General features: G+C 44.4%; 3 protein-coding genes and 1 non-coding gene across 4 annotated transcripts; 3 read left to right on the top strand and 1 right to left on the bottom strand.

Moving 5' to 3' along the window:
- The first annotated feature begins 104 nt into the window (after window positions 1–104).
- On the top strand, window positions 105–176 carry TRNAS-GGA (transfer RNA serine (anticodon GGA)). The gene has a single exon. It is a non-coding gene; the product is annotated as a tRNA-Ser (tRNA).
- A 36633-nt stretch (window positions 177–36809) lies between these two features.
- SHLD2 (shieldin complex subunit 2) lies at window positions 36810–77879 on the top strand. The gene is made up of 8 exons (XM_052639673.1): window positions 36810–37293; window positions 43298–43405; window positions 55717–55911; window positions 56241–56375; window positions 64163–64369; window positions 71761–71989; window positions 75442–75557; window positions 77638–77879. Exons 1-8 carry the CDS (start codon window positions 36810–36812, stop codon window positions 77877–77879), a joined length of 1716 nt encoding a protein of 571 aa, XP_052495633.1.
- An 11367-nt stretch (window positions 77880–89246) lies between these two features.
- LOC128048472 (synaptotagmin-15-like) lies at window positions 89247–96892 on the bottom strand. Its single transcript, XM_052640871.1, has 8 exons — window positions 96883–96892; window positions 95738–95930; window positions 95077–95219; window positions 93865–94160; window positions 92246–92416; window positions 91555–91675; window positions 90428–90607; window positions 89247–89527 (listed from the first exon to the last, which is right to left on the bottom strand). Exons 1-8 carry the CDS (start codon window positions 96887–96889, stop codon window positions 89385–89387), a joined length of 1254 nt encoding a protein of 417 aa, XP_052496831.1. The 5' UTR covers window positions 96890–96892; the 3' UTR covers window positions 89247–89384.
- Window positions 96893–113989: 17097 nt separating this feature from the next.
- On the top strand, window positions 113990–116316 carry GPRIN2 (G protein regulated inducer of neurite outgrowth 2). The gene is made up of 2 exons (XM_052641346.1): window positions 113990–114223; window positions 114949–116316. Exons 1-2 carry the CDS (start codon window positions 113990–113992, stop codon window positions 116314–116316), a joined length of 1602 nt encoding a protein of 533 aa, XP_052497306.1.
- The last annotated feature ends 27863 nt before the right edge of the window (window positions 116317–144179 follow it).

The raw sequence follows: 144179 nt of genomic DNA, 5'->3' as shown, positions 1-144179 counted from the left end.
GGGAGAGACCTAACAGATGGCCTAACTCTCGGAAGATGTGCTTTTATTTGAGGGTGAAGAATTGTGCTGGTGAGTAAGGCATAACTGCCATGCTTCACATGGCCTCCCTGGTGGCTTAGAGGTTAAAGCATCTGCCTGGAATGCAGGAGACCCGGGTTCAATCCCTGGGTTGGGAAGATCCCCTGGAGAAGGAAAATGGCAACCCACGCTAGTACTCTTGCCTGGAGAATCCCATGGGAGAAGCCTGGTAGGCTACAGTCCATGGGGTCGCAAGGCTTCATGTTTGCTGAGTGGGGAGAGATTAGCTTGCACCCAGATTAGTTTTGAGAACAAGACTGCTGGCAACCAATTTAAGTTGGTTGGGGTTTAAGGTATTTGTTTGCAGTGAAACAGTGGAACGGGTTATTAAGAAGTACAGCTATGGGAGGCGTGTGATGGTCAAAGAGGGAGAGAGTACCGAGTAGGAATGAGATCAGAGTGCAGCAGGAAAGAGGAATTAATTGAAGGGGCGTACATTTCGGATGATTGTAAGAACGTGGTGGTCTTAGCTAATCTCAAAAATTTTATTAATTTTCTGGGAAAATGCCTTGATGCTGACAGATTGAAATTCTGGGTTATGCACAAAGCTTGATGACTTCATTGTTTTCAGGTCTATTTGGCAGCGTTTAGCTGTCTGTGGCCTTTGCGCAGAATGTCATAAAGAACCCTAGCATGGGACTGTTTTCTTTTATGGCAAGGCTTAGCCTTGGGAAAGGAGGAAGGCAGGGGTGGAATTGATTGGTGTTCACTTGATTTTTTGACCTTGACAAACTGGTCTCTAAGGGGTTTGTATATAGGTAGAGATAAGCCTAAATTCAAATTGAAATGAGAAATCTTTAGGTCTTCAGACCTTTGCACAGTGGGCACCAGGTTGAGGAGTGTAAAAGTTTCTGAATCACAAAAGGAGGTCACAAATAGCAATATGTATAGTTCTTGATTTCTTTAGAGGTATGTGAATTTAGTAACATTGTAGCAATAGCTAATCCATATTTAAGTTATAAATATAACCTGAAATGCTACATATTAAATGTCTTTTTTTTTTTTTTTGGCTGCACTGTATGACTTGTGGGATCTTGATTCCCTGAGCAGGGATTGAACTCAGGCCACAGCAGTGAAAGCACCAATTCCTTAAATATCTATTTCTGGAATTTTGAAAATGTATCAATTCATAAAGTTGCAAAACCCTTAAGTGTTTTACCTCCCCAAATGCCTTAAAACCAAAGGCTATACTACATTAATCTTTGGCATATTTAAAATATGTTTTCAGACACTCTCAGGTTACAGAATACTTTGAATCATGATTCATCATGTTTCTCTAGAACTAAAAACAGTGACCGACTTTATTTTCTTGGGCTCCAAAACCACTGCAGATGGTGACTGCAGCCATGAAATTAAAAGATGCTTGCTCCTTGGAAGAAAAGCTATGACCAACCTAGAGAGCATATTAAAAAGCAGAGATGTTCCTTGATTGACAAATGTCCATCTAGTCAAAGCTATGGTTTTTCCAGTAGTCATGTATGGGTGTGAGAGTTGGACTGTAAAGAAAGCTGAGCACCGAAGAACTGATGCTTTTGAACTGTGAAGTTGGGGAAGACTCTTGAGAGTCTCTTGGACTGCAAGGAGATCCAACCAGTCAATCCTAAAGGAAATCAGTCCTGAATATTCATTGGAAGGACTGATACTGAAGCTGAAGCTCCAATACTTTGGCCACCTGATGGGAAGAACTGACTCATTGGAAAAGACCCTGATGCTGGGGAAGATTGAAGGTGGAGGAGAAGGGGACGACAGAGGATAAGATGGTAGGATGACATCAGTGACTTGATGGACATGAGTTTGAGCAAGCTCTGGGAGTTGGTGATGGACAGGGAAGCCTTGTGTGCTACATTCCATGGGGTCGCAAAGAGTCAGACACAACTGAGTGACTGAACTGAACTGAACTGAACTTGGAAGAAAAACTAAGGAATATTGAGGAGCTTCCCAGGTTGGCAAAGAATTGGACACAACTGTGCATACACACACACACGCACATAAAAGAGATATTGGTGTGTGGGATTTCACTGTACAAACCAAGAACAGCTTTGCTAGCAAGAAAACATGGTTGTTTTGTATGTGTGACCGTCTCTGCCTCTAGCAAAATAAGAAAGAACCTTTGAAAGAAATCACATTTCGCACTTTTCCCATCTTTGCCCACTAAGCCAGTTTGCTTCTCACTGTTTCTTTTGTCATTTAGTAGAACTTTTTAGCTCAAAGGCAAGTGGTGTCAAGTTAGACTTAAGCAAAATCGATATACTCAGTAAAGAAACTTGGAAAACATAGAGAAGTAGGAAGAAGGCTCACCTTATGGCTCAGATCAACCATAGTTGATGTCTGGCTGTATTTTTAGATTGAATTTTTCTCTTGAATTTTGATTCCTTAGTGTTTTGTTGGCTTTTATAAAATTATGCGTATACTTCAAAAGTAAACGAGTGACTTGCTTTTTCACATAGCATTATTCATCATCTTTAAAACAGAATTTGTAATGACTGTATAGTGCAACTAATGTGCCACTCTTTGTTTAATTCTTCCCCTAAAATTAGACTTTTGTGTGCTTGTTTATGGCTGCGCCGCACAACTTGCAGAATCTTAGTTCCCCAACCAGGGATGGAATCCACACCCTCAGCAGTGAGCATGGAGTCGTAACCACTGGACTGCCAGGGAGCTCCCTAGACATTTTCAGCATTTCTAATTTTCCACAATATTAAACAATGTTGTAATATGTGTATTTATATAAGATTTTATCTTGTATTCTCATTTATCTTCATAGTGTAGATTCTTGAGAAGTAATGTGTTCGATCAAAGGATGTAAGCATTTCTGAATATCCTGACACATACTGCTTAGAAAAAATTTTAAATGGAAGCATAGCATAATTAGCACTTCCGGTAATGACTGTTGCTGTTTAGTGGCTAAGTCATGTCTTACTCTTTTTGCTACCCCGTGGACTGTAGCCTACTAGGCTTCTCTGTCCATGGGGATTCCCAGGCAAGAATACTGGAGTCGGGTTATCATTTCCTTCTCCAGGGGATCTTCCTGACCCAGGGATTGAAACTGTGTCTCCTGCCTTGGCAGGTTGATTCTTTACCACTGAGCCACCAGGGAAGCCTGGTAATGACTAAATTTGCCAAATGGACACAATAAATACCAAATGGAAAAACACTATGATTTGAATATTGACTTCAAGTTTATACAACAGATGTGAGACTTAGATATATCTTGATAATGGAAACCATACATGTCTTTATTCAAATGGCCGTAGATTGGATGAGGACGAATAGTTTCCACACAGTATTGTAGATAATTGAATGACTACTATGATGAGACATGATCAATTGAAGCCAGTGAAGGTTATGAGAATGGAAAATAAAACGATGTTCCATTCTATACATGTACCGGTTCCAGTCACCAAACCCATATGCTACAATCTGCAAAGATATTACTGGCCTGGTGGCTTAGTGGTAAAGATTCTGCCTGCAATGCAGGAGACTTGCAGGAGATGCAGGTTTGATCACTGGGTCGGGAAGATCCCCTGGAGAAGGAAATGACAACCCACTCCATTATTCTTGCCTGGGTAATCCCATGGACAGAGGAGCCTGGCTGTTTGCAGTCCATGGGGTCACAAGTAGTCAGACACGACTGAGCATCTAAAGAACAACAACCACAAATTAAAGATACAACATAGGAACATCCAGATGGAAGCGATGAGTAGAGCAAGGTAGGGGGGCAGGAGTGTGGAGCTTCCTGGGCGATCGTCCGACACACCACCCTTCCAGCACCTCATTGTGTTCACCTGGGAAGCGTTAACCTTGCTATTTTTTTAAACAGATTTAATTTTAGTGATGGAATTCTTTATTGTTTCTCAGGGTACTTTTTGTTTGTTTTGTTTTAATTTTTTTGTTAGTTTAAAAAACATTAACCAGTCTTTTTGAAGGATGGTCTGTGAAAAGTGGGTTCTATCGTATAAGTTTGGGAAACTGCATTCTATAAATATCCCTTGACTGCTTGGCCATTTATAATGAACATCAACTTTTATCAGCTTAATAGAGACTCAGGGAAATTATTTTAGTACTAATAATTTAACCTGTATCAAGCACTTACTATTTTAAGGCTCTGTTCTAAGAACCCCAGATGTATTAATCATTCTAATCTTTTTAGCAAGTCTGTCTTATGCAGTTATTTCCTTTTTTTTTTTTTTTTTCTTTTTTAACAGATGAGAAGACTGACACGAATGGTGAAATGACATGCTCAAAATCTGATGGCTAGGCTAGGAAGTGAAGAGTTGGGATTCAAACCCAGATATTCCAGGCTCCAGGTACTATGTTGTACTTTTTGTTACCAGTGAAGTTCAGCATTTCTCAAACTTGTTTGTTGCTTTTTTTCCCTACTTGAAAGCCTATTTTAAATGGAAGGTTTTTTTTTTTTCTTTTCTTTTTTTTTTTAACTTTTTGACTGTGTCTCATGGCCTGTGGGATCCTAGTTCCCCAACTGGGGATCAAACCTGTGCCCGCTGCATTGGAAGTGTAGAGTCTTAACCACTGGACCCCCTTGAAGGTATTTGTATATTCTTTTTTGCAGTGACTGTCCTAGGAATTTTTAAAAGGTCAACATCACCCTATAGTACTTTTGAGGTACTAAAACAGTTCATAATCGAAATCATTATTCTACTCTGCTTTCTCTGTTCTGATATTATATTATCATAGTGAAATAAATTAAGAAGCTGACAGGTAGTTCCCTGGAGCATTATGATGATGGGCATCAGAGTCTGAACCTTGGCTCTGCCTATTTGTTAGCTAGGTGACCTTAGAAAAGGTACTTCATTTCTCAAAGCTTCTGTTTCTTTCTCTAAAAGGTTAATATCTTACAAAGTGGCTGTGAGAACTAAATGAAAAAATCATGTAGTACGTGACAAATAGAAGGGTCTCAGTAAGTGTTAATTACCCTTTTTTTTTTTTTAAAGTCATCTCAGTTCTTTACCATGAATGATTATGAAAATAGTTGGGAAAGAAAAATCGGTTTTAAATTTAAACTGTCTCAGTGTTTATGCTGATATCAGCTACATTTCTGATAAAGTGATGTTGTCATGATACAGGTTGTATGGGAGTTAAAACCAGTTTCCTTCCGGCTTTCCAACTGACATAATACGCAAAACCTGACTGGGCAAACATAGGCCTATTTATTAGATCACTTATTATTAATGTTAAACTAGCTTTGGTGCTGACTTCTCCGGTTCTTTTTGAAATTTCACTGTTGTCATTTAAAATCTGACAGACTTCAAAAGCTTTCTAAAATGCTTAATGGTTTAAATCATCCTTCAGAACACAGAAAGTATATTTTCCAAAGGGGTGTTCTCTATCTAGCAATATGCTTAAAATCATGCAGGGGGACGGAATTACTTATGTTTTCACATTTACTACTGGAGGATTATTCAGTTTTTATGGCAATCGACTTTATGCTTTAGGAGAAGTATTTTTAACATATGTAACCAAAGTATGCATAATCATTTAAAACAAAGCTACAAGAGAAATCTATAGGGCGTTTTCAATTTCATAGTGATTTACTGCCCGATCGAAAAGAAGGTGGGTTTGGGTTGAGCTGTGTGTGTGTTCACTTGTGTTGGCTCTTTATGATCCCATGGACTATAGCTCGCCAGGCTCCTGCCTCCATGGGATTATCCCGGCAAGAATACTGGAGTGGGTTGCCATTTCTTTCTCCAGGGGAATCTTACCGATGCAGGGATTGAACCCATGTCTCCTGAGGCTCCTGCCTTGCAGGAGGAGTCTTTACTGTTGAGGTACCTGGGAAGCCCTTGAGCTGTTTGTAGGGGATCTCTAACATTCTATTCCAAGTGCCTTGGAATAGCCCAGGTACATCGTAAACACTCAGTAAATATTTATGGACCGATTGAGTTTGATTTCTAATCCCAGCCATATACCTTGCAACTTCTGTAACCTTGGACTTTCTCGCACCTTCTAAACTTCCGTTTCCTCTTAAGTAAAAAAAAAAATAAGAAGTATCAATATTAACTTCCCAGGATTGTTGTAATAGTTAAATGTTCATGCATTAAAACAGCCAGCCCAGCACAGGGCGTTCCCTAGATACCTCAATAATGTTCTTTTCAAGCACTCTTTTTGTTTCTCATTACCTAAATGTTCAGTTGTATTCAAGGGTGTTTACACTCTTGAAAAAAATGAATGTTTATTAAACTGAAATTATATTCCTTTGTCACCCATACTTGAAATATTTCGGCAAAAAACGGTTGTATGTTTGTTAGACTTTGGTTTGAATCTTGTCTTTAGTGTTGGGACCTTAGGGAAGTTATTTAGCCTCCCTGTAAGGTATTATGAAGCTGAAATGAGCGAAATATATAACGCCTCTAGTTCATTGCCTGGTGTGCATAAGCCCCAAATAGATATTATTTCTTTAAGTTGAAACTGTCATTTAGTCTGCTAATTTGCATAATTGATTCTATTCAAGCCCCACTAAGAGCAACAGGAAGACTGCCAGTGGACACTGGGACAGTTTTCATGCAGGCAACTGAATTCGGCCTTGGGGCTTCCTTTGTGGCTCAGTGGCCAAGAGTCCATCTGCCAGTGCAGGAGAGCGGGGTTCGATCTCTGGGTCGGGAAGATCCCCTGGAGAAGGGCATGGCAACCACTCCAGTATTCCTGCCTGGGAAATCCCACGGAGCGAGGACACTGGCAGGCTGTAGTCCATGAAGTCACAAGAGTCATGCACAACTTAGCAACTAAACAAAAACAACAAATTAGGTTCAGCAGAAGCGGTATTTTCTATTGTAATTGAAGTAGAATAAATTAGTGGGGTTATTATTGCACTAGGCTTCCCTGGTGGCTCAGACTGTAAAGAATCCACCTGCAGTGCGGGAGACCTGGGTTTGATCCCTGGATTAGGAAGATCTCCTGGAGAAGGGCATGGCAAACACTCCAGTATTCTTGCCTGGAGAATCCCACGGACAGAGGAGCCTGGCGGGCTGCAGTCCAGGGGGTCACAAAGAGTTGGACATGACTGAGCGACTAAGCAACAACGTTGCACGTGGCGTGGCCGTTTTTTGATGTTGTCTTTTTTGAATGTCAGAATTTTAAAAAATGAATGTCAGAGACAGGTTCATGAGAACTCAAGGAGACCAGGTAAATTTTGCTATGTAAAGTTTTTCATCTTTTGCTGATCTTCTTTGTTAGAAATAAACATGTTCCTCCCCTTTACTAAAATTCAACATAGGATATTGGTAAGCCAAATTTAGTAAAACCTTCTGCCATTTTAAAATTCACTTGAATTGTTTAGATACAATATAAAATCGATTTCTACCGTGGCAGATTAAGCATTGCAAAGCTGGTGATAAGAATTTTATGTGAACTCCTGACAAATAGAAAAGATTATTGAGCATGGTAGAAAAAGGTTTACTTTTGAAAATGTTCCTAATATCCTTAACAATAAGGTTTTTAAAGGGATACTAAAAGATCAGTGTTTGTTTTGGGAGGTAACCCTCTCTGATAAGATGTTAACATCTGTTTTCTGTTTCATAGGGTTTCTTTCATTTATTAGAATGTAACTCACAGAACATAACAGTTTCAGTGGCTTTGAATACTTTCATTGTCATGCAGCTATCACCATGATCTGGTTCCAGAAGTTTTTCATCACCCTCAAAGGACACCCCCTTAAATTTTCTCCCTTCTCCTAGCCCCTGGCAGCCATACCTCTGCTTTTATCTCTGTGGATTTGCCTTTTCTGAGCAATTCATATAAATGAGAGTCATACAATATATTGCCTTATGTGTCTGGTTCCTCTCTCACATAGTATATTTTCAGAGTTTACTTGTAATGTGGCATATCAGTTCAGTTCAGGCACTCAGTCGTATCTGACTCTTTGCGACTCCATGGACTGCAGCACGCCAGGCTTCCCTGTCCATCACCAACTCCCGGAGCTTGTTCAAACGCATGTCCATCGAGTCAGTGATATCATCGTACCATCTTATCCTCTGTTGTCCCCTTCTCCTCCTGCCTTCACTCTTTCCCAGCATCAGTGTCTTTTCCAGTGAGTCAGTTCTTTGCATCAGGTGTCCAAAGTTTTGGAGCTTCAACATCAGTCCTTCCAATGAATATTCAGGACTGATTTCCTCTGGGATGGACTGGTTGGATCTCCTTTCAGTCCAAGGGACTCTCAAGAGTCTTCTCCAACACCAGAGTTCAAAAACATCAGTTCTTTGGTGCTCAGCTTTCTTTATAGTCCAACTCTCACATCCATACATGACTATTGGAAAAACCATAGCTTTGACTAGACAGACCTTTGCTGGCAAAGTAATGTCTCTGCTTTTTAATATGCTGTCTAGGTTGATCATAGCTTTTCTTCCGAGGAATAAGCTTCTTTTAATTTCATGGCTGCAGGCACCATGTGCAGTGATTTTAGAGCCCCCCAAAATAAAGTCTGTCACTGTTTCCATCGTTTCCCCATCTATTTGCCATGAAGTGATGGGACCAGATGCCTTGATCGTAGTTTTTTGAATGATGAGTTTTAAGCCAACTTTTTCACTCTCCTCTTTCACTTTCATCAGGAGGCTCTTTAGTTCTTCTTCACTTTCTGCCATAAGGGTGGTGTCATCTGTGTATCTGAGGTTACTGATATTTCTCCCAGCAATCTTGATTCCAGCTTGTGTTTCATCCATATCAGTACTTTGTAGCTATTCTCGGCTGAATAATTCCATTGTAAGGATATACCACATTTGGTTTATCTATTCATCAGTTGATGGATGTTTGGGTTGTTTCCACTTTTTGGCTGATAGAAATGATGGGGCTTTGAACATTTGTGTACAAGTTTTTGTGTGTACATGTTTTCAGTTCTCCTTGGTATATACCTGAGATGGAATTGCTAGGTTATATGGCTGCTCTCCTTTCCCTGTTTGGAACCAGTCTGTTGTTTCATGTCCAGTTCTAACTGTTGCTTCCTGACCTGCTTACAGACTGAGCGACTGGACTGAGCTGACTGATGGCGGCTCTGTGTTTAACGTTTTGATAAACTGCCAAACTGTTTTTTTCTGAAGCAGCTGTGTCATGTTATATAGTTTTTAATGTTATTTGAGACTCTTGGAAGAAATGAGGAAAAAGTTTATGAAAATGTTCACCTAAGAACGTTAGTACTCCTGAGGGCCATTCTGGCAAACTGGATGAAGGTCTCAGTCTGTCTCACCTGCTATACAGAATGAAAGATTAAGACGTGGACGCACATCATAGGAGCAGTGCCATCTTTTATGCTCTCTTACTCCTTCACCTGCCCACTTCTCTTAAAAGTTTGGAATATACTTGGAATTGGTATTGTTTACTTTCGCATAATGAATATGTGACTAAAAGTGACATATTACGTTTCCTGCTTTGCTTCTCTTTAGTGAGTTTCATATTGTATTACACAGTTTACTAAAGCAGAGAAACTGACATTGTTCTTTCTGCAGAAAACATTCTTAATCAAAATTCAAAATAGAAAAATAAAATTCAGAGTGGATTTGAATTCTGTTTCAACTTTCTTAGATATAAAAATATTTTTTAAAAATATCACGTAGAGACCTCAGTTATTTTGTGTTACTGTAATGGGTGGTTTAGAGACGCTTCTGTCTTCTCTGCTGAGGCTGCTGCCCCTGTCTTTTGTTCTCCCTGGTCATCATCAACTGTTCAAACAAACTTCACACTTGTTCTAACAAAGATTTATACAGCCTTCATAAATTTACATGAAATGAAATTAGTATAAAGAAATAAAGTATTTTTGTTTCATTAGGGAAATAGACTTTCAAAGCAGAAGGGACACTCAAGAGAAACAATACTTATGAAATGATTTCTGATATTAGATCAGCACACAAGTGCTTTCCAAGCCTTTCTCATTTAAGGTAACAGTCCATGTGAATTTTATATTTGAAAGAAGAAATGTGATTATCAGTCATTTCATAAAGCTTGATGTGCACCCTGGTGCTCTAGGATAAATTGATCCTTATTCCTTGCAAGGATGTATCACAGAGATTGAGTCATATTCTTTGAGTAATGAAAAATTAAGGAGTTTCTTGTTTAGGTAAACTCTAAGTTAGCTTTGCAATGTGGACATCGAATATATTGTCTACTAAATTCTATAATTTTAACTGGTAATTTTCAGTTGTTTTCCAGTTATTTTGTTTTTAATATAATTTATGTTATTTTGTTGGGTAATTTTATCTACTTCATTTCTGGAATGCCTGAGTAAAGAACTAGATAAATATTGGGTTTTAATTAGGATTTTTCTTTGAAAATTGAGCCTTTTAATAAGTTTTTTATGTATTTTTTTGGTCTGTCATATTAATTTTTCAGTTGATAACTTTCTTTACTGACTAGAAGTAGTACAGAAAATGCTTTCTACCACCCTGTAATGTAAATTTTAGATTACAAAATTTACCTCACAAAAATATAAAATAATTTACTGTGTGATTCAGCAGTTCTACTTTTGGAAATATATTCTAAGTGAAATCGCTATCTTGAAGACATATCTGCATCCCTATGTTCATTGCAGTGTTCTTTACCATAGCCAAGACATGGAAACCATGTAGGTGTTCCTTTGTTGGCTGAGTGGATAAAGGAAGCATGGTATGTGTATATACAATGGAGTATCATTCAACCACAAAAATAAGGAAATCCTGCCATTTGCAACAACAGGGATGGACCTCAAAGGTATATGCTAAGTGAAATAAACCAGACAGAGAAAGACAAATACTGTATTATATCACTTATATGTGAAATCTAAGCAAACTGAAGACACAGAAAAAGAGAACAGATTGGTGGTTGTTAGAGGCAGAGGGGAATAGGTGAAGGTGGTCAAAAGGTAGGAACTTCCAGACTTACCTGGTGATCCAGTGGTTGGGAATCCCCCTGCCAGTGCACCAGACACGGGTTTGACTCTTGGTCCAGAAAGACTCCATATGCCCTGGGGCAACTAAGCTCAGGGGCCGCACTGCTGAAGCCCGCATGCTTTAGAGCTGTGCTCTGCCGCGAGAGAAGCCTCCATCATGAGAAGCTCGCTTGCTGCAGTTAGAGAGCAGCTCTCACAAAAATAAATACATCAGTTAAAAGGTACACACTTCCAATTATAAGGTAAAGAAGTTCTGGAGATGTAATGTACAGTGTGGTGACTATAGTTAACAATACTTTATTAAATATTTAAAAATTACAAATGGAGAAATCTTAAAAGTTCTCATCACAAGAAAGAAAAGTATTTATAGCTATGCAGAGTGATGGATATTAACTAAACTTACAGTGTAGACATTTTGCAATATATACATATATCACATCTTTATCCTGTAGCCCTTGAACCAATACAATATTTTATACCAATTATGTTTCAATAAAACTGGGGAGAAATTCATCTCAGATACAACATTGATGGCTGGTATTTTTATTTAAGATACTGGTAAAGAGAAAGAAGCAGGGAATTTTGGAGCTCAAGTTTTGTATATGTATAGGGCTTCCGGTAGCTCAGCTGGCAAAGAATCCGCTTGCAATGTGGGAGACCTATGTTCGATCCCTCAGTTGGGAAGATTCGCTAGAGGAAGGCATGGCAACCCTCTCCAGTATTGCCTGGAGAATCCCCATGGACGGAGAAGGCTGGTGGGCTACAGTCCATGGTGTCACTCAGAGTCTGATATGACTGAGTGACTCAGTACCGCATATATATATATATATATATATATATTTAATATTTTAAATACTTCAGCTGGAATTCCATCACCTCCACTAGGTGTGCTTGTAGTGATGCTTCCCAAGGCCCACTTGACCTCACACTCCAGGATGTCTGACTCTAGGTGAGTGATCACACCCTCGGGGTTATCTGGGTCATTAAGACCTTTTTTGTAAAGTTCTTCTCTGTGTGTTCTTGCCACTTCTTTTTAATCTCATCTGCTTCTCTTAGGTCCTTACTGTTTCTGTCCTTTTCGTGCCCTACCTTGCATGAAATGTTCTCTTGGTATCACCAGTGTTCTTGAAGAGATCTCTGGTCTTTCACATTCTATTGTTTTCCTCTGTTTTTTTGCACTGTTCACATGAGAAGGCCTTCTTATCTCTCTTTGCAGTTCTCTGGAACTCTGCAGTCAGTTGGGTAAATCTTTCCCTTTTTCCATTCTCTCTTGTTTCTCATCTTTCCTCCGCTAATTTGTAAGGCCGCCTCAGATACCTCTTTGCCTTCTTGCATTTCTTTTTCTTTGAAATGCTTTTGGTCACTGCCTCTTGTACAGTGTCACAAACCTCTGTCCATAGTTCTTCAGGCACTCTGTCTATCAGATCTAATCCCTTGAATCTGTTTTTCACTTCCACTGTGTGATAATATAAGGGATTTGATTTAGGTCATACTTGAATGGCCTAGTGGTTTTCCCTGCTTTCTTCAATTTAAGCCTGAATTTTGCAATAAGGAGCTCATGATCTGAACCACAGTCATAGAGTTTCTTCATCTTCAGCTGCAAAGAATATGATCAGTCTGATTTCAGTACTGACCATCTGATGATGTCTATGTGTACAGTCATCTCTTGTGTTATTAGAAGAGGGTGTTTGTTATGTCTTGACAGAACTCTGTTAGCCTTTGCCCTGCTTCATTTTGTAGTTCAGGGCCAGATTGGCCTGTTACTCCAGGTATCTCTTGACTTCCTACTTTTGCATTCCAATCCCCTATGATGAAAAGGACATCTCTTTTTTTTTTTTGGTATTAGTTCTAGAAGGTCTTTGGTCTTCACAGAACTGGTCAACTTCAGCTTCTTCAGCATCAGTGGTTGGTGCACAGAATTGGATTATTGTAATTTTGAATGGTTTGCCTTGTAAACAAACTGAGATCATTCTGTCATTTTTGAGATTGCATCCAACTACTGCATTTTGAACTATGCATATGTCCAAAATGCATAGTCCAATCTTTTGTTGACTATGAGGGCTACTCCATTTCTTCTAAGGGATTCTTGCCCACATTAGTAGATACAATGGTCATTTGAATTAAACTCACCCATTCCTGTTCATTTTAGTTCACTGATTCCTAAAATGTCAATATTCACTCTTGCCATCTCCTGCTTGACCACGTCCAATTTACCTTGATTCATGGACCTAACATTCCAGCTTCCTATACAGTATTGTTCTTTCCAGCTTCGGACTTCACTTTCACCACCAGACACATCCACAGCTGAATATCATTTCCTCTTTGGCCCAGCTACTTCATTCTTTCTGGAGCTATTACTAATTGTCTTCCATTCTTCCCCAGTAGCAGACTGGACACCTTCCGATCTGCAGGACGTATCTTATGGTATCACAGCTTTTTGCCTTTTCATGCTGTCCGTGGGGTTCTCTCGGCAAGGACACTGGAGTGGCTGCCATTCCCTCCTCCAGTGGATCTTGTTTTGCCAGAACTCCTCACTGTGACCCGTCCATCCTGGGTGGCCCTGCACAGCATGGCTTATAGCTTCATTGAGTTACGCAAACCCCTTCTCCATGACAAGGCTGTGATCCTATAGAAATAGCTAAAAAATAGTACAAACAGAAATAATACAGATATTAGTGCTGTTACAGCAGTGTTTGGAGGGAAGCATTGTATTAAATTCTTATATTAGAAAAAAGGAAAGGTCTCAAATCAGTGGTCTAAACCAGATATCAGTAAACTTCAGCTTGTAGGCCAAATCTAGTCGATCACCTGTTCTTGTGTGGCTTGTGACCTAGAATGGATTTTATGTAATAAAGTGACTGAGAAAGAGTGAAAAGAGTACTGACATTTTGTGATATGTGAAAATAACAGGAAATTCACGTTTTGGGGACCATAAGGCTTTCCTGGAGCATGGCCATGCTCATTTGTTTATGTACTGTCTGCAGCTGCTTTCTTGCTGTATCCATGGTATACAGTAATTATAACAGACTATACGGCTGCAAAGCCTGAAATACTTATTTTCTGACATTTTGTAGCAAACATTTGCCAACCACGGCTATGGATGCTAAAGATTTTAAAACAGTCATATGGGTATATATTTCTCTTTTACCACTTTTATTTGACATTGAAATAATGGTCCTAGAAAGTGTAATAAGTCAAGAAAAAGATAATAATTAAGCATACACATTAGGAAAAAAGAAGTAAAACTTATTTACATGTTATGATTGTGTACATAGAAAATTGTGGAATCTGCAAAAAGCAGTTTTAATAGGTGAATTTAGCAAAATCAGTATATAAAATAATTTTAGTTCTCTGTATTAGCAGTGAATGATTTGTAAACTGAAATTAAAACTGCTGTTTCTGATAGCATTAAAAACAGACAGACAGACAGATACCTGTGGATAAATCTAAGGATGTGTCCTCAAAATCGAAAGGGAGAAACATTGCTTTTGTTGCTGTTCAGTCACTCGGTCGCGTCTGACTCTCTGTGACCCCATGGACTGCAGCACGCCAGGCTTCCCTGTCCTTCCCCATCTCCTGGAGCTTGCTCAAACTCATGTCCATTGAGTTGGTGATACCATCCAACATTGCTAATGGACATTTAAAATAAACTCGATAGTGATAGAACATATTCATGGGTTGGAAGACTCAACATTGTTAAGATGGAGTTCTCTCTATAGATTCAGTTCAGCCCTCATTAACACCCTAATAAGCTTCTTTAAAAGGCAGTTTTGGTTTATCCACTGGCTGTGCTGGGTTTTGTTCTGCCTTCGCTTTTCTCTGACTGTGGTGAGCAGCTGCTCTTCAGTTGCTGGGCACAGGCTTCTCACTGCGGTGGCTTCTCATGTTGCTGAGCGCGGGCTGTAGATCTCAAGGGCTCAGTAGTTGCGCTTCCTGGGCTTTAGAGGACAGGCTCAGTAATTGTGGCTCACAGGCTTAGTTGCTGGATTTTCTCAGCTGAGGGATCAAACCTGTATCTCTTACATTGGCAGGCAGATTCTTGACCAGGGAAGCCGAAAGACCCTAATCAGCTTTGTTTGAAGAATTAGATAAGATGATTCTACAAACTTATCAAGCTGTAAAGGACTAAGAATAACCAACATAATTTTGCAAAAACACAGTTGGAGGACTTTTGTTTCCTGATGTCAGGATTTTCCACAAAGCTACCGTAATCAGGACAGTGTTGGGTAATTCCCTGATGGTCCAGTGGTTAGGACTCCATGCTGTCACTGCCAAGGGTTACAGATTTAATCCCTGGTTGGGGAAGTAAGATCCTGCAAGCTAAGGGGTGCAGCCAAAAAAAAAGAAAGTGTAGTGTTGGCATAAAGTTGAACATATAGCTCAGTCATACATAATAGAAATCTCAGAAACAGACTCATACATTTTCCCACCAAAGTGCTAAGTCAGTCCAGTGGGGGGAGAAAAAGACAAATGTGGCTCTAACTTGATATCTATCTGGAAAACAAGGAACTACCACCTTGACTCATTCCATACAGAGAAACTATCAATAATTTGCAAAGGATCATATATCTAAAATGAAAAAGCAAAAACGATACAACTTCTGTATTATCTTGCTTCATAACAATTACCCAGTACTTCCTGGCTTAAAGCAACACATATTTATGTAGCAATTACTCTGTGTCAGGAACACAGGAGGAACTTAGCTAGGGAATTCCAGGACAGAGTCTCCTATAAGGTGGTAATCAAGATGTTAGCAAGACTGTAATCATCTGAAGACCTGACTGGGGCTTGAGAATCCCCTTCTAAGATGGATTGTTTCTCATGGTTACTGACTAGAGGCCTCAGCTCTTACTGGCTATTGGTAGGACCCAGTTCTTCACCACTTGAACATATCCATAGGGCTGCTTGAGCACCCTCATGATATGGCAAGTGACTTCCCTCAGAGTAAGTGATCAAAGAGTGAGCCCAGGGATGAAGTGGCATTGCCTTTTATGACAAACTCTTGGGAGTCACCATCACTTCCACCATGTTCTTACTCATTGCTCCAATTCACATTTAGAAAATTAAGGGTAGAAAATTAAGCCTCACCTCTTGAAGGGAAGAGTATCAAAAATTTGTGGACCTATTTTTAAAATGTCATAGCTTCTAGAAAAAAGAAAAGGAAACCATCACTATGACCTTGAAGTATTTAAATATTTATTGAATAAGATCCTAAAAGAAAAAAGATATGTTAAAAAAAAAAAAGGATAAATTGGGCGTCATCTCAATTAACACTTTAAATAATACCACTAAGAAAAAGAGTAGGTAAGCCCAGAGTATGGAAAAAATATTTCCAGCATATTTCATATTTATCCATCAAAGGACTTTTTTCTAGGGTATGTAAAGAACCACAACAACCCGTTAATAAAATGAGGAAAAGAGAAATAATCCAGTAACAAAGACTTCGCCAAAGAGGATACTAATGATCAATAGCACTTGCAGAGGTAGTCAGTGTCACTTAAAGAGGGAAATAATGCAAAGTAGATTCATAATAAGATACCATTTCATACCATCTAAAGTGGCTAACAAAAGAAAGACTGAAGAGGCTAAATATTGGGCGTGACATGACGCAACTAGAATTCATCCATTGCTGATGGGTGTGCAAAATGGAACAGCTACTTTGGAGAACCATTTGGCATTGTTTTTAACTTTTAAAATTTTTATTTACTTATTTGCTGTGATGAGTCTTAATTATAGCAGGTGGGATCTTTAGTTGTGATGTGTGAACTCTTAGTTGTGGCTTGTGGGATCTCATTCCCTGACCAGGGATGGAACCTGGGCCCTCTGCATTGGCAGCTTGGAGTCGTAGCCACTGGATCACCAGGAAAAGTCCCGCTTGGCATTTTCTACCGAAGTTAAGTGCTTGCAGGTGGTTCAGTGGTAAAGAATCTACCTGCAATGCAGGAGATGTGGGTTTGATCCCTGGGTTGGGAAGATCCCGTGGAGAAGGAAATGGCTACCCACTCCAGTATTCTTGCCTGGGAAATCCCATGGATAGAGAAGCCTGGCTGGCTACAGTCCATGGGGTCACAAAGGAGTCGGACACGCCTGAGCGACTAAACGGCAACAACTGAAGTTAAACATGTAGCCATCCTGTGCTTTGACAGTTCCACCCCTTCATATTTAATGAAGGAAAATGAAGACAGGTGTCTAGAAAATTATGAATTCAAGAATGTTCATAGCAGTCTTATTCATAAATGCTACAAATTGGAAACAACTGAAATGTCTGTTTACAAGGAAATTCATTAATAACTTGTGGTGTATTCACAGTACCCAGCACCTGATATGCCCAACAACAGAGGTGAATCTCAAAACCATTGTGTTAAGTAAAAGAAGCTAGACATAAATGAACATGTACTGTTTTGTTTATATGAAGTTCAAGAAAAAAACAAGACTCTTCTGTAGTGATAGAAATCAGAAGATAATTATAGATTGGAAAGGGAAGGAAGCTGTTTAGAGAGGGACATGAAAGAACTTCCTGAGGTTCATAGGAACGTTCTGTATTTTGTTTTGCGTGGTGGTTACATGGGTGTAGACAATTGTCAGTTGTCATCAAATGGAACTCTTAAGACTTGTGCCTGTTATTGAGTGTTTAATTATACTTCACATTTTAAAAATAGTAAACAAAAGTCTAGAGGAAGAATGTTTAAGGCTGAGGGGGTGGTGCTGAGATACGCTTTGGGGTATTTAAGGTCAAAGGAAGAAAGTGGTTCAGGTCAGGAAGATAACTCTGCCATCTGTGGTTTGTTTCATTTACTCTGTATATTTTAGCTTGCTAAGCAACGTATTTTTATCTATTTATTAAATGTTTTGGCTGAGTCACATCATGTGGGGTCTTAGTTCCCTGACAAGGGATCCAGCGTGTGCCCCCTGCAGTGGAAGCGCAGAGTACTAACCGCTGGACCACCAGGGAATTCCCAGCAACAGGCTTTTAAATTTGAATATTTAATGTCTCCCCTTCATGGACCACAGCTTTGTCATGCAAAGGAGCTTGTGGAACTTAGTGATGTTATGAGCCATGCCATGCCGGACCACTCCAGATGGACAAGTCATAGTGAAGAGTTCTGACCAAACATGGCGCACTGGAGGAGAAAGTGGCAGCCCACTCCAGTATTGTTGCCTGAAGGGCCTCATGGACAGCATGGACTAGAGAGCCTCTTGATGAGGATGAAAGAGGAGAGTGAAAAAGCTGGCTTGAAACTCAACATTCAAAAAATTCGACCATGGCATCTGATTAGGTCACTTCACAGTAAATAGATGGGGAAAAGTGGAAGCAGTGATAGATTTTATGTTCTTGGCCTCCAAAATCACTGCAGACAGTGACTGCAACCATGAAATTACAAGACGCTAGCTCCTTGGAAGGAGAGCTATGACAAACCTAGACAGCATATTACAAAGCAGAGATATTACTTTGCCCCTAAAGTTCGTATAATCAAACTGGTTTTTCCAATAGTTATGTACAGATGTGAGAGCTGATGCGTAAAGAAGGCTGAGTGCCAAAGAATTGGTGCTTTCGAATTGTGCTGGGGAAAACTCTTGAGAGTCTCTTGGACTACAAAGAGACCAAACCAGTCAATCCTAAAAGGAAATCAGCCCTGAATAGTCACTGGAAGGGGTGGTGCTGAAGCAGATGCTCCAATACTTTGGCACCTGATGTGAAGAGCTGACTCACTGGAAAAGACTCTGATGCTGGGAAGGACTGAAGGCAAAAGGAAAAGGAGGCAACAGAGGATAAGATGGTTAGATAGCATCACTGACTCATTGGACGTGAATTTGAACAAGCTCTGGGAGATAGAGGACAGAGGAGCCTGGTGTGCTGCAGTCCCTGGGGTTGCCAACAGTTGGACATGACTTAGGGACTGAACAAAAACAAAAATTTAATGTCTTGGAAACTTATCGTCCCATTGCTAGATGATTAAAGAGAGAGAGAGGGAAAGGGAGGGAGGGAGAGAGAGGGGAAGAATTTGTCAAATATGAAGGATGCGATTTACCAGGGCGGAAGAGGGGGGAGAGGTCCTCTCCAAAACCGTATATTATTCACTTCATTATCAGATTTACAGTAAACCTTCTAAGTGGAATTCTTTGATGATGAAACCCCTTTGTGTTGAAATTCTGTTCTTTCCTTACCTTTCTACCCTAAGCCAGTGCTTTGTAAGTATGTTTCATATGATTACAATCCCGAAAAAAGGCAACACCAAAGAATGTTCAAACTACCGCACAATTGCACTCATCTTACATGCTAGCAAAATAATGCTCAAATTGCTTATGGCAGAAAGTGAAGAAGAACTAAAGAACCTCTTGATGGAAGTGAAAGAGGAGAGTGAAAAAGTTGGCTTAACACTCAACATTCAAAAAATGAAGGTCATGGCATCTGGTCCCATCACTTCATGGCAAATAGATAGAGAAACATTGGAAACAGTGAGAGACTTTATTTTGGGGGGCTCCAGAATCACTGCAGATGGTGACTGCAGCCATGAAATTAAAAGACGTTTACTCCTTGGAAGAAAAGCTATGACCAACCTAGACAACATATTAAAAAGCAGACATTTCTTTGCCAAAAAAGGTCCGTCTAGCTGGTTTTTCCAGTAGTCATGTATGGATGTGAGAGTTGGACTATAAAGAAAGCTGACTGCTAAAGAATGGATACTTTTGACCTGTGGTGTTGGAGAAAACTCTTGAGAGTCCCTTGGACTGCAAGGAGATCCAACCAGTCCATCCTAAAGGAAATCAGTCCTGAATATTCATTGGAAGGACTGATGTTGAAGCTGAAACTCTAATACTTTGGCCACCTGATGCAAAGAACTGACTCACTGGAATAGACCCTGATGCTGGGAAAGATTGAAAGCAGGAGAAGAAGGGGATGACAGAGGATGAGATGGTTGGTTGGTATCACCGACTCCATGGACATGAGTTTGAACAAGCTCTGGGAGTTGGTGATGGACAGGGACGCCTGGTGTGCTGCAGTCCATGGGGTCACAAAGAGTCAGATACGACTGAGTGACTGAACTGAACTGAACTTCATCGATTACAGCCTTGTTCTGGCGAAGAAGGGGTTTGCATTACTCAATGAAGCTATGAGCCGTGCTATGTAGGGCCACCCCAGATGGATGGATCATAGTGGAGAGTTCTGACAGTGTGGTCCACTGGAGGAGGGAATGGCAAACCACTCCAGTATTCTTGCTGTGGGAACCCCATGGACAGGATGAAAAGGCAAGAAGATATGGAAATGCAAGATGAGCCACCCAGGTTGGAAGGTGTCCAGTATGGTGCTGGGGAAGAGTGGAGGGCAATTACTAATAGCTCCAGAAAGAATGAAGTGGCTGGGCCAAAGTGAAAGTGACAGTCAATTGTGGATGTGTCTGGTGGTGAAAGTAAAGTCTGATGCTGAAAAGGACAGTGTTGCATAAGAACCTGGAGTGTCAGGTCCATGAATCAAGGTGAATTGGATGAGGTCAAGTAGGAGATGGCAAGAGTGAACATTGACATCTTAGAAATTAGTGAATTGAAATGGCTGGGAATGGGCAAATTTAATTCAGGCGACCATTATATCTACTACTGTGGGCAAGAATTCCTTAGAAGAAATGGAGTAGCCCTCACAGTCAACAAAAGAGTCCAAAATACGATCTCAAAAATGACAGAATGATCTCAGTTTGTTTCCAAGGCAAACCATTCAACATCACAGTAATCCAAGACTATGCCCCAACCACTGATGTTGAAGAAGCCAAAGTTGACCAGCTCTATGAAGACCTAAAAGATCTAGAACCAACACCAAAAAAAAAAAAAAAAAAGTGTTTTTCATTATAGGTGATTGGAATGCAAAAGTAGGAAATCCAGAGATACCTGGAGTAACAGGCAAGTTTGGCATTGGAGTATGAAATGAAGCCGGGCAAAGGCTGACAGAGTTTTGTTGAGAGAACACACTGGACATAGCAAACACCCTTTTCCAACAACACAAGAGGCAACCCTATAGTTTGTCAATGCTGAAATCAGATTGATTATATTCTTTGCAGCCAAAGGTGGAGAAGCTCTATACAGTCAGCAAAAACAAGATTGGGAGCTGACTGTGGCTCAGGTCATGAGCTCCTTATTGCAAAATTCAGGCTGAAATTGAAGAAAGTAGGGAAAAACACTAGGCCATTCAGGTGTGACCTAAATCAAATCCCTTATATGATCATACGGGGAAAGTGACAAATAGATTCAAGGGACTAGATCTGATAGACAGCGTGCCTGAAGAACTATGGACAGAGGTTCGTAACATTGTACAGGAGGCAGGGACCAAACCCATCCCAAAGAAAAAGAAATGCAGGAAGGGAAAGTTGTTGTCTGAAGAGGCTTTACAAATAGCTGAGCAAAGAAGAGAAGCAAAAAGCAAGGGAGAAAAGGAAAGATATACCCAACTGACTGCAGAGTTCCAGAGAATAGCAAGGAGAGATAAGAAAGCCTTCCTCAGCAATCAATGCAAAGAAATAGAAGAAAACAATAGAATGGAAAAGTCTAGAGATCTCTTCAAGAAAATTAGAGATACCAAGGGAACATTTCATGCAAAGAGGGCACAATAAAGGACAGAAATGGTATGGACCTAACAGAAGCAGAAGATATTAAGAAGAGGTGGCAAGAATACACAGAAGAACTATACAAAAAAGATCTTCACAACCCAGATAGCTACGATGGGTGTGATCACTCTGGGATGTGATCACATCCTAAAGTGTGAAGTCAGGCGGGCCTTAGGAAGCATTGCTTGCATGCTAAATTGCTTCAGTGGTGTCCTACTCTTTGCAACCCTATGGACTGTAGACCACCAGGGTCCTCTGTACATGGGATTCTCCAAGCAAGAATACTGGAGTAGGTTGTCATGCCCTCCTCCAGGGAACCTTCCCAACCCAGGGATTGAACCCACATCTCTTATGTCTCCTGCATTGACAGACTGATTCTTTACCACTGGCACCACATGGGAAGCGCCTAGGAAGCGTTGCTACAGACAAAGCTAGTGGAGGTGATGGAGTTCCAGCTGAGCCGTTTTAAATACAGAAAGATGATGCTGTTAAAGCACTGCACTCAAGATGCCAGCAAATTTAGAAAATACAGCAGCGGCCACAGTACTGGAAAAGGTCAGTTTTCATTCCAGTCCCAAAGAAGAGCAGTGCCAGAGCATTTTTGAACTATTGGACAGTAGAGCTCATTTTGCATGCTAGTAAGATGATGCTCAAAATCCTTCAAGGTAGGCTTCAGCAGTACATGAAAGGAGAGTAATCATGTGGCACTCTGAGCTGGATGAATCACAGGCTGGAATCAAGACTGCCTGGAGAAATATCAATAGATATGCAGATGATGCCACTCTAATGGCAGAAAGTGGAAAGGAACTAAAGAGCCTCTTGATGCGGGTGAAGGAAGACAATGAAAAAGCTGGCTTAAACCTCAGCATTCAAAGCACTAAGATCATGGCTTCTGTCCCATCCCTGCATGGTAAAGAGAAAGGGGAAAAGTGGAAGCAGTGACAGATTTTATTTTCTTGGGCTCCAAAATCGCTCTGGATGGTGACTGCAGCCACGAAATGAAAAGCCACTTGCTCCTTGGAAGAAGAGCTGCTGGTGGTGGTTTAGTCGCTAAGTTGCATCTGACTCTTGAGACCCCATGGACTGTAACCCTGCCAGGCTCCTCTGTCCATGGGATTCTCCAGGCAAGAATACTGGAGTGGGTAGCCTATCCCTTCTCCAGGGGATCTTCCTGACCCAGGAATCAAACCTGGATCTCCTGCATTGCAGGCAGATTCTTTGCTGACTAAGCCACGAGGGAAGCAGAGCTATGAAAAACCTAAAGAGCGTATAAGAAAGCAGTGACATCACTTTGCTGACAAAGATCCATATAGTCAAAGCTACGGTTTTTCCAGTAGTTATGTACGGATATGAGAGTTGGACCATAAAGAAGGCTGAACACTGAAGATTTGATTCTTTTGAATTACGGTGCTGGAGAAGATACTTGAGAGTCCCTTGGACTGCAAGGAGATCAAACCAGTCAATCCTATAGGAAATCAACTCTGAGTATTCATTGGAATGACTGATGTTGGAACTCCAATACTTTGGACACCTGATGCGAAGAGCTGACTCTTTGGAAAAGACCCTCATGAAGGGAAAGATTGAAGGCAAAAGGAGAAGAGGGCAGCAAAGGATGAGATTGTTAGATAGCATCACCGAACTGAGTGGAAATGAATGTGAGCAAACTCCGGGAGATAGTGAAGGACAGGGAAGCCAGGCATGCTGCAGTCCGTGGGGTCACAGAAGTTCAGACAGGACTTAGTGACTGAACGACAACCGCAAAGAGTAAAGAGTTCAGCGTGAATGTACATCGTATGTGGGCTGCTAGTACTCAGTTATTTCTTAGCACGGTGTATTAAGATAAGTTCAATTGATTGACTGGAGTTAAAGAATAGAAGAATTATTTATTTTTTAGCACCACTGTATCACTCACTCTGGAGAACACATAGAAACTGTAACAATTGTTTCTAACTTCAAGATAAATAGTAGTAAACTGAATACTGTTTTTTAAAAAACAAATTAAACAAAATCTGTCCATATATAATCTTTGTTAGTCTCCTTGTTTTATGTATCAGTGTATTTAGGAAAAGTTTTTGTAATAATGCATAGCTTCATGACTTTAAGTGGCTATACAGTTTGCCTTCGTATGGATGTGCCATAATTTAGTTGTCAAACCTCAGTCAATGAGTGTTTTCCTCACCTTTCTAACATGTTACATGGTGCTGCTGTGAACATCCCTGTAGCTAAATCTGTTAAGAGCGTCCACGGTATTTTCCCCTTCAGGTTAAATCCCTCTAAGTGATGCTGAACAGGGCCCTGTGGGACTCCTGGGCACAGAGGTCTTTTTGTCCCCTGTTTCTTAGAGGGCTTCCCAGGTGGCACTAGTGGTAAAGAATCTGCCAGCGGGCAGGAGACCCAGGTTCTATCCCTGGGTTGAGGAGATCCCCTATAGAAGGGACTGGCAACCCACTCCAGTATTCTTGCCTGGAGAATCCCATGGACAGAGGAGCCTGGTGAACTACGAAACAGTCCATGGGATCTCAGAGTCAGACACGACTGAGTGACTAACACTTTCAGTTTTCTTATGGGCAAAATTCCACCCTCCATGACCTTCTCTCAGTTCCAAATGGCTGAACAGTTGTTAATCAAAGGAGGAACAGCAGTGAAACCACTGTGAGGCAAGATTAAAGGACCAGGCTCATCAAGATTAGGAGGCTAGGTCATCTAAGACCCTGCACAGACCGTAATCTTGTCAACAGCCCCACCCTTTTGAAACTGCAGAAGAAAGACTAGACTGTCACTACCTGACTGCATAAGCTTTCCATACTCAACAGGGAGAGGGAGCGCAGTTCCGGAGGCACGAGCCTACTGCGTTCCCCCTTTGCCTGGCAAAGTAACAAAGCCACGCTTTCCTTCTCCTCCATAACTGTCTCCATATTTCTGTTTGGCAGTGGTGCACAGAGAGCCAAGATTTTGGCAACAGAAGTATAATTACGGGGTTAAAGGGGTACAGAAGTTTAAGACTTTCAACATACATTGCCATATTCCCCTCCAGAAAAGATTTTAGCAGTATAAGTTATTTTGCTATACCCTTGTACCTTTTTCATGAATGTTTGCTTGTTTGATAGCTAGAAATGTTTTCTTATTAATTTATAATTTTTTATTTAATTTTATTAGAAGAACGAATGTTTTCTTTGTTTTTAACCATGGCTTTTTTTCTGTGATATAAACCTGGTGATCTTCTTAACCCATTTTTCTATTTCTTTGTGTGTCTGTTCTTTCATACTCCTCATATATTATGGATTTTAATCCAAATGTAGTTTAAAATTCACTATTTTTTCAGTTTGGAAATAATTAAGGAAATGCAAATGAAACACCAGTGAAGTACCTTTGTGCCCTCACTACTAATTTCCCTAGTAAAATTACTTTTTAATATGCTTACACATTTGTGGTGAGATGGAACTCGTGGCCATTGTTTGGGGCTTTATAAACTGTCCAGTTCTTTTGCACACAATGAGATAATATTAAGAACTATAACAATGTATGTCATCTATGACCCAATAATTGCATACCTGGGCAGTTATCACAAGAAAATAATTGAAAAGTAATTGAAAATAATTGAAAAATAATTAAATTTCTCAAATTATTTATTGCAGAAATGGCTGTAATAGTGATAAGTTAGGAACAAATGAATGAAGTAGAGAGTAATGGGAACTAAATTAGATTCATCATGAAAACATTAAGCTAGCATTAAAAATGATTAGGAAGTTATGGGTTGACATAAGAGAGTAGCCTTACAGGGATTAAAGCAAAATATACAGTTATATCAATTTTATGGTTACAACTGGGTAAAAATACACATTAAAAGCAAAGCCCTAAAATACAGTGGTTTGGTTTTTACATGTCACTAAGCATGTATGTATAGAGTTACCAGTGTTTAATTTAGTTTGTTGAATAAGTACTCTTGTGCCCATCTCACAGCGATAATGTAAGAAAGGGACTGATGTTATTCTCATTTGACAGATAAGGAAGCAATTATCACTGGACATATAAAGAAATGTATTTTTTGTTAGGGATGTTTTCAACTGTATACAGAAATATAAAGAATATATCATGTAGCTTCAACCATTTCTAGTTGCAGAGTATGGTTTTAGCCCAAATCTATCTTACTGTAAAAACCATGCTTTTAATTATTACAGTCCTGTGCTACCTCTTCATTTTGTCGTTTGATACTTTTGAGTAGCTTTATGATGCTTGTATTTTTGGTAAAATGGACATGGAAAGGCATGATAATGGTGAGTTTATAAGTTGATGGTAAGATGGAGAAAGCACTCCCTTTTAACTGCTTATATTTTGTAACAAGCATTTCTAGTTGTAGTGTTCTACAAAGACAAACTCACCGATACGGTTCATCCTGTTTTATAAATCTTTGACCCATTCATTAGACTCTGACCACTCTAAAGATAAAGGACTATGGTTGCATTGGTCTTTCCGACTGAAATGGCCTTCTACCGATTGAGAAATGGTGTAATTATTAACTATGGTAATGGATATGTACTTGCAGGTTTCATCTGGTATCTTAATGAGCTTTAACCCTCGGAGTCCACCCAAGCATTATCCAAGAATCATTGAAATGCATCAGCGTTCACAACTTAACTCTCCCGTCCGTGTGTATTTGCTCGGGTAGATATTTCGTTTCTCTCTACCCTCACTGCACCCCTTCCCCCTGTTCAGACTCCAACTCCTGTAAATCAGAGGAGTTAGTAGCTACAGCCTTAGCTGTAAAGACTTTTTTCTTTGAAAAAAAAAAGTACTGTTTTGCATTAACAGGACCATACTTTCTAGTCAGTTTTTTTCTTTTTTTTTTTTGTGGGGGAGGTAGGGGTCCCACACATACAGGGGTGTGTATTTAGACAAATAAGCGAAGGCATACTCAATAATTGTTATGTAGAAATAACCTGGTGTTTTATAGAGTTGCAATCTGCTTTGGACCTGTTCTGTATGAGAGGTCCTGTCTGAGCTCTCAGGACTGCTTTCTGGCACCCCTGTGTGCCTCAGTGACTTCCCCCGCCTAGAGGGCAAGGAGAGCTCTGAATCTCGGAATCTGCAGCCTCTGGGCTCATAACCTTCAGCCCTGCCAAACTTGAATCCGTGGACTGTGTAATCTAGTCTGGATTTAAGTCATTTAGTCAGATTTTCCCTTCAAGAAAGAGACTAAATAGAACATTGCTTTCTTTTTTTAAATTGAAGTATGGTTGATGTACAATCTATATGCTTCATGTGTACAACATAGCAATTCATAATTTTTGAAGGTTATATTCCATTTATAGTCACTAAAAAGTACTGGCTATATTCCCTGTGTTATATCCTTGTAGCTTATTTATTTTATTTTATACTGTTATCTTGCCCTCTGCCTTCCCACTTGCTACTGGTAACCACTAGTTTGTTCTCTATATCTGTTGAGTCTGTTTCTTTTTTGTTACGTTCATTAGTATGTTTAGTTTTTAGATTCCACATATAAGTTACGTCATATAATATTTGTCTTCTCTGACTTCACTTAGCATAATATCCTCCAGGTCCATCATGTTGTTTCAAATAGCAAACTTATTTTTAAATGGCTGAGTAGTATCCTATTGTGTGTATAATATATACCATATGTTCTTTATACATTCATGTGTTGATGGACACTAAGGTTGCTTCCATATCTTGGCTATAGTAAATAATGCTGCTTTGAGCATTGGGGTGCAGGTATCTTTTTGAATTATTTTTTTGTTTTTTAGGTATATATCCAGGAGTGGAATTGCTGGGTCATGTGGTAGTTCTCTTTTTAGGTTTCTGAGAAACCTCCATAAGAACGTTGCTTTTTTTTCAATCATCTACTGTGCTAGTATCATGATACTAGAAATATAAGTCTGATGTTTAGGGAGAATGGTTGGTTCAATATAGACGAGTAAAGCATGATTGAATATTTAATAGTAAAATGAATGCAGTTGGCTGGAATTCTGCAGTGTTGTAGGGAATGAAAAGATGAGATGGCCCAAGGAGAAAGAGAAAGAAAAATCAAAGAGGCAGAAGAATTATTTAGGAAAGAGTAGTGTTCTAAACATTAAGGAAAGACTTTCACAATTGGAGTGGCGAAGTACTGTGGATACTTAATTGACAATTTGTACTTCACTGTTGTCTTAACAGAGATAGGAAATAGAAGTCAGATTGTAGGACATTTAGGAGGACATGTTAAGTGAGGGCCTAGAAGCAGTGAGTGCCTTGTGCCCTGTAAACGTTTTGGAGATCACGTATAGCCGGTCTGTCCCGTGAATAACACAGCTGAGGGTGCTTTACTGGCCCCTATTTTGGGGTGGGGAGGAGGAATGTCTTGGGACTATATTGTACTACTTTTTTATGAATATTATTTAAATATAGTTTCAAAATTTTGTCACTAACCATAGTCCAGTGAGTCTATGAAAAATGCAGGTAATGGACAGTCCTACTTCAGTTGAATTGCCCCAGGCTTCTCCCTCTTAGGGACACCCTGCATGTATTTCTGTGATAGTTCAGTATCTCAATTTTACAGTTGTCAATTTAGTTCTCCCATTAAAATATAAGCTCCTTAAAGCTCTTTGTTATTGTTGATTTCCCAGTACTTAGCATGATGCCTGACACCTACTACTATTTATTAAGTGAATAAATGAATAGATCAATAGTTTTCTGTGTTTTTTTAAGCAGAAAAGTATTCTAATTTGATGATCTCACAGAATCAAAAAAGTAGAATGTTTCAGGAAAGAGGAATTGATAATCAATTTCAAATGGCAGTAAGATGAGAGTTAAAAACTGATCTTTGGATTTGGCTATTAGGGGTCATTGGTTTCCATAGTAAAAAGTGTTATACAAAATGACTGAAGTAAGAGCCGTATTTAAGTGGATTGAAGAATAAATGGGAAGGGAGAACAAAGAAACAATATGGAAGCTTGTTTTTTTATTTTTTATTTTTTTTAAAATTTATTTATTCTTAATTGAAGGATAATTGCTTTACAGAATTTTGTTGTTTTCTGTCAAACTTCAACATGAATCAGCCATAGGTATAATTAGTTGAAGCTAACGGGAAGAAACTGTTGGAGAAAAATCCAAAGATTCGAGAGAGGGAAGTTCGTTAGCATAGTAATTTAATGTTTTGATTTGAAGATACCTAAGTGTTTCTGCACAGAACTATACAAAAAGATCTTCATGACCCTGATAATCACAATGGTGTAATCACTCACCTAGAGCCAGACATCCTGGAATGTGAAGTCAAGTGGGCCTTAGGAAGCATCACTACGAACAAAGCTAGTGGAGGTGATGGAATTCCAGTTGAGCTCTTTCAAATCCTGAAAGATGATGCTGTGAGAGTGCTGCACTCAATATGCCAGCAGATTTGGAAAACTCAACAGTGACCACAGGACTGGAAAAGGTCTGTTTTCATTCCAATCCCAAAGAAAGGCAATGCCAAAGAATGCTGACACTACCACACAATTGCACTCATCTCACACACTATCAAAGTAATGCTCAAGATTCTCCAAGCCAGACTTCAGCAGTACGTGAACCATGCTCTTCCAGATGTTCAAGCTGGATTTAGAAAAGGCAGAGGAACCAGAGATCAAATTGCCAACATCTGTTGGATCATCGAAAAAGCAAGAAAGTTCCAGAAAAACCTCTACTTCTGCTTTATTGACTGTGCTAAAGCCTTTGACTGTGTGGATCACAACAAACTGGAAAATTCTTCAAGAGATGGGAATACCAGACCACCTCACCTGCCTCCTGAGAAATCTGTATGTAGGTCAAGAAGCAACAGTTAGAACTGGACATGGAACAACAGACTGGTTCCAAATTGGGAAAGGAGTATGTCAAGGCTGTATATTGTCAGCCTGCTTATTTAACTTCTATGCAAAGTACATCATGAGAAACGCTGGGCTGGAAGAAGCACAAGCTGGAATCAAGATTGCCGGGAGAAATATCAATAACCTCAGATGTGCAGATGACACCACCCTTATGGCAGAAAGCGAAGAAGAACTAAAGAGCCTCTTGATGAAAGTGAAAGAGGAGAGTGAAAAAGTTGGCTTAAAGCTCAACATTAGGAAAACGAAGATCATGGCATCTGGTCCCATCACTTCTTGGCAATTAGATGGGGAAACAATGGAAACAGTGTCAGACTTTATTTTTTTGGGCTCCAAAATCACTGCAGATGGTGACTGCAGCCATGAAATTAAAAGATGTTTGTTCCTTGGAAGAAAAATTATGACCAACGTAGACAGCATATTAAAAAGCAGAGACATTATTTTGGCAAAAAAGGTCTGTCTAGTCAAAGCTATGGTTTTTCCAGTGGTCATGTATGGATGTGAGAGTTGGACTATAAAGAAAGCTGAGTGCCGAAGAATGGGCGCTTTTGAACTGTGGTGTTGGAGAAGATTCTTGAGAGTCCCTTGGACTGCGAGGAGATCAAACCAGTCCATCCTAAAGGAAATCAGTCCTGAATATTCATTGGAAGGACTGCTGCTGAAGCTGAAACTCCAATACTTTGGCCACCTGATGCGAAAAGCTGACTTATTTGAAAAGACCCTGATGCTGGGAAAGATTGAAAGTGGGAGGAGAAGGGGACGGCAGAGGATGAGATGGTTGGATGGCATCACTGACTCAATGGATGTGAGTTTGAGTAAACTCTGGGAGTTGGTGATGGACAGGGAAGCCTGGTGTGCTGCAGCCATGGGGTCGCAAAGAGTCAGACACGACTGAGCGACTCAACTAACTGAACTGAAGTATTTCTGCCTGCGTTTCTGGATAATATATTCCTCCCTCTTCCACTTGGTGTTGATGTCGGCATGTCTTTTGAGAGTGTTTTTTGCTGTGCTATTTGGAGCCCCCTAGTGACCAATTTATTAGTGATATATAAATTTTAAAAAGTGTAGTGTCAGTCACTCAGTCATGTTTGACTCTTTGGGATCTGTAGCCTGCCAGTCTCTTCTGTCCATGGGGTTTTCTGGGCAAGAATACAGGAGTGGATTGCCATTTCCTTCTCGAGGGGATCCTCCCAACCCAAGGATCGAACCCAGGTCTCCCACATTACAGCAGGTTCTTCACTGTCTGAACCACCAGGGAAGCCCAATATATAAATAGTAAACCATCAATTAGATCTAATATATCAATTATTTTTTCTGCAGATCATTATTTCTCTGAGGATTAGATGAGGTCGGTATATGTGCCTATAGTACTTAATGATACTTAGCCCTCTTCGTTTTGTTATGGGTCAACACACCTAAACTTACTATAATTCTGTTTCCTTAGTAATAATTCACTATTATAAGACTGTTTGAAAACAGCAGTATATCTTTGTTTTAACTGGTAACAAGTTAAAAGTTGCCATCTTTGTTGTCAACTCTCATTCAGCAATGTTAGATTTAGGTCCGTTGTTGTATTGGAACATCATGTCCAGTTTGAAGATTGTGAAAGAAAAGCCTGAATTATCAAACAAAAAAAGATCTATTATGAAAATAATAACCATTCATCATTCATCACAATACAACTTTTAAAATATAGACATCTTTGAAAAATTGTCTTTAGTCTTGCTTCTCAGTTTTTCTTTCTAGGGTTTTTTTAAGGTTATAAAAATATTTCTGAACAATATAAGGAATATATTTACCTAGTTAGAAAAATCAGTGTGGTTGGTACAGTTGATGCCCTTTGTGTCTACTTTACCTATCACATCCGCATTCTTCCTTCTTGAAGGTAACCACAATCCTGGATTTTGTGTTTTAATCTGAGACATATTTTAAAATTCAACATGTTGATATCATAAGTTGTCTATTCTTCAGATTCCTTCTTTCATTTAAAATTATGTTTGTAAGATATATCCATGTTGATACGTAACTTGTGTTCATTTATTTTTCTGCCATATAGCAGTCATTCTTTGGATATCCCATGACTTATCTCCTCTTCATGGATTTTTAGGTTCGAAAGTTTTTTTTTATAAAGTCCCCCATGATCATTCTTGCACATGTATTCTTGTGTGGATACGTGCAAGCGTTCTCCAGAGCAGAAACTTGGAAGTGGCATTATTTGGTTGTGAGGTATGAGCATTCTCACCTCCACCAGATTGTTTCTCAGAGCTGTGTAAGAGTTCCCCAGCCTTGGGTATGATTAGACTGCTTAACTCTTTCCTAAGTTTGAAAAAATATTTCTTAAAAACAACAACAGAAAAGAAGGCTTGTGTTATAGGATATTTAGAAGATGTACAAAAGTAGAGTGATTAGAGAAGTGTTCCGTCAACCTGCCTGGACATACGGCCCATCTTGTTTAATCTGTAACCTCATCCTGTCTCCCCTCCTGGTGTTCTAAGGAAATTAGGAAATGTCACACCGTTTCACATGCAAACAGTCATTCTGCATCTTTGGCACATAGCCTCTCATATATAGCCTTAGATCCCACTAAAAAAACCCAGTCATCCCTTAATGTTATAAAATACCAAAGTTTCAGTTTTTCCAGTTGCCTTATATTTTTACACTTGTGTCTTCAAATCAAAATCTAAATGAGGTCCACACTTTGTAACTGGTTTCAATCTACAGATTCCCTCTGCTGTCCCTCATAACATCTTCCTGGTTATATTAGTAGTCATTAGTGGCTATTGCCTAGAAAATCCATGACTGCTTAGGGGTCTGTCATTCTTCTGGTGGCTGTTTATTAGCAGAATATCACTGTAAAGAGAGATTTCCTCTCATCATGTATTTGGCCATCTTGAGATTCTCTTAGTAAAGAAAAACAGGGTAAAATGTTTTCCTTTTATTCACCAACTGTTTTGAAACAGTCACAGTATCCTCTGAAGGTGATCACTGAGTGAGTTTGTTTTAGTTGTCTGTGTGAGTTCATGGATACACGCATGTCAGATTTGTTCCAGTCCGTCTCGGTGGTCATCCTGACTGTGTTCAGATTGCCCAGTTTTGGCAGTGGGAGCCTCTTTAAGTTGGCTCCTCAGTTCTTTTGACAGAGTCCTACTAGTCTTCGATTGTTCTCTTGTATGATGAGATGTTGTAGGCTCATCTTGTATATTTCCTGCCCCAAATCTAGAATCAGCCATTTCTCTAAGGAGACTTGGTGTTGCAGCCACCCTCTGCCTATCACATACCAAAATGCCAGTCTCTTAGAAGGAAAGGAAGTGATTATTAGATAGTTTAGGCACAGTGAGCCATTTTTATCAAGGAATAGTGGGAACCCTCCAGAAATCAAAATGCACAAATGCCTGCCAAGGGCCCACATTACAAGCAGGGCTTCTTAAGGATGGTAGTCTCAGGCTTGGTATGTTAACTCTCTTCCGCACAGGTGCCTGCTAGGGATACCACATCCTCCTGATTCTGACCCCACCTCACGCGTCCTCACCATACGCTCCTGCTCACGCTCCTGCGCTAGCTTTCCCTCACCTCCAAACTTCTTGCTCAGGGGCCCAGTACTTGTATCTCAAGTAGAATATGGATAAGAATGCTGGGTAAGGAGTCAGGAACTCAGAAGAGAGACTGATGGAGGTAAACATCTGGTGGGCGTTAGTGATGGAGATGTACATCGGGTAGTCATTAGTCATCATAGCAGATGTACATCTGGAAGTTGTTAGTGATGGAGGCATACATCTGCTAGTTATTAGAAAGAAGGTATTCAGATCCTGAGACTGGATGACAGTTACCTAGGGAGTGAGTCCAGAGAGAGACCCAAGTACTGGGGCCCTGAGCAAGAAGCTGAGGAGATGAGGAGGAGGAGACAGCAAAGGAGGCTGAGAATGAGCGTATGGTGAGGTGTGTGTGAGCTGGGATGAGAATCAGGAGGCTGCAGTATTCCGAAAGCCAGATGAAAGGAAGAAAGGGGTGATCAGTGCTGACAGTCTAAGCTGAAAATGGGGAGTTGACTGATTCCAGTATGGGGGTTACTGGAGACCTTGAAATATGTTTCAGTGGAGTCTTTTGGACCAGTGCTTGATAGGAGTGGATTTAAGAGAAGATGGGGTAAGAGGGAATATAGACAGTTCTTTCAGGGAATTTTGCTGTCGAGGGGAGCAGAAAAGTGGTACAGTGAGTGGAGGAGCAGAGAAGCTGAGGATCAGCAGCATGAGGAATAGTCACAACGTGTTTGTATGTTGATGGAGATGCTCCAGTGAAGAAAGAAAAATCAAGGTGTAGGAGAGAAATGGAGAATTGTTGAAGCCTGGGTAGGAAAGAGGTTATAAGATCTAATGTCTAAGTGAGGAAGAGATGGCCTTAGAAGCACAGAGTTTATTCATAGTAATAAAGTGGGCAAAGTATATGAGTACGACAGAGGTTGGTAGGTATGTTGCTGACAACTTGTAAATGGTCATCAGCTGCACAAGGATAGGGGAGGAGATGCTGAGCTTTAAAGAGTATAAAAGAGTTATCTTGAAAAATGAATGGACAGGGAAAGATAAGGTTTCTGGGTACCACCTTGAGGTTAGTACTAATGATCTTAAAATGAGACTAGTTTTCATTGGGTACAGTTGTAGAGTGGGTGTGATTGAACCAGGGCTTGAGTTTAGCTGGAGAGGAGAGTAGCAGAATTAAAGAAGTATGGTAGGGAGTGATTATAATGACCCTGGAATGTAAGCATTTTAAGGAGGGAAGTGAAGAATGAGGCTATAAGAATGACTTATGATCATTGTGTTCAACATAGATCCCACGTGGTCAAAGAGTTGTCATTGTCCATTTAGAGGGAGTAAGTCAAAGACAGGAGAAAGTAGTCAGTGAGTTGAAAGCTTAAATTGAAATTAAGGAAATGTATAGTGAGGTCACTTAGTCGTGTCTGACTTTTTGTGACCCCATGGACTATAGCCTACCAGGCTCCTCCATCCGTGGGATTTTCCAGGCAAGAGTGCTGGAGTGGATTGCCATTTCCTTCTCCAGGGGATCTTCCCAACCCAGGGATCAAACCCGGGTCTCCTGCATTGTAGGCATACGCTTTACAGTCTGAACCACTGTGGCACTTTTAAGGAAATGTATAGTTATTGTTCGGAGAAGGCAATGGCACCCACTCCAGTACTCTTGCCTGGAAAATCCCATGGATGGAGGAGCCTGGAAGGCTGCAGTCCATGGGGTCGCTGAGGGTTGGGCACGACTGAGCGACTTTACTTTCACTTTTCACTTTCATGCATTGGAGAAGGAAATGGCAACCCACTCCAGTGTTCTTGCCTGGAGAATCCCAGGGATGGGGAGCCTGGTGGGCTGCCGTCTGTGGGGTCACACAGAGTCGGACATGACTGAAGCGACTCAGCAGCAGCAGTAGCAGATAGTTATTGTTAATGATAGGGCATATGATTATGAGAATGAATAACTGAGGTAGGGTGGAGAATAAAATCAGTAGAGGAGAAGAGGACAAGGAACCAAGCGGCCAGCGTATTAGCACGAACACCCACACTGATAGTGAAATCACAAGAATCATAGTCAGATAGGTTATTAAATTAGAAAGAGGTGACCGTGAGCCAATCAAGGACTGATGAGACTGACTGGGGACTGTAGCTGTGGTTTCCTGTATACCGCCATACTTCCATATAGACTTTTCATGGTTTGAAAGCTTCTTACTTTTTTACAAGGGACCCTGTACTCTGATCAAAAGTCCTCAATCATACCATGGCCTTTCATAACCCTGCCTTTTACAGCTGCTTATTCTTTTGTTTAGATGCTTGCAGCTGCAGGACTTGCCTTCCATAGGAGTGTTGTTCCCCAGTAGACTTCTGTTTCCTATCTCTAGTTTACATTCACTGTTTTTTTCTCCTTTTTTTTTTTTTTTAAACCAGACTGACAGTTCCCTTAGGCCAAGGACCTTATTTGTCTTTTTGTCCCTGTAGCACTATCAAAAATTGATCAGCAAACTCTAGGAATGATACTTTTGGAAAGTCAGTTACTATCAAGTCAGTAGTGGTATGAGTCTCTATTTTTATCTCACTAAATATGATGCTTACTTAGATTTACTTATAGCAAGTGCCCACAGTTAATGAAAAAATATTTAAATTATAATGAGTTTCTTTTGTCTGTATATTACAAAATGGCTATTCTTAATCTGTTTGCATTTTAGAGAAGATTAGAAATACAGAAGCAGGGCTTCCCTGCTGGCTCAATAGTGAAGAATCAGCCTGCCAACACAGGAGACACAGGTTTGATCCCTGCTCCAGGAACATCCCATGTGCCGCAGAGCAACTAAACCTGTGTCCCACAACTTCCGAGCCCGTGCTCCTCAACAAGAGGAGCCACCACAAGGCGAAGCCTGCACATCACCACTCGAGAGTAGCCTCTGCTTGCCACAACTGCAGAAAAGCCTGTGCAGAAACGGAAGAACCAGCACAGCCAAAAAACTAAATAAATAAAGTTATTTTAAAAAAACAGAAGCAATTATTGATTGTGCTTATAGATTGAAGATAGATAATATAGTCACTTGTACATTTTGAAAAGAGCCTTGGTTTTTTATTTTCTCCTTACTGGTTCCAGTCTCTATTTTGGGATTTTGAAATTGAGTTCACAGTTGAAGGAAGAAGGCCCTAAAAAGAAAACAAGGGATTTCAAGGTGACTGTAATACAGCTAAACAAATGTTTATTCCCTTCTTTACTAACTTAAATGGTGCAAGTTTTGGGACTCCCCTGTCAGTCCAGTGGGTAAGACTCTGCGCTCCCAATGCAGGGGACATGGGTTTGATCCCTGGAATGAAGACCCTACATGCTGCACTGAGCAGCCAAAAGAAAAAAAAAGAGTGCCAGTTTTTACAACCAGAAGTGAACATGCTAAGAGTTTACTCATTTGTTGTTAGTATGCTTAATTTTATTTTCCTTAAAGAGAGTCTTTATGTGAGTATTTTTTGTGCATATTTTGATTTCTCCTCATGATTACTTATGTATTTGTTATTTTTTAATTGAGTAAGAATATAAATCACCTTTGTTAATTATGTTTTTGATTTATATTACATTTGCTTTGGGGCTGCTGCTGCTGCTGCTAAGTCGCTTCAGTCGTGTCCGACTCTGTGCGACCCCATAGACGGCAGCCCACCAGGCTCCTCTGTCCCTGGGATTCTCCAGGCAAGAACACTGGAGTGGGTTGCCATTTCCTCCTCCAATGCATGCAAGCATACATGCTAAGTCGCTTCAATCATGTCTGACTCTATGCGACCCTATGGTCAGCAGCCCACCATGCTCCTCTGTCTGGGCTATTATAAGTTAATTTCAATATATAAAAATTTCTGACAAATGCTTATTTTGGATTTTTCTTTTTCTTTTTTTTTTCCAGAAACTATGAGTGGAGGATCTCAAGTTCACATTTTTTGGGGTGCTCCAGTCAGTCCACTGGAAATGACAGTCTCACAGGAACCAACTTCTTTAGCGTCCACTGCTGAGACCTGGAAAGAAATTCAGGTTTTGTACAATCACCATTCCTTAAAGCTGAAGGATGAAAAATGCAGGCACAAAAATCTCGAGGACTATCAGGCCCTCAGACCTCTGGGCCTTCCAGATCTTCCTCATGGTCATTTTCCAACAAATTCTATGAGCAGATCTGTTCACATGAAGGATGACACCACACATTGCATTTCTGAAACACAAACTGTAAAGTCCCAGAAGAGTTACCTCTTGGGAATGAGTGATAGAACCAGCTCCAGTGAGCAAATATGTGGATTTACGGGAGGAGTTCAGCATATTACTGAAGAAGAAAAGTATCAAAATCTTTCCAGTGAACTTAAGAAAACCGCAAATGAACAGCATGATCAATCAAACATATGTGGTCAGAACATTCCAAAAAATTCCTTTCATTTAGATCATAAGTGTGCAGCTATATTGGATGTGGTCTGTGGTGCTGAACAGACCAACATGCCAGAAGCTGTCCTCCGTGCACCAACAGAGCATCATGAAATGCAGAACCAGTGTCTGGAGCTCTTTCCCTCCAACACAGTAGACAAACCAAGGCCTAAAGGAACAGTTGGGAAGGTGGCAGGTCTTAAGATATCCACTGATACTGAATTTCTTAGTATAATGACCTCCAGCCAGGTTGCTTTTTTAGCTCAAAGGAAGTATAAAGGACAGAAGTCTATGAATAAAGGGACCATAGACATGGAGACTGAACCAGAAGCAAGTTATGGGGAAATCAGAATAACTGAGGATAATTTGATTCAGTCCAAAGATGATTCTGCAGAAGGAAATGAAGATGGACAGAACCAAGCCTGTTCCCTTGAACTTTTTAGTCCTGTTTGTCCTGAAACAAAAAGTAGCCACACTGTCTTAAACGCTGATAAGGATCTTGAAGAAAATATAGGATCTCAAGAACTTTTCAATTTTGATGATAAATTTCAACCAAATGAGATACGCATTGAGTCATGTAACTCAGGAATACTGTGTTCTCAACTAAATACCTTCCATAAAAGTTCTGGTAAGAGAAGTTGGACCTCTGAAGATAAATCAGGCCATCCTCAGGCTCTATCTGAAGTCCCCCACATAGCTAAGAAAATTAAGTTGTTTTCTAATGAGAGAGATCATACTGTAACAGTGGACCAGAGGAGCATGTCTGGATTTAAGGGCATTAAAAAAACCTCATTAATAAAAAACTGTGATTCTGAACATCAGAAATACAATTGCTTAGTCATGGTGTTATCTCCATGTCACATGAAAGAAATAAATATAAAATCTGGACCAAATTCTGGCTCTAAAGTGCCTTTAGCAACAATTGTGGTAACTGACCAATCAGAAATTAAGAAGAAGGTGTTTCTGTGGAGGACTGCAGCATTCTGGGGACTTACTGTGTTTCTTGGAGATATAATTTTACTCACAGGTAAGGTCATCGTGGGAAGTATCTTTTTATTTTACAAAGCTGTTGTTTTTCTCCCCCTCCCACTTTAGTCCTTTAAGGATTCTTTGCTTACCATTTGCTCCTTAGGGTTCGAGCATGATAGAGTCCCTCAGAGCATCTGTGTTGGTCTCCTCATCCCTGCCCTGCCATTTCTGGGTGTTTATCTGTCCTTCTTTGTTCTGTCCCTCCTTCCCCCTGTCCCTCCTGTTCCTCCTCCTCTTTGAGAAGTCTTCTCTGGTTTCTCCTCCTTTCATTCACCATGCTAGCATTCACGTTGTGTCTCATCGGGCTCTTTCTTTATTTTCTTACAGTTTCATTTATGTATGTCTTATTTGTAACCCTTTTCTTTAGCTGTGTTAACAGGACGACATTTCTACTATTCCGTGCCTAGTGAAGCTGTGCACACTACATTCTTACTGAGGGAACATGGAATTTCTATTGCCTTTTTAAATTATTAAAATTACCAAAGACCCTTGAACTGCACGGGCGCCTTTATGTGTGTGTGTGTTTTTCAGTAGTGAACACTCCAGTGCTCCACCATTGCTGGTTGAATCCATGGATGCAGAAGAGCAAGAGACTCAGAGGGCTGGCTAAAGCAATAGATGGGTCAACTCTGTGCTATCCAGGGGTCACTGCTGATCACATTTGGAAATTTGGAAAGGAGAAACTGCCGCTATTATACCAGCCGCATGTAACTGCTAGTGGAGTGTGGGAGTTTTGCCTTCCAGTTACCTTGCCTGTGCTCCTCAATCACGTCTGCATATGGATAATGATGGACATTCACTGGGAACTTAGTCCCTGTTTTAGACGTTACATATCTTTCAACTCATTATGTAACAATTGTATGAGGGGAGCACTGCTTACCTTCCCCATTTTTCAGCTTGAAAATACAGACCCAGGGAAGTGAAGTAACTTACCTGCTGTCAGCCAGCTAGGAGGTGGCAAATCAGGGCTTCACCCAGACTCTAGAATCCCTACTCTCAATAAATAGTTGTAATCATGAAAAGCTGGAATCAAGATTGCCAGGAAAAATATCAATAACCTCAGATATGCAGATGACAGCACCCTTATGGCAGAAAGTGAAGAGGAACTAAAGAGCCTCTTGATGAAAGTGAAAGAGGAGAGTGAAAAAGTTGGCTTAAAGCTCAACATTCAGAAAACGAAGATCATGGCATCTGGTCCCATCACTTCATGGGAAATAGATGGGGAAACAGTGGAAACAGTGGCAGACTTTATTTTTGGGGGCTCCAAAATGACTGCAGATGGTGACTGCAGCCATGCAATCAAAAGACACTTACTCCTTGGAAGGAAAGTTATGACCAACCTAGATAGCATATTCAAAAGCAGAGACATTACTTTGCCAACAAAGGTCCGTCTAGTCAAGGCTATGGTTTTTCCAGTGGCCGGGTATGGATGTGACAGTTGGACTGTGAAGAAGGCTGAGCACCGAAGAATTGATGCTTTTGAACTGTGGTGTTGGAGAAGACTCTTTGAGAGTCCCTTGGACTGCAAGGAGATCCAACCAGTCCATTCTGAAGGAGATCAGCCCTGGGATTTCTTTGGAAGGAATGATGTTGAAGCTGAAACTTCAGTACTTTGGCCACCTCATGCGAAGAGTTGACTCATTGGAAAAGACTCTGATGCTGGGAGGGATTGGGGGCAGGAGGAGAAGGGGATGACAGAGGATGAGATGGCTGGGTGGCATCACCAACTCGATGAACTTGAGTTTGAGGAGATTCCGGGAGGGTGATGGACAGGGAGGCCTTGTGTGCTGCGATTCGTGGGGTTGCAAAGAGTTGGACATGACTGAGCGACTGAACTGAACTGAATCATGAAAAATGATTTGTATCCTACTTTTTCACCTGAAAAACAAAATCTAACAGCGTGTTGCATGTCCTATATTGATTTACACATAGTGTATTAGAGCAGAGATACCAGTCATCTTAAGAATGAATCCTACACCAGTACAAAGTTGATTAAGCTTTATAACATATGTAAAGAAACAATGTGGTAGGGAAGAGGTGTGGGTCAGCTTTAAAAGCTTAGAAAGAGAAAATATCAAGGCAGTCATTGGTAATTCCTGCCAGATGGTTTGTGGAGGGAGTGAGAACCTTAGCCAGTATACTTTGGTATTTGTGTAACATCGTCAGGTACAGCCTCTACTGGAGAGTTGAGCACAGGTTGTATCAGCTTTGCATAGTCTTGTCCCACGGGTGGTATCTTCTTTGTTGGCAGCTCAAGTCATCCAACTTGCTGTTTTCTGATTCAGTGCTTGCCGAGCAGCCCTTTGCTTATGACTCGGCTTCCAAGATGTAAAACTACCTACAAGGTGAGAGCAGGCTGCAAGTGTTTCTTTGGCAGTTTTGTATATTTAAACAAAAATGTAGTGTTCTGTTGTTTTTGTTTGTTTGTTTGTCTCATTAACTTATTTGAATACAAGCTTGTGCTACAGAGCCGAAATCTATTTTTGGAGTGCTGAAGAAAATGAGGTTCCCAAGACCGTAAAGAGTAGGTTAGACCCTGGACCACAATTACTTTACCAAGGCATTGCTGTCATTGTATGAGCCTCCCAGGAGGCCTGTTCTAGCAGATGGAAACTCAACCCAACTATCTCTCTTTTTCCCTAGTGTCCATACAGTTGATAACAAGTAGGTAACATTCTGTGAGGTCACTTTACCAAAGTTTACTTAACCATTTTCCTGTTATAGAATGTTTAGATTATTTCTGTGGGCACCAGTTTTTTAAAATGTTTTTTTTGTTTTGTTTGTTTGTTTCTGTTTTGCTTTATTTCCTTAGTTAAAAAAAATAGTTTAAAAAATAGTTTACAGATATCTAGTTTCTTTTATTTGTGTGGAACAGATGAAAACTTTGTGGAAAGAGAAATTGGTACTTTTCTGTTTTCCAAGTTAGGCAGTGAGATTACATTTACAGAGAAATGTATGAATGAAATCCCACTTTAATTAATAGCGTCCAGTTGCAGATGATTATCGCAGAAGGCAATGGCACCCCACTCCAGTACTCTTGCCTGGAAAATCCCATGGACGGAGGAGCCTGGTGGGCTGCAGTCCATGGGGTCGCTAAGAGTCAGGCACGACTGAGCGACTTCCCTTTCACTTTTCACTTTCATGCGTTGGAGAAGGCAATGGCAACCCACTCCAGTATTCTTGCCTGGAGAATCCCAGGGACAGAGGAGCTTAGTGGGCTGCTGTCTATGGGGTCGCACAGAGTCGGACACGACTGAAGTGACTTAGCAGCAGCAGCAGATGATTATATCTCTATTGGATATCTCATACTACCTACTGATACCCACCCAAAACTGAACAATCCTGTGTGACAGATGGATTCCAAATCACATTCCATTCAGCAATGGATATTTTTCTACTACACTTTAGCCATAGATTGAAAAGATGCTCTAAATATGGTCTGTATAGTCTCTAAGGAGACTAGTGACGAGAGTTAAAAGAGAAGGCCTGGGACCTACCTGGGAAACCAGTACATAAAGAGCAAATAGAAAACCGTATCAGTGAATGGGCCAAGAAAGGTGGGGCACGGGCTGAATTCTTAACTCCCCTCCATCTGGTCCCCAGTGTTTAACATTTTACCAGTCTGAACGTAGGTTTTACAATATGGTTTTCTGAAAGTTCTTGAAATTCCTTGTTTGTTCCTTTCTGAAGAGCAGGCATCCCGAAGGTCAGATCCTGAAAAGCCTCGGATGCTGTGCTGGTTGTCCCTGACCAGGCCATGGGGAGCCACTGAGGGTGTTTTTAATCAAGTCAGTGGATCACATCAATGTCCTTGATGAATCATTCGTTAGCGTCATGGGACATGGATTGGAGATAGGAAGGGTACCTGCTTGGAGAGAGAAGAATGTTTGATGCAAAACAGTAGCCGTGGCAGGGCTGCGGGCAGAGTCCAGAGGCGGAGTCAACAGTTGGGTCGAGACAAAGATGGAAAGGAGAAGTAGAAGTTCAGGATGATGTCATGTTCCAATTAAGCGACTTAACAGCAGCAGCAGCATAGTGCCAACAGATGAGACGGGGCATACAAGAAGAAAAGCGGGTTCGAGCAAGGCTGAGTTTGGGGAGCTAATGGGATATCCAGTCAGGAATGTCAGTTAGGCAGTTGTGGATAAAGGGGTAAATGGGTTTGAAGATGAGGAGAGGATCTGGGATATAAATTTGGAAGTAACTACTTGGAAATTATGCATCCGTGTTTCTCTATGATTATTTTGCTGCCATTTGTGTATCTTCATACCTCTAACATTTTACACACTGATTATATCCTGCCCGGGATGGATCTGTCTCTGTCTTATACTTAATTTTTGTTCTACCTAGAATTGTTTCTCCCAGTTGGTGTGTTTAGTTCCACTGTTTCTTTTTCCATCTTAGATCATGCAGCTCTCTTTTTCCTGGGAAGTGTTCCTTACCTTCAAAGTATTTCATTTTTAACATCTATAGAAGATAACTATCATTCAGTTTAGGGAAAAATAATCAAAGTTCTGTAAGAATGTCTTATATTTATATATGGCTTATAGCAGAGGAAATAAATGCATACTAAATATGTTTTACTCTTCTAGGAACTACTGCTTTGGAACCCTGCTTTGCTTGCTGATCCTAAATGATTTAATTTATCAGAAATATATATTACACATTTGCCTTAAGTGAACAAACCGATAAAATTTTCTCTGTGGAGTAGAGCTTCCATATTGAGGTTATTTGAATATACAGAAGAAATTTTGTTATTTTACCTACATACAGACATTCCTAGGTTCAGAGATCAAATTTGCTATTTTATCATTTTATGCCTTTAGGGAGAGCATTTACCCTATTTGGACTTCAGTTACCTGGCATATGAGAGGCACGCATGGTATTTTGCTATGATGAATACATTAATCCTAGTGTGATGGAATTTTTAGCATGATTAGAACTTTTTTCCCCCTTTCTAGATGTCACTATCCATGAGGATCACTGGATTGGTGAGACAGTACTGCAATCAACATTTACCAGTCAGTTATTAAATCTTGGGAGTTATTCATCTGTCCAGCCCGAAGAATGTAAGACATATTTTAAATTTAAATATAATAATTTCTTAGTATTTAAAGTATATACACATATTGAGAAAAAGTAGAGTTAAAATGGCAATGCTACAAAATATTTTCTAAATGGTTAGCTGAAAGGTATTGATTTATTTTCAGTAAGAATGAAAATAGAATTTATAAAAATCAACTTGTACAGTATAAATCATATTTATTTTAAGAAATATTGGGGTTCATGATTTGTTTTCTTTTTCTTAGAGTCAATGTTGTCGTGATTCTTAACCTTTTAGGGAGTCATAGACCTCTTTGAGAAGCTGTGTGCCGTTTCTTAAGAAAAATAGACTTAAGTAGGGAGATATAAAATTTTTCATATCATTCCAAGTGATTCCATGGACCTCTGAAGTTCTTCCATAGAATTTCCGAGCCCCTGGAATTCTGGAGGTAATGAAAAGAGGAGGTTGTATGACAAATACATGTTTAGCTTTATAAGAAATTGCCAAACTATTTTGCAGAGTGGCTGTACCACTTAAACTTCCTACCAGCCACGTATCTTGTAGTTTCTCTGCATCCTTGTCAGCATTTGGTATTGTCCTATGTTAAAGTTTTAGCCATCCTGATCACTGTGCAGTGGCATCTCGTTGTGGTGCTGACTTGCATTTCTCTAATGGCACAAGGCAGACCTAATAGACAGAAAATCACTAAGAAATAAGAGGTCTAAACAGTGCAGTGAGCGCTGTAGATCTCATGGATAAGGCGCATCTTCCGGGTGTAAGCTGACTTCTCCATTCTAATGACGGAAATGTGCCTTTTTGTCATGTGTGCACAGTACAGTCAGAAAGATTGATCCCAGTAGGTCATAAAGAAAACGTTAATAATTTCTATAAGCTGGAGTTATTACAAACATACTGGTCAAATGCTATAAAACTTGAATTTATTTCTTTTTAATTTTTTATACTGTGATTTATTTATTGACGGTGCTGGGTCTTTGTGGCTGCATACGGGCTTCTTTCTAGGTGTGCTGTGCAGGCTGCTTATTGTGGTGGCTTCTCTCATCGCGGAGCGCAAGCTCTGGGGCACACAGGATCCAGTAGTTACAGCACGTGGGCTGAGTAGTTGCAGTTCCTGGGCTCTAAGCACAGGCTCAGTAGCTGTGCACAGGCTTAATTGCTCTGCGGCATGAGGGATCCTCCTAAACCAGGGATCGAACCTGTGTCTCCTACATTAGCAGGTGGATTCTTTACCACTGAGCCACCAGGGAAGTCCAAAAACTAGAATTGATTGACAACAGCGGCAGCAGGTCCTATATCTGGAAATTTTATACCTGCTTAACAAATTTTGAGTGAAAAAGGAAACGCAAACTGATATTATAGAGTTAAAAAATATAATAATGAAAACACTGCATGTCAGAATATCTGGGATGCATTTAAGGAAAATTATCAAAGAAAAATTTATTAGCTGAATTCTTTTTTATCAATAATAATAAAAGAATAAAAATACATGAATTAAATTCTAAACTCTGATACCTAGCAAAAGGACAACAAAGTAAAGCAGAGAAACAAGGAATGAAATAGTAAAGGTAAAAGCAGTAATTAATAAGAATGGGCATTTTAAAATGATAAATAATTTTAATAATAAAATCTTGTTTCCAAAAAAATAGATGAACCAGTTAGTTAATTTGATCAAGAAAAAAGGGAGACATGCACGTCAGTGTGTTTTGCAGCACTGTCTGTAAAATAGCCAAGACAATGTCCACTGATAAGAGGAATGGATAAAGAACATGTGGTGCGTGTGTACAATGGAATATTACGTCCATAAAAATGAATGAAAGTATGCCATTTGCAGCAACATGGATAGACCGAGATTATTTACTGAATGAAGTAAATCGGATAGAAAAAGACGACTATATGGTATCACTCATATGTGGAATCTTTACGTTTTTAAAAAGTGATGCAAATGAACTAATTTGCAAAAGTGAAATAGACTTACAGACATTGAAAACAAACATGGTCACCAAAGGGGGAATTCAGGGAGAAGGGATAAATCAGGTATGCTTGGGATTAACATACACAGGCTACTATATATGAGATAGACAACCAGCAAGAACCTACTGTACAGCGCAGGAAGCTGTATTCAATATTCTGTGATAACATATATGAAAAAAGTGTCTGAAAAAGAATGAATGTATGTAAATAGAATAGGGAAATACAGATAGCCAAAACTGATCCCATTAGAGAAAGAAAGTTTAAACTCACCAGTTTCTATAGAAGAAATAGAGAAAATTACTAAGGAACTACCATATAAAAGAGGGGCAGGTCTGAAAATAGTTTCACAGGAAATTCTACCCAACCTTCAAAGCCAGATAATTCCAATACTGTATAAATTAGTCCAGAGTATTGAAGGAGAACATTCCTAATTCCTTTTATAAAGCAAATATAACACTAGCACCTAAACCAAATAAAGACATTACAAATAAAAATAGAGACCAGTATTATATATGATTATTGATGTAAAAAGTCTAAACAGGATTTTAGTAGACAAAATCTAACTCTACATTAGGGAAATAGTGACCAAATGAGATTTATTCTAGAAATGGAAGATTTGTTCAGATCCATGAATATTTCATATTAATATATCATATTAACACATCTGAGAATTTATATGACTATCTCCATAGATGTTGAGAAACCCTTTGACAAAGTTCAACATCTATTTATTATAAAAAGCATTCCAGGAAATCAAAATTGAGGGATACTTTCTCCTATCAATACATACAGTATCAGTATAGTGCTACAACTGCAATATAGTTGATATTATATCAATAATATAGATACACTTAGCCCTGATGCCTGATCTTATTTAATGTGAAACACTAGAGGCATTTCCACAAAGTCAAGAACAAAACAAGAATATCCCTTATCTCTGCTGTTGTTTCCATTTGCTGTTGTTCAGTCACAAGTCATGTCTGATTCTCTGTGACCCCACGAAGTACAACATGCCAGCCTTCCCTGTCCTCACTGTCTCCCAAAGTTTGCTCAGATTCATTTCCACTGGGTCAGTGATGCCATCTAACCATCTCATTCTCTGCCACCCTCTTCTCTTTTTGCCTTTAATCTTTCCCAACATCAGGGTCTTTTCCAATTTGTTGGCTCTTCACATTAGGTGGCAAGGGTATTGGAGCTTTAGCTTCAGCATCAGTCCTTCCAATATATATTCAGGGGTGATTTCCTTTAGGGTTGGCTGGTTTGATCTCCTTGCTGTCCAAGGGACTCTCAAGAGTCTTCTCCAGTACCACAATTCAAAAGCATCAGTTCTTCTGCACTCAGCCTTCTTTGTGGTCCAACTATCATATTCATACATAACTATTGGAAAAACCATGGCTTTGACTATATGGACCTTTGTCCGCAAAGTGATGCCTCTGATTTGTAATACGCTGTCTAGGTTTGTCATTGGTTTCCTTTCAAGGAGCAAGTGTCTTTTAATTTCATGGCTATAATCACCATCTGAAGTGATTTTGGAGCCCAAGAAAATAAAACCTGTCACTGTTTCCACTTTTTCCCCATCTGTTTGCTGTGAAGTGATGGGATTGGCTGCCATGATCTTAGTTTTTTGAATGTTGAGTTTCAACCCAGCTTTTACACTCTCCTCTTTCAGTCCCATCAAGAGGCTCTTTTAGTTCACCATTATACTAGAGTTATTCACCAATGCAATCAGAAAAGAAGAGGCATTTGAATCGGTAAAGAATAATACAAAAAGTACTGTTAAAAAAATCAGTAGCCTTCATATACACAAACACCAAACAGAGGGCATAATGGTAGGAAAATTCTAATTTACAATAGTAATAAAGAAGATGTTTCAGAATAAATTAAACAAGAAATGTGCAAAAACTATATGAATAAAAATTTTAAATACACTGGAAAGAAATGAAGACATGAATAAGTGGAAAGACAACATTCCCTATTACTGGATTAAATAATTCAACATTAAATGATACCAGTTCTTAAGATTATAAATTCAGTGCACTCTCAGTAAAAATGCCAACATGATACTAACATGCTGCTATATATAACTTGATACTAACATTCATATGGAAGAGCAAGCATGCAGGAATAGCTAGGAAAACAGTGAAAAAGAAAAACATGAGTGACTAGGCTTATTGAGCATTAAAACCTACGCTAAAGCCCCAGTAATTAAAGCAGGGTGACACTGGTGCAGGAATAGGCAACTAGATCAGTGGCAGAGAATAGGGAGATAAGAATTAGGCACCTATGTGGAATTTACTGTGTAAGGAAGATGGTATCTGAAACCACTGAGGCAAAGGTTAGCTTTTAAATAAGCGTTGCTAAGGTAACTTGATAGCCACATAGAAAAAGATAAGATTGTATCCACTTTGTAACCAAGTAGGGTAGGGGGGTCCCTGGAGAAAGAGTATCAGTATCAGGCATGATTTTCTTGACATAAGAGAGGCCATTTTTGGCCTAAGCCATTTTGTGATCTAAGCCTGGCCATAATGCTTGTCTTTGAACAGACCTGAGTAATTAATAACCTTTAAGGCAAAAACCAAAAATGACTGTTATTAGGCAAGAGAAGTTAACAATAGCAAAGATAACATATCAGTTGTAAAGATTTCCAGTTCTGTTTCAGAAATAAAGATGAGCCTGAAGTGGTGAGCCACCTGAACAACGGAACCTAAAGGATGATGGTGTTGATGTTTTCAAATCTGGGCTCTGCCTACCTCCCAAAGTCCCTTCATGAATATGCATACACTAGCCCAAACCTCTTCGTGAAAAAGTGAAAGTCACTCATTAATGTCCAACTCTTTGTGACTTCATGGACTGTCCATGGAATTCTTCAGGCCAGAATACTGGAGTGGGTGGCTGGAGTGGGTTGGGATCTTTCCAACCCAGGGATTGAACCCAGGTCTCTTGCATTGCAGGTGGATTCTTTACCAGCTGAGCCTCTAGGGAAGCCTGACTATGCATCTACCCTTAGCTTAAAACTTCCCCAATTTTGCTGTTCCAAGAGGCACCGCTTTGGGAAACATCCCCAGTATTCTTACTTGCCACAAGTAATAAATCCTTCCTTCTCTCAGTCTTTGGATTGGTAGTGTCTTTTGACTTGACACGCACAAAAAGGTGAACCAAATTTTTGGTTAACAAATTCTTATAACAAATAGAAGAATAAACTCCAAATGGATTAAGAATATAAATATAAGAAAATAAAACAATCTAACTACCAGAAGGAAACATAGATGAATTCCTCTCTAATCTTGGTGTAGGGAAGGGCTTTCTTACTATAACTCCAAATCCAGAGGCAGTAAGACCAGGAGACTGATACATTTGTCTATGGAAAGATACTAAAAACTCATAAAGTCAAAAGACAGTTGGCATACTTGGAAGGAATGTTGCAGCATACACCTTAGACAAAATCCTAGTGTTCTAGTATATGGAAAACTCTTAAAAATTAAGCAACAAGGGACCTGATGGGAAAATGGAAAGGAGACGTGAGAAATTCAAGTTAAAACTACATAGAGGTGTCATTATTCACCTATAAAAGTGGCAGAAATTAAAAAATAAGACAACACATTCTGTTGGTGAGTCTGTGGGGAAACAGGCTCACTTAACCTTGCTGGTGGGAATGTAAATTGCTACCACCCTTGTGGAGGGCTATTTGGCAATACCTAACAGGATTCTATATGTGCTCAGCTTTGAGCCCAGCAAGCTTATTTTTAAGAATCTATCCTGAAGATAGAATTACAACAATATGAAAATATCTGTACATCAGAACAAAAAAAATATTCATTGCAGTATTGTTTGTAACTGCAAGGCACTGAAAAAGTGGAAACACTCATATATAGAACAGCTGATTAGATTATAGTACAGTCACATAGTGGAATACTGTGCAGCTGTAAAAAGAAAAGGAAAAGAGTCTATGAACTGATATTAAGTGATTTCTAAGACATACTGTTGTGTGAAAACCAGAAGCCCCCAAAAGCATATGTAGTCTGCTGTTCTTTGTGTAAGAAAGAAGGGAGGAAAAAGAAAATGTATGTGTAACTCCACATTCGTGCGACAGAAGTACAGGAAGGGGCTTCCCCTTGGTGGCCCAGTGGTTAAGAATCCACCTTACAATACAGGCGGCACCAGTTTGATCCCTAGTCTGAGAAGATCCCACACGCCCCAGAGCGGCTGAACTTGTGTGCTGCGCTCTTCAGCCTTCGCCCGAGAGCCTGGGAGCCGGTGAGCTGAGACTGCTGAAGCCCGAGTGTGCTAGAGCCCATGCCCCCCAGGAGAAGTCGCCGCGACGAGAAGCTCTTGCGCTGCGACCAGAGAAAGCCTGTGTGCAGCAGCAAAGGCCCAGTGCAACCGAAAACAAACAAATACATAAATGGATTTTTTTTTTTAATGCAGGAAGGATAAACCAGAAATAACAAGATTGGTTACCTACAGGGAAGGGTTGGGAGAGAGGCAGAAAGAAAGAGGGAATGGAAATAGGGTAACATTGATGAAGGAGTGACGCTTCTTTGAGTAAATCTTTTTGTGTGTCTCTGTCTTGTAGAACCATAGTAATGTTTCATATACCCCCCAAAATAAACAATTAAAACCAATTAGAATGTGGAGCGGGAATCCAAACTGGAATGGAAACACCTGCCAATGAACCTCACAGTATTAAACATGAATAAAGTGACCATGCAGAAGGGTAGTGGGGACAAAAGAACAAACCCAAGAAACTGTGGGAAACGGTGTATTGACTGGATTCTGTAAGGCCAAGGGGAAAAAAAGCTGTCCATAAGTGCTGTAGTCTAGTAGTAAAAATGCTTCTCAAGGAGGAATGGGTTAGCAACAGCCTTGTATATGTACTAGAATTGAACAAGTAAATAAATATGTAATAGATAATGAGAATTGGGTTTTCCGTTGTTACAGAAAGAAATTATATATAAAAAAGGGGGAAGATTAAAGGGAACCTTTTGGGTTAGAGTCAGAGATATTAGTATAAGTGCATGGTTTTGTGTGTGTATATATATATATATATATATATATATATACATATACATATATATATATAAGCAAATAGATACAGGAATACAGAAATATAGATATAAGTGTATGGATGGGCTATTATGCTCAGTACATGAATCTCCTGGTTCTGCCTGCTGAGAGGACACAGCAGCAGTGGCACCTCAGTAGTAATGACCCCACCTCGTGCCCGTCTCTTACTCTGTAAAAGAAATCAGCACTGCTAGAAGTGGTTGTTTACAGGCCTGGGGCGAAGAAAATCCGAGAAGAGGCTGGAACTTTCATGGTGTCAGAAAAGGGTTGTTTTGAAAGAATACAAAAGCCAACTTTAAGGACAGCCTATTGGCAAGAACTGAAACAATTTAAGAAAAAAAGAAAAGATAATGTTGGATTATAGCCCTCAGAATAAGATATGTATGGATTCATACTGATATAAATATTTAACTAACTTATAAAACAAGTAAGCAAGTAAATAAATGAGAGAGCTCTTTTTCACGATTCCATGGGATAAATTGGAATTCCAATGAATAAACGTGAGAAGAAAGAAGAAAACAGAGAATTACCATTAGGTAACTACTTCAGTAATAAATATTGCGAACAAGGATCCATTAATAGATGCTAAAATTAGTAGGTGGAAGTTTGGGGGAGATATAGCGTTGCATATGTATGCAAAGTATCTCCCCAAGGTAGTTATCAACATACAAGGGGAAAAATAACTTTATAATGAAGAAACTTGGCTGACATCAACTTAACCGGGTGAATCAAGGTAAGTGTTCTCTGTATTAAGGATATTACGAATTCCTTGCTTTGTTGCACTGACAGGGACACAGCATAATTTTTGTGATATTCCTGCCAAGAATGCATAACCTCATTTCAGTCCTGAGTAAACATTGGAGAAACCCAAATGGAGAGACATTCTACAAAGTAACTGATCGATACTCCTCAGAAGTGTCAAGGTCATGAATGACAAGACTGATAACAACTGCAGACTAAAGGAGGATAAGACAAATAAGAACTAAATGTAACGTAGAATCCTGGATAGGACGCCACACAGAAGATTAGTGGGAAAATCGGTAAAATTTGAGTAAGAGTTATAGTTTAGTTAATAACATTAATATTTAGACAGTATTAGTTTCTTGTTTGTGGATAACATGATGGATTATTAGGATTATTATTTATAGATTGACAAAGAATCCTTCCCCTCTTAAAACTGCAAGCAGATTATTAGAAATAATGAGAAAGGTTAGCAAGGTGGCCACGTAAAAGGTGAATATACAAAAGTCAATTGCATTTCTAGAATGGAGTGACTACAGCTAGTAACAAATAAAGACAAGGGACCATTTACAATATTATCATGTGAATTTAACAATTTTGTTGTTAAATGAAACAACGAAAAGTTAAAAGACTAAATATATTTTGTTCACCGATTGAAAGATTTAACATTGTGAAGATTTCAGTTCTCCCCAAGTTGATCTGTAATTCAGTAAAAATCCAATCAAAATCCCAGTAAGATTTTCATGAAATTTGATAGATTATTCTGATAGGGAAAAGAGTAAGTGGTCAAAAGCAGCCTGGGATTTTATTTTATTTTTTTAATTTGGGGATTTCTTTAAAAGATTTAAGTTTAATGTTTTATTATGAACATTTGAAGTTGCTACATCTTGGAAAGCACATTTCCAAGGAGTCAGATGGCTTTTAGAGTTGTTATTACAGATGTTTTATAGTTGTTAATACAATGGAAGGGTAAAGAATGTTTTAAGATAATGAAAATAACATGGAATGTAAGTACTTTTCAAGGGATTTGAGAGAAAGGTGTTGTAGATCTCGTTTTAAGACTGAGCTGGATCCAAGTAAGATTGCTCTAGTTCAGTAATTTCATGGAGATCTAAGGATCCAATTCTGGATGGAGAATATGCCATGGAAACTCTGGGTAGCTTCAGGTTTTTGTAGAATAATGTGAAAAATATTGAGCTAGTTAAATAGCTTTTAGAGGTTATTTCAAATTTGTTTTTCTACTTGCATAGGAATTTATATTGCCTTGTTTTTCACAGGTTACACAAGTTAGTAGCTACATAAAGTATGTTCTAAGGCTTTTTTGTATGACTAGTTAACTATTTTGAAAATAGTGAACAGTTGATACTTTGAAAATATTGCAGTTGTTTTTCTTCTGAAAGAAGAAGTCAATTTTGGTTTTTATTTTTGCAAAGTGTTACAACTCATGAGAGCTTACTTCTGATCAGCATACATATAGAACTTTTGTTTTTTTCTCATTATAGTAAGGCGCTATAAATTTTACAAATTTAGTCCTGATAATGTGACAGGATACAAATTTATCTTAAATATTACTAAATTAAATATATAAATAAAAAGTTTAACAGTGTTTCCATGAAGTAGACTATTTTATTTTGAATCTAAGTAATCAAATGTTTCTGTACAAATTTTTATGAAGCAAGAATTAGGGAATAATTTGATGTTAGGGAGCGTCCCCTCCCTCCAAATCTCTTATTGCAGATAAAGAATAAAGCCCAGAAAAGTTATGTACAAGTTCAGAAGAGTCATTATTGACAAAGTCAGAATTGAACCCAGCTCTTCTGAGTCCAGATGTGCTGGAAATATTGTGAAAGGGGAATCAGAAGACCTGGTGAATGAACGGGAGCTGTAGAAGGAGATGTTTGGCGTTGGGTTTTGCTATAATGTACTTGGTCTTGTCTGTGCTCTTCCTCTCTTTCTCATTTATCTGGCATGATATCTGTTCTTTTCTTTTATGTTCATTATCTTTGCTATGATATCACCATTGTTTTATAAAATTCATTTATGAATTAAGTAACCTTAATCAGAATAGATTTCATGTCAGGTTCTGGAAACTTTAGAACATCTGTTTTTATCTGTCCACTCAGCTTTACTAGAAGTCTTATCCTCTGCAATCTTTTCTTTACCCTCCACACCTGTTGTTTTAGATTCTGCCTCTGAGCTGGTTCACAAGTCTGTCAGGCTTTTCTCCTTCACGCAGTCTTGCCTGCGTTCCAGCTCTCATCGTCCGCTGGATGGTCATTAGCCTCCTAAAGCGTTCTTCCTACTTTTGTCAGTGAAAATTGATTCCTCTGCATTAAAGCATTCATAAACTTGGATGGGAAGATATCACATCCCTTTTTTTTCCTGCCAGTTTTATGAGATACAGTTGACATACAGCACTGTGTAAATTTAAGGTACACAGCATAATACATAACGATTTGAGTTATATGCATCATGAAATGATTATGACAATAAGTTAAGTGAATATCATTTCATATGAATGAGATGATAAAAGATAATAAAATTAAGGAAAGAGAAAAAAATATTTTTCCTGTGATGAGAACTCTTAGGATTCACGCTCTTAATAGTTTTCATATATAACATAGAGCAGCGTTAATACATTTATCAAGTTGTGCATAATTTTCATATATAACATAGAACAGTGTTAATACGTTTATCAAGTTGTGCATAGTTTTCATATATAACATAGAGCAGTGTTAATATGTTTATCAAGTTGTGCATGGCACCCCTAGTACTTATTTATCTTATAACTGGAGCTTCACACCTTTTGACTGCCTTCGTCAATTCCCCCTCACCACACTCCAGCTCTGTTAACCATAATATTATATCTTTATTTTCACTGATTGCCTACTAAAAATTAACATTTCCTTCCATTATGAATAAGGTGACGATCCGCAGTAATATTTTCAATACTTGTGACTTGATCACCAATGGGAAGCACATATATTTTCATGTCACATTATAGTTGTTGGAGGCAACTTGAACACTATTCACCCACATGATGCTTTGGCACTCTTTGAAGGCATAGTAGTTGCTGCATTCTCTGCTATTCCTTATTATTTCATGTTGTGATGAGGCACGCAAGTTATCCTCAGTTTTAAAAATATTTTGATTACTGTGTTTCCATATAATTGGTTTTACTATCCTATTTCATTTAATGAATTTTAAAATATTACTCTGTGATAAAAATATTGTAAAATTAGATAATGGTTATAGCCACACAACTTTGTGAAGTACAAAAAGCAAAAACACTGAAATGTATACTTTAAAAGGGTGAACTTGGGAATTCCCTGGCGGTCCAGTGGTTAGGAATCTGCACTTTTACTGCTGAGGTTCATTCCCTGGATGGTGAACTAAGATCCCACAAGCTGTACAGTGTGGCCAGAAAAAAGAGAAAAAGGGTGAACTTATGTATGTGAATTATATTCCAATAAAGTTGTTATAAAAATATTATTCTGATAATGGGTCCATATGCTTTATCAGAATACCCAAAGCATCTGAGATATATAAAGGATTACTAACGCTTTCTCTTTACCTGGAAACATATTTTTCTTCCCAGTTACTACCTAGAAACCTTTTCTTAGGCATTTTCCCAAAGCGTTGCTCAAATATTTCCTCAATAAAGCAAGCCTCTCCCAGCTCCCCGGGCAGGTCTTTAGGTGTGCTCTGAGGAATGCGCGCACGTGTTGCTTATATCCTAAGCCCAGTGCTGGTTGTCAGCCTCTAGGCTGATAATTTCTTCAGCCTTGGGATCATGTGTTTGTATCCCTAGCACTGGGAGTCTAAAATGGTTGTTTTTCTGTGTAGGATTCCGATGGGTGGCCAGAGAGAAGAATGGCAGCATTGTAGCCAGTGAATATTGTGAGGGCAGAGGCTTAGAAGCGAGAGAGAATAGAGAGAATAGAACATGTTCTCGGAGGGCCAGTTAGAAGAGCGTTAGGAGTATCTCAGATGAGAAATGCTAACAGTCTTGAGGAAGAATAGCGGTGGTTGGGATAGTTGAGAAAGATGTGATCAAATCAGATTTCAGGGATTAGGGCACTGGTTGGATACAACAGGGTAACGGAGGAGTCAAAAAAATAATTGATGCATATATATATATATATATATATATATATATATAGCTGATTCATTTTGTTGTATAGCAGAAACTAACACAACATTGTCAAGCAACTATACCCCAATTAAAAAAAAACTAAAATATTAGTCTTGGTTAATTGGTAGAAAAATGATACTGTTAATGAAATAGAGAAGGGAACAGGGCAATTTTTTTTTTTTTTTGCAGATGATAAATAATTCCATTTCCATTGGTTAAAAACATCAAGCTTATTTTGGCATCTAAACTGGTTCAAGGATAAGCTACATGCTTTATAGAAATGAAATCATGTTTGACATTTAATCACACTTTGCAACATAAAATACAGTTCTAAGAAAATGCCATGTTATCAAGAAAATATAACGTTTCCCTCTTTTGTATATATGGTCTTTTTTTTTCTTTCCTAGATTCCAGTATGATTAGTAATGTTGTACTTCAAGACTTACTGGCATATGTATCTTCAAAACATTCCTATCTCAGAGATCTTCCTCAGAGGCATCCTCAGAAAATGAGCAGTATAGAATTTATAGAGTTGGAGCAGCTTCAGCCAGACATTTTAGTCCATGCAGTTCTAAGAGTTATTGATATCACTGTACTGACAGGTAAATATTTGGGGTACTTCATCAATTTTAGGTTATAAAAAAATTAAGATATAACAAGGACCTACTGTATTACTCAGGGAACTGTACTCAGTATTTTATAACAACATATAAGGGAAGAAAACCTGAAGAAGAGTATATATATCACTGTGTTGTGTACCTGAAACTAATGTGATACTTTAGATCAACTGTATTTTGATTAAAAGAAACTTAAGTACAGGACTGTCTTAGTGTACCATTTGGTTATCAGTGGATATTTATCATCAGACAGTAAAGTATGATATCACATGCAGTAGAGTAATGCCAATTAAATATTTCTTTTCCTTTTCCAGAGGCGTTATACAGTTATAGAGGGCAGAAGCAAAGGAAAGTTATGTTAACAGTGGAACAGACCCAAGGTCAACATTATGTGCTTGTATTATGGGGTCCTGGAGCAGCCTGGTACCCTCAACTTCAAAGGAAAAAAGGTAAATACACCAAAAAGCATTTAATCTATTTATAGGTGAGTAAATGATTAATGCTTATGAGCCTAAGATGAAGGGACTCTGGAGATCAGACATTTGAAATATAATTGAGCATGATTGAGTATTCTTTTGCAGATTTCTTGTTACAATTTTTTACCTCCTGTAAACAATTCAACGATCTATAACCCTCTATAATTAATGGCAGCAAATTAAAAGGTTTCATTTATTCCCAGGTATACTACTTTACCTTTTTAGTGAAGATTGAAGATCTTACCTTCCTTGGATAATGTTGTTTAAAACTTTAATTCTGGAGATGCTTCTACAATTTTTATTCAGCCAAGGTAGTCTGATAAATAAACTCCTCTCTGGTTATAGGGCAGATGTTAGAGGAGTTGCATTAACTCTTTCAAGTCACAGTGTTACTGTTTAATAAGTTACTATGTTCCAGGTTTTTATTCCAGTTGTTTTAAAAGTGTGGGCTATTAAACATCCATAGAACATTCATGTTTAAAGTATGACCCATGGTTATATTTTTCTTTAGAGCAACAGTTAATCATTTATAAGGTATTAAATTAAATGGAATTGAAACAACAGACTGGTTCCAGATAGGGAAAGGAGTACGTCAAGGCTGTATATTGTCACCCTGGTTATTTAACTTATATGCAGAGTACATCATGAGAAACGTTGGGCTGGATGAAACACAAGCTGGACTCCAGATTGCTGGGAGAAATATCAGTAACCCCAGATATGCAGATGACACCACCCTTGTGGCAGAAAGGGAAGAAGAACTAAAGAGCCTCTTGATGAAAGTGAAAGAGGAGAGTGGAAAAGTTGGCTTAAAGTTCAACATTCAGAAAACGAAGATCATGGCATCCAGTCCGATCATTTCACGGCAAATAGATGGGGAAACAGTGGAAACAGTGACAGACTTTATTTTCTGGGGCTCCAAAATCACTGCACATGGTGACTGCAGCCATGAAATTAAAAAATGCTTGCTCCTTGGAAGAAAAATTATGACCAACCTAGACAGCATATTAAAAAGCAGAGACATTGCTTTGCCAACAAAGGTCCATTTAGCCAAAGCTATGGTTCTTCCAGTGGTCATGTATGGATGTGAGAGTTGGACTATAAAGAAAGCTGAGAGCCAAAGAATTGGCGCTTTTGATCTGTGGTGCTGGAGAAGACTCTTGAGAATCCCTTGGACTGCAAGGAGATCCAACTGGTCCATCCTAAGGGAAATCAGTCCTGAATATTCATTGGAAGGGCTGCTGCTGAAGCTGAAACGCCAATACTTTGGCCACCTAATGTGAAGAACTGACTCATTTGAAAAGACCCTAATGCTGGAAAGGATTGAAGGCAGGAAGAGAAGGGGACAACAGAGGATGAGATGGTTAGATGGCGTCACTGACTCAATGGAAATGAGTTTGAGTAAACTCCCACCAACTCTGGGAGTTGATGATGGACAGGGAGGCCTGGCATGCTGCAGTCCATGGGGTCACAAAGAGTTGGACATGACTGAGCAACTGAACTGAACTGAACTGATGTTTCAATAACAGTGTAACATCTTCATTTTGACACTGGATCCTTTAGTTGCAACAATCAGAGACAGTTTAATTAGTGGCTTCTGAGTTATTTTACTCTGTTAAATTAATTCAGAGGTTGATTAGGTATGTGATCCATTCTTTTCTTACCTGAAAGAGTTAATGCGTCTTTGGAAACTTCTATTTCAAAATAGTTATCTAAAGATAGGATCTATCACATCGCCTCTTTTAATCATTAATAGCCCATATCTAGGAACCGAGATAAGTCTGAATTTTGGCTTTCATGTTAAGATCAAACAGTGGCAAATATTTGTTTGGTTGAGAAATCTGGAAAACATGTGTCAGTGATACACACACCATCGTTATTGACCACTGTGTCATGGTCGGGACCATGAGTCTGCTGCATGCTGGGCAGAATGGGGATCAAAGGTGGCGTTCCGATTACAGTGGAGCTGCGGCGAAGCAGATTGCTCCATGCTTAATATGACTGGCCCTTAAAAGCTGATAGTTATTTGGTCAGTAGAAGAGGAAGTATATTTTCTCTAGATAATTCTTTGATATTTAGGTTAATGTTGAAAATTTATAAGTCCGTGAATTAAAGTGTAGTTTCTTTGTTCATTTCTTCAGCATATTTATTTATATTTCAAGTTTTAATATCTGCCTTAATACCTCAAGATCTAATTTTGAAGAATCATTTAAGTAAGTGATTCTCCTTTCACAAATTGTTAGTATTCTGTCTGTTCATTTAGTATTTCTTGAGGCATTCTCTGTATTATTCTGTAGGTACTGGGCCCTCGTTTTCCTTGCTCCCAAGGGTAACAAACTCACATTTAGGTGATATAATTAGAAGTGATTGTCAAGCAGTAATTACTGAATACTAGAGACAAAAGAGTTGATGTTTTGGAGAAAAACAATAATAAATTAATTCCCAGTTTTTTTGAAATATGTTTTGCTGGTAGGAATTTGGTATGCCTGATGTGCAGCAAGCATTGGTTACAGTTAAAGTCCTAATGAGGGTGGGCTAGGGACACAAATTACACTTCTTGGTAATAATTTGGTATGCATAAAATAAGCTATTCAGAACTAAGTGCCTTTCCAGTGCAATATTCTCCTGAAATCTAATAGAAGTCTAATATTTAAAAAAATATAACATTACAGTAAAGTACACTCATGATGTTACTAATTAAGCACAGAATAATACAAATGATCCCAACCTTTGTGGTTATGCTTCATGCAAAATCACAGTTATGTCTGCATGGAGGTTTGGTACTCCTTCACACCCTTAATTCATGATTGAAGTATAGAATTGTATCACAAATTGTCTTGGTACTGCTCGGTCTCCCTCAGACTCACTAACTTAACCCACATTCGACTCCTTTCTGTTTCTTGAACACGCCAAACTTTTTCCTGCTTTGGGATCTTGAATTTATGTGTTTCCCCTGCCTAGAGTGCTTCTTCCTCCAGCTCTCCCACACAGATGGCTGTCCAATTTCATTTCCCCAGAGAGGCCTCACACATGAATATACAAAATCACTATCATGTCAGTCAGTCTTTGCATTGCACTTGTGCCACCTAACACAGACAGATGATCCAGCTGATTTGCTTGCTTGATAATTAACTAAATTTCTCAGTAGGTTGTATAGTTTGTGACTAAAAGCACCCTGATTAGCCTGTTCACCATTGTATCCTCATCACACAGAACTGCCTGCACTAGTAGATACTTTCTCTATAAATGATTGAAGAATAAAATATAGGTCAGGCAGCCATTTAAAATTCCCACTGTCTTTAAGGAATAAAGATGCAAGTTCGAGGAGGAAACAGCTTGTTTCAAATGATGAGGAAAAAATCACAAAGGTAAAAATGCTTGCACATGAAGATTGTGCAGTCCGTTGGCTGTACTAAGAAACTGTGTTTAAACTTGGGCACAGAAGACTCAAATTTCACACTGGCACTCCATCATGGTTAACTTAAACAATTAAGGGGGATATATTGGAAGTGTATAGGAGTATCTCCTAGTAAATAGGGCAAGAGTGTTGGGTTTCAGGGGGACTTGGAACTAGGAACAGAAAAGCTTTCTGGGTCCAGGCAACACCTCCATGGATTTGCTTTATTTACTTAGTAGAGACTTTCTCTAGACTTTCTCTGCTTCTCAACATTATGGATAGCACATGGTTACTCTGTAGCTCCTGCTTTCCTTTTCCTTTTAAGAGACCAGTCCTATTTCTAAATTCCCAGGAAAGAGAATCTGATTGTCTAGTTTGAATTTGATTCAGTCAACTGTGGCTTGTAGCACAGGGTCAAAAAGTACCAGTTGGGGGGTTCCCTGGCGGTCCAGTGGTCAGGACTCTCTGCACTTCTACTGCGGCAGGCACAGAAACTAAGGTCCCTCATGCTGTGCTAAAAGGTAAGAAAAAGGTACGAGTTGGAATATGTAAGCTTATTTCAGTGGGTGAGGGAATAGTTAAGGGGGTCATTTGTGGTCTGGTGGACATACCAGTATACTCACTATCAAAGACATGTATGTTCACTCGCCTGGATAGATGTATAGATATAATATTTAGTTTAAAAAACTAGATTATAAAACTTCATGTATAATAGGATCCCATTTTAATAAAAGTGGATATGTAAGTATGTATATACACTTTGAAAAATCTGGAAATACAGGTACTAAAATGCTAGCCGTCTCTAGTAGTATTATGTGGTTTTTATTTTTTATATCTTTAGTTTGAATTTCATGCATGTATGGAATTTACATTTATTCTTTAAACCTTTTAGTATAAAGAAACTTCAAACATACAGACAGAATAATACAGTGAACTAAAGTACCCATTATCCATTTTATTGAAATACAGACAGTCTTACTTTGCCTATTACTTTTCTTTTATTGTCTAAATATTTTATAAAAAGTATGTTTTATTTTATAATTTAAAAATTAAAGCAAATTTTTTCTTTAAAAATTAGTGGATATATTTGAAATATCTATCTAACAATTTGAGAAGAAATAAGAATTAGACTTATGCTTCATATTTGTGTCCAAATAAATGCTGGATGTATTAGAAATTCAAATACTTTTATTTGTTCATTTATTTTTTGCAGTTTATTTATTTATTTATTTTTATTTTTAAAAATATAAATTTATTTATTTTAATTGGAGGTTAATTACTTTACAATATTGTGTTGGTTATACCATATATCAACATGAATCTGCCACAGGTATACACGTGTTCCCCATCCTGAACCCCCCCATACCATCCCTCTGGGTCGTCTCAGTGCACCAGCCCCAAGCATCCAGTACCATGCATCGAACCTGGACTGGCTATTCATTTCATATATGATATTATACATGTTTCAATGCCATTCTCCCAAATCATCCCACCCTCATCCTCTCCCACAGAGTCCAAAAGACTATTCTATACTTCTGTGTCTCTTTTGCTGTCTCGCACACAGGGTTATTGTTACCATCTTTCTAAATTTCATATATATGCATTAGTATACTGTATTGGTGTTTTTCTTTCTGGCTTGCTTCACTCTGTATAATAGGCTCCAGTTTCATCCACCTCATTAGAACTCAACATCACTCATTATCAGAGAAATGCAAATCAAAACCACAATGAGGTACCATTTCACACCAGTCAGAATGGCTGCGATCCAAAAGTCTACAAACAATAAATGCTGGAGAGGGTGTGGAGAAAAGGGAACCCTCTTACACTGTTGGTGGGAATGCAAACTAGTACAGCCACTATGGAGAACAGTGTGGAGATTCCTTAAAAACCTGGAAATAGAACTGCCTTATGACCCTCCAATCCCACTGCTGGGCATACACACCAAGGAAACCAGAATTGAAAGAGACACGTGTACCCCAATGTTCATCGCAGCACTGTTAATAATAGCCAGGATGTGGAAGCAACCTAGATGTCCATCAGCAGATGAATGGATAAGAAAGCTGTGGTACATACACACAATGGAATATTACTCAGCCATTAAAAAGAATACTTTGAAAATTCAAATACTTCTAAAAAGGACAGTAAGTACTAGGAGAAAATATAAGTGAACTTATTTGGAACCCAAAGATTAGTAGGTTAAATAAAATGCTGTAACAAAAACTACCATACATGAAAATCACCATATGCAAAATTAAAATACAAGTGAAAAACCAATAAAAAATTGCATGTTGTCTAAAAATACTAGCATAATCTAAAGTCAAATGCTTGTGAGAATAAATGAGCAATAGATATGAACAGGCAGATCGTCAAAGAAGAAATAAAAGTGGCCAATAAGTGTATGAAAAAAATTATTCTTACTAGCAATGGAAGGCAGACAAATAAAATAATAATGATAACTGATTTTTGTCCTAAGAAATCAGTAGAGAAGATATGGAGAAACAACCACTCTCATAGACTATAGAAGATGTAAACTGGCGACCCTTTTTTTTCTTTTTCTAATCGAAGTATCATTGACTTATGTGTGTGTACTTAGTTGCTCAGTCATGTCCAACTCTTTGCAACCCAATGGAGTGCCCGCCAGGCTCCTCCATCCATGGGATTCTCCAGGCAAGAGTACTGGAGCGGGTTGCCATGCCCGCCTCCAGGGGATCTTCCCGACCCAGACATGGAACCCAGGTCTCCCACATTGCAGGCAGACTCTTTACCATCTGAGCCACCAGGGAAGCCCATAATTGACATGAATTCGTTTCAGGGGAACAGCCTTTCTTGGGGACAATTGACAGTGCATAGGGAAGCCTTAGAATTTGGGATACCTTTAGCCTAACAATTGGCTCAGATGGTAAAGCGTCTGTCTACAATGCGGGAGACCTGGGTTCAGTCCCTGGGTTGGGAAGATCCCCTGGAGAAGGAAATGGCAATCCACTCCAGTACTGTTGCCTGGATAATCCCATGGACAGAGGAGCCTGGTGGGCTACAGTCCATGGGGTCGCAAAGAGTTGGACACAACTGAGCGACTTCACTTTGGCCTAATAATGACACTTAATAGGAAGTTATCATGACTATGAATAAAGATGTAGCTAAAAATATTTTACCATAGTACTAAATTTATACTAGTGAAAAATAAGAAACATGTCCCCAAAGAGAGGATTGCGCTAATAATTTTTAAGATTTTGGTGTACCTGTGCAAAATGTAGAATAATACTTAATGACATAAAATATACATTTGACATAGTAGGTAAAAATCAAACAAATTGAGAACATCTGCACGGACACTAAAATATTAGCTATATTTATTTTGAGGCATTGACTGTAGCTGCCATTTATTTCTTTGCTTATCTTACCTGTGATTTCTAAGCATGTATTCTATAATAAGACAAGAAAATTGTTTTAAACTAGTGATTGGTTTTAAGCAACAACTTGGAATGTATATGCTTTAGCTCTTTCTAACGATGCTCTGTCTATACAGATTTACTGACTTGTTTTAAAATTTCCCACAAAAAAATAGCTGTCCAGAGAAACTGAGGAAGAGGATGAGATGTGTGATTTAGATTTATAGACTGAAGTATGTGGGAAAATAAAAAGACAGTTGTCATTAGAAGATTTTGTACTAAGAAACTTCTTTTTGTTTTAATATAGTTTTAAAGTTGAATTTATTAATATACAGTCTGATTATTCCTGGAGAAGGGCATGGCAACCCACTCCAGTATTCTTGCCTGGAGAATCCCATGGACAGAGGAGCCTGGCGGGCTGCAGTCCGTGGGGTCACAAAGAGCTGGACACAACTGAGCGACTAAGCACAGCACGGCGCTGTCTGATTGTTGAGCAAGAAAGTCTGTGCTACTGTGGTTCAGAATTATTACTGAAAGAATTAAAAATAGGAGCAGCTGAATCTAAACGGTTTTTTGTTGTTGTTCCGAAAAAATTAGCTAAATAAGAAAATTAAGGTATTGAAAAATCATTGAGTAATATGATTATGGTAGACATGTGTCCATTTCTATGTCATTATTTAAAAAAAAAAATCTTTCCTGTAGATAATCAGAATGAGTTTGCTATTCTGAATAAACAGTTGGTTATGATAAATTATGACTGTTTAGGAGACCAAGTAATCTTTAGAAAAAGTTTTGTTAAAATTACCTCTACCATTCTTACTGCCTTAACACAACATTCATATTTTGCCTCTTTATATCCAAATTCCTTAATGTGATAAAAGTTACATTTAACTGATTTAATCAGGTCAGTCTGTTTAATCTGGTTTTGATCCTAGGTAATTTCATTATGGTAACTTTTTGTTTTTGTTTTGTTTAAGATTATATTTGGGAATTTAAATATCTTTTTGTTCAGCGGAATTGCATCCTAGAGAACCTAGAATTGCATACAACACCATGGTCATCCTGTGAGTGCCTGTTTGATGATGATATAAGAGCAATTACATTTAAAGCAAAATTTCAAAAAAACACACCCTCCCTTGTGAAGATGTCAGATTTAGCAACACACCTAGAGGAAAAGCGTTCAGGTAAGATCTTATTTATAAAAGACATTGCTAGTTTTAATATAAGCAAAGAAGCTGCCATTTGTAGGAAAAATGTATAACTGATATAAAAGTGAAATAGAGATCTCTGTAAGTAGCTGAAGCAGATACTAACCTCTTCCTGACTTTCTGCCTATAATCCTTTGAGATCAATTTGTAATTATTAAGGGTTACTTAAAAATATTTTTTGCATATAGTTATATAAGTAGCTTATCATTTAATATGCCAGAAATAGATAGCGACTCTAATCAGAATCACTGTTGAAATAAATATTTTATCAAGTTACTAAGCTATCATCTATACATGATTGTTAAAAATTAACATTGAGGAATTTCCTGGCGGTTCAGTGGCTAAGACTCCATGCTTCCAATGTCGTGGGCCCGGGTTTGATCCCTCCTCAAGGAACTAGATCCCACATACCACAACTAAGACCTGGTACAGTCAAATAAATAAATAACTATTTAAAAAAAAAAATTAACATTGACACAGAATTTATGGAATTTACTTACTGCTTTGTATATTGTAATAGCATACTTCCTGAACTTGAATATGTGTGTGAGTGTGTATATAAATTTCATTTTTAGAAGCATACCACAGGAAAGGATGCCTGATGAATTTTATATACATACTCACGCAATTTCCATGAGCAAAATATAATTAATTTCTTTTGGGTGAAGTAGTAGAAGGAGAATGTTTTAGGTTTAGTATGCTATATACTTTGAAATGAAGAGAGACTAAAATAGCAAAAATAAATAACTAGATACAATTTTAGTGGGAAATACCAATACTTTCCACTAAATTGCATTGGCTTCTTAACTATGGAAATGATGCTAAAAGATGCTAACTCCTAGTTGATGGTATTATAAATTAAACAGCATTTAAAGCTATAGTTAAGATTGCTAAATGCCAATAATGAGTAAATGTCGGTGATTATCAGTTTTGGAAACTAATAGAAAGCTTTCCAATGGCTATCATAGCGAATAAATTCAGAGGGAAAATAAAGATTGAAAAAAATGAGATGTATCTGCAGGTTTATTGTTATATAATTTAAATTTGTTAATGAAGAAAGATTTGGTGAAAAATTTTCCTCAGAATTTGTATAATATTACTGTTTTTGAAAAAAAAATTACTGTTTTTGATTTTATAGGTTGAGTTATTACAAATATCTCAGGAAATTTGGATCTTGACAGTGAATTTTAGCTTTATTCTCCAATTTGCATAAATAATTTTCAGAATTATTATAGATGGCTTTAGATTTCATTAAATGGTAGAATTGTTTTAAGTGAAATAAGGTTATTTTTACAGTTTTTCTAATGAAAAGAATCTGATCCCAAATAAATTAGGTTGAAGCTCCTGATAATCACGTGCTAAGAATCTCAACTCCATTTCTTGGGGTTTTTTGCTAGCATGCTCTGCCCTCTTCTGGTTCGTCCACAGAAATGTAAGAGTTGGGTCCTATGCAGTTAATAGGACCTTTCAGTTGGTGCTTTTCAAACAGGTTCAGAATGTTAGATTTTAAAAAAATTTTTTTAACAAGATTTTTGGGATGTAATTTTCATATAGGCAGTTGCCCTCATTTAATAAAGTGTGTGCATTCACACTGGTGAATATGGACATGAAGCCTATGAAAGCAACCACAGTCATGGCGTCGTCGCCCACCTCTTTGTATCTCTTTCCACCCCTCCTCCCTGCCCCTGACCCTTCCAGGGGGTCACGCTGCTTTCTGTCACTAAAGATTAATCTGAATTTTCTGTGCTTTTATATATATGGAATCCTTTGTTTGGCATCTCTAACTTGGCCAATTCTTGGAGAGGTATCAGTTTCTTTGAGACGTATCTATGTGGTTGTGTGTATCAGTAAATCATTCTTTATCCTGTTATACAAATATACCCTGCTTTGTTTATTTGTTCAGTTATGGATGTACATCTGGGTTGTTCCAGTTCTTGGCTATTATAAAGTTTCTATAAACATTCAAGTACAAGGCATTATTCAGACATAGTCTTTCTTTTCTCATGAGTGAATACCCAAGAATTGAATCAATAGCTGGATTATATGGCAAGCTTATGTTTAGCTGTTAAAGAAACTGCCAAAAAAATAAAAATAAACTGCCTGTTTCCCAAAGCAGTTGTCCCACTTTGCATTTCCACCAGCAGCGTACGAGCTCTGTTTTTCCGCACCCGCCTCAGCATTTGGTATGGCATTCTTCTTCATTTCATTCATTCCGGTAGATGTGTAGCGATGGGTCACCATACTCTCAGCTTGCGTTTACTTAGTGGCTGGTGATGTTGAACATCTTTTATGTACTGAATTGCCACCTACATATCTTCTCTAATGAAGTGTCAATTGAAATCTTTTGCTTTACCAAGAAAAAGTTGGCTTCATTGTTTTATTGAGCTTTTAGAGTTCTTTATATTCTGGGTAAAAATTCTTCTTTTGGGGGACTTAACCTGGTGGTCCAGTGGTTAAGACGTCACCTTTCTAAGGCAGGGAGTTTGTGTTCAGTCCCTGGTCAGAGAGCTAAAATTCCACTTGCTTTGAGACGCTTACTCCTTGGAAGGAAAGTTATGACCAACCTAGACAGCATATTCAAAAGCAGAAACATTACTTTGCCAACAAAGGTCCGTCTAGTCAGGGCTATGGTTTTTCCTGTGGTCATGTATGGATGTGAGAGTTGGACTGTGAAGAAGGCTGAGCACCGAAGAATTGATGCTTTTGAACTGTGGTGTTGGGGAAGACTCTTGAGAGTCCCTTGGACTGCAAGAAGATCCAACCAATCCATTCTGAAGGAGATCAGCCCTGGGATTTCTGTGGAAGGAATGATGCTGAAGCTGAAGCTCCAATACTTTGGCCACCTCATGCGAAGAGTTGACTCATTGGAAAAGACTCTGATGCTGGGAGGGATTGGGGGCAGGAGGAGAAGGGGATGACAGAGGATGAGATGGCTGGATGGCATCACGGACTTGATGGACGTGAGTTTGAGTGAACTCCGGGAGATGGTGATGGACAGGGAGGCCTGGCATACTGGGATTCATGGGGTCACAAAGAGTCGGACACGACTGAGCGACTGAACTGAACTGAACTTCAGGCCAAAAAAACAAGACGCAAACCAAAACCAATATTGTAACAAATTTAATAAACACTTTAAAAATAATCCACATCAAAAAAAGCTTAAATTTTTTCTTTTTTCTTTTTTTTGCATCCAGCTTGTAGGGCAGTTCCCTGACCAGGACTGGACCTGTGCTCCAGTAGTGAAAGTGCTGGGTTCTGACCACTGGGCTGCCAGGGAATTCTTGCTTTTTGTTGCCCTGTTGTTGTTTAGTCACTAAGTCATGTCACACTGTTCGCAACTCATGGATTGTAGGCCACCAGGCTCCTCTATCCATGGGATTTCCCAGGCAAGAATACTGGAGTGGGTTGCCACCTCCTTCTCCAGGGGATTTTCCCAACCCAGGGATCAAACCTGTGTCTGCTGCATTGGGAGTCGTATTCTTTACCACTGAGACACCCGGGAAGCCCAGAGAATTACTGCTAATATCTGTGAATAAGAAGCTTTCTGTCTGTATCACGGTGGATATTTGTCTGCAGTCTCCTTGTGTCTCTTTCTGGTTTTGGCGTTAGAGCAGTGCTCATAGAATGAGTCGACGAGTAGTGTCTCCTCTTCAGTCATCCCTTCCCTGGTGGCTCAGAGGTTAAAGCATCTGCCCACAATGCGGGAGACCTGGGTTCAATCCCTGGGTCGGGAAGATCCCCCTGGAGAAGGAAATGGCAACCCACTCCAGTATTCTTGCCTGGAGAATCCCACGGGCGGAGGAGCCTCTTCAGTTTTCTAGAAGAGTTTATTTGGAATTGGATTAAATTCTTCCATACATGTTTGGCAGAACTCCTTCAGGCCTCTCTGGGCCTGAAGTTTTCTTTATTGGAAGGTTTTTAACTACAAATTCAATTTCTTTAATAGATACAGGGCTATTCTAGTTACTTGTTTCTTCTTAAGTGCGCTTTGATCGTTTGTATCTTTCAAGAAGTTTGTTCATTTCATCTAGGTTGTTGGCACAACAACAACAAAAGTTTGTTGGCATGAAGTTATAATATTTTCTTACTATCCCTTTTAATATATGTAGAATTTGTAGTGATAGTGGTATTACCTGATATTGCTAATTTGTGCCTTCTCTCTCTTTTTTTTTTGACTGATCATCGGCTGGAGTTTTACCAGTTTTATTAATCTGCTCATATAAGTACCTTTTGTATTCATTATTTTTTCTATTTTCTAGTCCATTGATTTCTGCTCTGATCTTTTTTTTTCCTTTCTTCTACTTTCTTGGGTTTCTTTCTTTTTTTTCACATTCCTTAGGGTGGAAATGGAGGTAACTGAGATGTTTTTTCCCAATGTAGGAGTTTAGTGCCATGAATTTTCCTGTAAGTATAACTTCTAGGTTCTCTGCTGAATACCTTATGAATTATGAGATTTTCCCCTCCAGCTGGTGGGAGAAGACACTATTCCTATCTCTGTGCAAGCTTCAGGGATTGTCCAGTACTTTTGGATGGTTCTTTTCTTGCCCTCTGGTTACATATATTGGTCAGTATTCAGTTGAATTCTTCAGGCGGGGGGTACCCTCTGCAGTGCTCCAGAGTTCCACTCCGTCTTGTCTCATAACCAACTCTGATGTCTCTAGCCATATTAGCCTTCCAGACTCAAGCTGTGTCTGCTGTCAGTTCAGGGAAACCACCAGGCTCTGCCTGGGCCTGCTTTCCTGTACTGTAGCCAGTGAGCGCTTGTCTGTAAGCTGGGGCAGTTACTAGGCTGACAGCTTTTGCTTCTCACCTCTTAGGGATCTCTGTCCTTTGTTGCCTGATAGCTAATGTCCTGAGAGTTGCTGTTTCGTACATTTTGTTTGGTTTTTAGTTGCTTCCGGTGTCAGCTGTTTTTATGCACAACTCTTCAATAAACATCATGGTTTGTTGTTTTCCACGTCAACAGCCAGTTCTCCAACTCTGAACACCAACTGGGTGTTGTACAGGTCAATTCAATTTTGACGCTGCCTACTTCAAGTTAGTGTCAGACTTCACAGCTTTAAGAGCTCAGTCCTGGCCCAGAAAATTAAAAAACAAAAGCCCACTTTTTAATTGAATTACAGAGATTTATTCTCAGAGAACTCCATATACCCACTTCTACATGGAAACATTTATTATTAACTTTAACCAAATGTAAGTTCATGTGCTGGACACACAGTGAGGCCTAATGAACTGAAATGTCAGAGTTTAGAGCAGAAAAAGGTTTACTGAAGGGCCAAGCAAGGAGAATGAGCAACTCATGCTCAAAAACTCCTAAGTCCCTGATGGTTTTCAGGGAGAAGTTTTTATGGGCAATATTTGGGATGTGAAAGGGTGTGACTTTCTTCAGATTGGTTGGTGGTAAGGTCACAGGATAATGTTCCAGGAATCTTGTGCTTTTTAGCCTGAAGTTACCATCCTCCAGCTGGGTGGGGGCCTTAGTTCCTGCAGAAGAACTCAAAGATACTGTTATATATATTTTATGAGAAGGACCCTGCCCCACTGGTATACTGTTCTTTCTTGACTGCTTCTTCGATTCCCTCCCTTCCCAGATTCGTAACTGAATTGGAACTCGGAAGGTCAAGGGGGCTGAATGAAGCCTGTTTCTTAGAAACAAGACATGAGGACAGAAAGGAATTTGTACCTGGGAGGGAGGGCCCCGTAGGGTCATGCTCTGTTTTAGTACTAGCAGTCAATTTAAATTAATAATATTTCTGGAAAATAAACACAGATAGTAGAAAATTTACACATTTTTACATCATCAAACAAAAATTCGATACAACTTTCAAACATGGGAGTGAGTGGCCACAGAAGCCTCTAGACTGATACTAACCGGTGAGACCTCCTCGGGCAGTGCTGTAGTGCCATGTATGTGTCTAAACCTGCTTCCCGTTTCTGTGTCCCTCCTGCCGCCGCCTCTGAAGCCTCACGGGCTTGTGAGGATGATCACTGCAGGAAGAATGCCGCAGGCATGTAGAGGGGCTGCATTTATGTTGGTGTCACAGAAGAGTCAACCCTTTTTTTGTTTTAACAATCTTCTTTTTTTTTTAAGTCTTTATTGAACTTGTTACAACATTGCTTTGGTTTTTTGGCCACAAGGCATATGGGATCCTAGCTCCTCAGTTCAGTTCAGTTCAGTTCAGTCGCTCAGTCGTGTCTGACTCTGCGACCCCATGAATCGCAGCACGCCAGGCCTCCCTGTCCATTACCAACTCCTGGAGTTCACTCAGATTCACATCCATTGAGTCAGTGATGCCATCCAGCCATCTCATCCTCGGTCGTCCCCTTCTTCTCCTGCCCCCAATCCTTCCCAGCATCAAAGTCTTTTCCAATGAGTCAACTCCTCAACCAGGGATCAAACCCGCACCCTCCTCATAGCAAGGCAGTCTTAACCACAGGACCAGGAAATTCCTGTTACATATCTTTTACATAAAACATCTACTTGCTGGGGTTAGAGGCCTAGAATTAGATATAACGATAAAAATAAACAACATATAGACAACAACAAATTAGGTGGCTATGGTTTTGATGATTAATAGCACAAAGGATATATCCTCACTTCATTTGGGGCATGAGGCTGGGAATTGGGAGTATTCTTGCAGGCCCTGGAGAGGTACTCCCCACTGGGAAACCATACAAAAACCTTGTGCTGTTATAGTCAGTCCCTGGTGGGCTTCCCTGGTAGCTCAGCTGGTAAAGAATCCGCCTGCAATGCAAGAGACCCTAGTTCAATTCCCTAGTTCAAATTGGGAAGATCCTTTGAAGAAGGGACGAGCTACCCTTACTCCTGTATTCTTGGGCTTTTCTGGTGGCTCAGGTGGTAACGAATCCACCTGCAACGCGGGAGACCTGGGTTCGATCCCTGGGTGGAGAAGATCCCCTGGAGGAGGGCATGGCAACCCAATTGCCACGGGGAGTTCTTGCTTAGAGAATCCCCATGGACAGAGGAGCCCGGCAGGTTACAATCCACGGGGTTGCAAAGAGTCGGACACGACTGAGCAACTAAGGACAGCACAGCACGCAGTCAGTCCCTGGCAGTGAAACTGAGCAGGATCCTCCTCCCTGGTACAGACATCAATCTTTTCAACCAAGGTAGCCAAATGAATCTTTCCTCTTAGCTACAGGCAGATGACCCCTTACACTTTAGAGTAAATGCTGAAGCCATAAGTGAGTGAGCTTGTCTAGCAAGAGAGCAGAGAAGACCAAGACCTTAGTGTCCTTCACTATGAGTAGCTGTGAACCAACCATGTAATTAACCATGCTTGTAAATTAGAGTTATGGTTTTGGCCTCCTAATTTATGATATTTCTTTTTGCTTATCTTTTACAGGAGTGATTCTAATCAAAGCCCAGATTTTAGAGCTAGTGTTTCCCATTACAGCAGTTCAGAAAATAGCTCTAAATGCTCGCAGTTCTCTGAAGAGTATTTTTTCTTCTCTTCCCAATATTATATACACTGGCTGCGCAAAATGTGGATCAGAACTACAAACAGATGAGAACAAGATCTACAAACAATGTTTTAGCTGCTTGCCATTTACTATGAAGAAAATACACTATAGGTAAGGCAACTAAGCAGGCCAGCTAGATGGAAAGTGTTTATTATTACGGGACTAGAAATGACCAAAAAGTTATATATATCAAGTGTTTCTGATGAAAAATAACTGGAGCTAATCCAAGAGAATAAATTTTTCCTCCTGAGTGATGGAGAAATGGCTATTTATGAAAGCAAAAATTGCCCAGTAATCGTAACAGGAATTTTTGAAAAGCAGTAATTGGGAGATTTTATTGTTTTTAAGCAGATATACTAAAGAAACCTTTTACTTGGTTTAATTTTTAACCAAGTTCTAAATGGCTCATAAGAAACTCATTTCCCCATCTTAACACATTATTGGAATTTAAAGGTTAAAATTAATTATATGATCTAACCCCTGAGTTGTAGAAGCTAGTAAGATGTTTAACTTTTCTGCACCTCAGTTTTCTCATCTTCACACTAAACATTAAGGATAGCAGATTAGCAATCAGTGTTTCATGCTCTTGTCTATTTCTAAATACTGTAGTATCTAAAAACCAAATGCAGATATGTTCAGCATGTTATCATGGAATACTTTAAATAAGAAAGTTTATAGAAGCATAGTCCATTAGCCTTATTTCTCTTTACATATATTTCTGTTTGTTATGAATAAGTAAATGAACTTTGCTCTTACTTTGGAAGTTGCTTGTCTGAAAAAGAAGGTTGGATTCAGATGCAAGGTCCCCTCCTCCCTTTGTCTCCACCAAGTCCATTCTCCACAGCCAACAGAGTAACCCCTGCCTTCCTTTAGAACCTTTCCGGAATTTCCCGTCACACTCTGCATTTGCCATCACACTCGTCTGCCACACTCCGTGCCTTGATCTCTGGGTTGATACTAGCCTTCTGTACGGTTTTTAGCGCTCTGACTTTTTCCTCCTTAGGGCTTTCTCGCCTGGTTCTCTCCCTGCCTGACCCCGCAAGGCTGACTCGTTCGTGTCTTAGTTGAGGGGCCCTTCATCAGAGAGACTTTTTTTTAGTCGCCTCCTTTGTTCTCCGTTGAAGGGCCCTGTGTGTGCACCTGGAGTCATTTACTTGCGTAGTCTTCTGAAAAACCTCTTTATGGAGATACAGTTCACAGTCCATCGAATTAACCCATCTAAAATGTAAAATTCCAAGGCTTTAGTATATTCACAGGCTTGTGCAGCTGTTACCACAATCCATTTTAGGTCACCTTCCCCTCTCCCACCCCCAAAGTGGCCACTTCTCACTCTCCCGTCCCACCAGCCTAGAGCACCCACTAGTCGAATTTCTGGCTCTGCAGATGTACTTACTTTGGACATTTCATATAAATAATCATGCAGGGTGCAGTCTTTTATGACTGGCTTCTTCTTTTTTAACATGTTTCCAGGTTCGTCCATATTGTAGCATATATCAAGCACTTCATTTTGTTTTATTCCCAGGTAATATGGGCGTCCCTGCATGCCAGGGCAGGAGATGCACGTTTGATCCCTGGGTTGGGAAGATCCCTGGAGAAGGAAATGGCAACCCACTCCAGGATTCTTGCTTGGGAAATCTCATGGACAGAGGAGCCTGGTGGGCTTAGTCCTTGGGGTCGCTAAAGAGTTGGACACAACTTGACGACTAACCAACAACATATGGATACACCGCATTTTATCTATCCCTTCATCAATTGGTGAACGTTTGGATTGTGCCTACTTTTTGGCTGTTATACATAATACTGCTCCAGACATTCATGTACAACTTTTCGTGTGGCCATGTTTTCATTTCTCTTGGGCATGCACTCAGGAGTAGAATTGCTAGGTTGATGTGGAACTTTTTACCCCTTTTGAGGAACTCCCAAACTGTTTTCCAAAGCTGCTGCACAGTTTTAGTTTTACCAGCAGTGAATGAGGGTTGCAGTTTCTCCATGTCCTTGCTGTCACTTTTTATTATTGTCTGTTTCTCTTTTTTGTTGCATGTGCTTTTGGTATCGTATCTAAGAAAAGTATGCTTCCTAAGCCAATATCATGGAGGCTTACTCCTGTATTTTCTTCCAAGAATTTTATAGTTAGCTCTTACATACAGATTCATGATCTGTTTTGAGTTAATTTCTATATGTGGTATAAGGTAGGAGTCCAACTTCATTTGTTCATTCAGTTGTCCCTGTACTGTCGGTTGAAAAGCCTATTCTATCCCCACCGAAGCATCTTGCCTCCGTATTGAAAACCTTAACTGTCTTTCTATACCACTAAACTCTGAAGTTCCTTGGGTGAAGGAAGCAGATCTCTCTTGTTCACTAGTGTATACCCAGTGTATATACTGAATAGTACAAGATTTTGAGCACGTATTTGTTAAAATAGAGAATGGAGGAGGAGGGACGTCCCCGGAGGTTCCGTGGTTAAGACTTTGTGCTTCCCATGCAGGGGAGGCAGGTTCAGTCCCTCGTCAGGGAACTGAAGGCCCAGGTGCCGCGTGGCACATCCAGATTTAAAAAAGAGAATGGGAGAAGTGAGATACCCTGGGGAAGGATTATAAAAAGATAAAAGGACCTAGAATCATCGTGGATAAAGGGAAAAATAAGTTTTTAGAGAGAAAATCAGTAGTCGTGTTTTAGTGGTTACATTGAATTCCCCTATACTGGTATGTCTTTCTAAATTCGGTTCAGTTTATCTTGTGATAATTTATTTTTAAAGGGGGCGTATCCCTTTCTTTAAGAGCACACAGAATAATTTTATTCACGTCATTTTGCTCATATTGTTTGTTCTTTAGAGTGTATCATGGCTTGTCTCTACTTCTTTGTCTTTATTTAGTGACATGCGCAACAGTTTGTTTATTATGGTAAAGAATCCAGTGGGAAAAAATAACTTGAAATTGTAATTGTGAAATATGTGATTATCATCTTTATTTTATCTCTAAAAGTAATTTTCACAATAGGGTAAAATTATGTCTTCTTATATTAGTATCTGAAAATTTAAAATGAATGTGAAATAAATAAAATCTATTAATTTATTACTTGAAACTCTTTAAAATAAAAGCCCTTCATTTCTAGGGCATTTCAGGACATGCTAGTGTTGTTTTAGGAATTAAAATTAACTCTGCAGAAAAACCCAGTGATTTGGGCTTCCCTGGTGGTTCAGTGGTAAGAATCCACCTTGTAATGCAAGGGACACCAGTTTGGTCCCTGGCCTGGGAAGATCCCATATGCCTCGGGGCAACTAAGCCTGCGTGTAGTGATTACTGAAGCCAGCATGCGCTAGAGCTCGTGCCCTGGGACAAGAGAGGCCTTGGCAGTGAGGAGCCCACTCACCACACCTCGAGAGTGGCCCCTACTCCCCACAGGCAGAGAACGCCTTTGCACAGCAACAATGACCCAGTGCAGACAAAATAAGTAAATAAATAAATATTTTTTTATAAAAGCTGAGTTTTGAAATTATATTACATTTAAACATTTCTTTAACTGAAAATCTTTTTGATGGTCCTGAGCTGTTTACTCTTTTGCAGGCCAGCTTTAATGACCATAGTTGATGGAAAATATAAGGTCTGCATCCATGTGGGATCAAAGCTGATAGAGAAGATTCTTCTCAACATTTCTCCTGACTGGCTCCACAGAGTAATAGGTAAGCTATCAACATGCCATCAAGAGGTTGTCCTCTGTGAAACCATTCATATCAGGAGTACAGACAGCATATTAACGTAGAAGGAACACTATACTCTAAATTCACTTCTTTTCCTGTCAGTTTATAAGCAGAAGGATAGTTTAGCTTGAGTGAAACGCAAGACTGTACAGACTACTGTAAATAAGATAAGTGATCAGCGAGGACCAACTGCATAGCACAGGGAGCCCTACTCAATACTCTGTAATAACCTGTGTGGGAGAAGAGCCTGGAGATGAATAGGCGCATGTATGCGTGGAATTGCCTCACTTTGTTGGACACCAGAAACTAACACGACACTGCAAATCAACTATACTCCAATATAAAACAAAAAATGCTTAAATAAATAAAACTCTCATATGTGCAATGGAGAAAAAAAGAAACACAAGATTATGTGAGTTGGAAGGTAAGACTTGCTCTACGTCTGTCTCAGCACGTGGAGAGAGGTCGGTGCCTAATCTCTTCTTATTCTTTCCACTTGGCGAGGGAAAACACCAGTACCTTAGTTTTGTAATAGTTGAGTGAATGAATGTGCAGCGCTATACAAACATATGAAGACTGCCCAGATGTCAGTCATGTGGGTGTTCAGGAACCCCAGCTCTGATGATAGGCACAGCAACAGTGGCTGATCATCAGTAGCTGACAACAAACGTGAAGATGATCCATTTGTCAGATGCTCAAACTCCACCCTCCCCTCCTTAGTCTTAGACTCTCTGAGCAGATGAGTTAACCTCGTTTAAGGATGGCTCTGCCTCTTAATAGTGGGTTATTTTTTCTGGCTTTCATTTTTGCTTAAATGTTGAACATTGCTTATAGAACAGTACAGACTGAGGCGAACAGTATTTGTACCTAAAGTGAGCGTGCCTATTTTCTTCGACTTTTAATGGGGGTGGGCGTCAGCAGAGTAGAGTTAATTTTGCCAGACCATGAGTTGGATTTGAGTTTTTCATTGCTCTGGTTACCTTCAGGTCACCACTGGCTTCAAATTATCTAGCATTATCTGTGCTCATGGTGGGGAGTGTTTTCCAGAGACTTTCCTCCAAATATTCCTGCTCCACTGGCAGCTTTAATCCTTCACCCTGCACCCGGGCCTCAGAGAGTTTCTTGGCACAGGCTCCACTGGTTGTCATTTTTGCATCCCAGCCTAGAGAGAGGGGCAGGAGTGATTCTCTTTGATTCTTGTCTAGCCGTGGTCCTACACAGGTTCTTCGTGTGTCTGGTTCTTGGATGTGGTGCTTTCTAACAGGCCCTGTCCCTCCTGCCATAGCAGCCGAGCTCTGCCTGTGTCTTTGATGAGTATCTGTGCGTGGTCCTACCCCTATCCCAGCCTCAGGGTACTGCTGATGGTCTTGATCCAAGGTGGTTTTCTGCCCCTTCCCCAGGAATAGAGGGATTTTCCTCCATCTTCATCCTCACCCTCTGTATCTTGGGGCAGGAAGACTTGTGGTCTTAAGATCCCTGGTGGTCCAGGGGCTAAGACTCCACAATCCCAACGCACAGGGTCCCTGGTCAGGGAGCTAGATCCCACAGCCACGACTAAAGGTCCTGCAGTGAAGATCGAAGATCCTGCCTGCCGCAACTAAGACCTGGCACAAACAAATCAATAAATATTTAAAAAAGATTTTGATATTCATTAAGTAACTGACTCAGGGTTCTGTTATACAAACAGTATGTGTGTATATAACCATGATAAGATAGACTAGATAAACCTAAGAGTTCTTTTCTGATGTGGACATACCCTTTTTGTTTCAAGCTTAACTTAGGAAAAGATGAATCTCAGTTCCTTCCTGTATTGTTTTATGAAGCCGGTGGCTGTGCCATAATAGGAAACACCATCAGTCTGAACCCGTGCTTTCTCTTCAGAACAGCAGGAATTGGACCTCATCATAATAGAGTAACCTACGGCCAGAAAGAGCAGGGATAGAGATATTTACAGTGGCTTTGGGACTTGAGAAACCAAGGGAAACAATGAACCCTTTACGTGTGAGCATTTCCATTCCCTTGGAAAGGACACTAAGAGACCCACGTGTGTTTTCTTCCCCAGTCCCTCCCTCTGATGTCACCTACGGAATGGTCGCCGCGGACCTGCTCCATGCCTTGCTGGCGGGCAGCGGGGCACCTTGTGTCCTGAAGGTGCAGAGCCTCTTTGTGTTGGATGAGAACAGCTACCCACTGCAGCAGGACTTCTCCCTCCTGGATTTTTATCTCAACAGCTTGAAGCATGCATCCCAGTCCTTCTCTGAGACCAGAGGAAGAAAATGCAGGCGCTTTGAGGAAGAGCACTGAAATGATTTGTCTTTGGAAATGAATGACAGGGCTTTTGCTTGGGGTTTTAAAATAAGTATGTTTTATAAAGAGAACTGTGCTAAATATATTAATTAAAACTTTATTTTTCCCTAAGAAAATTCTGTGAAGTTTATTGGTCGCTCATTTTTTGGTCTTTCCCTTTCTTGCCCCTAGAGAAATGATCTAGCAATGAGGCAGCATGCAGCAGGTCATTAGGGTTAAGCCTCTCCCCGCTCAGTCCCTGCTCCATTCCAGGCTCTGTGCTAAGTACTGAGACATGGACCTGAGGAACTGCGTTTCTGCTATGGTCACACTCCTTCATTAATAAACTGTAGACATGACATGATTTCTTTGATTATAGTTATACATGACTATGGCTTAGTTCAGATAAGCCTATGTTTAGACAAGTTCCAGACGACCATGTCTTTTGATAAAGAGGCATTGAAAATGTAGGAACATGGTCGTGTTTCAACTCATTATCAGGGAAGGCAGAGAGTCATATTGTTCATTTCTAGAATTTGAGTTGGAGAAGGCAATGGCACCCCACTCCAGTACTCTTGCCTGGAAAATCACATGGACGGAGGAGCCTGGTGGGCTGCAGTCCATGGGGTCGCTGAGTCGGACACGGCTGAGCGACTTCACTTTCACTTTTCACTTTCATGCATTGGAGAAGGAAATGGCAAACCACTCCAGTGTTCTTGCCTGGAGAATCCCAGGGACGGGGGAACCTGGTGGGCTGCCGTCTAGGGGGTCGCACAGAGTCAGACACGACTGAAGCGACTTAGCAGCAGCAGCAGCAGCAGGATTTGAGTACCTCACTGAATTTACTTACCAACAGACACTTTACAACTTATTACATTCTATACATTCTCTCATTACAACTATAGCAGCAGCTCACAGAGAATGGTAGTCACCAGTGAGGAAATCGGGAGCGGTACTTAACCAGGAGGTCTGGAGGATGCTCAGTGGTACTAGATTAATCATATTGCTTGAAGAAAGCTAAATTTATGATAAAATGAACAGGTGTGTTTTGTAAAATTGTTTTGGTTCATTGAAAATTTTTTTTCTCAAATTCAGGCTTGTTTTGTTTTTAACTTGGCTTCCCTAAAAATGAACCTCAGGAGTTTTGTGATTCTCTCCAAAACCATATACAAAAATGATGAGAGTATGTATGAGAGTGCACACATACAAAAGAACCTTATTTGGTGGAGAAGGGTCTGTAACTTCTAACAAAACCTTCTTACACAGTTTGTGACAGCTTCTTGTCACGGGAGAACAAGCTCCTGCCTGATCTCTCACACGCCGACAGCTCCCGCCAAATGGCACCTCCTCTCTCCATCCTAGTATTTCTCTCTGATTCATTTCACTGTATGCTCAGATAAGCTCCGGGTAGCAGGCCAGCGAATTGTCTGCATAATCAGATACTAGATAAGCTAAGGAGCTGTCTTTATTTACATTTGTTCTTCTTCAGTTGCTCAGTCTTGTCCGACCCTTTTGTGACCCCATGGACTATAGCCCACCAGGCTCCTCTGTTCATGGGATGTTCCAGGCAAGAATACTAGAGTAGGTTGCCATTTCCTTCTCCAGGGCAATCTTCCTGATCCAGGGATTGAGCCTGAGTCTCCTGCATTGCAGGCAGATTTTCATGCAACACTGTGATCATACTGTCTGGAAGAATCTTACCAGTATGGTATAGTGATTCCCCTAAATGGGAAATCCTGGTTTTATTTTCTCCTTTATTTTTGCTTGATGGAATTATTAGAAAAATGTCCCTAACTTCTAAAGAATATAAATTCCCTGCATTAGATCACTTCCCAAATATAGAAAAAATATATATTCATGTAACCAATATCCCAATTAAGATTTAGAACATTTCCATCACTCTAAAACTTCCTCTCATCTCTACCTCCAGTTAGTTCCCACTAATGACAGGAAATCACTGTTCTGATTTCTACCACCATAGATTAGTTTGTCCTGTTCTTGAATTTCATATAAGTAAAATCATATAGTTTATTTCCTTTGTGAACTTTTTTCTCACATCATTTTTGAAATGCACGCAAGTTTTCATGTGACTCAGTATTTCATTCTTTTTATTGCTGTGGAATATACCAATTTTATGAATATATTACATTATCCATTTTCTAGCTGCTATAAGCATCATTTTACAAGTCTTGTTGTGGATGTATGTTTTTATTTTGTAGTTGGGGAGGTAAATCCCTATGGAGATCGCTGGCTTATGGGATAGGTGTAGATTTAACTTTGTAAGAAAACTTTCAAGCAGTACTCCAAGACTGTTCTATACATGTATGAGGATTCCGATTCTACACCTTTGCCAACATTTGAGGGTGTCATTTTCATTTTAGCCGTTGTAATGGGTGTAAAGTGGTTTAAAACATTAGGTTAGTGGCTGTGAGAAGGGGAGCTAGTGCTTGGGAATGGGCACGAGAGAAGAGTGTGTGTGTGTGGTGGTGGAGGAGCTAGCTAGCTTATCAGTTTCACCACGGTTATCAGTTATCAGTTTCCCTGCAGCTCTGATGGAGGAGATAGGTAGGCCCAGGCTGAGCCCTGCCTGCAACTGGTGTCCTGCTGATACTTTGAGATGGGATACCAGTGGGAGCATTGGGCCTGACTGGGTGCATTCTTGTGGATTTCCCCCCAGGACACATGCAGAGGAGGCTTTCAGTTTAGGGGAAGGACAAAAGGAGGGAGAAAATGCAAACTGGAATCCAGCTTGGCTGAGATGTGCCCCAAGCCAGGGCCAAATTTGGAGATGACTGGCCAGAAAAAAAAAAAAAAAGTCCAGAAAACTAACACTACATAAGCAACCTAAGCTGCCCCTAGTAGATGCAACTCACTCAGCTCACCTGTGTGCCCCTTCAAACGTATCCTGTTGTTTCCACACACACTTTGCTTCTTCCACATGTATTTTGCTTCTGATGAACCGCCCCCCCCTTTTTATTTTGTCTCACAATCTTGATCTCTGCTGAGTTCTTCAAAGAAGACAAGAACCGAAGTCCTTTTTTCAGCCTTTCACCTCCGGAATCAGCTCCAAATTCATCCTTTAAAACTTGCTTTGCAGATGGAATTCCCTTTAAGCGTCTCTCCTTCGCAGTGAGTACGCTACTAAACAGTAGAAGGCGCTAGAGATCCATTGCGGGATGTAGGCGCTTTTCTCGGTGGGTGCTAGTAGCTGCCGGAGAAGGCAAAGGCACCCCACTCCAGTACTCTTGCCTGGAAAATCCCGTGGACGGAGGAGCCTGGTAGGCTGCAGTCCATGGGGTCGCTGAGGGTCAGACACGACTAAGCGACTTCACTTTCACTTTTTACTTTCATGCATTGGAGAAGGAAATGGCACCCGACTCCAGTGTTCTTGCCTGGAGAATCCTAGGGACGGCGGAGCCTGGTGGGCTGCTGTCTGTGGCGTCGCACAGAGTCGGACACGACTGAAGCAACTTAGCAGCAGCAAGCAGCAGCAGCCAGTAGCTGCACTTATGTCCCCAGGGGTGCGCCGACACTGGGTGGCGCTCTGCTCCAGGGACATACGCTGGACGCCGCGGGTCGCTCCACCGGCTTGCGGCTTGGCCTAGCCCGTCAATCACGTTCCCATGGCCCTCCTGACAAGGAGACCACCAGCTCCAGGCCCCCCTCCGGTCTGTACCCATGCACCACCCACCCCACTCATCCACTCCCTGCAAGTTTGTCCTACCAGATTTGTCAAACAGCAAACCGATAAAAGCATATTACCAACTCAAAGGGCAGATAGAAATCAAAGCTCGTTATTTGCTGGATTATACCTCATTAGTGGAGATGAACAGAGAATTTACCAGACAGGAGTGAAGGACAGAGGAAAGGAGAGGGAGGGAGGGAGGGAAGTAGGGGAATAGGGATGAAACGTGGAGAAATAAACAGCCTCACTAGAAACCAAACGGGGACAAACTGAAGCGGCTCTATTGAATAGGCACTTACAGGTCTTTACATGGATCCCAGGCTGTGGAATGTTCTGGCACTCTGCAGCACCTCTGTCCTTTCTGAGGTCTCTCGGGCTTTATGTGATATAATGTTACCATTTTTAGACATCTGGAATCTGATTCAGATTCCAGCTTCACCACTTCCTAGTTCTGCAGCCTGAGAGATGGCATTGCCTTCCCGATGCGCACGCCCCTCACTTCTAAGTGTGGGCAAGTTCCTCCTGAACTGTTGTACAGTTTCACAAGCGAATGCTCAAAGGCCTAGTACAGTTCCTCAGCGCTAGTTCCCTCCTCCCCACTTTGATAGTCCACTCTGAGAAACACAACCCTGAAGTAGAGAGGGGAGGAGTGATCTGAGCAAATAATCCCATACTTAAAAATTAAGGGGAAAAACCCATAATAGGCAGATAGTCCAATCTAGCTTCATAAATTAAGACATACATCATTTTGTTGAAAGAGCCAGCCTTATAGAATGTAATCGGTTAACTGCTTCATTCTGTTCTTCCCCAGTCACCCATTCAAACCTGCTTCCCCCTTCCCTTTGGATAAAATCTAGGGCAAGTACCATGACTTTTTTGATCATTCTTACATAACAATAAATCTTTCCTGTGACTTCTAGTTGTAAAAACAAGCTATGTTCAGCACTGGAAATGTCCAACCCCACGCAGTGGTCTAAACCTCCGACGTCATTTGAAGTCTACACCTCCCCTTCTCTCCCGCCCTGACCGAGGCTCATGCTTTATAGATAGGCATGGAGCTCCATTTTTTATTTCTCCAGTTTGTGCTTCCATTCCTCCTCCCAATTTTCTAACAGGAATCTCTTTCTTTTTAATTTTAATTTTATTTATTTATTCACTTTTTTGGTTGCTCCATGTCATGTGGGACCTAGGTTTCTGTGCCAGGGTTTGAGCTCACATCCTCTGAATTGGAAGCGTGCAGTCTTAACCACTGGACAACCGCCACCACCACTGTCCCCTAACAGGGATTTTTGATCATCCAGGCAGGGGCAGGGCAGTGGTACAGAAAGGCCACCTAAGGGGCAAGGGAGGTGCTATGTGACCAGTTATGAGCTAGAGTGCTCACATGGGTTTTTCCAGAGCCTCCTTTTTCTGCAGGTTCCCATGACTCAGGTTTGCCCCGGAGTGTGGGATGGCACACAGTACCCTTCTTATCCACTTTAAAGGTCTGTATTACAGTTTTGGGAAATGAAAGTCTGAAAATTATGCTTCCCAGACTCTCTTATGGACCAGGTTCCAGGTTGCTCACCAAATGTGAGGCACTCAGGTGAAGCTAGGAAGCAGAAAGTAGAAAATTATCCTTTTCTTCCTTTGATGCTGATGCTTATGACAGCAAGATGCTTGAGACTCTTGTAGTAATTTGAGCAAAAAATAAAATTTGTGCAAATTCCAGCCAGTTGTCACTATAGGATACCAAATAGGCAGCAGTGGCTTTGAGACCTGGCAGCCGTTACGAGACAGGGAGTTGTCCTCCTCTGGGACCGCACCTGCACAGCCAAGCACAGAGGCTGGAGTTGCCCATTTCTAGGAAACGTCAATATGGCACCCTGGGTTATCACCCCCGTCCTTAGCCTCTCCCTGTAGCTGTATCTATTGCCATGGTGCTTTGCAACTCTTCTCCCAAAAAGGTGTAGTTTACCCTGCCCCTTGACTTGGAAACTTGGCTATGTGGCCCACTTCAGCCAATAGGATATTAGGCGACACAGCACAAGCTGAAGGTAGAAATGTGTTTGTCCTTCTTCTGCCTTCCCAGTGGAAAAGCTTTCCCTGGGTTGCTGCTGCCCCTTCAGCTTGTGCTCAGAATGAACAAACATGGAGCAGGCCTAGGTGAGGACATGAGCCTGGTCAGACCCACAGGTTGGGAGTTGTCTCATCTAGACCAGCCCATATTCAGCTGATCCACAGATGTGTGAGAAATACATGCTCAATTTAGTAGAACACTAAGATGTTGAGATTCTTTGTTATGCACCATTTTTCCAAAACCAGCCAACTGATACAAGCAACTTTTCTCCTTTTGGCTTCATCGGACCCCTAAGAAGGCTATGTAACTTGTGTCATCAAATTCCCTGTATAAAATCACTCTTTGTTGCCAGTTCTTTCTCTGGGAGAAGAATTCTGAGAAAATAATGATTTTTCTGCTTGAGTCAGAATTATGTTCATGCTGAGAATTAGAAAACCTGAATGAAATACAGAAAGCTTCTTTGCTAAAGAGCTGCCAAGTCAAAAAGCATTTGATGGGCCATGATCTCAGAAGAAGGAAAACACAAGGGATGAGCTGACATTTTGTGAACCACTTTTCCCTTTAGGAAACTTGCTGAGCATTTGCACAGAGGGCCATGGGTTAAGAAGTAGAAAAGGAAGCAGAGTCTCTGGAGCTGAACAGACAAGACGTTGGAGACTGGAGTTGCCAAGGCAGCTAGGATTAGAGGGGCCAAGATGCTAGATAAAAGCAAAACACAGAAAAGAAACTCTGGAGGATTTCTGGTGGTCTGGTGGTTAGAGCTCAGTGATTTCACTGTGGTGGCCCAGGTTCACTCCCTGGTCAGGGAACTAAGCAAGTCAAGTGGCATAGGCAAATATAAGAGAAATTTGAAACTTGAATGACATTTTAAAGCTGTTGAAAGAAGAAGAAATGTTAACCTAGAATTTTACATTCACAAAATTTTTTGGTGGGTTTCTTCGGATTTTCTATACACAAAGCCATGTTGCTGCTGCTGCTGCTGCTAAGTCGCTTCAGTTGTGTCCAACTCTGTGCGACCCTATAGATGGCAGCCCACCAGGCGCCTTTGTCCCTGGGATTCTCCGGGCAAGAATTCTGGAGTGGGTTGCCATTTCCTTCTCCAATGCATGCATGCATGCTAAGTCGCTTCAGTCGTGTGTGACTCTGTGTGACCCCATAGACCAGGCTCCTCTGTCCACAGGATTCTCTAGGTAAGAATACTGGAGTGGGTTGCCATTTCCTTCTCTGCAAAACCACGTTATCTGCAAATAAATATGGTTTTACTTCTTCTTTCATGATCTGGATTCCTTTTATTTCCTTTTCCTGTCCAATCACGCAGCCACCACAGTTTTGCAGGAGATAAGGAAGGCATGAAGATTATAAAGGAAGAAGGAAAACTATTGTTCACAGAGGTCATTACTATATACAAAGAAAATACAGACTCTACAAGCAATCACAAGTGACTTTAGCAAGGCCACTCACTAGGTACAAAGTTAATGTACAAAAATCAATGGAATTTTTACATACTAGAAACAAATATAAAACACCTAAGAGTAAATCCAAGAGAAGAGGCACAAGAACACTTTCCTGTAAAACCACAGAACAAGTTTAAAGAAACTTGCAGAAACCCTAAAGAAATGGAGGGATACACCATGTTATACACATGTAATACACCATGTTAATGGGCTGAAGACTCAGCGTTTTAAAGATACCAAATTGTCCCCAAACTGATCTGTATGTTCAATGGAAAGTCCAACCAAATTCTAGTACTTTCATGGTGTGGAAATTAAGAAGCTGATTCTAAATGTTCTACGGAAATGCCAAGGGCTTCATTCTGCTTGGATCACCTTGTGGACAGGATTGAGACCTGCTGTCTTAGGTCCATGGGAGGCACTGTGTATTTTTTGCCCTGACTGTGTATGTAAACAGGGGCCAACCAATATAGCACCCCCCACCTCCCCATCAGAGCAGAGAGCCTGCCTGTCTCTTGCCACTGAAAATTTTCAACTGAGTCAGACATGTCTGTCCATTCTGTCCTGCAAAGGGCATATTTACCAAATTTTCCAAGTGGCCCTGGAAAGGTCACTGATAGACATGAACCTCCCCATGGAATGTGGGGGTAGTTGGCACCTATGGTCTCAGGACCCCAAGATAAAGGGGAACAGTTTCATTCTAGTAGCTGGCTATACAAACACACTGTTGCTGTTTAGTCACTAAGTGGTGTCTGACGTTCAACTCTTTGTGACCCCATGGCCTATAGCCCACTAGGCTCCTCTGTCCATGGGGTTCTCCGGGCAAGAATACTGGAGTGGGTTGCCATTTCCTTCTTCAGGGGCTCTTCCTGGATCAGGGATTGAACCCATGTCTGCTGCATTGGCAGGTGGATTCTTTACCACTAAGCCACCAGGGAAGTCCCATACAAACACATAGAGAATGCCTATTACATGTGTGCTGTGATGCTATTAGAAATTACAGCAGTATTGATTATGTTAAAAATCATGAAATAAGTAAGGAAAAGCAAACACAGGGTATTCTGTGCATACAGACCACTAGCAGCAGAGCTTATATTTGTGCATTGACAGAGATTGGGGGTGAAGTCAAAGAGGCAACATCTCACTACTTTCTTTTGCAGAAGTTGCTTCACTGTGTAAGAAAAGAGAAGACACCATTTAAGTGATGTTTCAGTTACACAGAAACAAGGCTTGAATATGCAAGGTTAGTAGTATTCAGGTGAAAATGATAACTGAGCACAAGCTGGAATCCAGATTGCCGGGAGAAATATCAATAACCTCAGATATGCAGATGACACCACCCTTATGGCAGAAAGTGAAGAGGAACTAAAAAGTCTCTTGATGAAAGTGAAAGAGGAGAGTGAAAACGTTGGCTTAAAGCTCAACATTCAGAAAACAAAGATCATGGCATCTGGTCCCATCACTTCATGGCAAATAGATGGGGAAACAGTGTCAGACTTTATTTTTTTGGGCTCCAAAATCATTGCAGATGGTGATTGCAGGCATGAAATTAAAAGACGCTTACTCCTTGGAAGGAAAGTTATGACCAACCTAGATAGCATATTCAAAACCAGAGACATTACTTTGCCAACAAAGGTCCGTCTAGTCAAGGTTATGGTTTTTCCAATAGTCATGTATGGATGTGAGAGTTGGACTGTGAAGAAAGCTGAGCCCTGAAGAACTGATGCTTTTGAACTGAGGTGTTGGAGAAGACTCCTGAGAGTCCCTTGGACTGCAAGGAGATCCAACCAGTCCATTCTGAAGGAGATCAGCCCTGGGTGTTCTTTGGAAGGACTGATGCTAAAGCTGAAGCTCCAGTACTTTGGCCACCTCATGTGAAGAGTTGACTCATTGGAAAAGACTCTGATGCTGGGAGGGACTGGGGGCAGGAGGAGAAGGGGATGACAGAGGATGAGATGGCTGGATGGCATCACCAACTCAATGGACATGAGTTTGAGTGAACTCTGGGAGTTGGTGATGGACAGGGAGGCCTGGCATGCTGCGATTCATGGGGTCGCAAGGAGTTGAACACAACTGAGCAACAGAACTGAAATGAACTGAACTGAACTGAACTGTTAACAGTTATCAGTGACAAGCAGAAGGGCTGCTGGTGACTTTGAGTACATCTTCACAGGGAATCGATGACTGTGGTTTGTGGGAACTTCCATCTTAGTGAAGTTTACAGGGACATCTATCACAACACAGTAATCATAATGGGTCTGCAAGGTTTACAGGCAAAGGTTTCAGCCCGATGGGCTATGCTTTGGCCATGTGCTTTCATCATTTCTTACCCAAAGTGAGGGCCCAAGGGCAGATGATCAGAACCTGTCCACCACTTGGTACCTGGGCGGGCTGTTCACAGCGTTCTCCTGCAGGTGTGAAGCCAGTGAGTCTTGATCCCCAAGAGCCTTCTCTTCCAAGCCATGCTGCCCAGGCTTTCTGGGACTGTTCCACACTTACACGCCCAAGCTAGTCGTCAGACTATGCTATTATATTAGGTTGGTGCAAAAAGTAACTGCGATATTGCATTGTTGAACTTTGCCGTTTGATATTGGAATACATTTTTAAATAAATGTGGTTATGTTATACATAATTTTACTATGCATTTCTCACTTTATTTTTTTGCTAATGACATTATTTGCTGTATATTTTATATTTATTTTAGACTATAGAAATGATGTTAGGAAAAAAGCAGACTTGAGTGATTTTTTTTTTTTTAATTCAAGGGCAAAATGGGTTGTTAATGATCAGAGACAACTCGAAACGTCAAAAACACATTTGACCTAGGAACTGCTAATGAGCATACAGTGCAGTAGTGGTTCAAGAAGTTTTGCAAAGGAGACAAGAGCCTTGAAGATGAGGAGTATAGTGGGTGACCACTGCAAGTTGACAATGACCAACTGAGAGCGATCACTGAAACCGATCCTCTTACAACTACGTGAGAAGTTGCCCAAGAACTCAGCGCTGACCATTCTACTGTCATTTGGCATTTGAGGCAAACTGGAAAGGTGAAAAAGCTCGATAAGTGAATGCCTCCTGAGCTGACTGGAAAAGAAAAAGAAAGCATCGTTTTGAAGTGTTGTCTACTTGTATTCTACATAACAACAATGAACCATTTCTCTATCAGATTGAGACATGACAAAAAGCGGATTTGATATGACAACTGGTGACAACCAGCTCAGGGGGTGGCCTGAGAAGAAGCTCCAAAGCACTTCCCAAAGCCAAAAAATGGTCCTGGTCACTGGTGGTCTGCTGCCAGTCTGATCCACTACAGTTTTCTGAATCCCAGCTAAACCATTACATCTGAGAAGTATGCTCAGCAAATGGATGATATGCACTGAAAATTCCAACGTCTGTAGCCAGCACTGGTCAACAGAAAGGGCCCAATTCTTCTCCATGACAGTGCCCAACTGCATGACCGCAGGTTGCACAACCAACATTTCAAAAGTTGAACGAATTGGGCTATGAAATTTTGCCTCACCCACCATATTCACCTGACCTCTCACCTACTGACTACCACTTCTTCAAGAATCTCTTGACAACTTTTTGCAGGGAAAACACTTTCATAATCAGCTGGAGGCAGAAAATGCTTTCCAAGAGTTCGTTGAATCCTGAAGCACAAATTTTTATGCTACAGGAATAAACAAACTTATTTTTCATTGGTAAAAATGTGTTGACTGTAATGGTTCCTATTTTGATTAATAAGGTGTGTCTGAGCCTAGTTATAATGATTTAAAATTCACAGTCCGAAACTGCAATTACTGCTGTACCAACCTAATATTTATTGTGAACCAACTGAAGTAAACCCTTTAGACAACTTGTCTTCTCTGCCAGGCAGAAGGTAGAGAAACAACAGCAGAAAAAAAGTGTAGGCTGAACATTAACACATCATCAGCTTTCCAAATTTCCACGGCACTCTACCTATGTACAGCTACACTTTCACTAAAAGAGACTATTTCTTCTCAGTGTCTGAGTTTCCAGTCCAATTCAAGACAGGGATGACCGGGAGCCAGGATTCTAAGTCCAGGCACCCCCATGGGCAAAAAAGGACAGAGTGAGTCAAGCAGGGCCTCTCGGGCTGCTGAGATGTAACCCACCAGTCACACCGCTGCCCAGGCAAGGGCTCTCTTGTCCCCTCTTCTCTCCTGTACATCAGCATACATGTTCCCCCAGCTCAGGCTGACCCTGCAGCCCAGTGAGTTGCTGGATGCAGTGTCCAAGGCTGTGGCTGTCAGGCATGGCTCTGGGGAGAGGGAGCTTCTGGAGCAGACCTGAGTTCCTCGCCTAGGTTAGGGCTCGGTGGTGCGGCAAAGCGCATGCCAGCGCTTCACCAGCTCCTTGGGTTTGCTAAGCATCTCGTTCCAGTGCTCCAGTTCTCTGCCGCGGGTGTACATGTAGGGGCCCACCACCACCCGGCCCAGCTCGTGACTCTCTGCGGGGGAGGGAGAACATAGTCATTCTCGGAAGCTTAGAAGCCCCCTCACCTAAGCCATCCCCAGGGCCTTCCCTCTCTCTCACTCGCTCCTTCTCTTAAGGGAAGTAGCCAGCCCTCTTCCTCTTTAACAGCCTCTGAAGGGGTCCTGACTTTGCTCTGGAGCTGGAGCTGACGGGGAAGGGAGCCCAAGTAAAAAGCCTGCCCTTTGGGGCGGGCACCCATTCTGCCCCCCATCCTCCTGGTGGGCCATCAAACTGCCTCACATCGAAGAGCCGAGGGAGGAAGGGGCCCCTCCAGAAAGAAGCCCTCTTCTCTCAGTCAACTTGTATATTCAGCAGGAACATTCAACAACAATTTTCGCCTTTTACCAACTATCACAATGGAGAAGGGGCCTAAGCTCTGACCCACAAGACCAGCCGACCCAACAGCTCTGCCTCAGTGACAGTGGGCCCTGGAGTGAGGGGCAGTGCGGGATAACTCCACCCTCTCATCCACCCTGAGCCTCACCCAGGACCCTCAAGGCTTGTACAGAGGGCATGAGGCAACACAGGGTACATAGAGACCCACAGCACCGGGTCGCTTGGCCAGTGCAGGTAGCTGTGCTGTTTCCCGAACTCTCTGGTGATTTGCCCCAGGACGGAGCAGCAGGGGCCATCCTTTAACCTCTTTTAGGGTGCTATGGACAATGACACCAGATTAAAGCTGGATGTGAGCTCCAGCTATCTCACTAGCAAGCTCCGTGTTCTTGGGTAAATATCTTAGCCTCTCTGAGCACTAGTCTCCTTAGGCACAGAACAGAAACCATACAGCTCCCTCCAAAGGGTCCATGCTTCCTGAATGCACAGGAGCCCCGCCTTAGCCCAACGCCCCAGGCTGACCGTGAGGGGGCAGCCTTACTGTCTGCTTCCGCTCTCTGCATCACTGTCAGGCTGAGGCTCGCGGTGTCCAGCTCCGCGGGGTCGGCTTTGAAGCTGAAGGTCTCGCTGTACACAGGGTTGGTGGAGCCCAGCACAGCCGAAGTCTTTTTGCACTTGACAAACTTGTTGTGGTTCATCAGAGACACTTTGACAAACACACCTGAGGGGCAGGACAGACTGCAGGCTGGGAGGGGCAGGCAGGGGGCCCAGCCTCCTGCCCGTGGGAGCCTGGGTGGGAGGGCTCATGCCTCGCCTGGGTGCCAGGACCCCATTACTCACAACTGCTGCAGCCAAAGGGCGTTACAGGAGGAAACGGGGTTGATTAGCGCACTGCCTACAGCCAAGGAAATGCTTGGCTCCCTCCTCTTCCTTCCTCTCTGTCTCCTGAATGCACCCAAGGTTCGGCTGGCCCTTGTTACTGGAGCCTGGCACCACACGCCCATCCGTCCCCATTGTGGGGTGGATCCTGCTTGCTGGGTGCCCGGGCCTCCTGGGGCCCTTAAACACCCCATTCAGAGGTCAAGTTTTTTGGTTTTTTTGCAGGGGGAGTTGCTGTTAGATGGGTTTTGAAGCCACAGTGGAAGGCTGAATGCCAGCTTGCTTGTAGTGACCCAAATGCAGAGATGCACAAGGGGCAGACAACCACCTGCTTGCTGGGGGCCCCACAATGGGGCTGGACATTTAGGGTGAGCCAGAGCGGGGTCCCCGTTCCCCCAGCTCCTGAGTTCTACCTGAGTGTCAAGCTCTGCATGCAAGGACACCCTGTTTGCTGCTCCCTGCCCTGGGGGGAGCCCTCGCTTTGCAGAAGGGCCGGGCTGCAGACAGGCAGCACAGTACAGGAGCTGAGGCACTGCTTTGGGAAAAGGGAGGGGCAGGCTTGGTCTCAGGGTTCTTAGGCGTCTTGGTGAAGGCCAAGGGGGTGCAACTGTGGATCAACATAAGGAAGCAATTTCTCACACCCCAGCTGTGCAGAGAGGGAGGGCGTGGCTTGGGAGGCAGCAATGCTCCTGGTAGCACATACAAGTAGAAACTGGATGGCCAGGGTTGAGGGGCAGACTCCAGGCTCCAAGATCATGGGGTGGGCCCTGCCCCAGGGGGAAACCTTACTGACAAAACTCGTGTTCTCCCGGAGCCGGAGTCCCTTGGCTCGCAGCACGACCACGGTGAGGCGGTTCAGACGGTCATTGTAGCTGAGGCAGAACTGGAGGTCACCAAATTCGGAGGGAGGCTGGAGAAGCCAAGAGGAAAGCACCCCAGGTAGGTACTGGAGACCCCATGCCTTCCTCCTTCCTCCTGGCAGGCAGGCCCGGGCTACTCAAGACACAGCCACACTCCCTCCTTGAAACCCATCCACCATTTTACAGATGGGGAAACTGAGGCCTGGGGAGTTGAAGGGGCCTGCTGAAGATCACATAGTAAGGGCCAGAGCTGAGGGTTCAAAGCCAGGAATGGGGAATTCCAACACCTATTCCGAGTCATCCTCAGGGGTGGGGGCGGGGAGTGTTGGAGGAAGAGTGGGTAATTTCCTTGGCAGGTCCATTTGAGGTGTCAACTTTCATAGCTAACTGATCTGGATGGGAATCCAAATGTGGTCTTTCCAGGATGCTCCAGGTAATCTCCAGGGCAAAGGAGCCTCAGGTGCACCTCCACTGTCCCGTGCAGCTCTGGCATGGGCCCACCACTGCGGGTCACACTTGTAGGGGTAGTGGACAGGATTCTGCTGGGCCACACCTGCTGGCTGTCTATGGTAGTCAGACTTGTGGTCATCTGGCACATGTCTGGTGACCCTAACCTTTACCTCCAGGCTCTCGGCTTCCAGGTCTCTCCAGAGGACGCGCCGGCAGTTGCCCGCCAGTGTCTCCTTCTTCAGAGGGAAGAGCACTTGGCCTAGGAGCTGGTGCTTCCTTTGCCTGTCCACGTGGTACACTGAGAACCTCAGCACCCTCTGGTTGACGCTCTTGCTGGATACCTTGGAGAGACGAGGGCCCAGCTGGAGTCAGGTAGGGTCAGGGAATGGGATGATGTGATATGTTGTTCTGGAAACAGAATCTTTCCATCAGGGGTGTCTCAACCAGGGACCTGCACACCCCAAACCCAGGCATCCTCAGGGGACCCTTTGTCACGGAGGTGGGAGGCTGTGCCAGAGCCTTGCCACACAGAGTGTGGTCCCAGAGCCAGCAGCACCCACCACCCCTGGGGCCTTGTTAGAAATGCGGGACCTTGGGCTCCACCCAGACCCACGAAGCAGAATCTACCATTTAACAGGCATCCAAGTGAGTTGCCTGCACTAAAAGTATGAGAGGTTCCCACACTGGAGCCCAGGCTCCGACACTGAACCCCCCGTCTCTGCTATCTGAATTTGGCACCTGAATAGTCCTCTCCCTGACACTCAGTTTCCTCACCTGTAAGATGGGATAATCGTTCTTACTCTCTGGATTATAAAACCCCAATTAAAGGGCCTGGCTTAAGGCAGATGGTGAATTAAATTTGATTTTCTTCTCTTTCTCTTCCCTAGAGAGGGAAGCACAGAGAGGCCAGGGTAAGGTTGGTGCAGGCACAGGGCAGGGAATGATTCAAAGCTCCCCACCTTGGATTTTGAGGTTCCAACAGGAGCAAGTTCACCTGTGAATTCTCAGCCTGAGCCCAGCAGGACGGCCTCGGGCTGGGCCCCATGCCACCCCTCTTCCCAGGGCTCAGCCCCGGAAGAAGGTAGAAATTACATTCTTCCCAGTTGCAGACAAGTCTCTCCTTACCTTGCCAGTCAGCTTCCTGCCCTGCTCTTAAAAATGTTTGTCCAAGGCCTCTCGGGAGCTCTTGACTGCTAGCTTCCCATAAGGGCCCCAGTCACCTGCTGAGGCGCCCAAGGCCGCTGTGCGCCTGGCTCAGTGCCTCATCACCTCAGCTCCTCAGGACCCTGAGCTCACCTGCCCACCATGCTGCAGAGGTAACCACCTGTCACGAGATGGCTCTCGGGTCCTGCTCTGGCCTCTGACAGGACGGGTGAGTTCTGGTCCTGGGTGAGGGGGGGGTCTCACCCTCCACCTTCCATGGATAACCATGTCAGAAAGCTCATCGTGTTCCAGGGTCTTGGCTGCCTTCCTGAGTCCCATAAGCCAGGGCCTGGCATTCAGTGGGTGCTCCAAGAATATGTTTCTCTTTCTCCCCTCCAGGCAGCCTGTACAGGAGGAGCCCAGCCCTCTGCCCCCTCATCCTTCCAGTCTCTCATCTGCCCCCACCATCAAGGGTCAGGGCTCTCGTACACCCTGGCCTGGCAGGCGGGGTAGGGTAGAGCCTGCGGTATGGGGCCCCTGGGGGCTGCAGGGCCCTGGTTAGCACCGGAGGCTGGGCTCTCCTGCACAATGTCTGTCCTTCCCAGGAGGCAAAGGGCCCCGGACCCTGCCTGCTCAAAGGTCATACCTGAAAGACGAAGTGTTCATCGAACCGTGGACTGGTGGTTCTGCGTTTGGTCTTAGACTGGAGGAAGCGCCGCTCATCCGGCAGCAGGTGGAGCTTCACCAGGGGGCTACAGTTCTCTGAGGGGGCGTGCAGCCGCTGTGCCTTGATCAGGCCCACCAGCAGCCGCTCGGCCTCCTGCTGGTATTCCACAGAGAACCACAGCCGGCCCAGGCAGCCCTCAGGGAAGTCAGCCTCACTTTTGTCCTCTGGGATCTTGTAGAACTCAGGGTTGATGGTCCCCACCACGCACGCATCTCCTACAACACAGGGGCTGGAAAGACTGGCAGGCCAGGGGAAGGCAGGGGCGTGGGGACCGCAAGCTCTGGCTCTCCCGCCCCCTCCCTGCCCAGCCCTTCTTGACAAGGTCGTTCACCGGCTTCTCCTGACCGCATTCGCCCCAGACTCTTCTCCAGACTAAACACAGCCCCTCTGTCTAGTGCAGCTGGGCAGGACGCATTCTCAGCACTAAGGCATTCTACATCCAGGCCTGCTCCTCCTGGGCCTCCTAGCAGAGGACATAGTATTCGTTCAACCCTTGCCCCCATGACTGACCCCCACCCCTAGAGGTCAGGGCCGGCAGTGTGGGTGCAGTGCCCAGCATCTGGCCTGGCTCCTTTCTGTGGTGTCCCAGAGGATGTCTCAGTGATAAAATGTTGCCTCTTGTCTTCCTCTTTAAATTATAAGGGCTTAGCTAATTACTGGGTGGTTCTTAGCCAGGTCTTCAGAGCAAGGAGGTGGGCAGAAAGCTGTGTGCCCAGGTTCCACCATTCTGCTCTCTGGATTGGCCAACCCATCATCCTGGAGGAGGACCCAGCATAGGTGCTGCACCTGGGAACACTGGGTTTCCAATCCCAGATTTGTTGCTTACTGCCTCTGTGAGCCGGGCATGGCACTGTTACCCTCCTGAGCTTCAGTTTATTAATGTGTAAAATGGGGTAATTCCCCCAGCCATGGTCTAACTCCAAAATGGCACATGAAGCCATACCTAGCCCAGACTGGGACGCAGCAGGCATTGGTAAACTGAAAATACCTGGAAAGAGTGGTCACTGGGCAACTCTGGCATCCTGGGCCCCATCTGGACTCTTTTCAGGAGCCAGGCCCAGGAAAGCAGATAGGTCTGTCCTGGCCTGGGCGTACCATGACCCCTGGACAGGCCCGGGTGGGCACACTCACCAAGATTGCTGCCAGTGGTGTGGGGCAGGAGCTCCGGGGCTGGGTAGGGGTCCTGTGGGACCTGGGCCCACTCTCTGCTGCTCAGGGGTACCCAGTCTTGGCTTTGGAGGGAAGGAGGCACCACAAATGGTACACCAGGTGGCCTGTCCAGAGGCAGGGAGATGACAAATAGGTAGCAAGTGAATGGTATGGCTTCAGAGTGTTCAGCCCAGAGAGTGTAAGTGTCAGGAACCAGAGGAGAAAAAGCCAGCAGGAGCCGGGGGAGGCAAGAGCACCGTCTTCCGGGCCCACACCAGGGGACACGCACAGCCACCTCCTCCGTGTGCCCACAGCCGTGGTGAGTTGGAGTAGGAGCGTAGCTCCTGGAGTCAGCCTGCCTGAGTTTGAATGCCTGTTCTGCCACTTTCTAGTTGTGCTATCTGGACTTACGTCCATTGAGCCTCAGTTTCCCCAGCTGGAAAATGGGCTTCATAACACCTGCCTCATAGCTGTGGCTCAGGTTCTGGGGTTTCTTTGTGATTGCTCTTGGCCTGCTAACAGCATAGAGGAGGCGCTCCATAAACAAACAGACCTTTCCTTCTCCACCCTGCTCCAAGGGAAACTCCACAGGGAGGGCCTGAAGCAAGGCCAGGAGCTCCCTTAGTCCCACATCGTGCCTCACCTGCTTGCCTGGGTCCTGGCATCCGGGGGGCAGAGTGCGTCTCCCTGTGTGCTGGAAGCAGCCATGGTCCCTGACAGCTCCTCATAGGTGAATGTGGCACAGAGTCTCTTCCAGAGATAGTAGCTCACCCCAATCAAGAGCAGCAGCAGCAGCAGCCCCCCAAGGATGCCCCCAATCACCAGGGCCACCTGCTCTGGGGGCAGACACCACCAGTACTGTGATGTCTGGGGAAAGTCACCCCCCTTCACACCACTGGCATTCTGGAGACAGAATTTGGGTAGCAACCCCACCTCCCTGGATTGGATCCCAGGAACAACACAGAAACAGGGCTCATGTGCTCATGTATCTGCTGGGGAAGGGTGCTGCTGGCTCGGCTCTGCTGGGTCTCAGGGGAAACGCCATTGCCCTAGAGGTCTTAATGCCCTGTACAGAGCTGTCTGGTTCTGGACTTGGCATTTTGGGTTAAATGAACCATTTTCCCTTGTGCTTCTGTGTAGAAACTAAGCCTTCTCTTATCAGAACCTCCATCTCCCCCGGACTCCTGTTCAGGCTTGAGGGCGGTGGGCAGCATGCACTTAAGGAAAGCCAGGGGAAGGATGATGCCCTGGGTGGCACTCAGAGCCCTATTCTTTGGGTCCTGGAACCTGCTGAGAGGTTAGTTCTGTAACTTTCTCTAAAAACCTCTCCCTCCCCTCAGCCTTCTATCACAGCAAGCCACATACAGGGGAGTAGGTGGGAGCCGGTGGAGGCGGGTGTGGATGAGGACGGGAGCAGCGAGTGTGAGAAACCAAGGCACACTGGCACTCTGCTGCCAGTGGCTGCCCCCACACTTGCCCAGACCCGGAGGCTTCACCCTGAGCTCACTGAGAGCGCTCTGCGCTCCATCCCGCACTAGGCGAGGAATGTCCCTCCTTTGGGTCACGCTTGAGGCAGGCGCTTCCCGACCCGGGGATCTGAACTGGGCTGGGTGGTAAGAAGGAAAGACACCCACACCTCCCGACCCGCAGCTGTCTACGAGGAGTGGGCCTCAACTCTATCCGCACACCTCGCTAGGAGCCGGAAGCAGGGCAGAGGCAGCCCCCAGAGGGTGGCAAAGGGGCGCCGCGCGGCGCCGGGGGCGTGGGAGGGGAGGCGAGGGCACTTACCTTCCATGCGGCTGCTCTACGGCCGTCGGGGGCGCGGGCGCGGGTGTCTGTGCCTTCAGCCGCTGCCGGGCGGTTGTAAGGCGCTGAGCGGGAGGCAGGGGCGGGGGTGGCGGTAGAGGGCGGTGCCCTGCGGCGCTCGGGTGAGCGGCGGTCGGCGCGAGGCACAGACCCGGCCCCCAGAGGCCGCAGCTCCGCGCGGCCCGGCCCGGATAGCGGCTCAGCAGGGGCGCGGAGTCCACCACGCGCGGCCGGAACGCCAGGGCTCCGCTCAGGGCTGCGCGCCCGGGGCTCCGCGCGGTTAAGGCGCCAGGGCCAGGCCTCCCCGGGCAGAGCTAAAACCTCCTCTGCGGGCTTTTCGCCCCTGACGACCTTGTCTTGCGCTGTGCCCGTCTAAGAATGCCCTCAGCCAGCGGGCACCCGTTCCCCACCCCGTCAAGGATGCGCACTCACAACCTCCCTGTAGGGAGCTGTTGTGCGGGCGTCTTAGACCTCAGAGAACCTGTAAGTGGAGAAGGAAAGGAAGTTATTTGTGGGGGACGGAGGTGGGTCTTGTTATTTTGGGGCTTTGAAGGTTGTGTCCAAAGACAGAGCCTGAGCCTGGACCTTGCTCCCACGCGGCACCAACTGTGTAGGAGGGTTCCCTTTCCTCCACACGCTCTCCAGCACCTGTTGGCAGACTTTTTGATGACGGCCACTCTGACCCGTGTAAGGTGATACCTCGTTTGATTTGACTTGCGTTTCTCTGCTAGTTAGTAATGTCGAGCATCTTTTCATGTACTTTTATATGTTAGCTATATGTCACCTTTGGAGCAATGTCTGTTTAGATCTACCCATTTTTTGATTGGGTTGTTTGACTTTTTCACATAGAGCTGCATGAGCTGTTTGTATATTTTGGAGATTAATTCCTTCTCAGTCGCTTTTTTTTGCAAATATATTCTCTCATTCTGTGGGTTGTCTTTTTTTGGTTATGGTTTCCTTTGCTCTGCAGAAACTTCTGAGTTTAGTTAAGTCCCGTTTATTTATTGGTGTTTTTATTCTCATTACTCTAGGAGGTAGATCCAAAAAGATATTGTTGAGATTGATGTCACAGAGTGTTCTGCCTATGTTTTTCTCTAAGAGTTTTATAGTGTCCAGCCTTGCATTTAGAACTTTGATCCACTGTGAGTTTACTTTTCTGTACGGTGCTAGAGAGTGTTCTAATTTCATTCTTTTACATGCAGCTGTCCAGTTTCCCCGGCACCACTTAGAGACTGTCTTCTCTGCTGTGTTTTCTTGCCTCTTTTGTCATAGCTTAATTAACCATAGGTTCTGCCTCCCTCTTTCTTATAAGAACCTTTGTGATTGCGTGGGGCCCACACAGATAATCCTTGATAATCTCTGCATCTCAAGGTCCTTAACTTAATCATATTTACAATGTCCCCTTTTCCAGGTAAAGTAACCTGGTTCCAGGAACTAAAGAGTGGACATTTCTGGAGCCATTAGTACGCTGAGCAGTGTCTGGGCAGCCCTCAGGGAGAGATGGTTTATATTCCCCTACCTCTTGCTGTCTGGAGCTCTCGACACTCCCAGGCTGGGACCAGACAGCTAGTGAGGCCCTCGCGCCCCCAGATGGTAACCCTCCAGCCAGCTTAACACCACAGCACACCTGCTCCCCCTTGACCTGCGACTGTCCTGCTTGCCTGACCATCCCTCCCTGGTGGGCATGGCACAAACTCAGGTTGGCCACCTGCACAGCTGGGCCTCGGCTTCCTGGGGATCTTCTGAATGTGGGGGAAGTAGCTGCTTCTGGCAAAGGCTATGCCTGTGGCTGGTCTATGCCAGGCTTAGAGCTGCCCATCCTCTCCCAGCCCTGTGCTATGCCGTCCCAGGGCCCCATCACCCTCCTTGGCCTCCTTGTCTCACCAGTCATACCCAAGCAGTCTCCAAGTCCCGCCAGCTCTGCCTCCTCCATCCATCTTCATCTCCATCAAGAACTTTGCCCAGGTCTCCATTATGCCTCACCTCCTCAACTTCCTCTCTGCAGTTTAGATTCCACCGTATACTCCTGCCCTCAGCTTATGTCTTCCAGGCTCCTCTCTCCATTCTCACCCACATGGACACCCCATATCCCCCCATTTTTCTGCCGTGCTCAAGGTCCAGACTGATGGAACTTTTTCTGGCAGCGCTGCTACTGAACTGGATGTGTGCGTGCGTGCGTGCTAAGTCGCTTCAGTCATGCCCAGCTCTCTGTGACCCTATGGACCATAGCTCACCAGGCTTCTCTGTCCCTGGGGATTCTCCAGGCAAGAATATTGGAGAGAGTGGGTTGCCCTGCCCTCCTCCAGGGGATCTTCTGGACCCAGGGATCAAACCTGCATCTCCTGTGTCTCCTGCACTGGCAGTCTGGCGCTGGACACCTTCTCATTATACTGCCCTCTCCTGGTGGCTCGTACCATGAAGAATCTGCAACGTAGGAGACCCAGGTTTGACCTCTGGGTCGGGAAGATCCCCTGGAGAAGAGAATGGCTACCCACTCCAGTATTCTTGCCTGGAGAATTCCATGGACAGAGGAGCCTGGCAGGCTACAGTCCATGAGATGACAAAGAGTTGGACACCTCTGAGCAACTAACACGTTTACTTTCACTTCCTGCCTGAGATATTTGGGCCCACTATCCTTCCCCACTGCTTATCCTTCGGAATGAAGTACTATGAGTCTCCTTCCTTCTCCGTGAAGCTCCTTCCTTATCTTCACTGTACCTGTAGCTACCATGTTGCTTTCTAGGACTCTGTGTCTGTGACTGTCACTCCAGCTCACTCTCCCAGGCAGACCAGGACTTCTGTGAAGGCAGGGGGCCATGTCTTATTTATCTTAGCATTCCCAATATCCACCTCCAGGCCAAGGCAGTGCTGAACGGTGGATGAAGAACTTGTGCCCTCAGGCTGAGCTGCTTCTCGGCTTCCCCCACCTTTGTCCATGTATCACACGTCTTGGGTCCACCCTTCAGGGTCTGACATGAGCTCCTTGGCCTAGCCCTGGAGACCAGCTGCTGGGTCTTACACTCACGTTGCTATCACTATCTGCAAGCACCTTACACGTCCAGCCAGCCCATTGAGTTCTGAGTCTTTCTTCTTCCACTGGAAGATGAGAGCAGATGGCAAGAGGTAATTCACCTTTCCTGTTGCTCCTTATGTCCTGGGTATCGGGATGAAAGCTTGATGCTCCTGATTCCACTCAACTCTGCTTTGTGTCAGCCAGCCCTGCAGGGACCACCCCATTAGATGAGGAAACCAAATCAAAGAGTTTCCATTGCCCACCCAATAAGTGGTGGAGCTGGACCCGACACCTGGCCCTCCTCATTCCTTTCTCGTCACTGACCGCTGAAGGCCCAGGCAAGGCCCCAGGGGACCATTTCCTGTGGCGGTGACCTTGAATAGCGCCAACAGCCACATGCACTGTGGTCAGTCTCCCTCAGTCCACTGCCCTGTGGAGGTTCTAAGACCAGGCTGGCCTGGAGCCAGCTCCATAGAACAGAACGGCCTCTGGTTCTGGCTGCCGTCCTGGCCCTGCTTCCTGTTTTCAGATCTTGCTTAGGATTCTCTGGGAGCTAGGAAATCTGAAAACAGCAGCAGACAATGTTTCTCTTTTCCATGGCCAAAAGGAAGTCATATTTCCACTGGAAAAAGCATTTCCAAGGAGGTTTGCAGGAAGTCCAAGTGTTTAAAGGCCTGAAAATGACTGCAGGTGATTAATAATTCAGTGCAATGGATGATTCACGAGAAAGGCCACTTTTAATTAACCTTAAGAATCAGCCCTGTCTAAGGAAGTTTCATCTCTCATCACTTAGGAACAGAGAGGCCAGAGCAGAATAATGGCCATGCTGAGAAACATGTGGAACACTGTGTTTCTGACATTTATGTCAATTCCAGCCCGGTCACCCCACGTGCCTCTTTGTGAGGTGGGGGAGGGTTCCCCCATCTGCATCCTCTCTATTCTCTGGTGTTATTAAGGTGGCCTTAGCATGAATTTCCCATAACCTCTTCTTCTGAGGACTTTGGAGAGAGTATCTGTCCTTGTCATGTCCGAAGGCCCCTCCTTCTCTCGTACTCCACTGGGCTGGCTCCAAATTTGTGCCATCCTAAGGACAACCACCCAGGGTCCCAGGATGGAGACCAGAGCCCGTGGCTTACTGCTGCTTCCCAGGAATGTTCTTGGCTTCTCGGCTCAGTTCTCCCTGCTTCCCGTCCCCTGCCTGGCAGCCTTTTTCCTCTCCTGGCAATAGCGTCCTGCCTTTTCTTTCTTAGGAACTAGAATTTTCTCTCCTCCTTGTTCATGCAGTAACTGATGGAAGTGGATCTCTTCCCTTTCCCTACATCACCAGATCACCTCTGTTCTGGAGCTTTGCATATGACCCAGGAAGGCCACAGGGGTAGATTCAGGGGTGAGTCATGACCTAATCAGGATCAATCCTAGAATTTTTGTGGGATCACTCCCTTTTTCGGTGAGTGTTGTTGAGCTGAAGGAGCTAAGTCTAGGGCCATTGGGAGCACCTGTGTGGAGGAATGTATGTGAGATAGGAGCTCAGAGAAGTGCAGGCTGCCTGATGAAGCTGTCTGGCCCCTGGTCCTGCTGTTCAGGCAGCCATCTATCCTTAGGTGGTCCAATAAATTAAACCTTTTCTTTCTCTTGAACCAGTATGAGTTGATTTCTGATATTTGAAACTGACACTCTTAATTAATTGTTAGCCATGGCAGGAGATGAATGATGGGGGAGGGGGAGGCAAGCTCTATGAGGCTCTTGTCCCCATTATACTCAGGTGGAAAGTGAGGGACACTGAGGTGATGAGACTAAGAAGTGGCTGTTCAGGTTTGATTAGCAGGTCTGGCTCCAGGTCCCCTGAACTCTAAGGCTGGCCCTCAGCACAGAAGTCAAGCATTAGTAGTTGCGGCTTGCAGGCTCTAGAGTGCAGCCTCGGTAGTTGTGGCCTCGGGCTCAGTTGCCGCAAGGCATGTGGTATCTTCCCAGATCAGAGTTTGAACCCATGTCCCCTGCAGTGGCAGGTGGATTTTTATCCACTGTACTAAAATGGAAGTTCCCATAATGTCAGTTTTCCAAAGCGGCTGAGAATCAGCTAGACAATTGGCCAATAGTGAGAAAGAAAATTCTGGAAGAGTGGAAGAGAGTAAGGACTTGGGAGATGCCTTTGTTGAGGGCTGAGGCTGTGATGTAGGACCCTTTGCAAGAGGGACAGGTGGGTAGCCAAACTCTCCCCTCAAGCCCAGGGAGCTTTGGCTGGGTAGCTATACTCTCCCTCAAGCCCAGGGAGCTCAGGACCACTCTGAGTGCTTGCTTCGGAGGAAATCGATTGGCCACTGGTGTGCACAGGCAACTGTGGCTTCTGGCCTGAGATGTCAGAGAGAGAACCAGAGACCAGAGCAATTTGCTCCTGTGTTGGGAAGTAGCTGCACTCCTTCTATTGGGAGTCAAAGACTTACAGAAATCAGGGACTAGACGTGCCACTTGTGGTGGGAATGTGGGCCTGGGTATGATGCAGAATTGCCAGTTACATATATACTCTTTTTAAGTTTCTTTTCCATTATAAGTTATTATAAGATATTGAATATGGTTCCCTGTGCTACACAGTAGATCTTTGTGTTTTTTTTTTTAATCTATTTTATATATAGTACTGTGTGTCTGTTAACCTCAAACTCTGAATTTATTCCCGTCCACCTCTTTCCCCTTTGGTAACCATAAGTTTGTTTTCCATGCTGTAGTAGGGTTTTGTTTTGTTTTTTTTTAAATCAGTTAAGACTTATTTTGGCTTCTTCTTACAGAAAACCTGGTTAAATGTGTCCTAATCCCAAATCATTGCAGATGGTGACTGCAGCCATGAAATTAAAAGACACTTACTCCTTGGAAGAAAAGTTATGACCAACCTAGATAGCATATTCAAAAGCAGAGACATTACTTTGCCAAAAAATGTCCGTCTAGTCAAGGCTATGGTTTTTCCAGTGGTCATGTATGGATGTGAGATTTGGACTGTGAAGAAAGCTGAGCGCCGAAGAATTGATGCTTTTGAACTGTGGTGTTGGAGAAGACTCCTGAGAGTCCCTTGGACTGCAAGGACGTCCAACCAGTTCATTCTGAAGGAGATTAGCCCTGGGTGTTCTTAGGAGGGAATGATGCTAAAGCTGAAGCTCCAGTACTTTGGCCACCTCATGGGAAGTGTTGACTCATTGGAAAAGACTCTGATGCTAGGAGGGATTGGGGGCAGGAGGAAAAGGGGACGACAGAGGATGAGATGGCTGGATAGCATCACCGACTCGATGGACGTGAATCTGAGTGAACTCCGGGAGTCAGTGATGGACAGGGAGGCCTGGAGTGCTGTGATTGATGGGGTCGCAAAGAGTCGGACGCGACTGAGCAACTGAACTGAACTGAACTGAAACCATACGGAAATTTATTACTGTATTTTATTAACTTGAAGATGCCATTGATTATGAAATGTATCACTATTACACCACTTTGCATAAGAAAAGATGCTATCAAACTATGAAGCAATTCTTTATTATCAAATAGTTGAGATGTGACTTGATTTTAAAGGTGTTATGTGTGAAAAAGAATATGGCTCTTAGAATTGGTGAATATCGTATTTCTTAACAAGAAATTGGAGTTAGATGGCCTCAGATTTGGTTTGGCAAAGAATATCATCCAAGACTGAGGCTCCTTGTGTCTTTCTGCTTTGCCATCTCAGCATGTTTCACCTTAAAATTGGAAGACTTCTACAATAGCACCAAGCTTAGTGTTCTCTAAGACCAAGTTCAAAGGCAGAAAAAGCAGGAAGGGAACAGGGTGGGATAAGTGCTTCTTTCCTCACTCACTTCTCTCCTTTCATCAGAAAGCCCTTAGCATGTTGACTCTTATGCAACACGGGCAAGACCCACATGGCCATGTTGGTTTCAGGGAAGACCAAGAAAGTGAATATCTGATTTTTCAGTCTTATGGTAGGTGTTGAGTGAGGGCAAGAAACTTCACAAATGGCTGTTTGTCAAAGGTTGAGACCAGCCTTAGTTCTCACTAGGGTCAAAACTCAAAATGATGTTGTTAGGACCTTGCTTCTCTCAACATCCTGGCTTTGTCACCCGCTGGGCTGATTCCAGTATCAGGCTTTGTGTAAGACGATGGCTTCAGTCTCCACATTCCTTTAGCAAAAACAGTGAGTTTCTTCCTCAAGACTCCCAGAGAAATTCCTTATTGCATGCCATTGGCTCTAAGTGGGACACATACTTATTCTGAACAACCTTTGAAGCCAGGGTAATGTGAGGCAGTGATTGCCTTAGGCTTGTTGTATGCCCTTCCTCCTGAGACCCACCCAAAGCACATGGGTGTGGAGGAGAGGAGAGGATGAGTAATTTGTAGCATACAGGTTGAACTGTTGGAATAGAAACTTCAAGTGAGATTAGCTTAAGCAAGATAGAAGTTTTCCTTTCTTACCTTTCTTAAGCAGCCTGGGAGTCCAGGTGTTTCCCTATCCTGTTGCTTTACTAGCCCTAGGTATTACTTATCTGTGTAGTCTGAGGCCTTTCACCACCTCCATACCTAGCCAGTGGAGAGAGAGAAGAGCACGGCTCACTCCTGCTTACAAGCATCACCTCCCTACACTGCAGTCCTACTGGTCAGTTACCTGGCCAGATAGCTTCCAGAAAGATAATGAAATATCATCTTTCCCCCCTGGATTTCCATGTCTACAGATAAAAGGAGATCATGACCACTAGGGGCCAATTAGCAGTCTCATCCCCAGTCCATCCCTTTGGCCAATCAAATGTCTGTGTTCCTCGTTCTCCCAGAGCTTCAGATGTCCTCTCCCAGGGGGAGATGACTCCGAAGTTCCATCCAGTGCCTGCATCCAGCTCCCAGCCTAGGATCTGGGTATGGAGAGCCTGCAGTATGGAGTCTGGATGTGGTTCTTCACGGTTCAGTGCCCTCTAAAGGCATACACAAGTTAGCTACTTCATCACACCCAATATACAATAGTACACAGGAACAGTATAACATAATAGGGACCCTCGTCCAGAAGAAGGAAAAAATGGAAATCCATTGCAGCCACTGGTTGGCCACTGTCATCACATTCTGGTAGGCAGAGACTGCAAAAGATCCCAGGGTGGAGCAACTTCCTTGGAGGACAGCCTTCTCTCCAGGATTGTTCCTTTGGGCCCTGGTTGTCCCCACTTTGGTCATTCTCTTCCATCCCCACCGTGGAAGTGTGCATCCATGGCGCACCCCTCTTGGGGCTGCATAGCTTTTCAGCCCACTTCCTGCTGACGTGAGTTTTGTGGCTTAAGGTTGGTTAGTTTGAGTGAACAATGCAGGCTGGTGTTGACCAGGCTTGTGGTTTTGGGGGAAACATATATCCCTCAAAATGGTAGTTTGGGGCATGTAAGGAAATTTAAAACTCTGGTCTTTTATGTATGAGCTTGTACGCTGTACCTGTTCCCTGGAGGAGCATATGACATAGGCCAGCCAATCAAACAGCTACCCCCCAACTGGCCACCCTGGCCCAGTATTACCAAACAGGGTAAGATTTGATTTGTGGATCCAGAGATGTGAGGATATAGATTTGGGGTTGCCAGCAACCTTGTTTCCCAAGAGAGACTAGGTAAGAATGACTCTAACCCAGAGGCGATCAGAAGGAAGGAGTGTAAGAGACAGAGGCTTTGGATGTTGCAATACTCAAAGCTAGATTCAATAAATTCCCTTCTTTGCCTAAACTACAGAATATTAGCTCTTTTACCCAGGGTTCAGTTCTGATCAATGATTGGTTAGTAGGCAAGTCAGTTGGTTTAAAGACAATCAGGGAGCAATCTGATTCAGAATTTGTCTAAATTGTCTAAATTTTCTTCCTATGCTTTTTCAAGTTGCCCTTCCCACACTTAACTGGCAGAAGTTTTGATGACTCATTTTTCAGAGCACTTAACCCAGTTTTCACAGGAACAAAACTGTCTTCTCATATTCATATCCTATCAGTTCATGTGCAGTTTAATTACCTTGCATAATGACAATGTGTACGGTTGGAGTAAGTAAGTTTGGACACAAACTCACCTGACTCTTAAAATAACCCACAACTCAACTGGTAAGAGGAGAGGTGTCCAGTCAGCTAGAGTGTGTCCTCCTGGACACCAGCATCCAGAAGGATTTGTTCACTGTTTTTACTGAAGGAATGGGGACTGTGGCTTATTCTGAAAGTGTAGAGTGGAGTTGTGTCAAAAGCACCGTTTATTTATTTATTTTTGGCAGCGTGCAGCTTGCGGGATCTTAGTTCCTCAACCAGGGATCAAACCCGTGTCCCCTCTGGTGGAAGCGAGTAGACCACCAGCGAAGTCCCCAAAGGTACCTTTTAAAGTTCAACTTTCTAATTTTCTCTTGCAACTGTGAGTCCTAACTCAAACTTGCTTTTCTTTGAATAAGATTCTTTCTTCATAATCGCTGGTTCCAAGCTTATGTGGGCCCAGATATTTCTTGGTTACCTTCCATGGCATTTCTTTGGCTAACAGGCTCTTCCACTTTCTGCAATGACTTTCAAACCTCCTCCTCCCTCCTTGCCTCTCCCACCTTTCCATCTTCCCCTTTCTGTCTCAGCACATGATTTTGCCTTTTATTACATGCAGAAATCAGAACCATCAGACAAGAAAACAGAAATCAACAAACTTCAATTTCCAGACCTCATGACCTATCTTGGTATCACTCCATCATTTTTCTTCTCGTCCCCTGGTTACACAGAAACCATTTTACTCCTGTTCACTATGTTCAGGATCCCAATGGGGACCTTACACCAGCAGTGATTCCCACTCTTTCCTGTTCTTCCTCTACTCCTTCTGTATGGACTCTTCTCCTTGCTGTCAAATATGCTCAATTTATTACAACATGCAGTGGATCTGTGTCTGGCTGCCCAGTCTCCATTCCTCTTTCTGGGGAAAACACCCTGTTTGCAGTCCTGGTGGGTCCTGTGTGATGTTCCTTGAGATGAATTTGACCAGATATTGCTCTCACCATCCCAGGACAGAGAGCACATGGATATAGCTCAGTCAAATGAGTTCTCTTGTTCCCCTTGGAGAAGGAAATGGCAACCCACTCCAGTGTTCTTGCCGGGAAAATCCCAGGGATGGCAGAGCCTGATGGGTTGCCGTCTATGGGGTCACACAGAGTCGGACATGACTGAAGCGACTTAGCAGCAGCAGCAGCAGCTCCCCTGGTTCTTTGAATTTCAAACTGAGAGGCACAGGAAGGACAGACAATTGGAAGCTTTCCTTCCAGGGTGGTGATAGGGCGAGATGGTGGGGTGCTCCCTGATGCTGAGGTGCTCTCTGATGCTGAGGTCTACACTCACCTGGCTACTATCTTGAGGAACCAAGACCAGCTCTCCAGCATTAGCTTCCATCCCAGACTCCTGATATCTCCCAACACATTCCTTTTTTGCTTAACTTTGCCAGTTGGTTTTTGTTGCTTGAAATCAAGGAAACCCACTACATGATGCATAATATTTTAAAAAGTGAGCCAAAACACAATATCAACACCAAAAAAAAAATTTTCTTTCTTGCTCCTGCACCCCTTTCCCAGTGACACTTTCTTATGTCTCTTTCCGGCCACCCATAAGAGTTGACTGCACAAGCGGTTTTCCATCCCCCGCCACACCCCTTCATTCACTCCTCCATCTGCCCCGGTGGCTTCTGCTCCACTGCCCTGTTGAAGCTGTTTGCTCTAAGTGCCCAGGGTCACAGCAATGTCCTGGTTTCCCTCTTTCCTTTCTGGCTGGTCCTTATCAGTCTTTAACCACGTGGTCAGTCACAGATGCCAACTCCAGTATTCTTGCCTGGAGAATCTCATGGACAGAGATGTCTGGCAGGTTCACAGGGTCGCAAAGAGTCAGACACAATTGGAGCAACTGAGCCTGCATGCACTCACAGGTGAGTCTGTACTTCCTGAAAACCTGTCCACTCCTGTGACTTCAGGGTCCCCTGTGCCCATGATGCTCAGACTTCCCTGGGGAACCACAGTTTCTGTGTCACTCACCTCTCCACCTGCTGCCCCCCATGGAACTCCTGAGACCATCACACCTGCTCCTTTTCGGTTGGGCTCCGAGTCTCAGGAAATGGCGTTTGGCCCATGGGGTCTTAAGCCAAGTGCCTCCTCTCTCTACCAAAGTGATCAACAAACCCCACCCCACTCCCACTTCATGCAGTCCTAGCTTGTATCTCCAGAACCTAATGCAGGAGGAGCTTGTTAAATATTTGATCAAATGACTGATAGCAGCAAGAACACTCTGCAGAACATTTAAACTCTCTCTTTCCTATCGCCCTGTGAGGGAAGAATAATTATTCTGCAGATGAGGAAACCAATATTCAAAGAGAGGGATAGCTTGGCTTGGGTGTGGGATCACAGAACCAGTGAATATGTGGGATGTTGAGGTTGTAATTCCTGTTTGATTCTTCAGGTGTCTGGACTAGATGCCAGACTTGGGGCTACAGAAAGTGAATGGTGCAGGCTCTCGCCTGGGCTTCCCACTTTCCACGGGCTGGGGAACTTTGTGCAGGTTCCCTCTTGATGTTAGGTGGAGGCCCAAGGCTCGGGGAGACCAGAGAAGTGAGGCTGGTGCCTGAGGTCTTCCCAGACTGGAAGAGCAACAGAGATGGCGCTCCCTTTCCGGCTACTGAACCAGAGGGGTGCAGACCCTTCAGTAAAGGCCTGGACAAGCAAATCAATGGTCCCTGCAGCTGTGTTCAACAGAAAAGAATCGATACTGGGACTCGATTCTCAGAGACAAGGGCCCTGGGGATGGGTGATAGAAATCCCTGGAGAGCAGAAGGGCTAAGGAGCTGTCTGGGCCTGGGGAGACATGTCGGGACCCTGTGCCTAAAGAGCCTGCTGCCTGAACTGGAAACAGTTCTGGGCATGGAATCTATGGGGTTGAGGTTGTGGGGCCGGATGGAGGGCCTGGGTCTTGAAGGCGCCATCGACGCAGAGCTCAAAGGACCAGGCTGGGTGGTGGGGTCTGCAACAGTGAACCTGAGAGGGTGGAACTATGAGGTCCAGGGCTTGGAAAATGGGCGTCTGCAGGGTGGGTCTAAGACGGACCCAACTAGATGTCCCATGCGCCTGGGTTCTCGAGGGCAGGACTTGGAAGTCCCTCACAATTGAAGGATGGGGGCCAGGGTGATCAAGAACATGGGGGCTGGGCGGCGAGTAAGAGGGTCTCCTAAGGGGCTCTTAGACCTCTGTGCTGGGTGTGGTACGCCGAGGCCAAGAGGACGGGGCTCTTTGGACTTGCGCTGGGGAGCTGGAGGATTGTAGGGAGCCGAGCCTATAAGGTTGGGGACGTTGGGGTTGGGTCAAGAAGCGGCGGGATGTCGTTGGGAGGCCTGTAAAACGAGATCATGGTCGGGGCGGGGCCGAAAAGACGGGACGGTGAGACGTGCCGTGAAGAGTGGGTCGGGAAGAGGGACTAGGGGCTCGCGGGGCAGAGTCGAGGGGATGCTCGTGGGGCTGTAGGTTGGCTGGGAGTACGGAGCGCGGAGGGGCCGGGGGGCGGGGCCGGGGCGGGGCCTGGGCCCGGGGCGGGGCCGGGGCGGGCCCGGGGCGGGGCCTGGGCCCGGGGCGGGGCCGGGGGCCGGGGGCCGGGAGCCGGGAGCCGGGAGCCGGGGCCGGGGGCGGGCCCGGGGCGGGGCCGGGGGCCGGGGGCCGGGAGCCGGGAGCCGGGAGCCGGGACGCCGGCGTGGGCGGTGGAGCGCGGGGGCGGGCCCAGGTGAGCGGGGCTACCGCCCCCTTCGTCCCTCCTCCCCCGCCTCCCCCCGCCCCTCAGCCACCCAGCTGCGCCTCCTGCTCTGGCTCCGCTGGCCGAGCGGACGGCGGCTGGCGGCGTCTTCGGCCCCAGGCCAGGTCCAGGTCCGGCTCGGCTCCATCTTGCGCCGCTGCGCCGGGCACCTGTGGCGGCCACAGGAGCAGCGCTTCCGCCGGCCTCCGCGGCCTCGGGCTGGCGAGAGGGTGAGAGGCCAGCTCCGTGCTCGCCCGTGTTGGGGCGAAGGAGGGTGGGATGGGCGGCACCTCCCCTTCTTGCGCCCGGGAACCCCACTCCTCACCTTTCCCTGAGCCCCGACCCTACGCATCCCGGCCCCCGCCCGGTGCTCAGCGCCCCCCGGGGCTGCACCCCTCCTCGCATCTCTGGACTCATTGCCTGAACTATCCCTTTTTGCACGTCTCCTCTGCCCATCCTCCCATTTCTCAATATTCAGTGCCCAGGACCTCGTCTCTTTCTGCCAACCCCCACCGTTCTTACCGCTTCTTCCCCCTTCCTTCCTCTTTCCTTTTCTATCCCCACCCCTCATCCACTCTCCTCCCACCGCCCCCAGCCCCCGCCCTCCCTTCACTCTCGCTCCTCCTGCCCTCCATCCCTGCCCGCCTACCCCGCAGCCCCCTCTTCCTCCAGTCGCAGTCTTTGCTGCTGGGAAGGTCTGGAGCCCTGCTTGGGGGTCGTGTTGAAGACCTTCTCCGGAGTCCAGGTGGGCTTTGTGTGGGAAGGCAGGACAGGGCCCCTTGCCCTAGGGGAGAGTGTACCTTGCGGTGTGTTCAGGCCTTTGGCCCTCAGCTGGACGCGGCCTGTCGGTCTGGTGCGCAGAGTGCAGCTGGTGGGTGCTGTTTCCTGCAGGCTCACACAACAAACGGGCCTATGTGTCGGCCCCGATGGGTCCATGGGTGTGGTGTGGGCCTATACTGGTTCATGGGAGCCCATGGCCACGCAGGTAGGAACACACCAGCCACCTGGGCTGCTTCAGGTTTGGGGCAGCTGGGCCAGGAGGCTGACCCTTTTCATCTCCGGTTCCTCTTGGGACGTATGGGTAAATCCTCCTCAGGGGAGGAATCTCTTGCCTGGTGGGATCTAGGCCTCTCTGTGGTGAGCAGAGCTGGGTCTGGGACCTCTGCCCCACTGTTCCCCAGAACCCTTTCCTGGCACAGCTTGTGACGTGGGTGCTTTGTTCTTAAGACTCCTTCATCCTCTGTGAAGCGCAGGGTTTGTGCCTCCACACACTTGTCAGTAGCTCAGGAATGCTCCCTGCTGCTTTCCCCAGCTTTGGCCCTGTCAGTCCTGTCAGGCCCTCCTTTGCTGGGATGGATCAGACCACCTACTGGAGGTTGCCACGCCCCTTACTATACGAGGAGGGGTTTGGGTGGTGTATGTCCCTACCTGGTCCCTAAGAGGTAAGTTCACATCTCAACATTTGAGGAGTGTGTTTGTGTCCGTATGCATGCATGTATGAGTGTACGTATACATATTCTCCCAAGCTGAGGTTTAGAATAGACTTGGAAACTGAGATGATGGAGACATTGGGAGCATTGGTGGTGACTATCACCATCCTAGGAAGATTAAGAAGCAAACCAAGCTGCCCTATAATCTAAATGGCTTCCTAAAAGCCACCTTTCTACTCCTACCCCCACTTCCAAGTACTAGTCCTGTGATACCTTGAGCACAAGTCACTCTTGCTGGGAGGAAGAAAGGTAAGATTATTAACAATCACTGTTCCAGGCAGTCCATATGCCATCACATTATGTCTTCACAACAGCCCTGCAGAGTGGGGATTTATTTCCGAATTGCAGATTGGGGAAACTGAGGCTCAAAGAGGTTAGGGGTCTACCTGAGTGTGCATACGTAGGAAGGGCAAGAGCCTGGATTGGAAGTATACCCCTTTGCTTCACTTGTTCGTCCCTGGCTCCGAAGTTCATCTGATCAGCTCTATTGCTTCCTGGGAGGCCTCTATTCTTGGTGGTAGGCGGGGTGTGAAAAACCTTCTTTCGCTAGCGTACCTCGATGCAACTCCCCTGAAGCTCTTCCCTCTATCAGCCTGGGAAGGCCAGCTGGGGTTCAGTGGTGGGTTCTTTGACATTTCTGAGCTGTTCCAGATCTCAGATTGTCACCTGCCATTTGTGGAGGTGGGCTAAGGAAGGAAACTAACAAGAAATTTAACCTCCCACTCCCCTGGGGTCTTTGTGGTCACTACTTTCACTCTGAGTGACGGCCAGCCCTGAGCATCAGGCAGTCACCTGGTGAGGCAGATGCCGCAGTACCTGCACTGGCAGCTTCTCGCCAGCTCCTGGCGGAGACTGTGTGTGCCCCCAGCCTTGGCTTGTTTCGTCAAGGAGACCAAGGTCTGGCTTTTTCTGGCCCTCCTCCAGGGTAGGTGGGGTTCAGTCAGAGGCTGTGTGGGCTGTCCAGATAGGACTTCCTTCGGGTTCTTGGGCTTGGGGCTCACTGGTTGTCCGCCTGCCAGGGCCCATCTGTGACCACAGCCTTCCTAGCCAGCAGGTCTCCTTCTGCCTTTCTGAGTCTCGGCTGCCTACAGAGCTGCTAGAAGCAGGTAGGGTGAATGGGCATCCAGGCTTTGCTCTTACTTGTTCACTTGTTTCACTGGCATGTCATGGGTACCACTGGGTACCCATGTGTTGGGTGCTGGGACTCCAGTTGAGTCATGGCAACACTAAATAAAAAGGGATGCCCGTGGAAGAGTGGTAGTGTCCAGGACGGAGGTCTGCCCCATTCTCAAGAGGGAGCACAGAGAACCTCAGGCACTCCTGAGTTTGATTCCTGGCTTAACCACTTACCAGCTGTGTGCCCTTGAGCAAGTCACTAAACCTCTCTGAGCTTTGGTTTCCTCTTCTGTAGAATGGAGAAGATGACTTATCTCCTGAGATTGCTCTTACTCTCACAAAGAGTGCTGGAAAGGAGACGGCACATGCCTGCCACATGGTGGGTGGCTGGGCACTTGGAGCTGCTGTTCTTGTTATCATCACCGTGGTTGTTATTGGCTTTGTTGACCTTCTGTCTTTATATGTCCACCTTAGAGCCGGAGAGCAGGGCCTGGGCCATAGTCTTTTCTTGTCTATTCATCATTTTCCTGACTCTTCCAGGGACCAGTCTGGCTTCAACCCCAAGGAGCAGCTAGGACAGGAGACTGCTGCCCAGGCTGGTACCATGTGTCTTAGAGCTGCATGGTCATCAGTAACAGTATGTGGCCCTTTAAATTTCAATTTTGTTGTTTACTCCCGAAGTTGTGTCTGACTCTTGCAACCCCATGGACTGTAGCCCGCCAGGCTCCTCTGTCCATGGGATTTCCCAGGCAAGAATACTGAAGTGGGTTGTCATTTCCCTCTCCAGGGCATCTTTTGGACTCAGGGATGAAACTCACGTCCCCTGCATTGGCAGGCGGATTCTTTACTGCTGAGCCACCTGGGAGGCCCTAAATTTCAGTTACTTAAAACAAAATCAGCAAATCAGTTGCTGAGTTGCACTAGCCATCTGTCAGGAGCTCAGTGGCCACATGTGACCAGTAACAACCATACTGGACAGCGCAGAGCAGCTGTTTTCATCACTGCTGAAAGCTGTGCTGAACTGGGCTTCACAGCAAGCCTGGAACTCTAAGGGGACAGGTGCTCTGGAAACAGCCTCACCATTGGCTTGAGCAGCCACCAGCCATCTCCTGAGCTCTGGGGCAACAGGAAGTTTTAACGTACAGAAACTGAGTTCCTGAGAGCCCCTCCCACACTGCCTTTCAGTGGCCTTCCTCGCCTGGCCAGGTGGCTGGTTTCGTGGCAGTTCTTATCAGCACAGGCTGGGAGGGCAGGACTGGGACTACCCGAATTGCCGCTGTTGCCTGCCATCCCCACCCTGCTTCTCCAGCATGTCCTGCCAGGCTGGGAGTCTCAGAGTGATGTTCCTTGTTCATGACTTCGCCCTGGGCCAGGCTGCCTCATGCCCTGGCCCCACTCCCTCTCTCTGGGTCCTGCCCAGCCCCCAGCCTGCTGCCCCCTTCTTGTGGTCTGAACATATGCCTCCTGCTTTCCTGCTCACCCTGTTCCTTGTTCCTTCCTCCCAGGCACCATCTCCTTCCTTTCTCTCCAGGCCCAACCTGCAGGTCTGGAAGAGTCTGTATGGCTAGAGAAAGGGACAGGAGTGGCTGGAAGGGAGCAGGGGCAAGAGAGGACATGTGTCTGATTGGTGGTTACAGGTATTCCCTACTTTTCAAAAGTTTGCTTTATTCCACTTCACTTTCATGGGAGACCTACATTAATTAGTAACTGTTTTCAGTAATGGAAAGAAATTTGAAGAGTTTTACAAGACAAGGTCATTGCTTCTTTACACTATTTTGGCTTATGAAAAGGTTTCATAGGAATACTCTTCTTTCAGATAGTGGGGGCGACCTGTATTGGACCCCATTTGGTGGGCACAGCAGATCTGCATCAGTTCCATGTTGCCTGATCTCAAGAGCATGGCACACAGAAGGTGCTCATGAGCTGGCAGCGGGAGGAGTGAACAAATGCCAAGTGAGTCCTAACGGACTGATACGGGAGCCCTCCTGTCCTTGGAGCATGCAGTGGGAGCCAGGAAACGCCTTCCCCTTCACAGCGGCCAAGACTGAGCCCCAGAGACGTGACAACCCAGCCAGGCCAGGCCAGAGAGGATGGGGAGGGAGCGTGAGAGAACCCAAGGTGTTTTCAGTGAGCCCGGTATTCATGTCTTTCTCATCCCCAAGACTTCTCTGCCCCCCACTGTGTACCAAAGAGGCTCCAGTCCAAGTAAGTGAGATGGTGATGGTTCTGGGAGGAACCAGGGAAGTATCCATCAGTCCAGCTTTACTGGTTATTAAAATACTGTAATAGTTCTGTGCTGATTGACTAAGAGCTATTGTCTCAAAGCCCCAAGCCTCCAGGCCCCAGCAGGCTTGGCCTAGCCCCTGGCTCCCCCTCCCCCATAAACCAGCAGTAGAGTCAGCCACTAGCCTTCTGGATGGCCTCTAGGGTCTCACCCTAGGGCTGGTTCTGATCCCTCAGTTTTGGTGTTTAGAAGCGCCATCCTGGCTATGTGTGGCGACCTTGATTTGAAGCATCTGGCTCCTCTCATCACTTTGCTTGTGGCTCTGACTGGTCAGGCAGGCTGAGACTGAAGCTGTCCCCTCAGTGTGCCTTGCACTGTGTGAGCCCCCAGCAGAATCCAGCAGAGATGCCGCTGCCCAGCTCAGTGCCACCCCCTCCCTCTCTCTCTCCTGCAGGCAGCCATGAGATCCAGCCGTCCTGAGCCGGATGCCCCGGAACCCCTCAGTGCTCACCCTCAGCCCCTGTCCCGAAGTTCTTCCAGCCTGCTGGGTGAAGGCCGGGGGCAGAGGCCAGAGTATCGCAAGAGAGCCAGCAGTGTTGTATGGCAGGCCCAGCTTGGTGAGGCCAGCACTGGCGCCCAGGTCCCGGAGGCGGAGGGGCAGCAGGCTGAGCGCGTGGAGCAGGCACGAGCCTCCAGCCCCCAGCTGCAGCCCAGCGCCGTGGGCCACTGGCGCAGCAGCACTGTGGGCAACGTGTCCACCGTGGGCGGTAGTGACCTGAGTCACCCGCGGGACCCTAGCGCTGCCGCTATGCAGAGGAGCCACTCGGACCTGGTTCGCAGCACCCAGATCCGGGGTCACAGCGGTGCTCAAAAGGCCAGCCTCAGCTGCTCAGCCCTGGGCAGCTCGCCTGTGCATAGGGCTCGGCTGCAGCCCAGCAGCACCTCGGGCCAGAGTGGCCAGACCCCTGCAGGCTTGGAAAGGGACCTGGCTCCGGAGAGCAAGACTTCAAACTCAGCCTGGACACTGGAGAGTCAGGTGTGGGTGCCACCAGCTGCCTTGGGAGGCACAGTGACCCACAGCAGCAGCCCCAAAGCCACTGGCCAGTCGGCCACCACCTCCTGCCACGCTTTGTCTCCAGCAGCCCCGCTCTGTGGCACAAGGGAGATGGGGGCCAGCAGCTGCTGCTATGGCTTGCCTGCCCCGGGGATTCTGGCCTTTCCCAAACTAGTGGCGTCAGTGAGTGAATCTAGGCTGCAGGCTCACCGTGGGGTGAAACTCCGGTGCACGTTTCCTGGGGGGCTTCCTAGGCACTCCCACTGCTGTGCCCACCCTTGGGGTCCCACAGGGTTAGCCATGGAGCCTAGTGCCAGGACCAAGGACATGTGGACCATGACCTCAGCGAGTGACTTGGCCCCAGTCTTGGCTTCCCCTCTGTCAGCCCAGGATGCAGGTGTCCAAGCAGCCCCCAAGGCCGTCTGCAAGGCAGTGGCCACTAGCCCGCCTCTGGAAGCCCCTGTGGCCCTGCACCTGTTCCCGGAGGTGACTCTGGAGTCCAGCCTGGCAGTGGCGCCATCTCCTGTGCGGGACGTACGATGGGATGCTGAGGGCATGACATGGGAGGTCTATGGAGCTGCAGTGGACCCTGAGGTGCTCGGTGTGGCCATCCAGAAGCACCTAGAGATGCAGTTTGAGCAGCTGCAGCGGGCCCCTGCCAGCGAGGACAGCCTGTCTGCTGAGGGTAGGAGGGGGCCACTTCGAGCGGTCATGCAGTCCCTGCGGCGCCCCAGCTGCTGTGGCTGCTCCAGTGCAGCCCCCGAGTGAAGAGCTGCAGCCCCTGGAGCTGCCCGGGGTGCGTGGACTCAGCCCCGGGGCGGTGGGGTCCCCGTGCTCTTTGGATCCACAGGCACCCGCCGACACGCCTCTGTCCCCTGCTGCCCGCAGGTCACAGGACTGCAGCCTGGGGGTTCCCTGCCCCCGGCAGTGGGGCTAGTTTATAAGGGCTTGATTCCCAAGAGCCACGTGCGGGCTCTGAACTTCGGGACAGTTTCAACACTGTGTGTAAGGGGGATCCTGACTTCTCTGTAAAAACCCTTGACCTTCTACCCAGTCTCTGTTCAGAACTCTGCCATGATTTCCCCCAGGCCTCTTTGTGGCTTTATTTTCACAGCAGTGCTGAGATACAACAAATTCCTGACATAAGAGGTGGGGTCTCAAGTGGCAAGGGCTGTCTAAGCCTTTAGGGAAGGGAACTGACATTGTCGAGGCGTCCTGTGTGCCACACGCTTGTCAACTCACTTTCCTGAGTCTTCACCGTGTTTTACAGTCATAACCACAGACATTTGGCAAGACTGCAGCTGCCATGCCCAGGTTGGACAGCTCACAGTGGTGGGCTAAGAGCGGAGCCGGGGACTGGCTGAAGCCTGGTGTGTTTTCCTGCAGCATGTGGTTGGCAGAGCAGGGCAATTGTTAACAAGAATTTATTGAGCCCATGTTCATTGCCAGGTTTTGTGGCTTCCTTGGGGAAGAAGCTGCCTGTGCCCTTGTTGAGCTCACCATGTACTGAGCATTATAGAGGGCTGCAGGGTACTTCTCGGAGCCAACCACCTGGTAGATGATTGTGTTAGGGTCTGGCAAAGGTTAGTGCCCTGCTGAGAGTCACTTGGCATGGGAAGGTGGAGTCAGGACCCACATGCAGCCCTGCCCATGACATGGGCCTGTTCCTGGGCCCCCTTCTGCACCCAGGAACCCAGGATCTGACAGCCAGCATATTCCCCATCCCCAGGGAAACAGCACTCTCGAGGTGGAAAGGACTCGCAACAGTGGGTCAACTTTTAAAGCAGTAGTGACAACAGGCCAGAGGAACCAGGTGAGAAAGGCAGGTTTCAGGTCAGAATGCATCCCAAGACCCAGCATGGGGCTTTCATATTCCAACATGTGACTTTCTCTCTCCCAGCTGAGGCTGGGTGAACTGCCACTCCTGCTTGACAATGACAGCAGATCAGAGCTGCTTCTGAGGGTGGGCAAAGGGGTGGTGCGGTGTGCAGGAGGGCACTTGACTTTATCTCCCTTTTAAAATGTGATCAAGCAGGTTGTCATGAGGGTCTTGACACCATGTAGCCTGGGATCCTGGGCCTGCCCATCCCTCCATGTGTGGAATGGGGCAGGCGAGTCCACTCTTGGGAGTGACACGTGGGCACCAGGGTGTCCTCATCTCTGGCCCCGCACGGGAGCACCAAGAACCCCAGCTGTGGGGACACAAGGGGAGGGGTGATGAACTGGCGTAGGAAGTCACCTTCACACAGGGCCAGAGCTGAGCAGGGTCTTGAGGGCACAGTGAGGCTGGACGGGTGGGTGAGTGGGATGTGGCATACTAGGCAGAACAGCCTGGTCAGAGGCTTTGGAGGTTCCTGTCCTGCCCGGGTTGTGGTGAATCATTGAGGTAAAGGCTGTATTGGGGTGTTTGTCGAGTTGGGAGGCTGGTAAGGGGGTCCCAACTGTGAAGCTCCTGGTGTGACTATGGAAGGGGGCTTCATAGGAGCTGTGGATGCAGGAGTGGGGCCAGGTTTCAGAACAGTAATGTCCCTTTGGCTGCCACGAGGGGAGACTCGTGTAGAAGAAGTGGGAGGCGGGAGCCTGAGCGGGGGGAAGGGGAGGGGTACTTGGGTACGGGAGCCAAGGAGGGGCCTGTTAGGGGGAAATGGAGTGGGTAGCTGGGGCTGAGCATGCATACTCACACACAGTGTGTGGCGGATTTGGGAAGAAGGAGTTGCAGAAAGCTGCGGTTTCCAGTTTGAATAAAAGGAGCTGAAGCTACCACGTGGGACAAGGAGGGAGGCCCGGGAGGGGCAGGTGAAGGGCCATATGCCCCAGGGCTTTGTGGGGACCAGTGACACCCTTCATGAAGAGACTTTCTCCTCTGTCCTACACATGGCACCCTGCCCTTATTCTCCACATACCACCCCTACATGCTACACCTGGTATGCCAAGATGGCAGGCCGGGATGCACCCTGAGTGGGAAGGGCCAGCCCAGCCTCCCACCTGCCTCATCACGACCGAGGTGAAGGCTGGCAGGGTGGTGCTGGACTCCAGCCTGGCCTGTGTCTGACCTTGGTGCTGTGCGTAGCTGGGGCCCACAGAACAGCCCCCCTAGGTAAGCTTGCCACCCCCAAACAGTGGAAAAAGAGTGTCCTTGGCCTCACTAACCCAGGCTGCACAGCCTCTGCGGATAGGTCTACTTGGAGGAGCTGAAGCTTCTTCTCCAAATTCAACCTGGAGGCCCAATCTGCCACCCCACTTCCTGGCAGGCCTGGCTGGCAGTGGTTGAGGGTCCCAGGACATGGCCACTGGCTTCCTTTATAGGGCTCCTCCTCTCAGACTCCAGGTTTCTGTCCAGACTTTCTGGGACCCCGTCAGGCCTGGCTTTAGGAGGTGGTGGATTTCATTGTGTGTACATTTGTTTTGTTTAGAGTTTGAAATAAAGTAACGGAGGTCGCAACTTTGCCAGGGAAGGATTTTGTTCTGGTAGATTCTGTCCCATAGAACATCCTCCAGATTCGTAGAGCTCCCCATCCAGGCAGGAATCTTCTTCCCTCATCTCCAGGGATTTTCCCTCTGTCCACTGGCTGTCCATCCTGGCAACCTGGGCCCCCGATAGTAGAAGCCTGGCTCCCTGATGCTTGTCCCCGTGGGCCTGGCCAGGACACAGGGCGTGCATCTCCTGTCCGAATCGAAGTCTGCGATCACCCCCGCAGGGACCACCAGTTCACCCAGGGAAGAAGCTGTCCCTGCCAGAGTGTGGGCTACTGGTGAGTGGCCTGAGATCACAGTGTCGGGGCAGGGAGAAAAGCAGAGAATGGCCCTTTCTCACTGTGACATCACCTCCCGAGTTAGCTAAATTGGGTCTCTGTGCCCCAGAAGTATTGAATTTTTATTTTACTGTGGGCCAGTGAGGTCTTCCCAATACAGGCCCTGACACAGGATATGGAGGGGATACTATAGTTTAGTGGAGTAAAACTCGAGTTTGAATCCTGGGTCTCATCTATAGCTATGAGACCTTGGGCAAGTTACTAAAACCTCCCTGATCCTCAACTTCCTCATCTATAAAACGGGGGTACTAATGGTGCCTCCCCCTTTGGTTCGCTGCGTGGAGTAAATGAAGAACCCACACGTGGTGCCTGGCGCTGACAGCTACTGTCGCTGAGTGCAGCTCCCGCAGCCACCAGTAGGGGGCGAGCTTCTGCCCTGCTAGTTTGACTGATTGAGGCCCACTTTCCGTTTCCTTAACCCTCCTTCATTAAAGAGCCTCTGTCCATCTCCTTCACTCTCTGCTTTGAAACATGCTTGAAAGGGAAAGTGTTGGCTGCTTAGTCGTGTCTGACTCTTTGTGACCAAATGGACTGTCGCCCACCAGGCTCCTCCGTCCACGCAATTCTCCAGGCAGGAATACTTGAGAGGGTTGCCATTTCCTTCTCCAGGGGATCTTCCCGACCCAGGGATCAAACTCGTGTCTCCCACATTGCAGGCAGATTCTTTAGTGTCTGAACCACCAGGGAAGCCCTGAGCCCTACTTGGGAGACATGTATTCTGGCCCTGGTCCTCTGAAATGCTGGCTCCCAGAGCCATGTTAAGGAGAACCACCCCACCTCTCTCTGCTAGTCTACAATAGGCTTCCCAGAAGCTTCTCATTTTCCAGCATCTTTCTTAAGAAAAGACACCACATGCTTTCTCAGCATCCTATAAACGTAGGAAGCACAGTGCCTCATTAGCGTCCATTCCAGGAGCAGTGGGGAGGCTCTGCAGGACCTGCAGCCGCTGCCGTGGTACTCTTTCTCCCCCATCCTATGTTTCTCTTTACTTATTTTTCATTTTTATCTTTTTGATTGCGCCAGGTGGCATACATGATCTTTGTTTCCTCACCGGGAATCAAGCCTGTGCTGTCTGCGTTGGGAGCATGTCTTGTCTACTGGACTGCCGGGGAGTCCCCCTTCCTGACACCCCCCCCCCCACTCCGCCCCCCGCCCTGTTGTTGTTTAGTCATATCTGACTCTTGCCACCCCATGGAGTATAGTCTGCCAGGCTCCTCTGTCCATGGGGTTTTCCGGGCAGGAATACTGCAGGGGGTTGCCATTTCCTTCTCCAGGGGGTCTTCCTGACCCAGGGATTGAGTGTGTATCTCCTGTGTCTCCTGCATTGACAGGTGGATTCTTTGCTGCTGAGACACCAGGAAAGCCCAAAGTATCCCCTATTTCTCTTTAATTTCAGTTCTCCCTTTCTCCTTTTCTGTATCATGTCTTCTCTGCCCCCAGAAGCCTTCTGTCTCCCCACCATTCATCCCACCAGTTCGCCCTCTGCTTCCTTCCCTTTATGCCAAGGCTTTGTCTTCCCTTATTCCTTCTGCTCCAAACAGCAGTTTCTCTCTTCTTGTGGCCAGGGTCACGGCGTTCCTGGTTTTCACTATTCTAGGCTCTTCTTTCCACCTGTGCTTTTTCTCTTTGGACAAAACCCGAATGGCTTAAGCCTGAAAAATAGCTTCTGAGCCTCTCCCTGGAGGAGGAGGCCTCGCTGGGACGCCTGGGGCTGCTTTGCCAGGGTGTTTCTGTTGCTTTTGTTCAAAGAGAGAGAGCACTTTCCAGTGGTCCTGCCGGCTGAGCGAAGAGGCTTTGGTCTGGCAAGAAGGGCACCCTGTCGGTCATCAGTTTTGGTGGCCTTTATGGGGCCCTGAAAAAGTTGGCTTAAAGCTCAACATTCAGAAAACTAACATTGTGGCATCTGGTCCCATCACTTCATGGCAAATAGATGGGGAAACAATGGAAACAGTGTCAGACTTTACTTTTGGGGGCTCCAGAATCACTGGAGATGGTGACTGCAGCCATGAAATTAAAAGATGCTTGCTCCTTGGAAGACAAGCTATGACCAACCTAGACAGCATATTAAAAAGCAGAAACGTTACTTTGCCAACAAAGGTCCATCTAGTCAAAGCTATGGTTTTTCCAGTAGTCATGTATGGATGTGAGAGTTGGACTGTGAAGAAAGCTGAACGCCGAAGAATTGATGCTTTTGAACTGTGGTGTTGGAGAAGACTCCTGAGAGTCCCTTGGACTGCAAGGGGATCCAACCAGTCCATCCTAAAATAAATCAGTCCTGAATATTCATTGGAAGGACTGATACTGAAGCTGAAACTCCAATACTTCGGCCACCTGATGGGAAGAACTGAGTCATTGGAAAAGACCCTGATGCTAGGAAAGATTGAAGATGGGAGGAGAAGGGGACGACAGAGGATGAGAAGGTTGGATGGCATCACTGACTCGATGGATGTGAGTTTGAGTAAACTCCAGGGGTTGGTGGACAGGGAAGCCTGGTGTGCTGCAGTCCATGGGGTTGCAAAGAGTAGGACACGACTGAGCACTGAACTGAACTGACTGATGGAGCCCTGGCTGGCTAGGTCACCCAAGGGACAAGTTGGGTGCGTGCGGCTTCAGGTAGACCTTTTCTCTCTCATGTTTTCTCCTTGCTTGGCTTGTAATTAGGTTGGGGCATGGCCTGGGCCTCAGGAGGGGCACACCATGCTGTCTTGTCTCTGCTTCCCTCCTGTGTGGAGCTGGACTTGTGTCTCAGAGGCAGGGCTGGAGTCAGGGGGAGGAGACTCCTGAGAAGACTTATGAGACCCCGAAAAAGCCTCTGTCAGGCCCAAGTAGGGAGACTCTGCTGGAGCTAGAATTTTCCATGGCTTACCAAAGAACTATACGTGGCGTGCTAGAGTCTAGCTGGGGAGGAGTGGGCCTCTCACCCCAGGCCCACTTGGCTTCTCTTGTGGCTCAGCTGGTAAAGAATCCTCCTGCGATGAGGGAGACCTGGATTCGATCCCTGGGTTTTGAGGATCCCCTGGAGAAGGGAACGGCTACCCAGTCCAGTATTCTGGCCTGGAGAATTCCATGGACTACAGTCCATGGGGTTGCAAAGAGTCAGACACCTGACCGAGCAACTTTCACTTTTCAGGCCCACTTGGCCTATTGCCTTTAGCCGTCTGCTTCTGTTTACATCTCAGTTTTAGCTGTCCAGGGTCTGGGAAGGGAGTTGACAAGGGAGCCATTTTGTTGCAAACGTTGTGGCTTTTGTAAGCCCAGTTTGTGTCTCTTAAGGAAGACTCTCTCGTTTGATTTTCTTTCCCTTCAGACTTGGGGGAATTCAGAGAGACTTCTTGAGAAGATTTCAACCCAACTCCCTCTGCGCTGATACAGTTCCCTGGACTGCACGGCTGTGGTTGCAGAGGGGCTGGGACCCAGAGCTGGGCGTCGGGCCCCAGGCCGCTGATCAGGTTGGCCAAAGGAATTTGGTGCAGGGCTGGTACCCAGGCAGCGCAGCCAGCCGGAGGAGCCCGGGCGCCCCCTGGTGGCCGCAGAATCGACTTTCAGAGGCACCTGGGGGCGCAGGTTGGGAGCCACCAACCCCGCCCCGCACGCGGGAGGTCTGGCCCGACCGTCTTCCCCTCCCGCCCTGGTTCGGAGACTCGGGCGGGGCGGGGGCAGGGCGGTCACTGCCAAGTTCGGTCCCTCTGCCGTCTCTCCCCCTTCTGCCACTCCTGATTCTCCGCGCCAACCAGGACACCTGAGGGGAAGATTCCAGAGAGGAGGAAAGAGCTGGAGAAGATGGAGGGGGTGGAGTCCAGGCAGGGCCGGGTGCAGTGAGGCGTGCAGGTGAGGGGCAGGCGCGAGACAGGGAGGGGGAGGCGGAAGCGGGGGTGGCGGGGCAATTTCGGCTTTTGAGACAGAAGACCGCTTTAGTGTACTCACACCTTTGACTCCGAATGTGTTTTACCCGTCCAGGGGGCTGGGTGTAGGAGCCTTATTTTGCAACCCTTCTGTCTTTACCTTTACCCAGAGTTTCTAAATGTGCCCTGTGGCCCCAGTCCATGAGAGTCCTCTTCCCGGGCCATGGAGAGAGCAGGTGTGGACAGCCAGGAGTGTGCCTCCCTCTTGGGGCTCTGACCCTGTCTGACGGAGGGAGTACAGGGGACAGTGGGCTTGAGGAGGGGGCCCCAGGCTAGAGGTGACTCACAGCAACTGGAGCCTAAAGTCCACTGCAGTGAGGGCTTAGGTTGGGGTCTTTCCCCTGCCACTTCCTGCCTGGCATGGTTTCCACCGCTCCGTCTGGTGCCCAGGGCCAGCTGGGTATGCCAGCGGTGATGGCAGCCAAGAGAGGTTGGAGGCAGAGCCTGGTCTTTGCAGCCTGTCAGGCAGGAAGACCGGATGGAGCCTCTCAACTGAAGTGTGGCTGAGGGATGTGTCTGGGACCAAAGCAAGAGGAGAGCTTGCACCAGTTGGAGGGAGAGGGAGTGGCTGTGCCCAGGGCAAGCCCTTCTCTCTCATTCCAAGCTCAGAAAGCCTCCCTATGGCGGTCTCTCCTTGAGGACATCATTTTTAAGTTGGAATATGGTTGCATCTGTCTGCCTACAATGTGGGAGGCCTGGGTTCAATCCCTAGGTCGGGAAGATCTCCTGGAGAAGGACATGGCAACCCCTCTTCAGTATTGTTGCCTGGAAAATCCCATAGATGGAGGAGCCTGGTAGGCTGCAGGCCATGGGGTTGCAAAGAGTTGGACACGACTGAGCGGCTTCACTCACGCACGATGGTTGCTTTACACTGTCAGTCTCTGCTGCACAGCAGAGCGAATCAGCCTTCTGTATACACATACCCCCTCTTTTCGGGATTTCCTTCCCACTCAGCTCAGGCTTCCCGGGTGGCTCAGAGGTGCCTGCAGTATGGGAGACCATACTGGGTCAGGAAGATCCCCTGGAGGAGGGAATGACTACGCTCTCCGGAATTCTTGCCTGGGGAATTCTATGGACAGAGGAGCCTGGTGAGCAACAGTCCATGGGGTCCCAAAGAGTCAGACACGACTGAGTGACTCACACTTTCACTTTCCACTCAGGTCACTGCAGAGCACGGAGGGGAGCTCCCTGTGCTTGACAGTAGCATCTGCTTTATGCACAGTGGTGTGTGTATCTGTCACTCCCAACACCCCAATCCATCCCATTCTCCCCCCGCCTTGCCCCACTGGCATCCATATATTTCTTCTCTGTGTCATGTCTGTTTCACAAATAAGATCATCTATACTGTTTTTCTAGATTCCACATATATACTTTATTTTTTTTAATTAATTTTTTTAAATGGAAGGATAATTGCTTTACAGAATTTTGTTGTTTTCTAACATCAATAAGACTCAGCCATAGGTACGCCCATGTCCCCTCCCTCTCACATCTCTCTTCCATCTCCCTCCCCATCTCACCCTTCTAGATTGTCTCAGAGGCCCTATTTGAGTATATACTTTAACATACGACATTTGCTTTCCCCTGACTTAACTTCACTCTGTAGGACAGTCTCTAGGTCCACCCATGTCTCTGCAAATGACACAATCTTTTTCTGACTGAGTGCTGTTCTGTCGTCTGCAGACACCACATCTTGATCTCTCTTCCTGTTGGCCGACACTTCGGTTGCTTCCATGTCCTACCTATTGTAAACAGGGCTGCGTGAGCACGGCAGTTGCGTGTCTTTTTGAAATGTGGTTTTCTCTGATCCTCGAGAACTGCTTTAATTGCCAATAACTGAATTATGGACCAAAAGTTACCTAAAGGATGAGAATGTTCAATTTCTCACTTAATTATTTCACTTAAGAATCCAGGAGGTCGTTGTTCTCGAGAAGGCTCAGCGGTTCAGTGAAGACATCAGGGATTCAGAGTCTCTCCGTAACTGTGCTCGGCCATCCTCAGGGTCTGGGCAAAGGCTGTCTTCATGGTCACGGAGGGCTGCAGCCCTCCCAGGCACCGCATTCTCGTAATAAACACGGGACCTACAATCTGCCCCAAGAAATCATTGGTACACACAGTTAACCAATTGGAAAAAATAATCACCTTTTTATAGCCTGTCAGTGAATGAAGGGATGATAATCGTGGCTACCACACTGCGACACCAAGGAAATGGCAGATGCAGGGATGATATTCTGCATACCTTATTTACCTCTCACAATTTGCCCCAATTCCCATGACAACCGAGATTCGGAGAGGTCAAGTACCTGTTTTATGACCAGGAAATGAGAAACTGGCATTCAAACTCCAGTCTGTGTGACTCTAAGCCTATTTTTTTGCCTTTTTAAAATGAAAGGAATACATATTTACGGTAAGAATCTCAAACAGTACTGACCTTGACTTTTCGTTTTGCAACACTGTATGTGTTCATAATAAGAATTTTAAATAGTGTAAAGTGTAGAGTGAAATTTGCCTTGCTCCCCACTGGGCAGTTCCCGCAGTTCCCACCAGGAAACTTCCTCTGTAATCATAAACTCAGATTTCTAAACACTTTGTATAAATTAGGTCAATTTAGACACTATTGTGCATTTATTTTTAAAAATTAATGTATCTTGCAGATATAATGTTGCCATATATAGATTCTGCTTTCTTTTTTGTGGATATATTGTATTACACAGAATGTAATTGCTTTTTTAAAAATAATTAAACTAGTCCTTTCTGCTGGAATATGTTATTTCCTATATTTTTTGACATTAAAAACATGTAAAAATAAATATCATTATATGTACAGTTTTGTGTACATACATAAGAATAAAATTTTCAACTGGTGGTGCATATAAAATATCTCTATAATTGGCAAATTGGTCTTCAAAAAGATTGCACATTAATACATGAAAATTCTTATTTTCTCAGACTTATACCAATGTTTGAGTCTTATCAAACTAATGTTGTGGCTAATTTGATAAGTGAAAAATGATAATGCTTATTTCGATTTGCAATTCTTTTACTATGAGTAAGATTCTGTTTAACCAGACCGCCTAGATGAGAATTCCTGTTTGGTCCTCGGAAGTTGTGTGATGTTGGGTGAGTTGCTGAGCCCCATGATTTCAGTTTCTTCCCCTGTTAAATGGGGGTATGAAAATGACCTTACTAGTTGGATTTCAGGATTTAATGACATCACACATGTAAAGTGCTAGCATAATTCCTAGCTCAAAATTAGGGCTGAGTAAATGTTGTAGGTGTTACTGTTATCTACTTACAGACCACCTGAATCTGTTTATGATCTGCTTGTGTATGTCTATATTCCATTTGTGTTGGATTCTTCTTCTTCTTGATTTGTTAGAACTCCTTTTATATTAATAACATGGTTCTTTACATATATGTTACAAGTATTCAGTTCAGTTCAGTCGCTCAGTCGTGTCCGACTCTTTGCGACCCCATGAATCGCAGCACGCCAGGCCTCCCTGTCCATCACCAACTCCCGGAGTTCACTCAGACTCACGTCCATCGAGTCCGTGATGCCATCCAGCCATCTCATCCTCTGTCGTCCCCTTCTTCTCCTGCCCCCAATCCCTCCCAGCATCAGAGTCTTTTCCAATGAGTCAACTCTTCGCATGAGGTGGCCAAAGTATTGGAGCTTCAGCTTTAGCATCATTCCCTCCAAAGAACACTCAGGGCTGATCTCCTTCAGAATGGACTGGTAGGATCTCCTTGCAGTCCAAGGGACTCTCAGGAGTCTTCTCCAACACCACAGTTCAAAAGCATCAGTTCTTCAGGGTTCAGCTTTCTTCACAGTCCAACTCTCCCATCAGGTTGGTACAAAAGTAATTGTGGTTTTCCATTGTTGAACTTTGCTGTTGGATATTGGAATACATTTAAAAATAAATGTGATTATGTTATATATCATTTTAATGTGTATTTCTCTCTTTATATTTTTTTGCTAATGACATTACTTGCCATTTATTTTCTATTTATTTTAGATTATAGAAGTGATGTTAGGCAAAAAGCAAATTTGAGTATTTTTTTTTTAATTCGAGTTCAAAATGGGTCATAAGTCAGCAGAGAGAACTCAGAACATCAGCAATGCATTTGGCCCAGGAACTGCCAATGAACGTACAGTGCAGTGGTGGCTCAAGAAGTTTTGCAAAGGAGATGAGAGCCTTGAAGATGAGGAGTGTAGTGGTGAGCCACTGGAAGTTGACAACAACCAGTTGAAAACCGTCATGGAAGCTGATCCTCTTACAACTACACGAGAAGTTGTTGAAGAATTCAACATTGACCTTTCTATAGTTGTTTGGCATTTGAAGCAAATTGGAAAGGCAAAAAAGCTTGGTAAGTGGGTGCCTCATGAGGTGACTGAAAAAAAAATAATTGTTTTGAAGCGTCCTCTTATTCTATGCAACAAAGATGGACTATTTCTCTATCAAATTGTGACGTGAGACAAAATGTGGATTTGATATGACAACTGGTGACGACCAGCTCAGTGGTTGGACTGAGAAGTTCCAAAGTACTTCCTGTAGCCAAACTTGTACCAAAAAATGCTCATAGTCACTGTTTTGGGGGTCTGCTGCTGGTCTGATCCACTATAGCTTTCTGAATCCCAGTGAAACCATTGCATATGAGAAGTGTGCTCAGCAAATTGATGAGATGCACTGAAAACTTCAATGCTGTCAGCCGGCACTGGTCAGCAGAAAGGGCCCAGTTCTTCTCCACGACAACACTTAACCCAACACTTAACCGCACGTCACATAACCAATGCTTCAAAAGTTGAACAAATTGGGCTACAAAGTTTCGCCTCATCCATCTGACCTCCCGCCTATTGACTCCCACTTCTTCAAGGATCTCTTGACAACTTTTTGCAGGGAAAACACTTCCACAATCTGCAGGAGACATAAAATGCTTTCTAAGAGTTTGTTGAATCCCAAAGCACGGGTTTTTATGCCCTGGAAATAATTTCTCATTGGCAAAAATGTGTTGACTGTAATGGTTCCTATTTTGATTAATAAAGATGTGTTTGAGCTTAAGAATGGTTTGAAAATCACAGTCTGAAATTGCAGTTAATTTTGTACCAACCTAATAATTTGTTTACATTAGACACCTTTTTCAGAGCAGTTTTAGGTTCACAGCAAAATTGAGAGGAAGGTCCAGAGTTTCCCCACTTGCTTCCTGTTCCCGCACGTGCACAGCCTCCCCCATATCGACATCCTCCCCCAGAATGGTACATTTGTGACGATTGATGAACCTACAGTGACATACCTTTATTACCAAAAGACCACAGTGTATATGAAAGTCCATTCTTGCTGGCACTGGATATCCTGACCCTCTCAACCTTTATGGGGCTGCCTTCTACGGTACTACAGCAGTGGCTGTCCCTGGGAGTATGTCCCAGCACACAACACAGGTGCTGGGCTGGTCATCCTCCCTGAGCCGACCTTAGGGACCAAGGCCTAGAGGAAGAAAGTGTTTTCCTTCAGCTCCTTGTTGGCACTGCAGCCTCCTCTGACATCTCCATGCTGCTTCCATCACTGACCCAGTCGAAGGCTTCTGGCCTTGTCCCTGCTCCACTGGTGCTGTTGGTGGGGGTTGGGGTGAGGATGGGGCACAAGCATCCTGGCCAAGCCAGCCTGCAGGGGTCCTTGACTTCTGTACCCACAGTCAGTGGTTGTGGGGCTCCCCCACATTCTGTTTTAGTGGATGACATAAGAAGGGCAAAGGCTGCCCCCCTCGCTCAGCTTTCGTTGTCAAGCACTCATGGAGCTTCCCCTGTGTGCAAGGAAGTGGGCCCCAGAGATGCAGAGGTGAGAGCTCTGTGGAGCATCCTCCCTGTCCAGGGCCCCTTGGGCATCCTTGGTCCAGCTCTGGGCAAAAGAGGAAGCAAAGTAGGGTAGGTGAGTAGCTGGGTGAGCATGCAAAGATGCTGAGCTGCACCCCCACACGACAACCCAGAGTGCTCTGCCTCCAAAGCCAGGCTTCTCTGGGCCCCTGCTCCACTTCCTGCCTGGGACAGCCCAGCTCTGAGACTGACATGGACCATGGCATGGAGGACTGCAAGAGACTTCTGACTCCCTCAGGCACCCTTTCTGCTGCGGCCACTGCTTTTTATTTATTTATTTTTTTAAGTTTCAATTTTTAAGATAATAGATTTATAGATTCATTGCAAAGAGTCTAGAGAGTTCTTGTATACACCTCATCCAGCATAGAGCCATGGTGTATTTATCAAAAGCTCAGAAATTAACCCTGGTACAAGACTAACTAACCTGTAGGCTTTATTCAGTGGTCCCCAGGTCTCATTTTGATGTCCTTTTTGTTCCAGATCCCTTCCAGGAGCGCCCATTGTGTTCAGTGACCACTGCCTTTTAATGCACCTGTGAAGTCCCTGCCCTTCCCTCCAGGCCTTTCCCTTCCTTTTCTCTCCCACTCTTCCCCTCCCCAGCCCTTCCTTTCTGTCAGACACAGCTCTACAGTGCCGAGCACAGATGCTGGAGCTGTGGCTCTCATTCTCGAGCAGCGCAACAGCAGCCCAGGGGCAGGACAGAGTTACGGGGTGGGGATGGCATGGGCAGGGTCTTTTCCCTCCTAGAGTCTCTGGGAGCTGACTGTACACAAGAGGGCAGGTCACTGCAGGGATTTCTGGGGCCAGCCTCCCTCTGGCCTGGCTTCTCTACCTAGGCCACTGGCTGGGTGGAAGCACACCAAGCCTGGGAGGAAGTGGGGACCTTGCATCTCCTGTGCGTTCAAGCCCTGTGGGCCAGGCGTGTTGCAGGCGTGCTAGGCTAGGCAGCCCCTTGATACCTGGAGACCCCAGTCCATTCCTTGGCCCCATCCTGGCAACCCGCCAGCCTGTCCCATTGGGGTCTTCAATGTGGGAGGCAAATGTGGGAGGCAAATGTGGGGAATGGTTCCTTGCAGGGAAGAGTGCAGGAGTGGGGAAGTTGGGTAGGGGAGTTTCCTGGAAGCCCCCCATCACCAGGATTGGTCCCCTGGGGCCTGGGACCTGATACTTTATCCAAGTGGTCACACCCAGGACATCCTCACATCACATCTTCCACTGGACCCTGAGGTCACACTTAGAATGTCCTCATGTCCCCTTGAGGGTCTGGTTGCTGCGAGACTGCCATGAGGATCTGCGGACGTCTAGCTGGGCAGTGTTGTCTCTACAGTGGGGTCCTATTTGGAGTTGGAGGGGTGTTGCTGCCTGAGCTGGGCTTGGGGAAGGTCAGCTCTGTGAGGCAGAGCCCTGCCCACACCCTCACAGGAGTAGGTGTTGTACATCTAATCATGGCCCAGGGTATTTAAGGCAGTGCCTGAGGCTTCCACGGGGAGAGACCGAGAGAGGAGGCTGGGGCTGCAGCAGGAAAGTCTGCTGGACTCGGTGACTCAGCGAGTCACCACCTGCTGCTCTGAATTCAGGGGCGGCAGATGGGGTAGGGCTGCGCTCCCCTTTGGCCCTGGCTTCCTCCTTCTTGGGGCTCAGGGGCTTGGAGGGGCAGAAGGGGGTGCAGGAGGGAAGGACCCACTCACAGGCTCCTGTGATCCCAGCACGAAGTGGGGGAGCCCCGCTGGGTCAGAGCACTGAGCCCACAGAAGTCCCTGGACCGCAGCTCACAGGAGCTGTAACAAATCCACCTTCTCCCGTGCCGCTCACCAGTCTGCAGGCCAGGTCAGGGTCAGGGAAGAGCTTGCTGGCTGAAGTCTCATTATGCTGCGGGACCACTGGGACAGGTGGTGTGGGTGAGCATTTGGGGGGCTAGTGAATGTTTGGGTGGCCTGATGAGCACTGGGAGCCTGCTGAGCATTCGTGGGTCCTGGTGAGCATTCAGATGTCTGGGTGAGGAAGGGACTGGAATATTGGGTGGGTTTGCCACTGTCTGTATGTCCATCGGTCCCTTCACCTGAGAACTACTTCCTGAGTGTCTCCTTTGTACCAGTCGCCACGTATACATGCGTGTGGAGATGGAAGAAGCGTTCCTGCAAAGTCACAGTGGGCAGCTCAGACACCACCTAGCCATTAAGGCAGGTCAGTGGGACTAGAACCAGTCTCTTGAACCTGCTGCATTTTGGTAAAGCTTCTCCTGGTGCTCTGGAGAAGGCAATGGCACCCCACTCCAGTACTCTTGCCTGGAGAATCCCATGGACGGAGGAGCCTGGTAGGCTGCAGTCCATGGGGTCACTAAGAGTCGGACACGATTGAGCAACTTCCCTTTCACTTTTTACTTTCATGCATTGGAGAAGGAAATGGCAACCCTCTCCAGTATTCTTGCCTGGAGAATCCCAGGGACAGAGGAGCCTAGTGGGCTGCTGTTTATGGGGTCGCACAGAGTTGGACACGACTGAAGCGACTTAGCAGCAGCAGCAGCAGCTCCTGGTGCTCACGTGAGCCCCATGTAGACTGAGAAGGCAAAGGATGAAGTGGATTCAGCCGAGGAAGTGCTCAGTGGGGAAGGGGTCGGGGCACGCAGGTGCACCCAGCTTACCCCCAGGGTTGCTGTCTGAGGGACTGAGGTTGGGGTTGTACCTGGGGAGTGGGTATTGCCTGGGAGGTTCTGGGTTTGTGCTAGTGCAGAGCACAGCTGAATCTGCACTTGGAAACCAGAGGGTTGGGGTCCGTGGGCAAGGGAAAGGGTGGGTGGCCCACGCTGTGTGCCTGGGAGGAGGCGAGTGCCTGGCAAGCGCATGATCGGCGTCTGTGGGGTGGGGTGAGTTTCCTCCCACCGTGGACAAACTCACGACCTTGTCAAGTGGCAGCAAGGGGAGGATGAGGGACTTGTTACGAAGTGACCTGCAGATGCAGCAGGGTCTGGGGACGTGGGCCAGGAGGGGCCAGGAGGGGCCAGGAGGGGCTGGGACACTTAGTGCTCAGGTGCCCTGAGTCAGGGGAAGAAGCCTGGAGACATGGGGTCAGGCGCAGACAGGACTCTCTTAGTGTCGGGGGGCTTGTGTTCAGGGAGAGGTCTCCTTCTCTGTGATGAGGACACAGACACACACAGGACCCCCAGTGATGACAGACACCAGCGTCCCCACGATGGTGACACAGGCTCCCCAGAAGGTGCCCTGCACGGCGGGGACACAGACGCTGCTACACAGCCCGTGCCGGGCCCTCCAATGTGCGTTTTGCTGTATGTCACCTTGTAGTCTCTTGAGGCCTATAACATAAAGTCAAATGCAGCTTAGAAAGGAAACTTTTATTTCAAAAGAATTATTACAAGGAGGCAGGGGGACCGTTACAAGAGGATGCGAGTGTGCTCACGGGGGCGGGGATTCTTCCTGGAGAGGGACCGCTGTATCTGTACAAGGGGCAGTATCGTTGGAGAGAGGTGACTCACATGATAGAGGGGGGAGCAGGACAATAAGTGGGGTCTATAACAGTGTGGGGAGGCATTGTTGTGGAGAGGGGAGTCTACAATAAAGGGGGGCCACCCTGCCCCGGTGCTGAAGCTGAAACTCCAGTACTCCGGCCACCTGATGTGAAGAGCTGACTCATTTCAAAAGACTGTGATTCTGGGAAAGAGTGGAGGTGGTGGGGGAAGGGGATGACAGAGGATGGGGTGGCTGGATGGCATCACCGACTCGATGGACGTGAGTTTGAGTGAACTCCGGGAGTTGGTGATGGACCGGAGGCCCGGCACGCTGCAGTCCATGGGGTCCCAAAGAGTTGGATACGACTGAGCGACTGAACTGAGCTACTGTCGTGGGGGCACATTACTAACAGGTACAGGGGGCATTAACAGTGAGGGAGGCGCGTAACGCAGGAGCTGTTACAATAGAGGGGGCTATTCCGTAGAAGAGTCTGAACCGCTCTTTAGAGGGGGCCTGTCACGCTAGAGGAGGACTGTTACTATTGAGAGAGGACTAGTAGGGTAGAGGTGCGACTGTTAGGGTGGATGGAGGTCCACTGGTGTAGAGGGGCACGGCCGGTGCACAGAGGGGATCACTGCGGCAGAGGACTCTTATGAAGGAAAGGGGACTATTTCCATGGCGGAGGACTTTTGCTGCAGAGGGGCGCTGTACAGTGCATGGAGGTCTCTCCCTGCCGAGGGGGACTGTCACTGCCGAGGGGGACTGTGTTAATAGAGGAGCATTATAGCCTTGGGGGGGGACTATTATTATAGAGTGGGGACACTGACGGCAGAGGAGCGCTGATGCCGCAGAGCGGAGCTATGACGTCAGAGGGGGCCTACTGCCGTGTGGGGGTTGGGAGAGCGGGAGCGGAGCGAGAGACGATGACAGCGGGGGGAATATTACTCTAGGGGGTGGACGGTTGCTGTCGAGGGGGCTATGGCAAGGGGTTATTCCTCTGCAGGGGAGGCTGTTACCGTAGAGGTGTTAGACGATAGACGGGGCCTGTGCTATAACCGAGGGGACTATTACTGTAAAGGAGGGGCTTTAAAAATTGAGGGCTCTTGCTGCAGAGAGGGGACTAGGACACTAGGGATAACTCCTGACAAGGTCTGCAAGCATCTGGATAGTTGGGGCAGAGGAGGTTTCTCCCTGGAGAGGAGCAAACACAAGTATGAAGACCTGGGGTTGGATGAAATGTGGCCCGACAGCACGTGGCTCGGAGGCCCCTCAGAGCAGTGGCTGCGGGTCGGGAGGAACTGCATGGGTATCCAGCCCGTGTTCTGCTGATCCTGGCAATGAGCGGGTCCGCTTCTGGCTGATGAGCCTGGGGAGGGACTGGGTTTGTGTGACTCAGGAAAGGGGGGTCCTGAGTCTCAGCTGGGTATTTGTGGGGAAAGGTCATTATGGGACGCTGTTTCTGGACACGGAGTGAGGGGATTGCTGGACCTTCCGGTCCTTCAGTGTTGTCAAAAGGCCGTGACAGGAGGCAGGGGACACTCTATACCCTGGGTTCTGCGTGTGGCAGGAGGAAGGTGACACTCATACCCTGGGCCGTGACAGGAGGAGAGGACACTCAGACTCCGGTCTGTGATGGGGGTGGGGACATTACACAAACATAGGAGAGAACATTACACAAACATCGTTTATTCTGGAACCAGCAGGAAGCCGCGGCAGGCAAGCATCTACAGGCGGTATCGGGGCAAACCCACCTGAGAGGCAGTCTCACCCTTTGTGCAGCGGAGCGGAGAGCGCCTGCTCCATCCATGTCCCCAGATAAAAAATCACCGATTTCTTCATAATGGAGGCGGTTTGTGGTTGGAGCCAGGGCCCACTGGAGTCAGGTTCTTCTCTCAGGAGCTGGAAGTTTTTTTTTTTTTTTTTTTTCCTCTCCATCATATTTCAGAGACATTCCTAGTGCAGCTGGAAACATTGGAAACATTCTGAGATGAGATAATGTCAGAGGCACGTCCACCTTTAAAAGATGGACTTCAAAGAGACAGAGAAGGAATTCCCCCATATTCTAAAGTAAATGTTCTAAGAAAAGGGAAGGGGGCAAGTCTTTATTCTCTGAGAATTAAGCCTCGGGGTTTAATTTGGATTTGCTCTTAAACTGCCCACTGTGAATCTCAGGTGGGTTGTGTAGAAACCAAGTTCTCCCATGCACTTTGCAAATTTGTCTGAACTGTGGATGAGAGAGAGAGAGAGAGACAGACAGAGAGAGACACGGGGACCCAAGCCTCTGGTGCAGAAAGAGTCTAATCCAATTTATATCACCTAATAGTTTTTGAAAATCATTTAAAGTTGATAATTTATCAGTACGAATCTGTGTTAGTTGGGGAGTAATGCGTTGTCTATTAACAACAAATCCTAAGTAATGGCAAGGTGTAGAGGTTTGAATTTTTTCACAGGCAATGATTAACCCAGAGTTTTTTAAGCATTGTTGAGCTATATCAAACATGTGTTGAGTTTCTAAAACAGATGGAGCCGAAAACAATATATCATCCATATAATGAATAACAAGAAAGTCAGGAAATTGTTTGCTCACAGGCTCAAGGGCTTTAGCCACATAGTATTGACACATGGTGGGAGAATTCATCATTCCTTGAGGCAGCACAGCCCATTGATATTGCTTATGAGGCCCGATGTGATTAGAAAAAGGGAGAGAGAAAGCAAATCTCTCTTGGTCTAAAGGGTGTAAAGGTATATTAAAAAAAAATCTTGTAAATCAATAATAATAATGTACCAGTTTTGAGGAATAGTGGTAGGTGATGGGATTCCTGGTTGTAATGTACCCATAGGTTTCATAGACACATTAACTTTTCTAAGGTCTGTTAAGAGGCGCCATTTGTTAGATTTCTTTTTTATAGCAAAAATAGGAGAGTTCCAAGGAGAGCAAGATTCCTCAATATGTTTTAATTCTAATTGTGTATCTATAAGTTCTTTAGCAGCCTGTAATTTTTCTTTCGTAGGGGCCACAGCTCTATCCAAATAGGCTCGTCATTCTTCCAAGTTATTTTAATACCTTGTGACTTGAAGATACATGTTAATTCCCTTTCAAGAGGCGATTGGTGGGTTTTGAACAAAGATCTGACATACCTCAGGTAACAAAATTCCCCCTTTCTGCCTTCTGAAGCTGCTTCCTGCTGGACAGAGGTGTGGTTTTCCCCCTGGATTGGAGGAGCACAGTCTTGCTGAGTCTAAAATATATCTGATCGTCACCAGGCAACCGCCTCCGTTGCTCATACCCTTGTGTTAGAATCATGTGAAGTCTGGCTTCGGTCAGTTTACTAACAAAGTTGACAAAGGCAGTTGAGGAGGCAAGGTCCAGAGATGAGCAGCAGGGCAACCGCAGTTAGTGGGCCAAAAAATGGAAGATGCTAGGTTAAGATGCTAGGTTAAGATGCTAGGTTAAGGTACCAGAGAGGCTCTGTCTGACCATATTCCAGGTGGAGTTTGGAGCTGGACCTTGTATGTTATATTTCTGTAGCCTTTGAGCTGGCTCACATATCTCTTTTACGTTTACCTCAATCTGACCAGAGTCACTAACATACCTGCGGCAGGTTTTACTCATAACTGAACATACTCCCCTTTACTTAGCCAGGAGATAGTCGAGGACTATTTCCTCAACTATTTATGGTTCTACTGGTAAACGTACCAACTTCTAGCACTGATGATACAGTAGGAGTAAGAACGGCGGGAGAAGCCGAAAGTTTATATTATTTATTCAGGGGAAATGGTATACCAGGGGCCCCGGTTATCAGTGGGACGAGTGAGTGTCTGAACTCTCCAACTGTAACGGGCACAACTCTAAAGAAAATTATTACAAATGCGGGGCTGTTATGACTGTGTTACAGATTTGGTCATCTCCAAGTAGTGCTCCAGGTTAGCAGAGCTCCGCAAGGATTAGCAGACTTACAGTGGTGCCTAATATTCCAGGTCAAGAACCAAATGGTAAATGCAGAGTGTGGATACATCTGTGATTTGTTAAAAATGATCAGCAGTTTGTGAACAAAGTCAAAGTGGCTGAGCTAGCATGAGAGCATAAATCTAACAAAGAGATTGAGCCTCTTTGCCAGACTCTGTGGTGAGTCAGCAGATTGAACTCTAAATTCACACAAGCGGCTTCACTTCTGCCTGCGCTTTTCTTCCCTTTTTCCCTCGAAGACGGGAGCAGATTGAAGCCAGTTAGTTGACTAGGGTATTTACCCATTAACTTCCTGGGGTGGGAGCCCACCAATCGAGTAAGAATTTAGCTTGATTAAAATGTCTCATTGCCATTCAAATGATGTAGGATTGAATCTTGCAATCCTTATTTTCAGGAATTAAGTAAATCATACTTGCTTAGAGTTTTTGAAAGCTCCTGGTCTAAATTTCGAATCCAGCACAGATAGAATGGATGTTAAGGGCACTAATAGTGTGGATATTATGATTAGTAATGATAGAAAAGTTATTTGGTTGATATATTTGAAATTATTTGTGTTATTTTATTTTTGTATTGTTTATTAAAGGAATATAGTTAGTGAAGTGTAGTATGTTAGCCACAGTGGAAGTATGTGCTGAGTACTGTTTGATGGCTGTTAGTGTTGGTAGAAAGATGTTATCGTCTTTGTTATTTCCTAGATAATTATTCATTTGGGTAAACACTCTGACAGTTGTGGGAGACCTCCTAATGATACTATAATGGTGAAGATAAGCATTGTGATGGGAGGTGTTTTATTTCATGTGTGTTACAGTGATTCTGTTGTGGTACATGAGTTGGGCATGAATAGTAAGAAGACAGCATTATAATATAAAATAGCATGTTTGGGATTGTTATGGTTGGGTTACACATTATAATAGCTGTTATTCATCCTTTATGGGCAATTGACGAGCAGGCTGTAATTTTTGTAGTTGAGTTTGTCAGAGTCCCCTGCAGCCTCCAATTATGATTCATCATATTGCTATGATTAATAGTGGGTTTAAGGGCTTCCCTGGTAGCTCAGCGGTAAAGAATTCACCTGAGAACACAGGTTGGATCTCTGATCCGGGAAGATCCCACATGCTGTGGAGCAGCTAAGCCATGCGCCACGACTATCCGGCCTGCGCTCTAGAACCTGGAAGCTGCAACTACGCAAGCCCTAGAGGTGGTCTGCAACAAGAGAAGCCTGTGCACCGTGGCTGGAGAGCAGCCCCTTTCTCTGCGGCTGGAGGGCAGCCCCTTTCTCTGCAGCTAGAGGAGAGCCCATGCAGCAACGAAGACCCAGCGCAGCCAAAGGTAAATAAATAAATAAAATTATTAAAGAGCGGTATGTTTAGGCTGTGGATGGTATAAGGCTTGAAAGGGGGCAATTTTGTCCCGTTGACAGCATGAGGCCTGCTGTTCATGGAATACCTCGTGTTACTTCAGGCACTCAGAAGTGAAATGGGGAAAGTCCTGGTTTTGTGACAACGGCTATTATTATGATGTATTAAAGATTTTTGTAATTCATTGTGTTCATTACCCAGAGTCTATTAGACTAATGATACTAGTCATTACAAGTAGTATTGATGTGGTGGATCATTTTAGAAAATATTTGTGGCATGCCTCTAGAGCTTATGAGTTACCTGTTTTTATTAGAATGGGGATAATATTAACCAGTGTGAGAGTGTTACTACAATTATGGTTCCTGAGATAATGGTCAGTAGAAGGAGAGTAAAAACAACAGGGTTTGTTAGTTCAGGAAGGATGTAAAACAATGTCTTGGGGAGATGGGTCTGACAGCTTATTTATCGGGCCTTACTGTAGCATGTGGTAAAGTGTGGTAGCATGGGGAATGAAAACTCTAAAGAGTAGGTCCAGTTCCTACAATTCTAGGAATAAGAGGGTTTAAACCTCTATTATTTACTCTATCATAGTTACTCGCTTGTCATACGTATTATGTTTTGGTGGGATGTGTGGTATGATGACAGGCAGTGAAACCTCTCGTGTACCCAGGGCTAATATTAGTGGTCAAATTTTTTTTGTAAGATGTACAAGTTAATCATATCAAAATGGTGGGAAGGATGCTCAGCTTCATAGGAAAGAGATTATGAGAAGCAGCGGTTCAGTGATGACACTGTCATAACTGGCGTGTATGGGTTGTGAAACGATCCTAAAAATCAGATGCTGTGAGAAATGGTTATTATAATAACATTCACACATTCTCTAGGGAGAACAGGGCCAGTGGGCTTGCAACCTTTTCTCCACTGAAACCAAATATAGGTTTTGATTCTGCTGCTGCTGCTGCTAAGTTGCTTCAGCCGTGTCCGACTCTGTGCGACCCCATAGACAGCAGCCCACCAGGCTCCCCCGTCCCTGGGATTCTCCAGGCAAGAACACTGGAGTGGGTTGCCATTTCCTTCTCCAATGCATGAGAGTGAAAAGTGAAAGTGAAGTTGCTCAGTCGTGTCTGACTTCGTGACCCCATGGACTGCAGCCTACCAGGCTCCTCCATCCATGGGATTTTCCAGGCAAGAGTACTGAAGTGGGGTGCCATTGCCAAGATTCTGTTTATTAAACGCCTACTTCAGTGTTTCTTGTGGGTAGGCTTTTGGATGACTGGTGCCAGGAGTACCGCTTAGAAATCTCTTTAATTAACATTTCTCCAATCAATAACGATGCTGAGCATTTTTCAAGTGTTTTTATTTTTTTAAGAACACGAGGTGAATTTAGGCCTTGAAATTGGCTTCTGGAGAATAAGCCCTACTTTAAATTCCTTTTCAGTTACCTATCACAGGGAATTCGTGAGAGGACGGGACATTTACAGCCCCAGAGGCCTCGTGAATATTAAGTGCCCAGATGTCCCAGTGTTAAAGTTGTTGTTAGAAGAAATGGCCACAAGGCGGCAGCACTCCTTCATGCCTCACTGCGGTAACTCAGGCAACCAGAGCCTTAGAGACAGTCCTGTTTCTGGGTGGTATAGTTGAATGGAAAGAACCTGAGCAAACACCCAAGGGCTTGCATCTCATTAGCTCTTTCTCCTTATTTCTTTTAATTTTAATTTAATTTTTTTTTTTTTAACCACCAATCCCATAGAAACCCTAAGCCCTGCATAAGTGCTATGTACAGGGCGCTGTTGTAGGTGTAGGCGTGTCCAGTGAATGAAGGAGGATGGCAGTGGGTACCCCAATACCAAGAGGCCCCTACATCAGGTGTTTTTTTCAAAGCTCACCCTGCCTGGCAGGTCTGCCATCCTTTGGATGCACTGGGCTTGGGTAAGCTGTAAGAGGGCCAGCCTGCGTCTGGGGATTGAGGTCCCACCTAGTGGGGACCGGGCGATAGACTTCCAAAACAGAACTCATCAGCTGGAATACAGTCCTCAGCCATCTCAGCCCCAGCACAGACCAGCATGGGACCAAGCCTGTTTAGGTTCCAGAAATGGGCCACCAGCCTAAGTCACCGAGGCCTGTTGGGAATAGAGTAGTCATTACCTCTTTTCTTTCTTTCCTTTTTTCATATAATTTTAATTTCTCTAGTGCAGTATATACAATTTTCTGTTTGAGTTCTATAGCAATTGATTCACTCATACATATGCCTGTACCATTTTGAGTCTTCAGATTCTATTCCCCCGTAGGTTTTTACAGACTCTGCAGTGGAATTAACTGTGGTGTCCAGAGGGTCCTTGTTGATTATCTGTTTTATGAAAGTAGTAGTTTGTGTTAACTCTTGCCTCCTAATTTCTCCTTTCCCCAACCCTACATTCCCTTTCTGGTGCCTAAGTTTCTGTTCCAAGTCTGTGAGTCTAATTTTGTTCGGTGCATGATCCACTTTTATGAGACTTTTTATTTCACAGATAGGTGACAACACGTGACGTCTGTCTTTCCCAGTCTGACTACCCGGATTTAGTGTGGTTATCTCCCTGTCCACCGATGGCACTGCAAATGACATCGTTTTCTTCTGGTGTTTGCTGAGCCGTAATCTGCTGAGTATATGTAGCACATGGTTTTCATCCGTTCATCTGTGGATGGGTATTTTTTATTTTGTTCATGCCTTGGATATTGTACACACTGCCCCACCATCTGCTACAGTAGTGTTGTATTTTTAAAGGAATTTTATTCTCCAAATATGCACCTACCCAAGAGTGGGATCTGAGGGAACTGGAGTGTGGTGGTGGTCTCTAATTTTCTCTTCAGAAGAATTGCCCCACTCTTCCCCACAGTGGCTGTTAGTAAATAACATTGCCACCAAGACCGCAGTAGGGTCTCTATTCTGTGTGCTCTCTGGGGTGTCTGCTGCGGCTGACTTTCAGTTGACTGGTGCCAAGGGAGGCCTCTTTAAGTTTTCTCTCATTGTTGTTCAGTGGCTTAGGGGTGTCTGACTCTTTGCGACCCCATGGAATACAGTACGCCAGGCTTCCCTGTCCTTCACTATCTCCCAGAGTTTGCTCACACTCATATCTATTGAGCTGATGATGCCCTCCAGCCATCTCATCCTCTGTTACTCCCTTCTCCTCCTGCCCTCAATCTTTCCCAGAATCAGTGTCTTTCCAATGAGTTGGCTCTTTCCATCAGCTGGCCAAAGTACTGAAGACTCAACTTCATCATCAGTCCTTCCAGTGAATATTCAGGGTTGATTTCCTGTAGGCTTGACTAGTTTGATCTCCTTGCAGTCCAAGGGACTCTCAAGAGTCTTCTCCAGCACTACATTTTGAAAGCATCAATTCTTTGGTGCTCAGCTTTCCTTATGGTCCAGCTCTCACATCTGTACTTGACTTTTGGAAAAACCAAAGCTTTAACTAGACAGTCCTTTGTAGGCAAAGTGATATCTCTGCTTTTTAATACACTGGCCACGTTTGCCATAGATTTTCTTCCAAGGATCAAGTGTCTTTTAATTTCCAGTCTGCAGTCACTGTCCACAGTGATTTTGGAGCCCAAGAAAATAAAGTCTCTCACTGTTTCCATTGTTTCCCAATCTATTTGCCATGAAGTGATGGGACAAGATGCCATCATGATCTTAGCTTTTTGAATGTTGAGTTTTAAGCCAGCTTTTTCACTCTCCTCTTTCACCTTTATCAACAGGCTCTTTAGTTCCTCTTTGCTTTCTGCCACTGGAGTGGTGTCATCTGCATATCTGAGGTTACTGACATTTCTCCTGGCAATCTTAATTCCAGCTTGTGATTCATCTAGCCCAGCATTTGGCATGATGTACTCTGAAGGTGAAAAGTGAAAGTCGCTCAGTCATGTCTGACTCTTTGTGACTCCATGGACTATATAGTCTATGGAACTCTCCAGATCAGAATACTGGAGTGGGTAGCCTTTCCTTTCTCCAGGGGGATCTTCCCAACCCAGGGATCGAACCCAGGTCTCCTACATTGCAGGAAGATTCTTTATCAGCTGAGCCACAAGTGAAGCCCAAGAATATTGGAGAGGGTAGCCTATCCCTTCTCCAGGGGATCTTCCTGACCCAGGAATTGAACTGGGGTCTCCTGCATTGCAGGCGGATTCTTTACCAACTGAGCTATCAGGGAAGCCCCTGATATATGATGTACTCTGCATATAAATTACATAAGCAGGGTGACAATATGCAGCCTTGACGTAGTCCTTTCTCAATTTTGAACCAGTCCATTGTTTATGTCCAGTTCTAACTGTTGCTTCTTGACCTGCATACAGGTTTCTCAGCAGGTAGGTCAGGTGGCTTGGTATTCCCATCGCTCTAAGAAATTCCCACAGTTTGTTCTGATCCACACAGTCAAAGGCTTTAGCGTGGTCAGTGAAGCAGAAGTAGATGTTTTTCTGCTTTCGTTAGCATTTCTATAGTCATTAATGATGCTGAATGATGTGATACTTTTAAGAATGTGAGAACAATTTAGCTCTTGAAATTGGCTTCTGGAGAGTCGGCCCCATTATGAATTTGTTTTTGATTACCTATCAAAAGGAATTTTTTGAGAGAAAGCATCATTTATAGCCTGGAATTCCTTGTGAATAATAAGTGCCCAGAAGCACTGGTTTTAAAGTTGTTGTTAGGAGGAACGGCCACAAGGAGGCAGCACTTATTCATGCTATACTCTGGTAACTCGGCCAAAGAGAAAGAAAGTGAAGTTGCTCAGTCGTGTCTGACTCTTTGGGACCCCATTGACTGTAGCCTACCAGGCTCCTCCGTCCATGGGATTTTCCAGGCAAGAATACTGGAGTGGGCTGCCATTTCCAAGCAGGGCTTTAAAGTGATGTTTCTAGGAGGTAAATTAGAGTGGAAATAACTGAACTAACGCCCACAGGTTTTCATCTCATTATCTCTTTCCCCTTATCCTTTACCCTCAACCCTAAAGATATCCCCTGCCCTTCCAGAGTGCTGTGCTGAGGGTGCTGGTGTATGTAAGTGAATTGACCTGAAGAAGGAGGCTGGTAGGGGGAAACTCAACATCAGTAGCCAAAGAGACCAGGTGATTTTGCAAAGCCTTATCTGCCCAGCAGGTCCATCATCCTCTGGATACCCTAGGCTTGGCTGAGTGGTAAGAGGACCAGCCTGGATCTGGGGATTATGGGCCTAACTGGAAAGGACCAGACTCTAAACTTGGGAATAGGAACTCAGCAGCTGGCATATACGCCTCAGCCCTTTTAACCCGAGGAGAGGCCAGCCTGGGGGCTCAAAAACCTGTTTAGGTGTCAGAAATGTGCCAGTAGCCGAAATCATGGAGGTTTGTTTTGAACGGAGTAGGCATTTCTTTCTCCCTTTCTCTATTTCTTTCTTTCTTTTTGCAAATAATTTTCATTTTTCTAGTGATATATAGTTGATACACAATTTTGTGTTCTCTGAGCTCTATAGCAACCTGACCCACTCGTTCCTGTATCTGTACCATCTTGCTTCTTCTGATTCTACTCCCGTGTAAGTGATTACAGAGAGTGCAGTAGGGTGCCCTGTGCTTCCTCGCTGATTATCTGTTCTATGAAATCAAGTGATTTTGTGTTAACCCTAACCTCCTAATTTCTTCTTATCCCAGAATTCCCTCTTTTGTAACTAAGTTTCTTTTCTGGGAGTCTTTTTTGGTAAGGTACCTCAGTTTCTTTGTATGAGGTTTTCCACGTATAGGTGATATATCTCTCTCTGTCTGACTACCCAGGTTTTGTATGGCCAGCTCTGTGTTCTGCCCAAATGACATAATTTTCTTCTGTTTTCTGGGTAAGTCATATTCCACTGAGTGTATATCAGTTCAGTTCAGGTCAGTCGCTCAGTCATGTCTGACTCTTTGCGACCCCATGAATCGCAGCACACCAGGACTCCCTGTCCATCACCAGCTCCTGGAGTTCACTCAGACTCACGTCCATTGTGTCAGTGATGCCATCCAGCCATCTCATCCTCTGTCATCCCCTTCTCCTCCTGCCCCCAATCCCTCCCAGCATCAGAGTCTTTTCCAATGAGTCAACTCTTCTCATGAGGTGGCCGAAGTACTGGAGTTTCAGCTTCAGCCTCATTCCTTCCAAAGAAATCCCAGGGCTGGTCTCCTTCAGAATGGACTGGTTGGATCTCCTTGCAGTCTAAGGGACTCTCAAGAGTCTTCTCCAACACCGCAGTTCAAACGCATCAATTCTTTGGTGCTCAGCCTTCTTCACA

Source organism: Budorcas taxicolor, chromosome 5 (genome assembly GCF_023091745.1).
Source record: "Budorcas taxicolor isolate Tak-1 chromosome 5, Takin1.1, whole genome shotgun sequence".
In the NCBI taxonomy this organism is placed as follows: Eukaryota; Metazoa; Chordata; class Mammalia; order Artiodactyla; family Bovidae; genus Budorcas; species Budorcas taxicolor.
The sequence above is the reverse complement of the archived record's forward strand: the minus strand, read 5'-3'. Positions and strand labels throughout refer to the sequence as shown.

Bases quoted from the DNA above. Each gene is read 5' to 3' on its own strand.
- GPRIN2 (XM_052641346.1), top strand. From the start codon at position 113,990: ATGGAAAGAAATTTGAAGAGTTTTACAAGACAAGGTCATTGCTTCTTT. The intron at 114,224-114,948 runs GTGAGTCCTAAC...TCTCTCCTGCAG, and splicing joins GAGGAGTGAACAAATGCCAA to GCAGCCATGAGATCCAGCCG.
- LOC128048472 (XM_052640871.1), bottom strand. The intron at 95,220-95,737 runs GTGAGGCACGAT...GCCTCTGGACAG, and splicing joins GCCAGGACCCAGGCAAGCAG to GCCACCTGGTGTACCATTTG. The intron at 90,608-91,554 runs GTAAGGTTTCCC...CCTGCCCCTCAG, and splicing joins GGAGAACACGAGTTTTGTCA to GTGTGTTTGTCAAAGTGTCT.
- SHLD2 (XM_052639673.1), top strand. From the start codon at position 36,810: ATGAGTGGAGGATCTCAAGTTCACATTTTTTGGGGTGCTCCAGTCAGT. The intron at 56,376-64,162 runs GTAAATACACCA...GTTTTGTTTAAG, and splicing joins TCAACTTCAAAGGAAAAAAG to ATTATATTTGGGAATTTAAA. The intron at 71,990-75,441 runs GTAAGGCAACTA...ACTCTTTTGCAG, and splicing joins ATGAAGAAAATACACTATAG to GCCAGCTTTAATGACCATAG.